Source organism: Rhinopithecus roxellana, chromosome 21, assembly GCF_007565055.1.
Source record: "Rhinopithecus roxellana isolate Shanxi Qingling chromosome 21, ASM756505v1, whole genome shotgun sequence".
NCBI lineage: Eukaryota > Metazoa > Chordata > Mammalia > Primates > Cercopithecidae > Rhinopithecus > Rhinopithecus roxellana.
This window is the reverse complement of record NC_044569.1, coordinates 78,058,049-78,202,227: the sequence shown is the minus strand read 5'-3', so window position 1 is coordinate 78,202,227 and position 144,179 is coordinate 78,058,049. Positions and strand designations below refer to the sequence as shown.

Sequence of the window (144,179 nt, the reverse complement as noted above, 5' to 3'; positions counted from 1 at the left end):
ACGTTGCTTTCACTAACAGAGTGCCTGGCCTGACATACAAGGGGCAAGGTTCACAAGCTATCCACATCCATCAAGCTGCCCTCTGCTCCCTGACCTGGGTTCTCCGGCAGTACTGACCACACGTGCTCGTTTCCATGCCTCCCCTGTTTCACATGACTCCATTCATCTATTATATAGTCTCCAGTAATTTCTCTTTTGTCCTTAGGCAGCACCACTCCACAGCTGCTTCTTATTCGGCTCCCAAAGCACAGCCCTGGGTTCTGGGAAGGAGGAGAAGATGGCTAGAGAGAGAGAGACAAACACATTTAAAGGTAGGGACTAAGTGTGCATCCTAGTTTTTTTTTTTTTTTTTTTTTTTTGATGTTTACATCTAAAACAATAAGAAAAAATAGTCCCATCTTTGGCATTGCTTCCACCTCCAAAACTGCTGAATATCTGTTCTTATCTCAGAAATGATTTTCCAGGTTTTGGCAATCAAGCATCTTGAAATATCAGGATGGTTAATGGGAAAAAATCACCAGTCAACTTCTGTATGTGACCAGACCAATGATTTTTATCTGTAAAGTCTAGGTTCATAGTCTCAGGGCATCTACTGATTTCAATGGGGATCCCTGGTTCCCTAAAGATAGAATATGTGGCAAAGGAGAGCCTTTAGAAGACATAATTGTGAAATAGCCTCTCACATATAAGTGTCTCATTCAAATATTACGTTTATTTGAGTGTGCCTTACATAGACATCATATATAGCTTTTTCTTCTTGTTAAAAAGGGCAGGGACATTTTATGAGAATGAATACCCTTCTTTTAAATGACATTGTTGTTTAAACTCTCCCCCTCAATATTCACACACAAACACACTCACACCGTTATAGAAAGGAGTTGTAACACAGAGGATACATGCAGTAGTGTGCTGGAATCAGCAACTAATGGTTTATTTTAAATTTTCAGAAATTTCGTGAGCTGGTTATTGAACACAGCATTAACTTACATTCAAACAAAGGTAATAAACAGTCAAATCTTATTGCTTCCTAACTACCCTACTGGTACTCTCGAGGCTATTTCTATCATTGTATCTGTATAGTGGAAATACTACACTAGACTTCTATACAACTCTTCCCAGCTGTGCATTTAGTGACATCGTGGTGGTAGTTTGAAATTGCCATGGTGAGATTGTTTTTACCGTGAAAATTGGCAAACATAACAAACCTGAGCTAGCTTTTTTTCTCCAAAGAGCCAGTTAAACATTTACCGTCCACCGTACCCACAGCACACACACCTTCTTTACAAAGACTGACTATTGGGATACAAGTGATTGATTCACAAGGTAGAAAGTTCACACAGGTAAATGGGATCAGAACCTCATCATTCATCCCCCTGTCAGGCATTGGTTACTTTTTAATCTACCTCATGATTTTTCCCTGAGGAATGCAAATCAGACCTCTTTCCATCACATACACATTTTAAGATCTGACGTGCATTCCTTTTCCTGCATTTCTATGTCTGCCTCCCTAATGCAATGTCACATCAACTCAAATCTTCATTGCTACAAATGTGTCACTGTGATTCCTCTACCTTCTCCCAATCAGTCCTGTGACGTTCATTCTACAAATTTTGTTTTGCTTTTTAAATTCATCCCCTCAAGCATTTATCCTTTGAGTCGCAAATAATCCAATTACCTTCTTTAAGTAATTCTAAAATATACAGTTAAGTTATTATTGACTATAGTCACCCGGTTATACTATCGAATAGTAGGTCTTATTCATTCTGTCTGTTTTTTGTACCCATTAACCATCCCTGCCTCCCCCCAGCCCCACACTGTCCTTCATAGCTTCTGGTAACTATCCTTCTATTCTCTATGTTCATGAGTTCACTTGTTTTGATTTTCAGATCTTACAAATAAGTGAGAACATGCGTTGTTTGTCTTTCTGTGCCTGGCTTATTTCACTTAACATAATAATCTCCAGTTCCATCCACTTTGTTGCAAATGGCTGGATCTTATGGCTGAATAGTGATCCGTTGTGTATATGAACCTCATTTTCTTTATCTATTCATCTGTTGGTGGCCACTTGGGTTGCTTCCAAATCTTAGATATTGTCCACAGCACTGCAACAAACAGAGGAGTGAGTGCAGAGTTCTCTTTGATATACTGATTTCCTTTCTTTTGGGGATGTACCCAACAGTGGGATTGCTGGATCATGTGGTAGCTGAATGTTTAGCTTTTTGAGGAACCTCCAGACTGTCCTCTATAGTGGTTGTAATAATTTACATTACCACCAACAGTGTACGAAGCTTCCCTTTTCTCCACATTCGTTATTATTTATTTTATTTTTATTTTTTATTTCCATAGGTTTTTGGGGAACAGGTGGTATTTGGTTAAACGATTAAGTTCTTTAGTGGCAATTTCTGAGATTTAGGCGCACCCATCACTAGAGCAGTATACACTGTATGCGATTTGTAGTCTTATCCCTCACTCCGCTCCCACCCATTCCCCCTCCCTGAGTCCTCAAAGTCCATTGTATCATTGTTATGCCTTTGTATCCTCATTGCTTATCTCCCACTTCTGAGTGAGAACATACGCTGCTTGGTTTTCTATTCTTGAATTACTTCATTGAGAATAATGGTCTCCAATTCCATCCAGGTTGCTGCAAATGTCATTATTTGGTTCCTTTTATATCATACTACTCAGCCATAAAAAGTATATGTACATATATATAATGCAATACTACACAGCCATAAAAAGTAGCTTTATTAATGAATGAGTGGATAAAGAAATTGTGATATATATATATATATTATATATATCTCCTCTCATTGATTGATGGGCATTTGGGCTGTTCTGTATTTTTGCAATTGTGAGTTGTGCTACTATAAACATGCATGTGCAAGTGTCTTGTTCATATAATTACTTCTTTTCCTCTGGGTGGATAGATACCCAATAGTGGGATTGCTGGATCAAATGGTAGTTCTATTCTTTTTCTCCACATTCTTGCCAGCATTTGTTATTGCCTGTCTTTTGTAATATAAACCATGTTAACTGGACTGAGATGATATCTTGTTGTAGTTTTGATTTGCATTTCTCTGATGATCAGTGATCAAATGCTGTTTTCTTAAACTCAGCTTCCATCATGTTGCTCCCCTGCTCCAGAACCTACAAGTCCTCGCCATTACCATACAAAGGGACCTTCAAAGGGTAGATGATAGTACGGTACCTGTATAAGTTCAGGGTTCTCCAGAGAAACAGAACAGTGTGTGAGTGTGTGTGTGTATGTATTAGAGAGAGAGGGAGAGAGTGATGCTATACATATATCTGAATTAAACTTAGTTTTCCTGTCCATAGTTCCTTTTGGTATCAGCATACTTAATCTTATCTGTTGGAACCAACTCAGTTTGACTTCCAGTTTAATGTTCAGCCTTCTTCGTTTTTCCGTGAATTCCATCCACCTTTTGGAGCCTATGGAGCATCTTGGCGTAAAGAGGAATGTGTTGTCTGGTCACTGACTGTCTTCTGTCCATGCTGGTTCCACTGAAATGGTTGTTTTCTCCCTTGGTCTGTAATTGCCTGATGCATTTTTCCTGCTGTGCATACAAAACCAATTCACTGAGACCATAGTATTGCAGTAAAGCAAGAGTTTAATTAATGCAAGGCCAGCCATGTGGAAGAACTGGAGTTATTACTCAAATCAGTCTCCCCAAAGGCTTGGAGGTTAGGGGATTTTAAAGGAAAGTGTGGGCCAGGTGTGGTGGCTCACACTTGTAATCCCAGCACTTTGGGAGGCCAAGGCAGAGGACTGTTTGAGCCCAGGAGTTTGAGGCCAGCCAAGGCAACATAGTGAGAGCCCGTCTCTATAAAACATTTTTCAATTAGTCAGGTGTGATGGTACACACCTGGAGTCCCAGTTTCTCAGGAGACTGAGGCAGGAGGATTGCTGGATCTCAGAAGTTTGAGGCTGCAGCAAGCCATGATGGTGCCAGTGCCCTCCAGCTTGGGCAACAGAACAAGACCCTGTCTCAAAACAACAACAACAACAACAACAACAACAACAACAACAACAAGAAACATAGTTTGGTGGGCAGCGGGCTAGGGAGAGGGAATGTTGATTGGTTGGAGATGAAATCATAGGGATGTGGAAAAAAACAGTCCTTGTGCACTGAGTCAGCCTCTGGGTGGGGACCACAGGACCAGTTGAGTCACAGTTGTGGGTTGAGGTGAAGTCCAAGTCAGTTGGTTGTCAGAAGTGTAAAAGTCTGAAAAAACCTTTTAAAAGGCCAATCTTAGGTTTTATAACAGTGATGTTATTTACAGGAGTAATTGGGGAAGTTATAAATCTTGTGACCTCCAGAATAGTGAGTGGCTGGTTAGTGTTTAATTATGCCTGTATCTTAGCATAATTTAGGCACATCTCAAAATCCTAACCTTGTGCCCTTTTATTAGTTTTACAATGGTGGTTTAGTTTGGGAAGAGCTATTATGATTCTTGCTTTAAGGTTAAACTGTAAAATAAACTCATCTCAAAGTTAGCTTGGCCCATGCCCAGGAATGACTAAGGGACAGCTTGAAGGTTAGAAGCAAGATGGAGCCAACTATGTCAGATTTTTATTCAATGTCTTTTCCAGGGAACATAGTTTCACCCATAACAATGGCCACGAAAGGACATAAGCAGAAGATACTAATACAGAACAATGAAGACCTAAAAGTGCCTTTGCAAAAATTATGACCTGTGAATGTGACCTTATTTGGAAATAGTCTTTACAGATGTATTTAGTTAAGAGCAGGTAATTAGGGAAGACCCTAACCCAGCATGACTGGGGTCCTTAGAAGAGGAAAATTTGGAAAAAGACACAGGGAGAGCATCACATGATGAAAGAGGCAGATCATGGAGTGATGTGGCTGCAAGCCAAAGAACTCCAAAGATCAAATGTCACCAACAGAAGCTAGAAAGAGGCAAGGAAGGGTTCTCCCCTGCAAGGTTTGGAGGAAGTATGGCCCCAAAATACCTTAATTTCAGACTTCGATCCTCCAGAGCTGTGAGACAGTACATTTCTGTTGTTATAAGCCACTCTGTTTTTGGTGCTTTGCTGTCACAGCCCTAGGAAATGAATAAAGCCTCCTGCGGGGTTGTTCTAAATTTTGTCCTAGGTTTATATTCATCGAAATCCATGCCATTCTGAAAGTCAAAAATTACTCTTAATATTTAGCTCAACTTCTCTTTTTGCCTTGCAATACTGAACATATTGTCTCATGGTATTGGCCATTTGAACCTCTCCTGTGGACTGCGTATCCACCCACATCTGCCATCTTATACAGATACAGGGGGCCCATTTATTTAATGTTGATTTACTAGAACTCTGTGTCTATTAAAGAGATATGAACTGTATTTCAAAGATGGGACATGTAGAGGAATAGTCGTCTAGGTTGTAGAAAACCACATCAGCTAAGATGTCTTGGTGGGAGTTAGTGTGATCATAGCAGAGAGGGAGACGAGAACTGGATTTTCAGAAGTAGAGAGTTGGAAACTCCTGATGGAAAAAGTTGGAGGGGTAGGTTAGATTCAGGTTAGAGAGCCACTGAATGCTAGGTTTGGAGGCTTGTTTTAGGATAAGGAAATAGATACATAAGGTCAAGCAATTTGCCCAAAGCCATCTGGGGAGCTTTGGAAAGCCCTGAAAAGCAGAGAAACTTAAATTTGCCAGAGTAGTTATTGAGTTCTCAATTAATTTGAATGGCGAGGAACTGCTCACCTAAAGCCTTGAAATGCCAATGAATACTTATGAGAAAAGCCTGCCATTATCCTGCTTCTAACATATCAACCTTGGTGGCCTCCGGCCAGCCCTACACTTGATTCCCATAAGATACTCCAAAAGATAAATGAGTATGTTAATTAATTCCATTCATAACCTTCCCCACTAATCAGAAACACAGGCATCTCTTAATTCCCTAAAGCTGGAGGGATCTTCTTCATGGTATATCAGTTTTCCCCATGACCTCAAGAATAGGAATGTGGCCAAAGATTTCATTTGATGATGAACAAATTTGGGGAAGGGGACTGTGATGGTTAATTTTATTGTCAACTTGGTTAGGCCTGTCTTTGGTCAAACACCAGCCTAGATGCTGCTGTGAAAGTATGTTTTAGACATAATTGACATTTAAGCCCATAGACTTTGAGCAAAGTAGATGACCCTTCATAATGTGGGTGAGCCCCTTCCAATCACTTGACAGCCTTAAAAGAATAGACTCAGGCTCCTCCTCCTGATCCATGAGGAAAAAGGAATTCTGCTTCCAGATGAGACTGCAACATCAACCCTTCCCTGGGTTTCCTGCCTGTGGGTCTGCCCTGTAGATTTTAAACCTGCCAGCTCCCATAATTGCATGAACCAGTTCCTTTAAAAATACATATATAGTTTATTTTCTTTCAGACAGAGTCTTGCTCTGTTGCCCAGGCTGGAGTACAGTGGCATGATCTCAGCTCACTGCAATCTCTGCTTCCTGGGTTCAAGCAATTCCCCTGCCTCAGCCTTCTGAGTAGCTGGGACTACAGGTGCCCGCCAGCATGCCCGGCTAATTTTTGTATTTTTAGTAGCGATGGAGTTTCACCATGTTGGCCAGGCTGGTCTTGAATGCCTGACCTCAAGTGATGTGCCCACCTCGGCCCCCCAAAGTGCTGGGATTACAAGCATGAGCCACCACACCTGGCCGTATGTATATAGTTTTAAACTGATTCATATTTTCAACCTGTTTTGATTATGGAAATCCATAGCTATTTAACAACAGCCAAATGAATGTGTAGCATTCTCAAAATAGGCAGGTTAGTGACCAATACAATCATGGTAGTAATAGAGTGAATCTTATGAAATTGCCAATATTCGACCATTCGATCTATAAAAATGGCAATTTGCTATGGATTAACCAATATGCATGGAACAAGGACTTGCTAACAACGTTGAACAGAATTGGAGACATTGATTTTGTTTTGTATTTTGGGAAAAGTGCTTGTGAAAAAGTCTAAACTTATACTGTATTCTCTTCAAGTTTCTTCCTCTCTCAACACAGCCAGTTAGAGGGTAGCAAGATTTGAGATTTGAATTTGGAGGAAAATAGAAAGACCACCCAGGTAGGTTTAGACCTAAACCATGTGTCTAACTCAGGTTCTACTGGAGAATCCTGGTTGGAAATTATGAGCAAGTGGTAACTATTCTTGTCCCAGCCACACTGACTGATGTCAAGGTTCCCTTCAATGGAACCATGTTGCTTTTAAGACAAATTCACAGCTGTATTGGGTGGCAGATAAAACCAACTTTCACTCCAGCCTCATATCCCACCAGTTCCAACCCTACTGTGGTAGAGATGGTTGTTGGCCAACTCAGATTAGTGCTCCTCCTCTAGAACATAGAGTTAGTTGTTCCGGGAAATGGCTCCCAGCCAGGGGCCACATTTCTCAGCACATCTAGATTGGGGCGTGTAACTAGCTCTAGCCAGTGAGATGTCAGTGGGACTCACGTGTGACACTTCAGCACAGAGGGGTCTAATACCACACTATGTTCCCTCAGTCTGCCGGCTAAATGTCACCAGAGTGACCTTGAAGCCACAAGACTAAATCAAACTGTCTCAAACAGTCACCATTAGAAGGAAGGCCACCCTAAATAGTCTCTAGAACAAAGAGTTCTGCATTGGACCTGGCACAAGTGAGACATAAACTTTTACTTTGTTAAGGCTCCAAGATTTAAGGTCATTTGTGATAGCAGCACAACCCATCCCACCTCAATACCTTTGCCCTTCAACATTCTGAATCATCATCTGCTCTCTCAACTTATCAAATTGTTTCACTTGGCTGGGCCTTGCAAACTGTGTTCTCTCTGCCTAGAATACCTTTTCCCTTGTCTATCTGACAAATTACCAACACTCAGATTAAGTGACACCTATTCAGAGTCATTTTCTGATTTCTCTAGGGTGTTGGTTTTTTCCTCCTTCTTACCTTTGCTGTGCCTTGTACCATAGCCTCCTGCCAAACCATGATGAAACAGTTATCTTCTCAAAAGATTGTGAGTTCTTTAAATAAATGCAGGTACTGGGTCCTATTCTTTATGTTCAGATCACCTAAAATAGTGCCTGGTGCATGTGAGTTCTCCATACATGGATTTTGGATCAGCCTAAGTAAATTGGGCGTGTGGGGTTCTTTGGTTTGTCCCTGACCTGGCTGATTGCAACGTGGATCTGGCCTGAACTGATTGGATGGCCTGAGTCTCTGCAGGTGTGTCTTGTTGGTGCTGCCCTTCTCTTAAATCAAATAAATGCCCAGAGTAGGGGCCGGGTGTAGTGGCTCATGCCTGTAATCCCAGCACTTTGGGAGGCTGAGGCAGGTGGATCACCTGAGGTCAGGAGTTCGAGACCAGCCTAGCCAACATGGCAAAACCCCATCTCTACTAAAAGTAGAAAAATTAGCCAGGTGTGGTGGCCGGCGCCTATAATCCCAGCTACTTGGGAGGCTGAGGGAGGAGAATCGCTTGAACCCAGGAAGCAGAGGTTGCAGTGAGCTGAGATCACACCACTGCATTCTAGCCTGGGTGACAGAGTGAGACTTTGTCTCAAAAAAGAAAAAGAAAAGAAAAAAAAAAAAAAAAAAAAAAAGAAATGCCCACAGTGAAGAAGTGGGCCCTTAGAACGTGTCTTTTGCTATTCACTGAAGGTTACAGGAAAACAAGGCTTTCTCATTTACAGAGCGTGTCTTTTTAATGACTGCAGATCATATTTAATATGTGCTTTGCTTACAAGAAATTGGAAATTTGGATCTCTCCTAGCATTCTGCCCAGATACGTTCTAGAATTCCTTTGCTTCTTTGTAGAATTTTGATTCTTGTTTTTTTGGAAGGGACAATAAGGGAATTTAAAAAATCAAGTTAAAATGGAATGAAAAGTGCCTTTCACAGGAATGTTTTATTGTCTCTGCCTGGACTCCTAACATAGCTTATGAGGTGAAAACACTGCTTTAGTAAAAATGGAATACTCTTGGTTACATGAAATCCCATCCCTTGTCCTTCAGATCCTCTGGAGGAGAAGTCCCTCATTCCTTGGGATTGGTGACAACAGCCGTGGTGGAATAGGAGTAGGGGCTCAGCAGGGCGGCGATGGTGTAGTGGCGGGGGCCGGAGTCGTTGGCTGTGAATACCACCTATGAGAGAAGACAGACAGGATCCATTTCCACCAGAGCCCGAAAACTGTACAGATGACACACATGACTGACCACTGGAAATCCAGTGCCAGCTTAATTAATTTTATTCTTTTATATTTTGGAACAGTTTGAACAGAAGGAAAAAGCTCAAACACGGGGGCAAGCCAAGCCTTTGAAACCATGCACAGCCCCTAGAGCAGGAGTACAGAACCAGGTCTTGTTTTGCAAATTCACATCAAAAGTCAAGAGGGCCCTAGCTTGACTAAGGGAAATCCCAGAGAGCCTAAAGGCTGTATCTCTTTTGTTGGTTTTAGAAAAAAAAAAGGTGGGGAGAATGCAAAAATGCACTGAGTCATTGAAAAGCTGCTGCAATAGTGGCTGCCAACCACAGACTTAGAGACTTAGCATTCTGGAGCTGGAAACATTCTTCCCATTTTACAGATGAGCAAATCAGACTTGAATTATTGTATTGCCCCAGTCTACATACTGATGGAACCACAGTAGGAAGGTAAGTCTCCTGTCTCCAAGCCCAGAGATTCCCCCACCCCACTATTCTTTGCATTTTCTAACATGAAGAAAAGTATATTTTTATGTATAGCAAGCAATGAAATATGAACCAAAAGCATTTCAGGGCTCTATTTACAATACAGAGTGTGGAAGATCATGGTGGAATTTTGAAATATACATGCATGCACTAGACCTCATTTAAGCTTTGTAACTGGGCAAATTGTGGCTCAAAATGCTGTTCCAGATAGTCACACAGTTCTGTCAAATTCAGTAGAGTATCTGCAACTCGTGTGCTGGGACAGGCTTAATTCTCAGAGTGAGGCAAGTTGGGATAAATTGAGGTCAGAAAAGAGGTAGCAGACAGTAAAGATGTGTTTAATTTGATATATTTTGTATACGTGCCTTGGGTTGAGTTTTGGACACACTCTGCATAAATACATTTTGTTCCAAATATGGGGAAAAGAAACCCGGATTACTTAGGGATAGGAAGAAAAAAGGAGCTGAGTGAGCCATACCAAAAACAAAAATAATATCGGGGCAAGAGGAAGTGAGAATCACCTAAGAATCTCTTAAGAAGAAAGGGCTCCCCTTAAGGCCAACTCCCTAGAATCAACTAATAAAAATATCTTTTATCTTATGGTGACATTGACCTTCAGCCCACTTGATTCTTCTTAAATATTATAAGAGGCATAATCTGTGATCAAAAATCCATGAAGTAGCTGGGTGTACTGGCTCACACCTGTAATGCCAGCACTTTGGGAGGCTGAGGTGGGTGAATCACCTGAGCTCTGGAGTTCGAGACCAGCCTGGCCAACATGGCGAAACCCTGTCTCTATGAAAAATACAAAACTTAGCTGGGTTTGGTGGCGTGCACCTGTAGTCCCAGCTACTCGGGAGGCTGAGGCAGAAGAATTGCTTGAACCTGGGAAGTGGAGGTTGCAGTGAGCCGAGATTGCACCACTGCATTCCAGCCTGGGTGACAAAGCAAAACTCCATCTCAAAAAAGAAGAAGAAAAAAAAAAATCCATGAAGTGAAGAGGCCTAAGAGCTCCTAATAAAAGTTTCCAATTTTCCTTGGTAAATCTAATATGACCACCTGGGTCACTGGCCAAGGTAGAGGTGACCAGTTCTGAAGGAGGCATTTATCAGAAGAAGCTGCATGAAGCCCACCATGCACCAGTCACCAAAGTGAGACACTGGAACTCATCTCTCACTACTCACTCTCTCTTGTTCTCCATATTTATCTGGGCTTCAAGCTGGGCTGACAGTCCTGCCTAATCTGTCTTACTTCAGTCCTTTCCCCTCCATTCCAAGGGTAGGGATGTATTTTCATTTCTGAATCTCCAGCATCTAGCAGAGTGTTCCACACATAGAAGCTTTTATTTTTTAAATGTTTGTTGAATGAATACTGCAAGAGTGAAGAGCAGTCAAGGAAGCTGAGATCTAATGAAAGAGAACAACACGTGGGCAGTATGGCAATGAACTTTTTAGATGGCTCCCATCAGGCTGAGACCCAGGTCTTAGGCAAACAATGGTCTCAGGTAGGCAGTTCTACTACTCAAGGGTAGGGGCTGACACTCCAGGGGCAATGTCTTGTGCTGGGCACCACTGAAACCCTGCTGCTGCCCTGACCGGCGTCCGTGTCTTGCTGCCTGGCTGAGGGGTAGTCAGGGACATGCTTCTTGGTAGATGGGGCTCCCTTGGTGACTTGTGGGCCCCAGAAGTCAAACAAGCCCCTATTGTTTCCCTGGTAACATTGCCTAATAAAGGAGCCACTTTATAGCAATTGAAAGTCTCATCCATGACTAAGCCAGAGAATAGTTCCCTTTCATGCTGAGCTATTTTTGATGGAATTAGTTGATCTTTAACTCTGACCAACATGTCTGGATTCTATTTCCATGACAGCCATCTGTTTCAAATGACTTAAGAAATTAAGACAAGGGGAAGACAGGGAGATGTATAACTGTTCAAAGATCCTCACCATAGGCAGGGGAACAGAGCACGTTACAAATGTGGCTTTTCTTTTTTTAAGCTTGGCTTTTCACAGGGGAAAAATGTTCCTGGGTCACAATGCGGGGCAGAGCAGAATTGAGGGCAAACCCAGCCTGGGCCTTGTTTGTAAACATTTCTACTTGTGTGTTTCCTAGCCTTGTGACCTTTGACAAGTTATTTGACTTCCTGGTGCCTCATTTGCTTCATCTATGAGATGGGGGTAATAATAGGACTGACCTCAGTGGCTTGTTCCTGAGGATTAAGTAGGTTAAATATGGAAAACACTTATAATTGTGTCTGCCACGTGGTGTATGCTTAGTAAATGTTATCTACTGTGTTGCCATTTTTACTTTGATTTTATTGTCTCTCTATGTATATGTTGCCAAGAATCACTTGTCCAAACCTCCGAGGAGCCAGATGTGTTTTGGAATGAAGAATGTTGCAGGTTTTAGAGAAATAAAATGGTGCATCTCTTGTTTCATACACTCTGCGTGGGGTCTGGAGGTCTGCCTCATAAACAGATTATTTCAACAGCAAATACGTCAATATTCATATAAAGTGGAATGAAGAGACTATGAATAGTGTCATGTAAGTTCAAGTCATGTTACTATATGGGTTTTCCTCAAAGTCAAAAAGAAATGTGCTTCTCAGAGTATTGTGAATTTGTTCTTGTATAATAGGCGAGGGAACCTTTGGTCATTCATCACCTTCTTTGGGACATTTCTGTGGTATGCTAAGTAAAACTGTGCATTTCCTGGGATGCCAAAAGCAAAAACCAAAACCAAAACAACCCTTGAAGGTTTGTATACTCACCTCTGCATGCTCATGGAATGGGGAGATGCCAAGTGCCTTCCAGTAAGATTTGGTGTCTATTTCCACTTTGTATATCCCTTCTACAAATTCCTCCTCAGTTGTGAGCCCATGCAGCTCTCCAGACTCACTGGTTTTCCTATAAGGTGTGAAAGTCTGGGTTAAGTTAGGCATGGAGGAAACAAATGACATGGCAAAGTAATACCCCCAACTCCACCAACACACATAAACGTGTTACATACATTTCCCCTCAACTAAGTCAGAAGTAGGGAAAACTCTTAACTGTCTGAAATTAAATGGCAAAACGTTTGTAAAAACTTTTTGAAAAGCTCACTGTAGATATTTTTCTCTGATAAGAAGAGAATGTAGGTATAATTTATAATTTTTTAAGTTTTTTTTAATTTTTGAGACAGAATTTTACTGTAGTCACCCAGGCTGGAGTGCAGTGGCATGATCTCAGCTCACTGCAACCTCTGCCTCCAGGTTCAAGGGATTCTCCAGTCTCAGCCTCCCAAGTAGCCGGGATTACAGGTGCCTGCCACCATGCCTGGCTAATTTTTGTATTTTTCATAGAGATGGGGTTTTGCCATGTTGGCCAGGTTGGTCTTGAGCTCCTGACCTCAGATGATATGCCCACTTCAGCCTCCCAAAGCGCTGAGATTTACAGGCGTGAGCCACCGCGCCCGGCCGGGTATAATGTTTTCTTAAGAAAGAGTCCTTGTGATTCGAGACTGATGATTGGATGGGATGTTGTGACCATCCCTGGAAGTGGCCACTGCTGTTCTAACTCTGCACTTCTCCAGGACAGCAGGGTCTCGCTCCTCTCCCTTGTGGTGTGAGGATACCTTTCAGAGCATCTGCACACCACCAGGGAGTGTCATTTGCACACACAGTGGAAAACCTAAAGCAGGAAGAAGAACCTGTATCTGACTCTTCCCTTATATATATTTAACCTCTCTGATAACTCTTTGCCAGCAACAAACACTAGGCAACTTCTATTTCCATGTAAGTACAAGCTCCATAGTTGAATGTTGGAAATTGCTTCCCATTAGACTGCAACAGCTATGACAGATAAAAATAGCAGTCGTCTTTACTGACTCTGATTGTGCACCTCCTCGTTTCTTCTTTATATATATATATATATATATATATATTTTTGTCCTGATGAAAGGAGAAAGATTCACAAGAATATTAGAATGTTTTTGGTATCCATTTTCTCTCTCCCTTAGAATAGTCCCATAACCACTCTTCACGTTATGCTTGGCATTTTATATAAACATAAATGAATTACCAAATAAAAAGTCAGTTAAAACCAGACCTAAGAAAATGATCTTACCAATAATGGTTGAAGAATCATGTGGTTCTTGGAGTTCAATTAAATTACAACAGAAATTCTTCTCTGAGGAGGAGTAAGTACTTAATAGTTCCTCTTCTGCTGGGTGTGAAGGGTCTCCTGATTGCTCTTTCAGTCAATTCTCTTAGGTTTATTAATATATATTTTCCTTGGAGTTTTTGCTAGTGCAGGTAGAAAAACTCCATGAAAATTGTAAACTGGCTAATGAAGGTTAGAAGTCACTCTTGCACATGAAGTTGGGTGATCATGGGATTAGTCTGGGGCTGTACTTTGCCTCGTGGATCCATTTCTTCTGTCTCTTTTTACTTTTTTTTTTTAACTGAGCTTGACAGCCTCCAGCCTTGCACACAGTAGGTGCCCCAAAGTGTTCATTAGGCAAAAGCCCTGGCTTTTGGGTGATCCAAATGAACTACAGACAGATGCCTAGCCAATAATATTTCTGAATTCCTTTCCTTTCGTTAATGGGTTCATACACATTGTACCTCTTTCCTAAAATTCTAAGACAAGGACTCTCACCTTTGGTGTTACCCAGGGACACCAGGGAATCTGTGAAACTCCTAAAATCACATATATGGTTTTGTGTGTGTGTATCTGTACATTTCTTCTGGGCATAGAATCTTTAGTTTTTATCACCTACATAAAGTGGTCTGTGACCCAAAAGGGTTACACACCACAGCTGGAGGGGAGGAGTTCTGATTCCTTCTTTTCTCTACTGTCTACCCCTAAATGATGCTCAGGTTCCTGGTCACTTCCTAGCTAAGCAAAACAAAAAGAGGGCATCTTCAGAGAGGGCATACTTGACCTCTGCTCACGTTTTTCAATCTCCTTGTAAATTCTTTAGCAGATGATGTGAGCCTCTCTCTACCAAGTGAGGGGCCAAAGGGAAGATAAAACCAAGTCCTGTGGGAGGGTTCTTTGGCAACTTACCCAGAGGCAAATGGCTCCCAGGTCTCATCAGCAGCCTTTTTGAACACATTCACAGCCACATTGATGGCAGGACTGCCTCGGACGGCATCTAGAACTTTGACCATCAGAGGACACTTGGATTCATCAACGCCCTGGGTGTAGAGAAGACAAGTGAGAAGTTAACAAAATTGATCAGAGTGAAAGGATTTATTCTTTATGGTGTTAGAAATCTGGAACAAAACAAGAATTACACACTGATTCCATTATCAGGAACATAAGTGTTGACAGTTAATGAGCTTCCCTACTCAGTAAAACACAGACATAATTGTTTCCAAAGCAAGAATGGTTTCTGCCTCCAGACATGCTGCTATCAACCAGGGATGTGTATAATGAATTTTAAGGGAGAGAATAGGCCCCCTGAGTACAGTTGCCCTGTTAAACTTCTCCATTTGAATGGAATTACTGAAAAGAGGTAATGTACCATACATAGGACCAAAACAGTTTTTCCTGAGATCATTTTAGTTGTTGCTCTAGTCACCCTCTCTTACCGGTTGTTTTAAAATTATGTCAGACTACATCCAGACCCATTTAATAGATTAGTTAATTCTTCTAGAGGATTTAAGAATTAGATATCTGACTAAAATATTGTTCACTAAGCCTTTTAAAGATTAATCAGTAAATACATTTTGATTAGCTATAGGGCCAGAATATAATCTCACGCAGTTTGCCCCTCAAATACATTTTATAAAGGTATACTTTTCTGAAAATTCAGGATTAACAGCTTCCTTAATATCATATCTTTATCTCTATCATCGATCTGAGGAAGTGGAGATACCAGACATTACAAACCCAATGCACCAAAGCAATGAGGCAGAATCCCCAGAGTTCAAGTCCCGGCTCAGTAAGCTCAGTGGAACTTCATTCTTTTTGAAGTTTGAATTAATGATATTAAAGATAGATGCTGAGTACCCTTGCCCTAGTAACAAAAGCTGGTTGGCAAAGCTGGAAGGAGTCACTCCTACTTCATTTAGCATGCATTTTAAATGTAGGAACGGGATGTCCCAGAAACACTCACCATAGGACCAGCCTCAGACACAAATACCAGTCCAGCGAGGCAGAGGAGGAGCAGACGATGAGAAGCCATCCTGCCAAGAACGAGTGGACTTCTGTGATGGCTGCTCCTAGCCTGGGGCTTTTATACTCACTTCTCCTGAGCTAGGCTGCTTATCCCTGCCAATCTGACTCCAAACCTGCTGATTCTGATTATTGACTTAGTCAACAAAGAGAGAATAAGTAACCCATACAAATATGAACCTTGTCTAGAGAGATTAGAGCATCGGAACATTAGCTCTATGAAATATTCTTAATAGGTCATTTGACCAGAACAAAACAATCAAAACAAAACAAAAATAGTCTTCTCCCTGTGTGACTCCATGCAGTAACATTCTTGGGGATATTTTTTTCCTCCCTCACATATTTCTATGCATGTTTTCCATTTTTATACATTTTTGTCTTTCATTTTAGATGCAAGATTTTAGACAGATGCGAGTTGTAATAATGTATTTCATGTTGAATGACATTTGGCTGCACAGGCTTAAATATAGTGCATTAGAAAATGTTTGCACTTGATGGATCCATGGGTCAACAAGGAAAAACCCTTGGCAGTGCTCACATTTTTAAAAGCCTACATTTTAGCCAAACTAAGTCATTTGGAAGCTTTGCTTAGTCAGCAATTTCTCCACAATGTGTGTGTGTGTGTGTGTGTGTGTGTGTTCTGCCCAGATAAGGTCCACTTCAATCTAAGACAGAATAGCATCTTCCCTCCCTCCTTCCCTCCCTCCCTCCCTCCCTTCCTTCCTTCTTTCCTTCCTTTTTTTTTTTTTTTTTTTTTGACAAGGTCTTACTCCGACGCCCTGGCTCGAGTGCACTGACACGATCACAGCTCACTGCAGCCTTGACCTCCTGGCCTCAGGTCATCCTCCCACCTCAGCCTCTTGCCCAGGCTGGTCTCGAATTCCTGGGCTCAAGCGATCTGAGCCTTGGCCTTCCAAAGTGCTGGGATTACACGTGTGAGCCACTGAGCTGGGCCAGAATGGCATATTTCAACCTGGCATTGATGACCCTGAAATACAGAGAACGAAATCTTCTTTACTGACTCTCCTGCATTGGGCATGCAGGAACAAGGCTGCCAACTGGTTTTTGACAGAATCAAACTTGCTAGAAGAAAGTAGAGATGACCGTGAAAACCAGAAGCCATGATTGACAACAGATTCTTTTCCTCCTGGCCGACGTATTAATACAAGTCCAGAAATTATGATGATTTGATGATTCATTAATCACGTACAAAATCCTCTGTGTGTATGTGTGTGTGTGTGTGTGCGCGCACTAGCATGTGTGGCTTTGTTCATGGATAAACAAATCAAGTGTTTGTTCCTTATAAGATAAATATGTAGAAGACATAGAGCAGACAAATATTTTGGACAAATACATGCCAAGAGCGAGTCCAGTCTGGAGCACTAAGGGTTGAGGCAACATTCCCATAACTGATAGAGTCAGATTAGAAAAAATTCAACAAGAAATCCTGAAGCACAGGAGTTTTCAGGGAGTAGTGGAAGGGATGGAAGGGCCTTTCAGGAACATGGGAATGTGCAGGAGAGGACTCCAGGAGGTAGGCTGATCCCTCACAGCAATGAGCAAATGTAGTTGAGACCATAACTAGGAAAAGAGTCTTAGACCCTTAGAGTTTGACTAGGAAGCAGCAGCAGAAAGACTTTTGCATTTGGAGTTGGATGACCTGAGTCATTCGATCCCAGTTCTGCTGCCCCGTTTCCCGGATGACCTTCTACGAGTTATTTACTATCTCAGATACTTGGTTAAGTCATTTGTAAAATAGAAATACCTACTTTTCTACTGCAAAGGACTGTTCTAGTAACCTTTAATATGAGATGATGTACAAGCCTTTTGTAAACTGTAAACCACTATCCTGGTGTAAAAGCATAACTAATAGAATTTGGTTCAACACCTATGCCTCAGGGGAAAATCCTTTCTCAAATAACATCCTTATATATTGTCATCCAATATCCTCTTGATAATTTCCTAGTTGCTCAGAACCTGGATAGAGAGCCTTGGCTCTGGTTATGAATCATAAATATGTGGAAGCATATTCATAACCCAAGAAAATCTACTATGCATGCATTTCAGCACTGTACCCTGTTGAAACTAAGAATCATCTCTTGTAGACCCTGTGAACTGGCAACCCTGGGCTGCCATCAGCCCATAGATATGTTATATTTGGGCTGCACAGTGTCTCTAAACATTTGTAATAGTTGCTAAAATTAAAAATTGAGACATGCTGCATAAAAATTTGGATTTCTGGCTTCTCTTAAGAAATCAAAAAAGTTGGCAGCATTAGGCCCACATTTACACATGACAGTGATCATCAGAAGGTCACTCTCAGACATCACGACTCCCCAGGTCTCACTGCCAATGCTGAGGCTAGGTGATTTTCTAGTGGCATATCATGCTTGAGCTTTTATCTTTTCTTATACATGGCCCATTTCTCTCATCTGGGCTTCTGCCCAGCCTTTGGAAAACCGAGTTTGTGATGGCTGGTCTTCCAACAGCCATGTAAGTAGTATTTTCTTCTTGCCAAATAGACATTCCCACTTGTGTGAATGAATCTTGCTTAGACATAGTTCCTAAGATCCTCAGCATCCTGAACTTCCTTCTCTGACATACTCCCCTGGTCAGAGTTTCTCTTCAAATGTGATGCTCTGAACAAGACACAATACCTGAAGTAGATCAGGCCAACCCACAGGATGTTGAGACTGTTGCCTCCCTTGGCAAAGGCACTTTAGTGCAAATGTTGTACCCAGAATCCATCTGTAACTGTAGTAACTGTGACCCTCCCTTCATCAGAATACTACCTACTGTGATCTGTTGGTTACAATAATCTAAAATGACCTATATTATCTGTCATCCTGTGTTTTGATCATTAATGAATTTTAACCTAAATATGGGACCGTGTGTTTGTATCTGACATATCTCATCCCGTTAGTTTCAACCCACCACTTGATCCTTGATATGGTTAGGCTTTGTGTCCCCACCCAAATCTCATCTTGAATTATAATCCCCATGTGTCAAGGGAAAGATCAGGTGGAGGTAATTGAATCATGGGGGGTGGTTCTCTCAAGCTGTTCTTGTGATAGTGAGTGAGTTCTCACAGGTTCTGGTGGTTTTACAAGGGGCTTTCCCCTCTTTGCTTGGCACTTCTTCCTGCTGCCTTGTGAGGAAGGTGCTTTGCTTCCCCTTCACCTTCTACCATGATTGTAAGTTTCCTGAGGCCTCCTAAGTTATGCTGAACTGTGAGTCAATGAAACCTCTTTCCTTTATAAATTACCCAGTCTCAGGCAGTTCTTTATAGCAGTGTGAAAACATACTAATACAATCCTATTGACATCATTTAATAGTTGTTCTGTAAATTCCTCTCTTAGAACACTTTCAGGTCATGCCCTTGGTCACTTTGACTCGTTTGCTTTCTGAACTATCATTGATCTGGAAATCATTAATGAAATTTGCATTTGAATAAGACAAGGAAGTGGGGAGAAAGTAAGGCAATTTAGGGTACAGAGAAGATCCTAAATTTCATTGGAAAATCATTGATAAAGTTTACAGAGACAAAGATTATTTTTTAACATAAAAAGACGAGAGGGTACAAAAAATGGAAAGAATAAGATCTACTATTTGATAGCACAAGAGTGACTATAATTAATAATTGTATATTTTAGAATAAAGAATGTAATTGGGTTGTTTGTAACTGAAAAGATAAATGCTTGAGGAGATGGATACCCCATTCTCCATGATGTCCTTATTTCGCATTGCATGCCTGTATTAAAACATTGCATGTGCCCCAAAAATATATACACCTATTATGTATCCACAAATATTAAAATTAAAAAAAAAAAAATAAGAGAAAATTTTGGTAGACAATTAAAGATTAAATGTAGGTAGTCTGGAGTCAAAGTGAGAGCTCTGGGAGAAGCAGCTTGCAGTGTTTTAGGTGAGAGAAAACCAAGGCTAACGCATCAAGGAAAAAGCAAAACACGGAGATGGAATGTATTATTTGTTAAATGAATGCTTGAATGGAACCAATAGCAAAGACAAATACAAGAAAAATCCAATGTTTCTTGCCTAAGAAGCAATTTATGATAAGAGAGGGTTATAGGGGTAAACATATGCTCTCAAAGATAAGAAGGTCTTCCTTTCCTGTGTTTATTTGAGTTTGCAAAAGCTCTTTTCGACGGATGGTTACAAAGGATCCACAAAGGGGAATGAATTAGGGTCAATGGTCACCACATTCCTGGAGGCCTAAGTGGTTGCTGCAGATACTGTGTGCTTAGGCACGATCAGTGGCTATGAAGATCCAACGCTTTAAAACAGAAGGAGCTCCAGTGAAGCATTTCAGCTACAAGTTTATGTCTTTTCTTAGCCATGTACTGCTTTTCCTCTCAATCTGACTGTGGGGCTGTAGCGTAGATGTTTAATTGAGGTGAAAAAGATGAATTTGATGACAACATTTCTCCTCCTCCTACAGAATATGCTGTGATTAATGAACAAGTTGCCTGGCTCTTAGTTTAGGGTTCTTCTGCCCTCTTCCTTATAATGGGCAGGTTTAGCTATGAAAATTTTTGATATTATAGATAAACTCTTTCTTCTTGGTTTATTTTCTGAGGGTGCATGTCAGCTGCCAGACAGTGATCTGTTGACACTGAAATGCCCACTAAATGTGTCTAAGCTGATTACCCGGAGTGGGGCATAGATTAAATGTAGGTAGTCTGGAGTCAAAGTGCTGGGACTCCGAGTGCTGAGACTGGGCCTCATGGTGGGGTTAGGGGAGAGTGGAAATGACGGTATTTGGGGGCCCTGGATCTTTGCAGATTGAATAATTCAATTTTGTCAGCTCCCCTTGAGGTGAATAAGCCTCAGGGATTTGATTAACGGTAAGCAAATCATAAAAGATTCATGTTAAAACCATAATACCAATTTAATTAATAGTTAGATGGTTGCTAGGTAAGCGAGAAATTGGAGCAAAGGGCCCGGGCTAATTTTTTGAGAGTATTTCATCTGGACGGCAGGAGAGCCTAGGAAAGTTATCTGACTTCTCTGTAGCACATACTTTTCTTGTGTTGGGAATGCCTGTGTCTGCCTTATCTGGCATGCCTCTCCTCTACCAGTGTTGAATAAACACACAAAAAGCCTTTTCCCTTATCTTCCCTTCTTCCCTTGTCCATGTAGATAATCATCCAAGTAAAGGCAAACATTATCTAGGATATATTAATTAGACCATATTTTATATTTGTTAATTGTAGTTTGAGTTTCTTGGTTGAATTTTGGGGGCCAACCTAGTTGGGAACAACCATTGAGAACTCCCTTGTGTAAGATTCTTCCACAACCCTTAGCTTGCAAGTTGCCATGCCCCATATTTGTGGACTGTATAACCAAGAGTGGCAACTTCAGTCCCACCCATGGCTTCAGAACACACCTGTCACTGTCTGGGGGATTTTGCTGTGTATCAGTAGCTCTGATGATTCAGGCAGGACACCCATGTCTTGGTCCAGGTTCATATCTGTCTTAGTGATCACACACGTGTTAGAAGATCTTATCCATAAACAGTTACTAGACACAGAGTTTTGGCTTCTAGAGTTACTCAAAGCTCACCCACCCCTACCTACGAGGTGTATATGCAGACAAAAGAGGAAGTTTAAAGTGTTAAGATATTTTTTTGAAAGAATCTAGTTGGCAGGTTTCCTTTGGGCTTCTTTTTTTTTGCCCCTGCAACTCTCATGCAGCTAGTGTAGCAAAACAAGCTTGAGGTTGGAGGCTACCATGATCTGTGAAGGAAGGAGGAAGTGGGATGTGGCCTTCTGGATACGTGATATGATATATACCATTTTCTCTCCAAACACATCCTTGTGATGTGGAATAACTTACCCCATTTACCAGGAGACTGCACTAGGGCATGGGTCAATTGCACTAGCCAGAATTAAAGAGGATTTATTTGGTTGATTCTGTGTCTGTACTTACATATCCCTTAGATCAGCTATACTGATTCTGTGGCCATAATCCACTGTGCATGGTTTAGGATATAGATTTTGGCTACTTCTATTTTCTTTCAACCTTGGAACTGAGAGAGATATTTTAAATTCAGCAACTAATTTAAAATAAGCAACTATATCTTCCTCATGTGAGTCAGTGTGCTAGCCATCACTGTGGGAGCTATCAAGAGAGGCATGTGCCTTCAAATTGCTTATAATTTAATTATTAAGAAGATACACATATGAAAAAATGCTCAACATCACTGGTCCTTAGAGAAATGCAAATCAAAACTACACTGAGATAGCATCTCACACACGTCGGAATGGCTACTATTAAAAAGTCAAAGAACAACAGATGCTGGTGAGGTTGCAGAGAAAAATTAATGCTTTTACACTGTTGGTGGGAGTGTAAATTAGTTCAACAATTGTGGAAGACAGTGTGGCAACTCCTCAAAGACCTAGAGGCAGAAATACCATTTGACCCAGGAATCCCATTACTGAGTATATACTCAAAGGAATATAAATCATTCTATTATAAAGACACATGCATGTATATGTTCATTGCAGCACTATTCACAATAGCAGAGACATGGAATCAACTCAAATGCCCATCAATGATAAACTGAATAAAGAAAATGTGGCACATACACACCATGGAATGCTATGCAGAAATAAAATAAAATAAAATGGAATGAGATCATGTTCTTTGCAGGGACATGGATGGAGTTGGAAGCCATTATCCTCAGCAAACTAACGCAGGAACAGAAGACCAAACACCACATGTTCTCACTTACAAGTGGGAGCTGAATGATGAAAAGACATGGACACATGGGGGAACAACACACACTGGGGCCTCTTGGAGGAGGGGCAAGTAGAGGAGGGAGAGCATCAGGAAGAATAGCTTAATACTTAGGTGATGGGATGATCTGTACAGCAAACCACCATGGCACACTTTTACCTATGTAACAACCCTGCACATCCTGCACATGTACCCCAGAACTTAATAAAAGTTAAAGAAGTAGGAAAAAATATGCCCAGTCGACAGGAAACAGTTGATGAGGTGGACGATAATTCACAGAGAGAGGAAGTAACTTTGGGGTCGTGGAAAGCATCTGTGAAAAGGTGAGATTGAAGCTTGATCATCAAGGAGAAATACCATCTACAGAGGAAAAAGAGAACAGTGTGTGGAATTCCTCTCCCATACAAGTGGGAAAGCATTTGAGAGCTTCAAGTTGTTGGGGGTGGAAGAAGAAATTAATGGCGTGAGTGATGTGGAACCAGGAATGAAGGAAAATCCAGAACCTAGGTGTAGTAACCAAGCATAGAATCTGACGAAACGTAAGTGTTAATGGGCTAGGGTGAGAGGGTCGGACCAGGGGTGAGGCAGTGGGATAGTCATGGAGACAATGGAACAAGCAGGTCAGGAGAGGTAGGAGTAGTTCTAGAGCCTGGGATCTGATGGATTCTGGGCTGTAGAGACATCTGAATGCTGTGCTGTTTCAGTTTTCCACATGCATAAAAATAATTTTTATATAGATAAAATTATATATATTATATATACACACATACTTATTTTGTGCGCACGTGTGTGTGTGTGTGTGTGTGTGTGTGTGTGTGTGTGTATCAGCATTTTGGGATAAATAGAAGACGACTGCTCCGTTTGGAGATAATGAGCCCAGGGAATCCAGCTGCCCCAGGCCTCATTTGGCAACTCCAAGGGCTGAAGGGACCATTCCTGTAAACCATTTGTTAAACCTGGTTTGGCAATTTCAGCATAACACACCGAGGCCTAGTTAAGAGTGTTTGGCTATAATATTTGTTATTGCTATCATAGATGTTGTTGGACTCTTGGAGCCTCTTCAGAGAAGGAAGGATGAGGGAGTGTCTCTGAGCACTGAGTTTATAGGAAAAGACAATTTGTTTTACAAGACGTAGAAACCAGAAAGAGCACAGGTGCAGAAGTGGAAGAACACTAGGCGTGGCCTGAGAACAAGGAGTAGAGCAGGGCCTACCATGTGGATTAGATGAACCTAATGAGATGAGCCAGAGACACCATTTGGAGTCAGACTGTGGAGGATCTTTAGTGCTCTCCTGAGAAGTTTGAGTTTTCTCTGTAAGTAAGAACATAAAACTATCTGGTAATTCAGGGCTATTACCCACGGAGCACTCTACCTCATGAGGTGGGTCGCCCCGTTGCCACTAGGGTACCCAGGTAGAAGCTTGCTGACCCGCAGGCAGGAGTACTGGGGATGGGGTTCGGTGGTGAGTCGGAGCTGGCAATTCATGACCCTCAAAGTCCTTTCCACTAACAAGTCTGTATAAAGGGGTTATTGAGAGTTCTGAGTTATTGACAGAACAACAAAAAAAGGGGTTATTGAGAGTTTTGGGTTATTGACAGAACAACAGGGTGGAAACTGGAGAGACTGAGCCTGGAGGAGGCTGGAGGAGAAAAATATACAGGCTAAGTGGCCATTTAGGACAGTAATACAGTTGTATCATCAGCAGGGTCCAGCCTGTGGGTCAAGGTTACCTGCACCCCTGCCCTTCTGGAGTTATTGCAGATTCTCAAGTCTACATGCACACTTGTGTTTTCTCAACAAAACGTTATTAAAAAGACCTCTATTATGTGAAGGTCTGAATATATTTTATCATACTTTTAAAAGATATATTGCACTATAATTTACATATGGTAAAATTCTTTTTTAGGTGTACAGTTATATGAATTTTGACAAATGTATGTAAGTCATGTAATTAACAACAGAATCAAGAGTTGTAATATTTCCATCCAAAAAGTTTTCTCACACCAGTTTGTAGTGAATTTCCTCCTTCCTCCCAGCCTCTGGCAACCACTGATTTGTTTTCTGCCTCTATAGTTTTGCCTGTTCCACAAAGTCATACCCATTGAGTCCTGCAGTAAATAGCCTTGTCAGTATGGCTTCTTGGAGTTGGCATAATTCCTTTTAATATTCCTCCATAAGGTGGAGCTTGCAGTGAGCTGAGATCCGGCCACTGCACTCCAGCCTGGGTGACAGAGCGAGACTCCGTCTCAAAAAAAAAAAAAAAAAAAAAAAAATTCCTCCATATTGTTGCATGTTTTTATTAACCTTTTCTTTAATTTGCTAGTAGTATTCAATGGAGTAGATATACTGCAATTTGTCAGTTCACCACTTAGCAGACATTTCAGTTGTTTCCAGCTTTTGGTGATTGTCTCATACATTTGCAAATGTAAAAAACAATGTTTATGCAAAGATGGAGAATATACCTAATAACGATAGGTAGTATTTATGCAATGGAACGAGTTGCCCAAGAACTTAGAAACGGTGAGGTGAGAAATACACTAGGAAATCAGCATATCGTGAGAAAAGCAGAGCCATGCCACATCAGCTCAGTCGGGGCACTTAACCCGAGCTCCACAGATCCTTGATGTCTGTGAGCAGAATTCAGGAGACCTGTGATTACTGGATGAGAAAGAAATTATATCTTTATACAAGACTTTGATTGCAGTTTAGCATTTTCTTAAATTATGAATGTAGATAATAAGTCAGAGTAGTTATGAGCAGTAACTGTGACTTTATCACCAATAGAAATCACAGATATACTCATATCACATACAGTTGATGGATACATTTTGAAATATTCTTTATGCTCATTGCTACTTTAAAATTATGACACCCAGGGCTACATTTTGTAACTAATAAGGATGCACATATATTACTATATGACAATTTAAAAAATATTTTAATAATGGCATTTCAACACATTTGGTTTCCTTGTCATCCTCTGTATTTCATTTTATGCACAATAAGGTGAAGAGCCTGGACACAGAGACAGAATAACCTCCCCCAGGCCATCAAGGCTTGACTATAATCGAATGGAATCTACAAGCACGTGTAAAGAAAATGGCAGTCATCCCTGGAATTTGTTAGCAGTGGAAGGAAATAAGAAAGGAAGTTGTAGTGTGTTGGCTTTTTGGACTGAAGATTTATAGTGTTATGGGCAGGACTTTTGCTGGAGCAGGAAACACTGCTGCAAAGACTTCCTACACAGATATGCCAGAAAGAGAATATATTAGTCATTCTGGCCTGTGTGGCTGTAGGATTTCTTATGGAATATTACTACATTGAGATTCTTACTTATGCTTTAGCATTTGTGAGCTTGGTTAGTGAGTCCATTTCTGAAATTTCTAATGAAGCTGATTCTGAGCCTCCCCAGTGGACTCTGGGCATTGGTCAGCCTGAATGAATTGGTAAATTCATCCAGGTAGCCCTGGAGAGAGAGTTAGCTGGCCTCCACTTGGAGACATTGACCTCAGTAAGCACCTCTCCTACAATGTCAACAATAGTAATCTTGGTGGGGGTAGTGCTACTGGTTATAGAAGGAAGGAATGGATGCAACAGACAGTGTTGAGCAAAGACTAACAGCAGAGAGACAGGGTGTTGAGGAAGGTGAAAGTCAGAATGATTCTCTAGTTTAGGACCCAAGAGGATTAGAGAGGGTCTCCCCGACAGAGACCCAAGAGAGTGAATCAAAGTAACATCCAAGTAAACTAAAGATTTCATTTATGACAAGGGAAGTCATTGACTATTTAAAGGCAGAGGCTTAGGAGACAATGCAAGTTTAACTTTAATTCAATGTCCTTGCAACAAACACATGCTTTCCTCAAACAAGGTCTTTGGTGTCCTGGAAGAGACAGTCTTAGACAAATGGACCACGAGAATGGAACAATAGAGGACTGCTTAGGCTGATCTACTTCATCCCTCAGAGATGGAGAAGTATGACTGGTTTTTCCAGTTGGCAGGATCCTGAGACCTGAGTGAACAAAAGGGATTGACCTACAAGTCAGGCTCCATCGCCTTCATCCTCACAGGTGCAAACTCCTCCCTCTTCCCTGACTTCTCAGGCTTTCTGCTCTCTTGTGCTCACTTAGACTCCTCCTCAATCCTTCCACTGAGTACCAGACAACTTCAATCCCACTGTGCCCAAATTCACCAGTATCCTCAATCAGTGCCCTAGGTGCTCTCTGTACTTCGTCTTAGGTGGGATCTGGGTTCTCCCAGCAAGTGTACTTCTCTTGAGCTTTCTTCAGTGGTACCAGTTCCCTCATCTGATCAAGAGAGCCTGGAGCCCTCAGCACTCCTATTTGGGTTTCGCTTATTTTCCCTATCAGCCTATGTCCTGAGATCACTCATTTCTCTCACCTGGCGTCCTAGATGCCTTCTGTCCTTAATCTTCCCCACCTTCTGACTGAAGAACATCCATGGGAGGAGGAAATGTGCTAAGCTTGCTTAAGGGAAAAGCAACAGCGTTGTCTTGATCATGCCCTCAAAACATTCATTTAATTCATGTATAACCCTTATTATAGCTTGGTAATTCGTACATTCATGTGCATACTGTATTTACTCCTTGTTGCGTTTTCCACACATTTTTAAAGACTTGCATTAAACATTCAACCTTCATTTATTTCGTAAACCATTTCTTAACCCTTCTTTTGCTTTCCTCTCCCATTCAGAAGGAAGTTCATTGTTTCTTCTGTGTTACCCCCGTCTTTCATTCTTCCAGACTATTGTTCCTATTTTGACCTTGATCTTAATTTGTCTTTTTCTAACATTATCTATTATCTACTCTCTATTGTCCTTTCTCCTTCTTTCTCCCTACCTTTTCTAGGTCTCTGTGCCTGAAAACTAATTCATGTCACCCCAAGGCAACACATCCTTCCCAATCTTTCTACAGCCTTTGACTAGGATTCTGCCTCTCTTACTTCTATCACTGCTGATGATTAATTTACTGTGCCACTTCTACTTTCTCATCATGAACAGCAGTGATGGCAGTCTAGTTTCCCCACCCCTTCTTCTTACAGGGCTTTTTCTACTTCAAAGGTGCTGGTATTCTTATCATCACCAATTACAAAAGCATTTTGGTCAGGCTTACACCTTGATCAGTTTCACCCAGAGCTGCTCTTCAACTCTAGGTAGGGCTGTGCGGCTCTGGTCTTTCGGTCCCAGTCTCACAGTCTGAATCCCTCAACTCTCTTAGCATTGCCAATAGTGCCTCAAGTTCAACATGCCTAAATCTGAACATTGCATTTCTTCATTCCCTTCTCCCCTTACCCCATCATACTTTCCCTAAGTGAAATCCCCATTCTCCTGGCTAGTCAAGGATAGAACCTCGAGAGTTAATGCTTGAATTCTGCCTCCTTTAACACCAGACTTCAAAAAGTAATACCAATTCTACTTCCAAAATACTTCCCCTATCTCTTACCTTCTGTTTCCACAACTGCCAACTGAATTCAAACCTTCCCTGTTAATCATATGGCCTTTTGCAATTATGTCCTAGCTGATCTCCTTACTGCTAATCTATTTTCCATATAATCTTTTCTATAAGCTACTGCCAAATTAATCTTCTTAATGCATACCTCTGATTACATCACATCTCTCTACAAAAGCTTTTCTGCACTCTTCATGGCCAGCCAAATAAAGTCAAATGTCCTTAGTCTGACATTCAGAGATGGCCATGACTTGGTTTCTTGCTCTAGCCCTTCAAAAACCAGTTGAATCCTGGGCAGAGCCTGTGACAGACCAGCCCAGGGCCCTTACCCTTTCCTCATCCATTGTCCCTCACATTTCTAATTATCTGAAGGAGCCAAAGTAGTGGAGTGTTGCTGAAGGCAGTGATTACAGAGAAAAAAGACCAGGTGAGACATAGTTATGGGAGTAGGAATAAAAAATTCTGGTGACATCAGAAATGGAAAATGAGTGAGAAGAGCCAAAAATGTCTCGAGTGTTTTATTTAGCCTGGAAGGATGTTTAGATAGTAAAGCCATTAGCTTATATGATTAAAAGTATGAAAGAAAATGAATCTGTTTTTGGACATGTTGAGATAAAAAGGTTGATATGTAGGTGTCCATGCCTAGAGGACAGCTGGAAGTGACAGCCTAGGAGATGGAGGTTGGACGAAATCAGGCTGGAGATGAAGATTTAGCATGTGAGTTCAAATACAGCATTTGGAGGTCACCATTAGACTAAATTATTTTATTTTATTTTATTTTAATTTATTTTATTTTAATTTATGGACAGGGTCTTGCTCTGTTGCCCAGGCTGGAGTGCAGTGGCATGACTATAGCTCACTGCACTCAAACTCCTGAGCTCAAGTGAGGCTCGTGCCACAACACCCAGCTAATTTATTCACTTTTGTAGAGATGAGGGTCTCACTATGTTCCCCAGATTGGTCTTGAACTCTTGGCCTCAAGTGATCCTCCCACTTTGGCCTGCCAAAGCACTGGGATTACACGCATAAATACCAGCCCTGACCCCAAAAGCCTTTAACAATAAGAAGTCCAAGGATAGAGCACTGGGGTAAACCAACCTTTGGCCAGTGATAAAAGCAAGAGAAACCTCAAGTAGAGGTTTCTCCAGGCAGAAGTTAACTCTGCTATGCAGTGCTTCGTACCTCTGTTGAACATTTATGCCATTCCATCAGAGTTGTTTGTGTTCACTATTTCTCTTTCTTGGGCAATGCCTTCTTACTTTTTGCATCCCCAGTCCTAGTGCAGGGCCTAGCATGCAGGAAATGCCCAGTAAATGCTTGCTGAATGATTCAATAAACGAATGAAGTCAGCTGCAGTCACAGCTGGGTCTTGCTTTCTCTCTTAGTGAACCAACACTTACACTGCCCTCTATCCTATTTCTGGCATTCCTGATTCCAGCTCAACAATCCAACTGCCATTTTCCCATGTTCTTGATTGCATGTGCCCAACTGAGCCAGACTGCTTCTGAGCCCCAGTGCTCCTTGTTCCATCCACTAATCGTGTCCTTCTTTTCCCACTTGCATTAGTTCATTTTCACCAGGCTGATAAAGACATACTTGAGACTGGGTAATTTATAAAGTAAAAGAGGTTTAATGGACTCACAGTTCCATATGGCTGGGGAGGCCTCACAATCATGGCAGAAGGCAAAAGACACACCTAACATGGTAGCAGGCAAGAGAGCATGAGAGCGAAGGGAAAGGGGAAACCTCTCATAAAGCCATCAGATCTCATGAGACTTATTCACTACCACGAGAACAGTATGGGGGAAACCAACCCCATGATTCAATTATTTCCTACTGGGTCCCTCCTACAACACGTGGGAATTAGGAGAGCTAAATTTCAAGATGAGATTTGGGTGGGGACACAGCCAAGCCATATCACCGCCCACACGCCTGTGCCCACCTTCCATTGCCACCCATCCTTTCCCCTGGGCTTCTATATTTGTCTGAGGATTATTTCTTCATCTTTAATTTTCAGACTCAAATGTAAAGCTTCTTTAGGATGGTTTAGCAGGATGAACAGAAGCCTTTCCCCCTGACATTTAAAAGCCTCTAAAATGTGCATTCTAGAAGATAAATTCCCCCTAACTTACATAGCCTAGAACAGATTTGGAAACTGGAACAAACTTCTTCGTTCTGAGTTTTTAGATAAAACTTTTGTGTCCGTGGGGTCAGATGAGCAACTTTTCCTCCCATCTAATCACACACGCTACCTCAGTGGATCTCCAAGTATGGACCCTAGGCCGAAAGTATCACCATCCCCCAGGGAACTTGTTAGAAATGTAAATTCAAGGCCCCAGTCCAGAAACACTGAATCTGAACTTCTGGGGGTGGGACCTGGCAATCTGTGTTTTAACAAGCCCTCCAGATGATTCTGATGCTAAAGTTTGAAGGCCATTGTCTTAGATGCAACCAATAACCAGGAGTGAGGTTGGGCCATGGAATCTAGAGTCTGGTGTCTTTAAAAGCTTTGCCATCTCCTAGCTGGGTAACTTTGGCCTAGTTACTTAGCCTCCTTGGACCTTAGTTTTTTTCCTCTAGGAGATAAAATTTTTGAGACAGTTGATCTCAAATTGTAGTCATTTTATTCTATGGCTTTGTGAGCACCTCTAAAGACAGCAATGGCAAATTCCTATTTTGTTAACAGGGCAAAACTTCAGGAATGACTAGGCACATTAAAAAGGGCAAGCTGACTGGGGACCAGGTGCATAACTACCTCTGGTTTCCTCTGACTTTGCTTAGAAACAAATCCATTTGGCCTGGTGTCCAAGGAGGACATCTGGCCTCCGTTCATCAGATGCTAAAGTTGTGTGTTGAGAGAGGCAAAGCAAATGATCTGTGACATGTGGGTTCTACTGAATCAGGCTCTCTTTAGTCTGCACAGAAAGATTTGTTTGCAGACAGTACTAGCTTAGGAAGGCTGGTGTAAAAACAATGATCAACACAGGTTTCCACAGGCAGATGAGTTACCCAGATAGTGACTTGGTGCTGCTGTGTCATAGTTACTTACAAATTCACTAGAGGAGTTTGTTCATTGTGCTCTCAATTCAAAGAGTTTAAACTATAAGGTCACTCTGAAAATGAGTGCTGATTCTTCCAGAGAAGTAAACCATGTCATTAGCTGCTTGTGTAGTCAATACAATTCCCTCGGAACACAATACAGCTTCTGTTCTTTTAATGCATATTCATGCCAACACTATAATTCTTCAGTTGGGATAAATGTTTGCACAAGAAAACAAAATTAATTTATCCATAGCTTTATCTGAGTCATGTATAACCTCACTTGGCCTTCTCTCCATGGACTACTTAGTTCTGAGAACTGCTCCAAAGTCATCCTGAATATCAAGTGTGATTGCTGCTGATTGGGGTTCACAGTTTTCCTGATAGCACAGTTGCAGTCAGCCTACTGGTTTTACAGTCTCTTACCTCCATCCCTGTGGTGCTGTGGGGCTGAAGCCAGATCCTGAAATGGGTGAGCTGTCCACCTTGCATTGTGCCCATCCCCTAGAGTCCTTCCTCCTGCCTTTGTCTGGAGACCTCAAAGGCGACAGACACAGCGTTTGTACTTGGAGCTCCATATGGTAACTCATTGCCGAGTTTTTAAGAAGTTTACATGAGTGAGTAAGTAGAACATGTCTGTGCATATTTGATTTTTGAAATCTCTGTCTTATCAGGGTCAGCTGAGGGAATATTGATTTAAAAACTCAGCTGGGACTTCTGTGGACAGGGGATAGTTTGAATTTTTGGTGTCAACACTTTTTTGAGCCTTCTAAACATCTCCCCACTTTCTTATACTAGAGCCATACACAGATCTGTCCACAACCACCCTGGCTGTAAGTGAAGGCTGCTAGGCAAAGAAATGATATTTCACTTGAGAGGCAAAGTAGTGTAAGAGGAATTTGTATGGGCTTTGGATTTTCAGAAAATGTTGGTCTGAGTTTTAACTTGGCCTGAGTCTGATTTGTACTAGATTATTTACTTGTGTTTTCTTACACAGCCGACAAGGCTTAGTGTTCTTGTCTGTTAAACAGTGACAAGAATAGCATCTGCCTGTTAGGGAGGATTGAATTCAATAGTGGATAAGAAGCACAACACAGTTTATGGGCCACAGTAAGTAATTCATGAATACTGGTCCCATCAGGTAGAGGTGGAAATGGGGATTGGCAGACCTGCCCTAATTTTTATTTGATCACTGTAATCTTTGACTTTGTTTGTGGTTCAGTAGAGAAAGTTGCAAGCCCATGGCTGTCTGGATCCAGGCTCCAGTCTTTTGACAGCAATCACTTTATCATGACTCATTTTAAGACCCATTTCATTTTTGCTCTGAATGCAAATACAGTGTCAACAATATAATATGTAAATCCATCAGAAGTTGGACATTTATTAACTTGAGAGTTGCCTCATGGTTTATAAGCATGTAGAAATGTAAGGAGTTAGTGTGGCATTTAAATGATGCCCCCATTTATTTTAGTGGGACACACTATGCTAAATGGCTATTGCACCAAGCAGTTTGTGAAAATAAAGGCAGTGAATTGGGTCAAGGAAAGAGAGTTTTGTTGTGTGTGTTAATACCATGAAATATGAAACTTGGTCCTCACCTTTCCTAGCTATGCAAGGGTAGGGCTCTGAATAATCCTCACTGGGGAGAGAGAAGGATTGCAGCTGGGCCTTATTGTTTATTATAAACTGAAATAGAATTATTTAAGTCATATTTATGGATTGTGCATGATTTCAGTTCCCAGCAAATTGGTCAAGAGTGACAGTTGCATCAGTTGCCTTTAAACTTTTCCCTAAGCTTTGAACTTCTGCAAATTCAGAAGCTAATTTTTGGCAGACTCAATGACTGTGTGTTCATAAATGGGGAACCTGGATTCTGGGCTGCAGCTAGCAGCATGCCACCTGACTGAATGAGGAGAGGAACAGCATTCATGTATGGATCAGTAGTTCCAAAATGTTCTAATATAACATTGAAATTCTTTCAAATGTCAAAAAATCCTGGGACCTGGCCGGGCGCGGTGGCTCAAGCCTGTAATCCCAGCACTTTGGGAGGCCGAGACGGGCGGATCACAAGGTCAGGAGATCGAGACCATCCTGGCTAACCCGGTGAAACCCCGTCTCCACTAAAAAAATATAAAAAACTAGCCGGGCGAGGTGGCGGGCGCTTGTAGTCCCAGCTACTCAGGAGGCTGAGGCAGGAGAATGGTGTAAACCCGGGAGGCGGAGCTTGCAGTGAGCTGAGATCCGGCCACTGCGCTCCAGCCTGGGCGACAGAGCGAGACTCCATCTCAAAAAAAAAAAAAAAAAAAAAAAAAAATCCTGGGACCTGAACTTCTAATATCTACCTATTTAAAAATAAGTTTATAATAAAATGTTAATAAAAAGTCAGTAATGGCTTAAAATGACTTTGTATTTTATTCTTTTAAATTATTATTTGAGACAGGGTCTCACTTTGTCACTCAGGCTGGAGTAGTGTTAGTGAACACAGCTCACTGCAGCCTCGACTTCCTGGGCTCAAGCAAACCTCCCACCTGAGCCTCCCAATTAGCTGGTACCACAAGCATGCACTGCCATGCCTGGTTAATTTTTAAACAATTTTTTTGTAAAGACAATGCCTCCTGGCCAGGCATGGTGGCTCATGCCTGTAATCCTGGCACTTTGGGAAGCTGAGGCGGGTAGATCGCCTGTGGTCAGGAGTTCAAGACCAGCCTGGCCAACATGGTGAAACCCTGTATCTACAAAAATACAAAAATTAGCCGGACATGATGGTGAGTGCCTGTAATCCCCACTACTTAAGAGACAGAGGTGGGAGAATCACTTGAACCCAGGAGGTGAAGTTTGCAGTGAGCCGAGATCACGCCACTGCACTCCATCCAGCCTGGGTGACAGAGTGAGACTCCGTCTCAAAAAAAAAAAAAAAAAAAGAAAAAAGAAAAGAAAAAGAAAATCCCTCTTCATGTTGCCTAGGCTGGTCTCAATCTCCTGAACTCAAGCAGTCCTCCCGCCTTGGTCTCCCAAAGTGCTGGGATTGTATACAGGCGTGAGTTCTCATGCCTGGCTTGTATTTTATAAATCCAATGTATGTATATGCGTTTGAAAAATAGTAACACATTTCTGGATGAATGTCGGCTCCAGACCACCTGAAATGCTTAGGCCAAGGATTGGCAGGCCCTCTGCTGTACCTTTGTGCCCTCAGACTCTGGAAGCCCAGGGGTGGGGAACAAGAGCACTGCCTTCCCTTGGTCCTGAAGGGAAGTTCTCGAGGGTTCTCCTGCCAGTGCCTACATAGATGAGAGCATGCTGGGACGTGGGGAGGGAGTTCAATCAGTGAGTGAATGCCCATTTTGAAGGGTGAAGTTCTGTCCTAGGTCCTGGCTACAAGGAAAGTGTCTAGCATAACTGTCCTGGAGCAGGTAAAGCCTCTTGTTTGAAGAGTGTGTCAGGAACCAAGGTTATATACTCGAAACCAGAGGCATGGGATAAACTGCTCTGTTGGAGCTTCTGACTGAAATTGCCCAACACACTTGGGAAATGGGGAGCTCTCAGTATTCAGTTGTGGCATTAAAGAAGACTTTGTGGAGGAGATTTCACTGGGGTCTGGAGCAAATGATAAGATTCAAAGATACAGAAACGAAGCAGGGAGAAGGAGAGGGGAGTTCGATCACTGAAATTTTCATTACCCCTTAGCCATCTAGAGACTGTTTGCACTTCCCCACTTTCCCTCCTTCCCTCTCTTTCCTTGTTTTCCCCCTTATCTCCCATATATCCATCCTGCGAGCTTGTTGTCACTTGTACCTTGCTAGTAGCTCTAGCAGAGACTGTGAGGAAGCATAGAGCAGGTAGATCTTCCACAGGAGTATATTAAGTCAGATGTGGTTTGCTCCTGCTTGGCTGGGATAGCAGGTTAAAGTAGGATCCTGGACCCTCTAGACTATCCAGGGGCTAGTGTCCATAGGCTCAATGCTCAGTTTTTAGAACCCTCGGCACAATTGTTCTGGAAACCCTCTCCTGCTAGATACTTCTTGATTTTGCCCCACAGTTATTGCACTGGGTGCTGCCTGAGCAGCTTTTATAGCCAAATCGGAGATTAAGATCCACACCTTGACAGCAGCCAGATTGTGCCCTGACCTGGGCTCGCAGGAGGAGTCTGCACTGTGCCTGCTGCCCTCACCCAGACCTCATCTGGCCTGGAAGGAATCTCCTCGCTTCCTCTAGGGCTGTCTGCACAGGCCCAAGGCCCAAGGCAGTCTGAGGAGGAATGGGCCTGGGAGCCGGTAGCTAGTGGGGAACAGGAAGCATGCTTGGTGCCCTGATACACCATATTCGGTTGGATTCTTGGCTGGAATTTGCCATTCAAAGTCATCAGTTTTACTTCGTGTGTTCCTTCAGTCTAGGGCTTGAACTTGCTGGGAAAGCAGTACAAAAAATGGTACAAATGAAGTTGGGGTATTATCTGGGGATTTCGACAATGGTTGATTCCCTTTAAGAAGGATAATCTGGAATTGAATGTATAAGGGTTGCAATTTCAAGTCTTATGCAGGCTGCAGGGGGCTGAGTGAAAACAGTGAATACAAGAGAAATGTATACACAGAAGGGGATGTGTCTGTTCTTAGGACTGTGGAAAATTGGTCTTCTCATCGTGGCTTCCTCTGAGCGCTAGCCTGGAGTTGCCAGATCAGCAAGGAATCTGCAGTGCGAGGCTCTCAGAAAACATCCCTCTTCTCTGAAGACAGCAGACTTGTCATTCGATGCTGTCTTGCTGGGCTATCGTTGTGACTGTGACGTTTTTGGGTGTTGGCATCTCTGTTTACCCCTGTGAATTCTCTCATTCATTAGGAGAATTCATTATCCTCTGCTCTTGCAGAGAAAATCTTTTTAGGCAGCTGCTAGGAATAATTTTTAAGTTGTTCCTAGTATTGCCATGGCTACCCCTGTCCCAAGTAGAAGACAAGCTGGGGTCTCCTATAAGTAGATAAAGTAGGGTGGGGTGGAGGAAGGATCAGGAGCTGTGAGTCGCTGTGAGTCGCACCTCATCCAAACCCTGCTTTTACCACTTTCTAGGTGTGTAGATGAATCTCAGGTCTCCCAGAGTTTCTGGTTGCTCCTCTGCATTGCTGAAGATTGGTAAAGATTGGGAAGAACAAGGCCTAGAAAGCACGGTTTTAACAAAGAATCGGCTCTCAGTCTGTCCTTATATTTCTTCACTTGAATGGCTTCTTATAAAACCTCTTTCTAATATGTTGCCTTCTTTCAGCCAAGTCTTGTTCTTTATCTCCTATATACCATTTATCCCCTTTATCCACGTATCTCCTCAAATCTTCCACCTGACAGCTTCCCCGATGATAAATATCTTGCATCAGTGTGGTGCATTTGTTGTAATTGATAGCCAATATTGATGCATTACTCTCAACTGAAGTCCTTGGTTTACATTAGGATCCACTTTGTGTTGAATGAGGTTTTGACAATTGTATGATAACACAAATCCACCATCACTGTATCATACGGAAGAGTTTCACTGCCCTAAAATCCCCTTGTTTTCCACCTATTTATCCCCCTCTCTTTTCCTACCTCCCCTGCAACCCCTGGCAACCACCAGTCTTTTGACTGTCTCCATGGTTTTGCATTTTCCAGAATGTCAGATAGTTGGAATTATATAGTGTGTAGCCTTTTCAGATTGGCTTCTTTCACTTAGTAATATGCATTTAAAATTTCTTCATGTCTTTTCATGGCCTAATACCTCATTTCTTTTTATCGTTGAATCGTGTGTTGTTGTACGGATGCACTACAATTTGTTTATCCACTCACCTATTAAAGGGCAACTTGGTTGCTTCCAAGTTTTGGCATCAACTATGCCAAATTATAAATAAAGCTACTATAAATATTTATGTCCAGGTTTTTGTGTGCAGGTTTTGATTGGCAGCTAGAATGACTGACCTAGCTTTAAGAATAATCTTAGCTTCTCCATTATATGTGTTTATTTTAGTACGGTTTGCTTCACCTGCTACACACAGGGATTTCTCAGTTCTCTGAGCACATGCTTCTTCATTTAAAAAGAAACAATCATTGTCATATAACTGCAGGCATGGTGGCTCATGCTTGTAATCCCAGCACTTTGGGAGGCCAAGGCAGGAGGATCGCTTAAGGCTAGGAGTTCGAAACCAGCCTGGACAGTGTAGTGAGACCTCATCTCTACCAAAAAAAAAAAAAGTTAGCTGGGCATAGTGGCATGTCTCATAGTCCCAGCTACTTAGGAGGCTGAGGCAGGAGGATTGCTTGAGCTCAGGAGTGTGAGTCTGCAGTGAGCTGTGATCAAGCCACTGCAGCCCACCCTGGGTGACTGAGTGAGACCCCTTCTCAATTAAAAAGAAAATTTAAATGAAATTCATATAACTGGTAGAATTCTGGGATTTGGGAACCTCTCAGAGCCCAAGTCCACACAATGTCCTCTCAGTTTCCAGGCTTGATTAGACTTAAGGACTGTATCACTCTCAGAGAAATTAGCAACCATGGAGCTTTAGCCCAGAGAAAGGTCTCACATGGGGGCTTCTGGAACATGGAAGGCCATTCATAGCACTTGGCCATAAGCTAGTTCCCTAGTGACTTTCAATCCCACTGTTCCTTCTCCTAAAACTGGCTCAAGCAAGGAGAGCTTCTCACCAGCTAATGCACCCCAGAGCACTGCTCAGGTTTAGGTGAACAACTGTGAGAACTGTTAGGGAGGAGTTTTTACTGGTTGGGGACATAATCCACATGTAGACCAAGAGGGAAATGCCTGAATCTTGTTTGCCCCTCCCTATTTAGGCAATAGGGCTATGGAATCGGTTTCCTGATCACTCTGCTGACCTAGCCCTGCACTTTTCTTTTACTTGAGGGCTGAGACGGTAAGATTACCATTTTCTTTTCTTTTCTTTTCTTTTCTTTTCTTTCTTTCTTTCTTTCTTCTTCTTCTTCTTCTTCTTTTTTTTTTTTTTTTTTTTTTTTTTTTTTTGCTAGGCTGGAATGGAGTGGCATGATCTTGGCTCACTGCAACCTCTGCCTTCCAGGTTCAAGTGATTCTCCTGCCTCAGCCTCCTGAGTAGCTGGGATTACAGGTGGCCACCACCACACTCAGCTGATTTTTATTTTATTTTACTTTTGAGACGGAGTCTCACTCTGTTGCCCAGGCTGGAGTACAGTGGTGCGATCTTGGCTCACTGCGAGCTCTGCCTTCCAGGTTCATGCCATTCTCCCACCTCAGCCTCCTGAGTAGCTGGGACTATAGGCACCTGACACCATGCCTGGCTAATTTTTTTTTGTATTTTTAATAGAGATGGGGTTTCACCATTCATAGGATGGTCTCGATCTCCTGACCTTACAATCCACCTGCCTCGGCCTCCCAAAGTGCTGGGATTACAGGCGTGAGCCACCATGCCCGGCCAAATTTTTTGTATTTTTAGTAGAGTCAAGGTTTTGCCATGTTGGTCAGGCTGGTCTGGAACTCCTGACCTCAGGTGATCCACCCCCCCTTGGCCTTCCAAAGTGTTGGGATTATAGTCATGAGCCACTGTGCCCGGACATTCTCATTTTCTATTTGCTCCTATTTTTACACAGCCATTTCTTCTCCTCTAACTTTTAATTGCCTCAATAAAAAAGAATCTTGCAGTCCAAGCATGGTGGCTCACGCCTGTCATGCCAACACTTTGGGAGGCCGAGGTGGGCAGGTCGCTTGAGGTCAGGAGTTCGAGACCAGCCTGGCCAACGTGGTGAAACCCCATTTCTACTAAAAATACAAAAAATTAGCTGGGCATGGTGGTGTATGCCTGTAATCCTAGCTACCCAGGAGGCTGAGGCAGGAGAATCACTGGAACCTGGGAGGCAGAGGTTGTAGTGAGCTGAGATGGTACCACTGCACTCTAGCTTGGGTGACAGAGTGAGACTCTGCTCAAAAAAAAAAAAAAAAAAAAAAAAGAGAAAGAAAGAAAGAATCTTGCTAGAAGTAACTCCCCTCGATGGAGGTATTAGTAAAGAAAATTAGTGTATAGATGTTGTTCCAAGCTGTTAGGTTTTTCTGTTTCTTTTTAATTTTCATTCTTTTCAATAGTTTTAGTTAATTTTAAATGAAAATAAAAATATGGTCCCAAGGTTAATTGGGATTGATTTTCTTGGTTGATTGAATTAAAATGCCTCTTTCTTGAGTTGCTAGTATCAGAAAAAAAGGAAGGAGCCAAGGTGAGCAAAGGCAAAAATAAAATGAAGCAGATGCTTTTTCCCAAGTGTATAGATTAAACAGCCCCAGTGACACACACATTCTAACAAGCTATGTGTGAAAATGCACATATATATGTGTCTACATTTATAAACCTGGATGTCTAGGTGTCCTACTCCATTTTGTGTTGCCATAAAAGAATACCTAAAACTGGATAATTTATATAGAAAAGAGGTTTATTTTGCTCATAGTTCTGTAGGCTGTAGAAGAAGCATGGTGCCAGCATCTGGTTCTGGTGAGGGCCTCAGGCTGCTTCCACTCATGGCAGAAGGTGAAGGGGAGCTGGTGTGTGCAGAGATCCCATGGCCAGAGAGGAAGCGACAGAGAAAGGGGTGGTGCCAGGCTCTTTTTAACAAACAGTTGTCGTGGGAACTAAGAGTGAGATCTCACTCATCCTCAAAGGAGGGCATTCAGCAATTCACAAGGGATCTGCCCCCATGACCCAAACACCTCCCACTAGGCCCCACCTGCAACACTGGAGATCAAATTTCCACATGAGGTTTGGAGGGGACAAATATCCAAACTATAGCACTAGGTGCAGTTTACCACTTAGAAACACCTATGTAAAGGGACCCAACCAGATTTGGAGTAGCGGGTGGGTGTGAGGGTTGTGGGGGCAGAGGGTAGGCCAGGAGAAGAGGCAGCACTTAGAGACCTGGATATGGATTCCCAGGGCAGGGGGCAGAATGGTGAATCTTGCCAGGCCTGCCTGCAGAGGTGGCAGTGCTAGATCAGGGACTAGCTCAGGTACAGGTAATGGGGAAATGCTGCACGACCAGGCCCTGTTCTTCTCTAGCTAAATAAGGCAGTTAGAATAATTTGTGTGCAAGTGTATTTAATTTAATGTCAGAGTTGAAGCCAAGATTAAGGTCCCCAACCAAGAAGAACGATGAACAAAATTCAGGCACCAAGAACCTGCTTACTTTTTATTGTGAAGTATAATGATGTGCAAACTCAAGACAAATTGGATGTCCTAATAATAACTCATAAATATTACAAGTACTGACTGAGATCAGGGTTTCGCTTTGAAATCGATGGCAGTGAAATTCTCACCTGTGCCTACTGTGGAAGTTTAACTACATTCTCTATATTAATAATGACAGCATTTAGCATGTAGTGGAAGAAAAAAAATCGTTTGTCAAAGGCATGATATCCATTAACAGGTATCAATATTGCCCCAATTCTTAGTGTAGAAGACCTCCCTATAAACAAATACATGACTAGAGCTAACATGGAGGAAGAGTCTGGGACTCTAATGAATTTGGTATTATTCCTTCTCTGGGCATTGATTTCTTCTTGGTACTATAGCTGATTTTCAAACGTTCCCCTTTTTGGTGTCTGTGCATTCAACTCTAAGGAACCACACAGGAGAAAATATTGTTTTTAATTTTATTTTATTAATTTTTGAGACAGGGTCTCACTATATTGCCCTGGCTGGTCTCGAACTCCTGGCCTCAAGTGGTCCTCTGCCTTGGCCTCTCAAAATGCTGAGATTACAGACGTGAACCACTGTGTGTTCAGCTGAAAATATATTGTGACTCTAGAAAAATTCCCATGAAGCTTTGTTATACACAGTCCTGTGGACTAGCCCCACATGATCTCCATTCATCTTTTTTATGCCCATAGGAGGAGTAGGTTGGGACAGGTTTGGTGGGCATGAGGTAGACCCAGCTTGGCAGTATCAAAGCTGGGGCATGAGGTTACCTGGGGTGCAAGGATGCATGGGGCAGGACATGGAATTCTTATTCTGAAGGAGAACAAAGGGCAAAGTTGTGTTAATACATCCAAAGCCTGATGATTAAGAGTCAGCAGAAGCCAAGATTCAGAGCAAATCTCTGGCAAGAGAAAGTAGCAAAGCCAGGAGGTGGCAGAGTCTGGCAGGAAACACGAGAGGCGGCCTGAGGAAAGCATGGAGATTGCATATAGAGCATGTGGGTTTTTCTGTGGCCCTAAGTGGCCTTGCTTGGGCACCCTAGTTAAGTCCAGTGCGCTGTGAAAAAGCAGTGAATCCCTTGCAAAACTGGAAATGTTAAAAATGTATCAGGCATAAGTGTCGGTGTGCATCTACCCAAAAACGCCTACCCAAGAGTGGCTTGATCATCTGGCATGAGAGGAGTCAAGCAGTGGGTGCTTGCAGGTTGTCTCACAATGTCAGTGGTGTCACAGGTCTGGGTTTTGCTTCTCTGTGATTCTCCTGACTTCTCTCACAGCTCTCAAGATGGCCACCAGAGCCGTCTTCTGCAGAAGCTTGAGGAGGGAAAAGGATGTTTCTTTTTATCGGGGAGAAAGCAACACCTTCTCACAACTTTCCCTCTGATGCTGGGAGCCAGGATTGGGACACGAGGCAGGTCCTGGCTACCTGTGATGATAGGACAGCCAATGCCTGGCATTTTGGGCTTTTATCATCCAGAAAGGAAGATGGTCCAAGGAAATGGCTATTGTAAGAGTGAATGACAGCCACAGCATTTTAATGTTCTGCAGCCTTTAAGGTCTTGTTTAGAAAATATGAGGAAATTGCAGCCACACTGCTATTTCACGTCACAGCCAACCTTTTCAATTGCTCTCCATCCTTGTTGAAAGAACAGTTATTGACTCACCAGGACTATTCTTGAAACCCTGAATGCGAGGCAGACAGGAAGCTTGGAATTTCCTCTTCCGCCACTGTTTGTGAATAACTGGAGGTGGCAGGTCCTGGTTGAGAACTCTCTGCTAAGGAAGAAGGAAGGTTTGGGGAAAATGTTGTTATCAATAGCAGAGCATGTGTAGGTCATGAATTATATTGCTCATCAGAGAATCTGTTACATGTCAGCTACTATGTGATGAATGTTCAGTGCATGAAAAATATTTTAGATAGAAAATATATTGGGTCCACTTCCAGAGTCAGCTTTTCCATGGCTTTCTCTGAATTCAACCAGTGCTATTTGGCACTGCCACGTGTACATATGTGTAATAACTTTAAAGTGATAAATCCTGGAGCAGGATTGAAATGTACTCAGTGTGCTGGATTGTTTCATAGTCACCTCTGGCTGTTAGGAACTATGTTTTTCAGAATCCCTTCCCTCTATGGATCCTAAATACAGTTGGCCAAAAGAGACACTTGCATAAGATTTGAGAGGCAGAAGAGAAATCGTGGTCGTTTTTCTCCGGAACCCTTTGCAGGCTGATATTGTGGCTATCAGATGGGCAATGCCCTGTGGGTCCAGCCTGTCTTTGCTCTTTTCATCTCCATGTCCAGGTCTTCTTTCTGATTGTTGGCCCAGCACCAGCCACTTGGCTGTACACCTACAGTGGCCAATACTCCCTACCCATACATTCCAGCTCTCTTACTGTCGTCCTATTTCAGCAGCCCAATGGCACTTGGCCTTCCTTCCCTGATATGTAGCAAGCTCTGATCTGGTCCCTTGGCCAGGGCTTCAGGAGGACTGGACAGTGAGTTTTCTCTGATACTCTCACTTCCCTTTCCAGATCTCTGCCTTCCCAGCTTCTCCCACAATTGTATCAGGTCTAATCCCTATCCTAAGTCTCTTCTTCCACAATATCCACATACAGTGACTCTACTTTCCTGAATATATGCTGATAGATACATGCTGTTATTCAAATCTGCATAGATTTGGCCTTCATTTATTTTCTGTGACTTCTGTTTAGAGCCCCATTTCTACCAATGCTGGAGGCTGGGGTGGGATACTATTTAAACTTGCTGAAGCAAGAAAATTCTATTTCTTACAGTTTCAAGCAGTCATTTATGAGTTAACTTAAGCTGTCTTGCATCTCCCTCCTGTTTTTCTAAAATGCCTCTGGGTGCAGGGAGAGACCTACCCATACTCCTGGTGGAATGGGCCTCTCCCAGCATGCTGGTCTCTGCTGTGGAATAGAGAGGCTGTCCCTGAATGTTCTGCACTATTCTTTCTTGAGATGTGTCTAATTAACATGTCCTTTGGACCAAGATGCTGAGACTTGCTGCTGAATTTCAAGGCCCCTGATATTTGCCTCTGTTGGTGAGGGGGCCATCCTCTCTGGCCTCATCTCCTGACCCTAGGCCTCCCCTGGGCCACCTGTTCTATCTGCATCTCCATCTTGCCCTCTGGGACACTCCTGGCTTCCCAAATTTCATGCCAAAGCTGTGAAGGAATCTGGGTGCCATCTCAGAACCACTTCAAGGGTGTCTGCAAGTTAGGGGGCATCTGTAAGCAGGGAGAAAAGGGTTTCTAGAAATCACCAGAAAGTGGAAGGGAAGGGGTGATGGGAATAGAGCCATACCCTGGGGCTTGAGATAGAGGTTTCTGAGGTGGAACAGTTTTAGGAGCTGACAGGCTTATGGATCTGGTCCAGGAGAGGGGAGTGAACTGGAGTATGCGGGGAAGTCCAATAATTGGAGTCATCAGACCTTGTCTGTGTGTCTAGGAGAGAGTTCAAGGAAAGCAGCAGGGAAGCACTAGGGTTTGCAGAGAAAGCAGAAGGGAGCTTAGAAGAGGAGAACAATTGTGAACTCTGTAAGCCAGCCTCCTGAGTTTAAATGCTGGCTCTAAGGTCAAGAGTGGATCCTTCCTTGAGCCTCCCATTCTCCAGGTGTTAAATGGCTAAAATGATATCCCTTTTGCGGACAATTGTGAAATATTCAGCATATAGCAGGGACCGGGTGCGTGGTAATTCCCATCATTAGCTACACTCACCACTCATCATCAGCTGCCAACTGTTAGAAAGTAGTGAAAAATGAGCATATTTCCTTGAGATGCCCCTCACTTCTCCTAGGATTTCTAAAATCCAGATGATGTTTATATTTGTTGTATTTGTTTCCACTTTTGGTCTTTTTGTTCTCTTACTAAACCAATGGTGCATCTTACAATTTTTGATACCTTGATGAAGGGGTGGCCTGCCCCTCCACACCTGTGGGCGTTTCTCGTTAGGTGGAACGAGAGACTTGAGAAAAGAAATGAGACACAGAGACAAAGTATAGAGAAAGAAAAAGAGGGCCCAGGGGACCAGCGCTCAGCATACAGAGGACCCACGCCCGCCCCGGTCTCTGAGTTCCCTTAGTATTTATTGATAATTATCTTTACCATCTAAAAGATAAGGGAGTGGCCGGACAATAGGATCATCGAAGGGAGAAAATTAGCAGTAAGACATATGGATAAAGATCTCTGTGACATGGATAAGTTCAAAAGAAAATGCTGTGCCTTGAGATGCATATGCAAATATCTCCATAAACCTCTTAGCAGCATTGCTCCAGCAAGTCCCACCTTATGCTGTAAGGCGGTTTTCTCCTATCTCAGTAAACAGAGCATACAATCGGGTCTCACACGGAAATGTTCCATTGCCCAGGGACGGGCAGGATTTTTAACCAGCAAGCTGCCTTCAGGCACTTGTTTAACAAAGACACATCCTGCACAGCCCAAAATCCATTAAACCTTGAGTCACCACAGCACATGACTCTTGCAAGAACAAGGCTGGGGGTAGGGTCACAGATTAATAGCATCTCAAATACAGAACAAAATGGAGTCTCTTATGTCTACTTCTTTCTATATAGACACAGTAACAGGCTGCTCTCTCTTTCTTTTCCCCACACCTCGAAACCAGGAAATATATTCCTTGTTCTCCTCCATGTAGATACAAGGATGCTGGTACAGTTTGGTGTTCTTTTTATCTCATTTTGCCACCAGATGGCAAGCCCATTCTGTTATTCCTGCACCCCGCCCCTGCCTCAACCCCACCAGTGGAAATGAATGCATTTTGTAATAAAATTATAGCTAAAAATTTGAAATGGAAAAATAAGGTAATCTCAAATGGACAGATATCAAAATGCAAAGTTGCAAAAACAAAGAATGTCAGAACTTTACACAATAACACTCTGCCGCCATCATTTCTTTAAACATCTACTTTACCCCATGAAAACATAAGCTCCTTGCAGCCAAGGGCTGTGTTATAAATCTTTCTATGTTCAGGACTTAGCAAGTCCAGTCCTGCTGCCAGGCCCAGTGGATTTAAAAATTGAACCTGGAGAAGAGAAAGGTCTTTATGAATTAATTACACACATCAAGCAAGACTAAGAGAACTCTTAAGAAAGATTGATGCCTCCTTTACGAAGAGTACAAGGAGAGATTAGCTTGAAATAGTAGCAAGAGGGACTCCAGTGAGACTTAAGAAAGAGCTTCCTGATACAGATTCTGTGAACCCTGGGAGTGGATAACCGAGAATGATAGACAGTGGTTCCCTTTCTCCTTTCACTGGTCGGGAGGTATCTCCTAATGGGAGGATTGGACTAGTTGACCGCTCAAGCTTCTTTTAATTCTCTTTATGATTGTAAATGTGTTTTCCTCACTTATTACAAATTATTGCTGTTATTTGCTCCACTGGTGGAAAATCTATTGTACAATTAATTTTTTGTAGAGACTTCAAAGCATTTCATAGCAGATCTTCATTATCATGGGCTGGTGTAGATTTCTGTACTGAGCAAGCTGGGGACCCTCCCAGTCTAGGATCTGTTCTCTTGCAAAGATCATATGTTTTATAAACCAAATAAACAAAACTTGTTTTGCTCTGAAGGAAAAAAACAAAAAAGACAAACAAAACCAAACCAAAATGAACAGCAACTTTGACCTTTCCTTCGCCTGTAAGCCTCAGAGCTGTTGGCCGTATCTTTTTTTTTTTTTTTTTTTTTTTTTTGAGACGGAGTCTCGCTCTGTCGCCCAAGCTGGAGTGTAGTGGCCGTGCAAGCTCCGCCTTTCGGGTTCACGCCATTCTCCTGCCTCAGCCTCCAGAGTAGCTGGGACTACAGGCACCCGCCACCTCGCCCGGCTAGTTTTTTTGTATTTTTTAGTAGAGACGGGGTGTTGGCCGTATCTTGTAATAACTCTGATCTTTTGACTAAAAAAGAATGCTAATCAGCCGGGCTTTGCCAACCTCCATTTGTTACGCAGTTGCTAAGTGATCGCTAAAGATTAGCCAGTCATAGGTGAATGGAAATTTCTACCCTGTGCTTTCTTTTAGAGATGAAAAATAGCTTAGGGCATTTAAAGAAAAAACAAAAAACAAAACAAAACTAAAAAAATACTTGTATGTCTTTGGCTCTTGAATTGTTTTTAAACAGTCTTTCTCTGTCCCAACAAATCCAAAAATTGGAAGAGGCAACAAACGTTTTTCTGAAGTTCTGAAGTGCCCTCAGCCTTGGCTTTTTTCTTGTTCCCGTCATCATTTCTTTAGCTGGGGTGAACTGTCTGATGGTGCAAGAGCTACGAGACAAACCACCAGCTTTATAGATTGTATATCTTCTCCCCGCCCATCAAATGGGGGCCAAATAATAGTACTCTTCACTACGACTGTTGTGAGGATCGAATCAGAGGATAGTATGAGAAGTGCTCAGCATAGGACCTGTCCAGAGAAGGTACCCAGTGCATACTGGATTCTTTGTTAGTGGTGTGATCACCATCACCCTTGTTGTACGCCAGGTTCTCTCTGTGCTTCAGAGTATTTTTATTCCTAGGGGAAACGCACACTGAATTTTCTCTCTTAAAAACTACTTGCAGTAGAACACCCTTTGACTGGGGTAAGAACCCTTGAGTAACAGAGGCCACTGTGTCCAAAAGTTGTACCTGTGTACAGGTGTGCCACAGTTGCATGAACCTCACCTTTGGCTTGCTCATCTAAAAAGCAGACCAATAAACCTTGTGACTGACACACAAGTTTAGAAAGGTCAGATAACGTGGTGGATGGATCTGTTCCAGGTTCCCTTGCGATTACCAAAAGGAGTTTGGGCGGATCTCTGTCTTTTGTAACCTTCAATGCTTCATTCATCCACATGTAGCACTGCACTGAGCTGATTTTTTTTTTTTTTTTTTTTTTTGAGATGGAGTCTCGCTCTGTCACCCAGGCTGGAGTGGAGTGGCATGATCTCAGCTCGCTGCAAGCTCCACCTCCCAGGTTCAAGCAATTCTCCTGCCTCAACCATCTCAGTAGCTGAGATTACAGGCATCTGCCACCACACCTGGATAATTTTTGTATTTTCAGTAGAGACGGGATTTCACCATGTTGTCTAGGCTAATCTCGAACATCTGACTTCCTAAAGTGCTGGGATTATAGATGTGAGCCAGCACGCTAGGCCCACAGCTCATTTTGAATGAACTCTACCAAAAACCTGCTGTTTATGATTTTTACATGATAAACAGCATAGTAACAAACATCCTTATATGTATATCTTTTCATAATTTTAAGACTCTCTCCTGAGGTAAGATCCTAGAAGCTGGGCTGAAGAACTTGGTTCTCTTTCCATGGGTCGGATCATTAGAATGTACAGAGGATGCACCTGGTAGCAGATGCTCTCCATCCCTAGTTATCAGGGCTGTGTCAGGAGTAGGGGGAAAGAGATATGAGGAATTTGTTTGCCTCTATGTTCCTTTTACTTCCTTGATAGTTTGTCTTGGTTTATCCTATTTCTTTTTCTAACCCTCTGGCTTTTACTTATGGCCAAATATTACTGGAGTATGTATGAGAGTAGAGGGAGACAGACAGGGCAGGCATGCAGGGAGCGGAAAAATTGAGTGAATATTCCTTTTAATCATTATCTTCATTTTTATTTCATCCCAGCTTCTCAATGTGGATCAGGTAGGTGGATTTTTCCAATTTTTAAGACTATAAATCCTAAACGAATTTCTCTAATTTTTAACACTCTAAGTCCTGTACTAGCAACAATGTGGATTTTTCTACCTTTCCTTAGAGTGCTCTAGATTATGTGGGAATTTTATTTCTCTTTGTTTGCAAGAGAAACTTCTAAAGAGCTCATTTCTTAGAAAAGCATGAATTTCCGCATGTCTCTTTAGCTATCATTTTAACTGCTCTCAAAGAAATCTGAAGAATGCTTTGCTGTGTGTCTTTTCCCTTCTGTGTCCACTTTTAACTAAATGTCTCTTTCCAGTGTCTCCATTTCTAATTCTCATGAAGGGAGTTAACTGGACTGATTATTCATCGTCATCCCATTGTGGGCAGATCTTTGAACAGTCTATCTCTTGGGCTTCTAGACAACCTGTAGATGGCCACTTTTAGGTTCAGTACCTCTCTCATCCAGTCAGCTGTTGGTTGAGTGTGTGGTTGGGTGTGTATCATATGGAATGGAAAGATCCTCTAGAATTCCTAGTGAGGTGAAGGGCATTCAGCGGACCTTGAGTGCTCTTATTCAGGGATTTCTTTTAAATTGGCAAACTAGTCCAGGGGCAGTGCCTCACACCTGTAATCTCAGCACTTTGGGAGGCCGAGGTGGGAGGATCACTTGAGCCCAGGAGTTCGAGACCAGCTTTGGTCACATAGCAAATTCCCGTCTCTACAAAAAATAAAAAAAAAATTAGCGGGATGTGGTGGTGCCTGTGGTCCCAGCTACTCTGGAGGCGGAGGCAGGAGGATCACTTGAGTAGCAGATTGAGGCCACAGTGAGCTATGATTGCGCCACTGCACTCCAGCCTGGGCAACAGAGTGAGACCTTGTCTCAAGAAAATAAATAAATAAATAAATTGGCAAACTAGGAGAGAAAAGGCCTGGTAAGTATAACCTGGCATTTTGTTAAAGAAGAAAAAAAAAAAAGCTTCCAGAAAATGCCTACACATACGTTTACCCTATGACCCAGCAATTTAGGTATTTGCCCCAGAGAAATGAAAACATATGGCCACCAAGGCTTGAACATGAATGTTTATAGTAGCTTCATTTTTGATAACACAAAACTGGAGACAGTCTGGGTGTCCATCAAAATGAGAATGGAAAAGCAATTTTGACATAATTATACAACAGAATGCTACTGCATTCTATTGCAAAATAATTTCTTTTCTACAAAAAGAAAGGTATTACTGGTACACACAACCTAGATGAATCTCAAAAAATTATGCTGAGTGATACAAGTCTATTCCAGAGTACACACTATATGACTCCATTTATATAAAGTTCTAGGGGAGGCAAAACTAAAAAAATGTAAATAAAAAAGTCATTGCCTCTCGGGGATAGAGATGAGGGCTGAGCAGGAAGAGGCATTGGTATTTTCTGGGGTCATGGTCGTTTTCACATCTTGAAAGGGGTTTGGTTACACGGGTGTACGCATTCTCCAAGACTTAGCAAATGTACACTTAAAATTGGTGCATTTCATGCTATGTAATTTTGCCTCAGAAGAAAAAGTGTAAATAAATCTTGAACTCTAATTCAACTCTGATGTGTTCAGTGCACTGATGTATTTAAGTAACTTATGGCTATAATTTAATTTGAAATTCATCAAGAGAAATAAGATGGACTGATGAATGGATAGAGACATGGATAGACATGTAATAAACCAAGAACAGTAAAATGTTAATGGTGAAATATTGGCGGTAGAAATTCAAGTGTTCTCTGAAAATTCTTTCAGTTTGCTATGTGTGTGAAAAGTTTCCCAATAGAATGTTGGGAAAAATGTCTGTTGATGTATGATATACCATTCAATTAACAACAAATAGTCATGCACCTGTCATATATAAAGCATTATGATATGTACTAAAGATACAAGAACGAAGAAAGACAAAGCTTTTGGCTCAGCGGTTTCACAGTTTCGTAAGGAGATCAAAGTACCAAATTGTTAGGGGAACAAACATTTCAGTGATTTTCTGGAATAGTTTAATTTCAAGTACTTTACTTTTATTTATTTTATATTTAAAAGAAATGCATTTTATTATTATTTAAGTTTCTGTCTCTATTTTTATATATTTCAGGGGTACAAGTGCAGGATTTTTTAATTTTCATTTTTTTAAGGCATAGTCCCCTGTCATCCAGGCTGGAGTACAGTGGCACAGTCATGGCTCACTGCAGCCTTCAATTCCTGGGCTCTAGTGATCTTCCCATGTCAGCCTTCCAAGTAGCTGAGACCACAGGTGTACACCATAATGGCCAGCTAATTTCCTAAAATTTTTGTAAAGACGAGGTCTCACTATATTGTGCAGGCTGGTCTAGAACTCCTGGGCTCAAGCAATCCTGCTGCCTTGGCATCCCAAAGTGACAGGATTACAGGCGTATACCACCAAGCCTGGCTGCAGATTTTTTGTATGTATAGATTGCATAACAGTTACATCTAGGCTTTTTAGTGTACCCATCACCGGAATAGCGAACAATGTTCCCAAAAGGTAATTTTTCAATCCTTACTTTCTCCTACCTTCCTATGTTTTGGAATCCCCAGTGTCTATTATTCCACTCTGAATGCCCACGTGTACCCACTGTTTAGCTTCCACTTATAGGTGAGAACATATGGTATTAGACTTCCTGGTTTTGTTTGTTTGTTTGTTTGAGACAGAGTTTCACTCTTGTTGCCCAGGCTGGAGTGCAATGGTGCGATCTCAGCTCACCGCAACCTCCGCCTCCTGGGTTCAAGCGATTCTCCTGTCTCAGCCTCCCGAGTAGCTGGGGTTACAGGCATGTGCCACCACACCTGGCTAATTTTATATTTTTAGTAGAGACGGGGCTTCTCCATGTTGGTAAGGCTGGTCTCGAACGACTTTCTCTTTTTGAGTTCTCTCACTTAGGTTAATGGCCTCCAGTTCCATCCATGTTGCTGCAGAAGACGTGATTTCATTCTTTTTTATGGCTGAGTAGTAACCTGTGGTATATATGTACCACAGTTTTATAATCCAATCCTCCGTTGATGCACACTTAGGTTGATCCCATATTCAAGTACTTTACTTTTAAACATAAGGAATTCTTTAAGTAAATGACTCCATGTTATTTTGATTGACGAGTTTTGTAAGTGTTTTTTTATCTAAACAAACTCACCAGTTAGGAAAAAAATCTTTCATCAAATGCTGCCTTCTAATCTTGTTTAGGGAAATGTTTTTGTCATGACCATATCTTGCCTGTCTGTTGTCTCTGTGACCTATTGACATAATATTTAAAATTTACTTTATAGCAAGGAAGCACGGAAAAGTCAATGAAAGTCAGAAGAAAAAAAGGTTAATATTTAAGGTTCACAGTGGTTGGAGTTATCTTCAACTTTCCCCCACCCTCTTCCTGCAGAATCTCCTCTTCCAGCTGAGGATTCTTTCTAAAACCTGGTTACAAGGTGTCTTGCTCACAATTGTCTGTGGCTTTCTATTGCATAGAGTCTGGTACCACAGCCTTAGCTGGTATTCCAAGTCCTCCACAGGGTGGCCTATATCTACCTCTTCACCCACACCTTCTGCTGCGCTCACCGCCCCTAATCCCTTACCCCCTAGCCACCCTCACCTGTGTGAGGTAAGCTTCTGATCTAGGTTGTCCCTCCTCCTGTTTACTTACTCTCTGGATGAGTTCATTTTTACATTACTATAAAGAAATACCTGAGGCTGGTTATTTATTTATTTATTTATTGAGACGGAGTCTCACTCTGTCACCCAGGCCGGAGTGCAGTGGCATGATCTCGGCTCACTACAAGCTCCGCCTCCCACGTTCAAGCGATTCCCCTGCCTCAGCCTCCAGAGTAGCTGGGATTACAGACGCCCGCCATCACGCCCGGCTAATTTTTGTAGTTTTAGTGGAGATGGGGTTTCACCATGTTGGCCAGGCTGGTCTCGAACTCCTGACCTCAGGTGATCTGCCTGCCTCGGCCTCCCAAAGTGCTGGGATTACAGGTGTGAGCCAACACACCTGGCCTGGGACTGGTAGTTTATAAAGAAAAGAGGTTTAATTGGCTCGCGGTTCTGCAGGTGAACCAGTGGTGTGGTGCTGGCATCTGCTTCTGGTGGGGGCCTCAGGAAGCTTCCAATTATTGGCGGAAGGGGAAGGGGGTGTATCACATGGTGAGACCAGGATCAACAGGGGAGAGAAGGGCTACACTCTTTTAAAAAACAACCAGATCTCGCGTGAACTACCTGAGCGAGAACTGGCTCCTCACCAAGGGGATGGCACGAATCCATTCATGAGGGATAGGTTCCCATCATTCAGTACCTCCCACTAGACTCCACTTCCATCATTGGAGGTCACAGTTCAACTGAGATTCGAAGGGTACCCATATCCTAACTATATCAACTTCCAATTTTCATCGAAAGCCCACGTGTGTAAGAAGAGCTGCTAGACGTTCCCTTTCCCCTTCAACTTGGAGGAACTGGGAATGTCAAAGAGAAATTAATCAAAAGAAGAATTAATCTCTCCCATCAGCCTTGGCATTTTCTTTCTATCTTTGATGTGGTGTTTTTTACAGGGTGTCTTGGTTTTCAGAATAAGCTATTTGTAACTACTTCCTCCACTATATTGTGAGCCTCCGGAGGGCAAGGGCTGGGTCTTACTCGTCTTTGAATAATTTTAAAGCCACTAAACAGGGCTCTGCACATAGTGAGAATTCAACATATGCTTAGTTGAATCTAATTTTTCAGAAAAAGTCAACATCTATTCTTAAGAAAGCCCACACCAGACTGACTGTGTTATTTGTAAATCCATTGGCCAGCGTCATTTCCTCCAAAGTACAGTATTTTTGATAGAGCCAAAGGCTCATGACTGACCTTCAGAAAGACATTTTGTATTTCACCATCAGAGTGGTACAGGTTTTATTAGACTTCCGTAATCCAGGTCTCGTTTCTCAGGCAGCTCTGAAGCATATCACACTTTATCTGAGAGGGTCACAGTTAGTGAAGGAAGGTATTGGCCTTTGCAAGTTTGTGTTGCTCAAGAACTTATTACTTAATTGCTTAATTTTTTGTTTTTCTTCCTAGCGTTGATAGAGTGACTTTGCCTCTTTTACTGCGTGCATAGTGCCATCTTGTGGCCATGAAGCATATGACACTCATAGTTATGCCACAGCGCTTCTGCTGTTCCATCTTATTTCTGTAGTCCAGAGGCTCTCTAAGTGTAGAAACACATGGATTATTACTAGGTGAGCGTACATATAGTTTACTGCTAAGCCAATTCAACCTGGTACATCTAGGTGGGGTATATCTAGAAGCATTTAAGATGCTTGTATTTTGTGCGTTTTCCAACTTCTTTCATTAAAGTACCCCAATCCAGTGTTTTTCTTTGAAAAAGAACCCATGCAACCTAGGGAAACAATAGATGTGGTCCTTGGAGAGGCTGGAATGAGAAACTCAAGATGACTTTAGAAGGGTCCAACTCAAGAGGGGTTGCAAAACCAAACTTGCTGCTAGAAGAAGCTGAAAGCAGTAGACGAGGGGCAGGGGAACATATAGGGTACGTCTTAATGTATAGCCTCGGGTAAAAAGAAAGAGGAATAAAACAGATCTTTAATACAGTGAGTAAAATCTCCAACAATCCAAGTAACCAGAATATAGGAACTGAAAGAGATTTTGAACTGTTGCAAATAGATCGTGTCCTGCACTGAAACCGCTGTAGTTTTCCTCAGAATCCCTCAAAGCCATTGAGAATCCATCGATTCAGACTTAACAATGAGAACTAACCTGGGCTTGGGATGCAGCAGATTAAATGTTGCTAGTTAAATGAATCATGCACAGGTTTAGAAAACCAGTCTGAAAATTTTGTTTGGATTTTTGCAATTGTCTTGCTTGAATGTACCAAAAACCCCTACCCTCTGAGACAGGTAAATTCCTCCCACCACAGTTCGTCATTCTTCCTATGACTGGCCCTCTGTTCATTCAGTCACCAACTATTTCTTTTGTTGGTTGATACTGGATGTAAGTATGAGATGACAAATATCAAAAAGGCCCATTCCTGCCTTCATTTATCTCAATACCCACTGACAGTATGCAGGGGAACAATGGGGGATGCAAATCAATTCTTCAACAGCCTTATGACCCTAACTCAGAGATCCTATCTATAGGAACAATGGGAATGCAAATGGTCAGTACCTGGTACTACCTGACTTTTAGCAACAATGAAGTGGGTCAAAGTGCAGCCTGATTAATGTTTAATTACAAATATATTTGTGTTCAGAACTCAGCATGCAATCCTTGTCAACACTGGGGGACAGTTTCAAGTCTGGTAATAATTGAGGAGGAGGCAACCATTACTAATAGGCCTAAAGGAACAAGGAGAGAGCATGGGTCCAGGAACTCAGAGAGGGAGTTGCTCTATAGAGAGATGCGTAACAGAGGGAGGTAGAGGGAGAGATGCCCTGACCTCATTTTTCTCTTTCTCACCAATCTCTAGCCAAGGCCATCACTGGCCAAGTCCATCTAAAAGCCAGAGGCAGCAAGCAGTGCCCACTGAAACATCCATAAAAGGTAAGCTCCTGGGCCTCAGAGCAGGGTGAAGGGCAGAGAGTGAGTATGAAGAGGCAAATGGAAAATACCTGGCCCAGGGCATATCTGGATTTTTAACAGATACATACATTCCTCATCACATTTTTTTCAATTTGGATAGGTGGGTTTTTGTAATCTGTGGAGCAATGTGAGTCCATCCACTGATGGACTTGATACTGTATGTTTCATATCATGCCAATAATGCATTATAGCAAGTGGGGCAGGGGTACGATGGAAGGTGTGAGGGACAGAAACAATGCTGAAAGCTTTTTGATTAGCATAAGGGTAGAAAGAAAGAGATTGAATGGCATAGCAAGATCCACAGAGTGAAAGCTCAAGGTTCACATGTATCATTTGTGAAACAGTAGAATATTTGAAGGTTGACTGTGATAAATTAAAGTTGCATATTGTAATTTCCAGAACCATTGTAATCACCCAGTGGGTTCTTCCTGCACAGACAAAACCAATTCACTGCAGGGCGATAGGGGAATGGGTGCCACTGATTGGCTGAGGATGCAATCATAGGGGTGTGGAAAACAGTCCTAGTGCACCTAGTCTGCTACAGGATGGGGGCCACAGGAGCAGTTGAGCCAAGAGTCGTGGATATCCAGTCATCAAAAATGCAAAAGGCTGAAAAGACATCCCAAAAGGCCAATCTTATGTTCTATTATAATAATGTTATCTGCCGGAGTAATTGGGGAAGTTGCAAATTTTGTCACTTCCAGAAGAATGGATGGTAATTGTTTACATCTACACCTTAGCAGACTAGAAGCCCCTTTCATCCTCCTAACCTGGTGGGCTTTCATTAGTTTTATAAAGGTGGTTTAGTTTTGGGGAAAGGCTCTTATCATTTAAACTATAACCTAAATATCTCCCAAAGTTAGCTTAGCCCAAGCCCAGCAATGACCAAAGGCAGTTTGGAGGTTCAAGGCAAGATAGGGGTTGGTTAGATCAGACCTCTTTTGTGTTGTGATTTTCTCATTGATATAATTTTTGCAAAGGTGGTTTCACTCTGAAGTTCCCTCCAAATCTTTACACAATGATAGAAATATTCTAGATTTGTGCTGTCCAGTTGGTAGCGGCTTGCCACGTAGAGCATAGCCCTAGAGTGTTAAGTACAAATCTAAATGGGAAAAAACTGAATTTTCCCTGGTGCAAAAAAGGGAAAACTTTCTCTTGCCATCTCTCATCTCTTTTCTGACAGTATTTAGTTTAAAGAACCTGTAGTTGTTAGTTCTTTCTCTATCTCCTTTCCCAGCTTTATAACCAGGGATGTCCTTCTGAAGGACCTGGGGCTGTCTCTTCGAAATGTTAACATCAAAGAAGCTAGCACCTCTATCTTCCCATCTCCATGGCTGCTCGCTCCAAATTATAGCTAGCTACCTGTCAGAGAGATCTAAGAAGTTTTATTATTTCTTTGAATAAAGGCAATTAGCAAACACAATAGCCACCTCAATTACCAGGTGAATTTAAGATGAGCTATGTATGACAAAATGGTGCTGTCAAATCCTGTGACTTGAGGACAAGCTATAGTTTATCTTGTGAACAGTTATGTTCTAAATGGCTATATAAAAAGCAAAAACTTTTTGCCTTTGCAATTTCTTTCTTTTCTTTTTTTTTTTGAGATGGAGTTTCACTCTTGTTGCCAGGTTGGAGTGCAATGGGGTGATCTCGGCTCACCTCTACCTCTACCTCCCAGTTCAAACGACTCTCCTGTCTCAGCCTCCCAAGTAGTTGGGATTACAGGTACCTGCCACCATGCCCAGCTAATTTTTGTATTTTTAGTAGAGACGGGGTTTATCTGGTCAGGCTGGTCTCAAACTCCCAACTGCAGGTGTTCTGCCAGCCTCAGCCTCCCAAAAGTGCTGGGATTACAGGCGTGAGCCACTGCGCCCAGCCTGCAGTTTCTTTCTTTTTTTTTTTTTTTAGATGGAGTCTCACACTGTTGCCCAGGCTGGAGTGCAGTGGCGCGATCTCGGCTCACTGCAAGGTCTGCCTCCCAGGTTCAAGCAATTCTCCTGCCTCAGCCTCCCAAGTAGCTGGGACTACAGGTGCCCGCCACCACACCCGGCTAATTTTTTGTGTTTTTAGTAGAGACGGGGTTTTATTTTGTTAGCCAGGATGGTCTCGATCTCCTGATCTAGTGATCCATCCTCCTCAGCCTCCCAAAGTGCTGGGATTACATAGGCATGAGCCACCGCACCCGGCCTGCAGTCTCTTTAGGAGCTACCTATGATGTGCCTCACCTTTGGGATTTAATGCTTATTCAGTGATAAAACTGTTTTCTTTCTCCTTTACTTTGTGGAAAGGTTTCTTAGGTTGACAGGAAATTTTGTTGTTAGTTATATTTCCTCAATAAGAGCAACCAATTAAAAAGTAAACACAAAGGGTGTAGGTGAAAGGTCACTGGAGGCACTACAGTGGAATCCTAAAACGTGCAGTACACAAAAGAAGTCAGGAAACAAAAGTGGAGGAAACCTAAAAAACCAACAAAAAACCCAGGTGGACAAAGAGAAAACAAATACAAAGATGGAAGCTTAAACTTATCCATATAAATAATTGCTGTAAAACCTTCTGATAAAAGTTAGAAATTGTCAAAACAGGAAAAGCCAAGACCTACCTGTATATTGTTTACAATAAACGTACTATAAAGGCACAGCCAGACGTCAAGCAAAAGGATCAAAAAGATATACCATGGAAGCACTAACCATAAGAAGGCCGGTGTGGCTGTATTAATGTGAGGCAAAATAGATTTCAAGACAAAGAATGTGTTAGAAGAAAAACTTGAGACAAATTAAATTTTACAAAGTTGGCTGGGTGTGGTGGCTCACGCCTGTAATCCCAGCAGTTTGGGAGGCTGAGGGAGGTGGATCACTTGAGGCCAGGAGTTCGAGACCAGCCTGGGCAACATGGAGAAACCCCATTTCTACTAAAAAAAAAAAAAAAAAAAAAAAAAAAAAAAAAATTCAAAATTAGCTTGGTGTGGTGGCACACGCCTGTAATCCCAGCTACTCAAGAGGCTGAGAGAATGGCTTGAGCCTGGGAGGCAGAGGTTGCAGTGAGCCGAGATCCCACCACTGCACTCTAGCCTGGGTGACAGAGTGAGATTCCATCTCCAAAATAATAAAATAAATACATAAATACATTTTACAAACTTTAGTTGAGCAAAGAATAATTCGCAAATTGGGCAGCTCCTAAACCAGAGTAGATTCAGAGCCATGCTGGCACTGCCACGTGGTCAGAGAGGATTTATGGATAGAAAAAAGAGGTACAGAAATAGCAGGACTGGTTACAGCTCAGGGTTTGCCTTATTTGAATGCAGTTTGAACCACTGGCTGCCTGTGAGTGGCTGAAGTATTGTGGCTGTGATTGCCTGAGACAAAAGTAGGCTACAGTCTGTTTACACATCCAGTTAGGTTACAGTTCACTAAGTATGGAGAAACCTTCAGGCCAAATTTAAAATATGTAAGGAGGGCTGGGTGTGGTGGTTCACGCCTGTAATCCCAGCACTTTGGGAGGCGGGAGGAACCCCTGAGATCAGGAGTTTGAGACCAGCCTGACCAATATGGCAAAACCCTGTCTCTATTAAAAATACAAAATTAGTCGGGCGTGGTGGCGCGTGCCTGTAATCCCAGTTACTTGGGAGGCTGAGGCAGAAGAATCACTTGAACCCGGGAGGTGAGGTTGCGGTGAGCCGAGATTGCGCCATTTCACTCCAGCCTGGGCAACAAGAACAAAATTCCGTCTCAAAAAAAAAAAAAAAAAAAGAATGTAAGGAGGCAGCTTTAGGCTAAAGGTAATTGAAGAGAGGCATTTCATAATGATAAAAAGATCAGTTCTTCAGGAACACAGTAATCCTAAATGTGTTTGTACCTAATAACACAGGCAAAATGTTTCAAAACACAAGAAACAAAAATAGAAAGAATTGAAGAGGGAAATCAAGCCACACTTGGGAGACTTCAACCTCTTAGTAATTAATGGAAAAAGTAGACAAAGTAATTGAGAATGATATAGAGGATTAAAATAAAACATAATGAAACCAAGAAATCTTGGTTTGTTAAGAAAGTCAGATTTAGTGATTTGAAATGTCTCATTTTTAGGTGATGTTTAGTTAGCAACATCCTATTGTAGACATTTTGGTGTGGTGTTTGGAATATGGTCTGCAGAGATCAACCAGAAGTAGCTCCATGTGCAACTTGCAGTGGGAACTGAAGTCACAGGAATAAACAGTCTTCATGCTTTAGGATGTCCTGATGTGCCAGTGTCATGAAATCTTCATTCATGAGACATTCCAGTTTACCAGCAGTGTAGACTAGAATATGCTACACCTCCCAAAATGCTTTGTTAGTATAAGGATTATTCTGAGCTGATTATTTTGAGAAACAGCAGACGCAGAAGAAACTCTCAAGATAGAATGTAAGTTTACCTTTTGTAAAGGGATTTACATTTTATCCCTCTCTACCAGAAACACAGGATGACTATAAGTGACAAGGACATTAACTTAAATCTGCATAACAAATCTTATTTAAGCTTACCAGAATTTTCCTGGTCACCTTCCCATAACTTCTTTCCCCTGCCCAAAAGCCCCTAATCCCCTTTCCTTTGTTTTGGCCCAAGTTGGTATATTGTTAAATTAAACTAAATTCGGCCTGAGGCTGCCGTTGTACCTTGAGTCCCCACATGACCAACTGCAGCCTAGCTTGGTACATAAATGAACTGAAAGCCTAACTTAGGAGTGTATTTTTGTAACACATAGCTGAGTGTCAATCAATCACAGCAGCTGAGTTTCAGCCAGTCACTGGCTGCCAACTGATCAGCCCACCTCCAAATAAGGCAAAGGCTCAGCTGTAACCAATCAAACAGCTTCCCTACCTCACTTCCATTTTCTGTCTATAAATACTGCCTGCTTATTATTGTAGAACAGAGTTCTCTGAACTTTTTCTAGTTCCAGGGCAGCCCAATTTTGTGAATCATTCTTTGCTTAAATAAACTGTTAGATTTAATTTGTTTGAAGCTCTTCTTTTAATATTTTACTCTTAAGTTCTAACCACCTCTTTGAGCTGCTCTTCCCAGTTACTCCAAAGCATGCATGAGATACACATGTTAATAGACTAATGTTTGTTTTCCTCTTGTTAATCTGTGTTCTGTTACAGAGCCCCAGCTGGGGATCTAGAAGAAAAAGATTTGCTTTTCTTCTCTTACAGCAGCAACTCTGATCTTTTCCCTTCTAAACTATGACAAGCAATTAAAACAGCCTCTCAAACACTGGTAGAATGATTTCATCTCTTTGGGTTAGATATACTAGCCTTCTCCAGCCAAATCCAGTGGATTTCTCCAGCGTTACTCTGGGCAGAGAGCGACCTTCAATTCCTTAGGAACAAGGTTGCCAGAGTTGGAAAATGAAAATGCCAAGTACCCAGGTAAATTTGAATTTTAGATAACTGGTAACTTTTTTTATTGCAAGCAGATCTAATTAAATAACAAAGTCCAAGAAGCACCTGCCTTTAGGGCACCTTCCCTAACAAACTGAGCTATATTCCTTGTAAAATATAATAGAGAAATAAAAATCTGTGGGGAAAGGGTCACTCTAAAGGTAGTCTTTTTATTTAAATATTTTATGATGATACACATACAAATATAATCTCCCAAAAAACAAATGTAAAACTAATACAAATCACTTTTTCAGGAACAAAGAAAATCATTTAGAAAATGTGATTATGCTACAAGAGGCAGGTTAGGTTTCCAAGGCTGCTCAAGGAAGACGCTTAAGACCAACTTTTGTTTGAGTACAGGGGTGATATTTACATTTTCACATACTAGTGATATTCCTGTTGCATACTTGGCAAAATAAATCTGTTAGTAAGTCTACAATAATAATAAAAGAAACAACAATTACTAAGTAAACAATTCTAGATCATGGAAGAGTAATCTCCATTTACGCTATAGATTTAGATGTCTAAAAATGTGCCCTGATCTGTACACAGTTAGTGGGAGCACACTATATAAATCCTTTGCATACACCATTCAATTTTTTAAAGTCTACAAAATTTTAAAGTTTTACTTCCCTAGCAAAATATCTTCAGTCAGGAAATTAGTCTTTGAAAATTATGAAAATTATTGTGTTGTGGGAAATATTTATATAAATTATTACTGATAATGCACATATATTTGGAAACATTATTTCTAGGAGCAATAAAATATAACCTATTTAGGAGCTAACCAACCCAAATAATTTGTAAAAAAATTAACTTGTAGAAAAGGGAAGGATGTTGTGCAAAATCAAGTCAATTATTTGAGGTTTTTATAATATTGAGTACTTATGTACTCACACCCGACCAGTCAATAACTGACAAATCAAAATAAAATAATAATTTCAAAGACAGAATTACAGAAATATAGGGCTTTTTGAGATTTTTGGCAATTGTAAACAAAAATGAATGGTTTGTACAACTCAGTGTAATTCTACGAATATTGATTTGGCACCCATGTTAGGCACTGAGGATACACAGCAGTGAAATAGGCCTAGTTGTTCTCACAACTAGATAACATAGTTGGTTAATGTAGCTGCACTAAATTGTAGCTGTTTAGAAGATAATATACCCTGAGGTTTTTTTTTTAAGTATACTATTACTATAAGAAGTAAAATTATTTTATATTTATAAATTTTGTTTTTGATTATTCAACTGAATTTGGAGTGTTCAAAATTTTCATGGTGGTTGAGACGAGTTAAGAGATATAATGCTATTTTTTTTTTTTTTTGAGATGGAATCTCACTCTGTCACCCAGCCTGGAGTGCAATGGTGCAATCTAGGCTCACTGCGACCTCCGCCTCCCAGGTTCAAATGATTCTCCTGCCTCAGCCTCCCAAGTAGCTGGATTACAGGTGGCCACTACCACGCCCAGCTAATTTTTATATTTTTAGTACAGACGGGGTTTCACCAGGTTGGCCTGGCTGATCTCAAACTCCTGACGTCAGGTGATCCACCCGCCTCGGCCTCCCAAAGTGCTGGATGACAGGCATGAGCCACTGCCCTCGGCCAGTATAATGCTATTTTTAAGACTATATAGTATGTATGTGCACACACACATACACGAGTCATGTGCACAGAAACATACAATGTGTATTCTTATCATCAATGGTCCAATTTAATAAATCACACACAGATTAAAAGGGTTCAAGTCTTAAGGAAAACCAAAACTGGTGCTCAGACTGTGTCTATATCTTTGGATCAATGAGTTGTTGAAAATCTGCTAGATGCAGTAAAGTATAGAATACAGAACATCAATGTATAATGTTAATATGGTGGGCAAAGAGACCCAATCAGTTTCCTAGGTTGCTTTACTGGACGGCTGATGAACTAGATACTCTGTTCATTTGCTAAATTCTCAGAAACCAGACTGACTCTCTATGTATCTTGTTTTATCAGGATTGTTTGCATAGCTTGCTAAAAGGCACCTAAGCAGCAGCATCATCTCTATGTCCTCAGTAAATCATGGAGCATTTCTAAAATACACTCCTGGAAGCAGAGACAGTGTGGTCCTTTGCGTATCATATCAGTGACTGAGAAACATTTTAAGATCAATGTGTATGTGTCTGTGTGTGTCTGTAAGGCCCATGAAAAATCAGGTACATTGGAAACATGAAATTAGTCACTGCTAATTAAACTCTGGGTCAGTCTGTGGCTGACTGATGTTTAGGAGTAAGAATGCTGTACAGTGCTATGCTTGGTGACTCTGGTGGAAGATGTGGTTATGGTAGAATTAGAATGACCAGATTCCTCTAAACCAAAATCTGGCAGAGGGCCAAGGACTCCAGCTCCAGACACCATGGTGTTCCTAGCCTTCACAGAGTTTTCAGTGGGAATCTGGTAACTGGATTGCAGAGTGGAAGCCGGTGCTAGAACTCTTTCTGTCACTGTCACATTCTGTCCTACTGCTATATTAGGCATGGCCAGAGTAGGTTGCACACCTGAGCTGGGGGCAAGGAAGCTCTCTCTTTCCCTCACCATGACGTAAGGTGCATCCTGCAGATGCTGAGTGCCTTCCAGAGGATTCGATCCGCCCCCATGAGGCTGTATTACTCTTTCAGTGACCACAACTGTACCTTCATTAGCATAAGGCTGATCTACCAAGGTAGAAGCTGGAGCATACACCCTCTCGGTCACAATAAGGCTCTGTGGCTGTCTAGGACCCAGGATCACAGTGCTTGGTGGCATAGTGGACCCTGTGACATAGGAAGTTTCTGTTGCTATGATATTTCTAGAAGCCACTGGGTCAGGAAGAGGTGTAGCTACCTTTTGCGCCTGCCTAGAAGACACAGATCTTTCAGTGACTATTTCCTGAGTTACTTTCTCTGCATTTGCTTCTTGCAAAGATTTTGGAACTGGGAAGCTACTGCCAGAGGAGTAGGTATTCTCTGAATTCACCATAGTTTGCTCATAGGGTGAATGTGAAGCTGTGTTCATACTTGTTACTGTGGCAGGTTTTTGCCTCTGCTCAATTTCCATATTTATATCTATTTTTTGACCCAGGCAAACTTCAGCTAGCGTCTTGAATTTAAGTCCCAAATCATCTAAGAAGCGGTCATCTAGCTCTCCTTCAATAAAACTGCAACAACCAATAGAAGCATTCAGCGATTCAGTTTCTTCCTGAGAATAAACCAGAAGGCAATCCTTGGCTGTGTGATTTTCATCTTCCTCAGTGTAAGAGGCCGCTTTCTAAAATGAAAACAAAACAAAACAAACACAAAACAGACAAATAATTAGTAACACAAATTCATTTAAAAACAAGACTCTATATTCCTGTTCAAAATGCAGTAACGTGAATTTAGTTACAAGGAACCATCAGGGAAACACAAACTGAGAGAGATCCTACAACACAAGTGCTCTGTATTCTTAAAAAAAATTAATAAAATAGAAAGGCAGAGGGGACTGTTTCAGATTAAAGGAGACTAAAGTGTCAGGACAACTAAATGGAATGCAAGAGCCTGAGAAAAAATTGCTATAAAATATATTGTGATAGCTGGCTAAATTGAAATATGGACTGTGTCAATGTTAAAGTTCTACATTTGTTAACTGTACCACAGTAATGTAAGTCAGTGAATGCGTGTGAGAGAGGAAATGGAAAAGCAAATAGCAAATGTGGCAAAATATTAATAATTGGATTCAAAATTTCTACTATTCTTGCACGTTTTCTGATAATTTTGAAATTACTTCCAAATCAAAAGTTAGTACATACATACATAACCAAGAATGACTGGAGCAGGATTGCAGTGGAGAGGGAAAACATATCAAAAGAAAACACGCTAGAATTGAGCTTAGTGTTGAGACAGGAAAGGCCAAGAAGTGGTTTTGCCTGACACCAACAACATCCCTGTTAAGCTGATACTTGGAGGTGGGTGAAGCATGGTATGAAAGACGGGAGGGTGGAAAGGAGCAGAAAGTCGGAAAGCACGCTAATAATTTCAAATTTAGGAGAGGGGACAGAAGTAACTTGCTTCCTCCCTCAATGGAAGCCCCTCCCCTTCCTCCTCTCTAGGGCCCTTCAGATGCCTTATATTGCAACTCTGCCCGTTCTCATGCCCATTCATGAGAGCACAGGGCCTTGTTCTCAAGAAAACCACCCAATCCTGCTTTTTTTTTTTTTTTAAAGTATTCTTACTATGTCTGTAGGATCTGTAGTAAAGTTCTTTATCTTATTTCTGATATCCATAGTTTGTGTTTATTCTCTTAATATCCTAATTAGTCTGGTAAAATGTTGATCAATTTTATTGACCTCTTTAAATAATAAGCTTATGGTTTCAATATTTTCTATTGCTTTTTGCTAAATATTTCATTGATTTCTGCTCTAAAATGCATTATTACCTTATTTCTGCTTGTTCTGGGTTTAATTTTGCTCTTCTAACTTCTGAGGGTGGAAGCTTAGGTCACTGACTTGAGACCCATCTTCTAAATAACCATTTTTGCCACAATTTCCCTTCAAGCATCACTTTAGTAGTTCCCCACACATTTTCCTAAATAACATGTAATTTAATTTGCAGTCATGTGTATTTATAAATATTTCAGTATATTTTATATATCTCTTTGTTACTGATCTCTGGTTTTAGTTTTTTTGTCATGAAAGTCCATGGTATGACTGCAGTTCTTTAAAAGTTATTTACATTTATTTTATGTCCTAGAACATAGTCTATATGAAAAAGCATGTGTATTCTGCTTCTGTTGCATAGAGTGTTCTGTCAGTGTCAGTTAGAGCCATTTGGCTGACAGTACTACGTTTTCTATATGCTTACTGATTCTGTCTACTTGTTCTTTCATTTACTTATAGAACAGGTTGAACCCTCCAACTATCAACTATCATTAGGAATTTGTCTATTTCTCTTTGAGTTGTTTCTAAGTTTTACAAATTTCTGTTATTAGGTTCTGACATATTCAGGTCTCCTGATGAACTGACCCATTTTTCATTATGAACTATCCCTCATTATTCCTGGTCATATTCCTTGTTCTGAAGTATACTTTATGTTACACTTTTTTTTTTTTAGACAGTTTCACTCTGTTGCTTAGGCTGGAGTACAGTGGTATGATCACAGCTCACTGCATCCTTGGCTTCCCAGGCTCAAGTGATCCTCCTACCTCAGCCTTCTGAGAAGCTGGGACTACAGGTGTGTGCCAGCATGCCTGGCTAATTTTTTGTATTTTTGGAGAGATAGGGTTTCACCATATTGCCTATGCTGGTCTTGAACTTCTGGGCTCAAGCGATCTGCCTGAGCCTTGGTCTCCCACAGTACTGGGATCACAGGCATGAGCCACTGTGCCTGACCTCTACAGTATACTTTTATCTTCAGTCCTGCTTCTAATTCCTTAATTCTAGCATGAGCTTCCTTACTGCATCTGATCATCTTCCTGGAGCGTTTCTCATCATTTTTTGGTGAACCCTCATAACAGCAAAGCCAAGTACTCTCATACAGAAGGTAAAATTTAAATGGACTTAATAGATTGTGTTTTTTAGGTTATATATTCTCTGCCTCTCCTACGGAGCTCATCCCTACCAAGCCTGCTCCTGCAGAAGGATGGGACTTTCCGAACCACTGGCATCTGTCTTGGTCCCATGATGTGCTTTGGTCAATGAAATGTGAGTGTAAAAAGGTGGAGGCTTTGAGAGCCATTGCCTGGTTCTGCCTTGTTCTTTTCTTTGGGTCACAAGGACGGCAGCTTCCCAGGTACAATCTGCTCTCTCAGCATGCATCTTGATATGAAGACATCATGAAGCAGAGCAGAGCTGAGCTGACTGGCAAAAACATAACTGTAAGTGAGAAATATGCCTGTGTGAGAACTAAGATCATGGGGTCACTTGTTACTGCAGCATAATTTAGCTAACACTGACTGATTCTGTGGGTCCCATTTCTCTTTCCTTATTGCCTGTAAGTATTCCCTGAAAAAAGGAAAAAAATAACCCAAAGTCTCATTTGGATCCAAGGCAATGATTACCCTAATAATAACACAGTCACATACAAATGTTCCCTCCACGCCCCCCTCACCCCAATACATAAAACCCATCCTTACATCACTGAAATAATTTCTTAAGAATTCTTCGTTCAGTGCATCAGCAGCTGCCTGAGCTCCGGCCATGTCTCTGGAAGCCCCTGTGGCTCTTGTGGTCTTCGCAGTTTCAGTGGTCATGATAGCGCCTGTGGCCCCTGTAACCTGGGTAGCTCTACCAGAAAGCAGGCTTCTGTGTTCTTCCCACCTTCCGTCCATCTCAGACATCTCATGCTGCCCTTTGGTAAAGGAAGCAGAACTACTTCCTTTCATTGTGGCTTCCTTGGCCATACCTCCTACTCCATTTCTTCCTCCTAGACTTTCCCCTTGATCCACTGGCAGAAATGATGGCACCACCTGTGAGAGCAAACACAGCTGAGAACTGAGTCAGGAGGATGGAAGGAATCCTTCATCCTTGGTAGAAGGATCCGAGACAAGTGGGCATAGGAAGGTATAAGCTATTTCCATGGAGGCCAATTAGAAAAAGTATTTTGAGTTGAATAACTTACATTGTCTTATGAAGATCTCCTTTCTTCTATCTTCTTGTTTTATAGCTGGATAGAGCCCAAAGAGGAAACAAAGCCCCAACTGTCACATAGGGTCTCAGCTCCTTTACTCTATGGGCACCAACGGCATTTCAACCTTCCTCTACAGTGTGATACCTTCTTCTATAGTTCTAGAATTCTTAATTTTGTTTTGACCTGGATCCATGGCCACCCAAAATAAAGACTCATTTCCAAGCCTCTGATGCCACTAGATATAGCCACCTGACTAAGCTGTGGTCAATGTGAATGAAACAGAAATGGTGAACACAAGTTCTGGGAAGTGTGCTTAAAGAGGGTTCCTCACTTTTCTCCTATCTGCTGGTTAGAATGTGGGGACGGCAGCTAGGTAGCTAGAACTGGGACAGGAGGACAGTGTGGGAATGGAACTCAGCCATGGAAGAGAAACAGGGAAGAGGGAGCTGGGGACCATGCTGTGGATGAATCATGATGTTGATCTTGGAATGCCTATTTGAGGGTTAAGCCACTGTTATTCTGAGTTCTCTGCCACCTGATGTTAAATTCTATCCTATTAGAAATGGTGGGGTGGTGGGCGGAGCAAGATGGCCGAATAGGAACAGCTCCAGTCTCCAACTCCCAGCGCGAGTGACACAGAAGACCGGTGATTTCTGCATTTTCAACTGAGGTACTGGGATCATCTCACTAGGGAGTGCCGGACAATCGGTGCTGGTCAGCTGCTGCAGCCCGACCAGCGAGAGCTGAAGCAGGGCGAGGCATCGCCTCACCTGGGAAGCGCAAAGGGGGAAGGGAATCCCTTTTCCTAGCCAGGGGAACTGAGACACACAACACCTGGAAAATCGGGTAACTCCCACCCCAATACTGTGCTTTAAGCAAACGGGCACACCAGGAGATTATATCCCACACCTGGCCGGGAAGGTCCCATGGCCACGGAGCCTCCCTCATTGCTAGCACAGCAGTCTGCGATCTAACCGCAAGGCAGCAGCGAGGCTGGGGGAGGGGCGCCCGCCATTGCTGAGGCTTAAGTAGGTAAACAAAGTCGCTGGGAAGCTCGAACTGGGTGGAGCTCACAGCAGCTCAAGGAAACCTGCCTGTGTCTGTAGACTCCACCTCTGGGGACAGGGCACAGCTAAACAACTACAACAAAAAAAGCAGCAGAAACCTCTGCAGACGCAAACGACTCTGTCTGACAGCTTTGAAGAGGGCAGTGGATCTCCCCACACGGAGGTTGAGATCTGAGAAGGGACAGACTGCCTGCTCAAGTGGGTCCCTGACCCCTGAGTAGCCTAACTGGGAGACATTCCCCCACTAGGGGCAGTCTGACACCCCACATCTCACACGGTGGAGTACACCCCTGAGAGGAAGCTTCCAAAGTAAGAATCAGACAGGTACACTCGCTGTTCAGCAATATTCTATCTTCGGCAACCTCTGCTGCTGATACCCAGGCAAACATGGTCTGGAGTGGACCTCAAGCAATCTCCAACAGACCTGCAGCTGAGGGTCCTGACTGTTAGAAGGAAAACTATCAAACAGGAAGGACACCTATACCAAAACCCCATCAGTACGTCACCATCATCAAAGACCAGAGGCAGATTAAACCACAAAGATGGGGAAAAAGCAGGGCAGAAAAGCTGGAGATTCAAAAAATAAGAGCGCATCTCCTCCTGCAGAGGAGCGCAGCCCATCGCCAGCAACGGATCGAAGCTGGTCAGAGAATGACTTTGACGAGATGAGAGAAGAAGGCTTCAGTCCATCAAACTTCTCAGAGCTAAAGGAGGCATTATGTACCCAGCGCAAAGAAACTAAAAATCTTGAAAAAAGAGTGGAAGAATTGACAGCTAGACTAATTAATGCAGAGAAGGTCATAAACGAAATGACAGAGATGAAAACCATGACACGAGAAATACGTGACAAATGCACAAGCTTCAGTAACCGACTCGATCAACTGGAAGAAAGAGTATCTGCGATTGAGGATCAAATGAATGAAACGAAGCGAGAAGAGAAACCAAAAGAAAAAAGAAGAAAAAGAAATGAACAAAGCCTGCAAGAAGTATGGGATTATGTAAAAAGACCAAATCTACGTCTGATTGGGGTGCCTGAAAGTGAGGGGGAAAATGGAACCAAGTTGGAAAACACTCTTCAGGATATCATCCAGGAGAACTTCCCCAACCTAGTAGGGCAGGCCAACATTCAAATTCAGGAAATACAGAGAACACCACAAAGATACTCCTCCAGAAGAGCAACTCCAAGACACATAATTGCCAGATTCACCAAAGTTGAAATGAAGGAAAAAATCTTAAGGGCAGCCAGAGAGAAAGGTCGGGTTACCCACAAAGGGAAGCCCATCAGACTAACAGCAGATCTCTCGGCAGAAACTCTACAAGCCAGAAGACAGTGGGGGCCAATATTCAACATTCTTAAAGAAAAGAATTTTAAACCCAGAATTTCATATCCAGCCAAACTAAGTTTCATAAGTGAAGGAGAAATAAAATCCTTTACAAATAAGCAAATGCTTAGAGATTTTGTCACCACCAGGCCTGCCTTACAAGAGACCCTGAAGGAAGCCCTAAACATGGAAAGAACAACCGGTACCAGCCATTGCAAAAACATGCCAAAATGTAAAGACCATCGAGGCTAGGAAGAAACTGCATCAAATAACGAGCAAAATAACCAGTTAATATCATAATGGCAGGATCAAGTTCACATATAACAATATTAACCTTAAATGTAAATGGACTAAATGCTCCAATTAAAAGACACAGACTGGCAAATTGGATAAAGAGTCAAGACCCATCAGTCTGCTGTATTCAGGAGACCCATCTCACATGCAGAGACATACATAGGCTCAAAATAAAGGGATGGAGGAAGATCTACCAAGCAAATGGAGAACAAAAAAAAGCAGGGGTTGCAATCCTAGTCTCTGATAAAACAGACTTTAAACCATCAAAGATCAAAAGAGACAAAGAAGGCCATTACATAATGGTAAAGGGATCAATTCAACAGGGAGAGCTAACTATCCTAAATATATATGCACCCAATACAGGAGCACCCAGATTCATAAAGCAAGTCCTTAGAGACTTACAAAGAGACTTAGACTCCCATACAATAATAATGGGAGACTTCAACACTTCACTGTCAACATTAGACAGATCAACGAGACAGAAAGTTAACAAGGATATCCAGGAATTGAACTCATCTCTGCACCAAGCAGACCTAATAGACATCTATAGAACTCTCCACCCCAAATCAACAGAATATACATTCTTCTCAGCACCACATCGCACTTATTCCAAAATTGACCACATAATTGGAAGTAAAGCACTCCTCAGCAAATGTAAAAGAACAGAAATTATAACAAACTGTCTCTCAGACCACAGTTCAATCAAACTAGAACTCAGGACTAAGAAACTCAATCAAAACCGCTCAACTACATGGAAACTGAACAACCTGATCCTGAATGACTACTGGGTACATAACAAAATGAAGGCAGAAATAAAGATGTTCTTTGAAACCAATGAGAACAAAGATACAACATACCAGAATCTCTGGGACACATTTAAAGCAGTGTGTAGAGGGAAACTTATAGCACTAAATGCCCACAAGAGAAAGCTGGAAAGATCTAAAATTGACACTCTAACATCACAATTAAAAGAACTAGAGAGGCAAGATCAAACACATTCAAAAGCTAGCAGAAGGCAAGAAATAACTAAGATCAGAGCAGAACTGAAGGAATAGAGACACAAAAAACCCTCCAAAAAATCAATGAATCCAGGAGTTGGTTTTTTGAAAAGACCAACAAAATTGACAGACCGCTAGCAAGACTAATAAAGAAGAAAAGAGAGAAGAATCAAATAGACGTAATAAAAAATGATAAAGGGGATATCACCACCGACCCCACAGAAATACAAACTACCATCAGAGAATACTATAAACACCTCTACGCAAATAAACTAGAAAATCTAGAAGAAATGGATAATTTCCTGGACACTTACACTCTTCCAAGACTAAACCAGGAATAAGTTGAATCCCTAAATAGACCAATAGCAGGCTCTGAAATTGAGGCAATAATTAATAGCCTACCAACCAAAAAAAGTCCAGGACCAGATGGATTCACAGCTGAATTCTACCAGAGGTACAAGGAGGAGCTGGTACCATTCCTTCTGAAACTATTCCAATCAATAGAAAAAGAGGGAATCCTCCCTAACTCATTTTATGAGGCCAACATCATCCTGATACCAAAGCCTGGCAGAGACACAACAAAAAAAGAGAATTTTAGACCAATATCCCTGATGAACATCGATGCAAAAATCCCCAATAAAATACTGGCAACCCGGATTCAGCAGCACATCAAAAAGCTTATCCACCATGATCAAGTGGGCTTCATCCCCGGGATGCAAGGCTGGTTCAACATTCGCAAATCAATAAACGTAATCCAGCATATAAACAGAACCAAAGACAAGAACCACATGATTATCTCAATAGATGCAGAAAAGACTTTTGACAAAATTCAACAGCCCTTCATGCTAAAAACGCTCAATAAATTCGGTATTGATGGAACGTACCTCAAAATAATAAGAGCTATTTATGACAAACCCACAGCCAATATCATACTGAATGGGCAAAAACTGGAAAAATTCCCTCTGAAAACTGGCACAAGACAGGGATGCCCTCTCTCACCACTCCTATTCAACATAGTGTTGGAAGTTCTGGCTAGGGCAATCAGGCAAGAGAAAGAAATCAAGGGTATTCAGTTAGGAAAAGAAGAAGTCAAATTGTCCCTGTTTGCAGATGACATGATTGTATATTTAGAAAACCCCATTGTCTCAGCCCAAAATCTCCTTAAGCTGATAAGCAACTTCAGCAAAGTCTCAGGATACAAAATTAATGTGCAAAACCCACAAGCATTCTTATACACCAGTAACAGACAAACAGAGAGCCAAATCATGAATGAACTTCCATTCACAATTGCTTCAAAGAGAATAAAATACCTAGGAATCCAACTTACAAGGGATGTAAAGGACCTCTTCAAGGAGAACTACAAACCACTGCTCAGTGAAATAAAAGAGGATGCAAACAAATGGAAGAACATACCATGCTCATGGATAGGAAGAATCAATATTGTGAAAATGGCCATACTGCCCAAGGTTATTTATAGATTCAATGCCATCCCCATCAAGCTACCAATGAGTTTCTTCACAGAATTGGAAAAAACTGCTTTAAAGTTCATATGGAACCAAAAAAGAGCCCGCATTGCCAAGACAATCCTAAGTCAAAAGAACAAAGCTGGAGGCATCACGCTACCTGACTTCAAACTATACTACAAGGCTACAGTAGCCAAAACAGCATGGTACTGGTACCAAAACAGAGATATAGACCAATGGAACAGAACAGAGTCCTCAGAAATAATACCACACATCTACAGCTATCTGATCTTTGACAAACCTGAGAGAAACAAGAAATGGGGAAAGGATTCCCTATTTAATAAATGGTGCTGGGAAATTTGGCTAGCCATAAGTAGAAAGCTGAAACTGGATCCTTTCCTTACTCCTTATATGAAAATTAATTCAAGATGGATTAGAGACTTAAATGTTAGACCTAATACCATAAAAACCCTAGAAGAAAACCTAGGTAGTACCATTTAGGACATAGGCATGGGCAAGGACTTAGGCATGGGCAAGGACTTCATGTCTAAAACACCAAAAGCAACAGCAGCAGAAGCCAAAATTGACAAATGGGATCTAATTAAACTAAAGAGCTTCTGCACAGCAAAAGAAACTACCTTCAGAGTGAACAGACAACCTACAGAATGGGAGAAAATTTTTGCAATCTACTCATCTGACAAACGGCTGATATCCAGAACCTACAAAGAACTCAAACAAATTTACAAGAAAAAAACAAACAACCCCATCAAAAAGTGGGCAAAGGATATGAACAGACATTTCTCAAAAGAAGACATTCATACAGCCAACAGACACATGAAAAAATGCTCATCATCACTGGCCATCAGAGAAATGCAAATCAAAACCACAATGAGATACCATCTCACACCAGTTAGAATGGCAATCATTAAAAAGTCAGGAAACAACAGGTGCTGGAGAGGATGTAGAGAAATAGGAACACTTTTACAGTGTTGGTGGTATTGTAAACTAGTTCAACCATTGTGGAAAACAGTATGGCAATTCCTCAAGGATCTAGAACTAGATGTACCATATGACCCAGCCATCCCACTAGTGGGTATATACCCAAAGGATTATAAATCATGCTGCTATAAAGACACAGGCACACGTATGTTTGTTGTGGCACTATTCACAATAACAAAGACTTGGAATCAACCCAAATGCCCATCTGTGACAGACTGGATTAAGAAAATGTGGCACATATACACCATGGAATACTATGCAGCCATAAAAAAGGATGAGTTTGCATCCTTTGTAGGGACATGGATGCAGCTGGAAACCATCATTCTTAGCAAACTATCGCAAGAACAGAAAACCAAACACCGCATGTTCTCACTCATAGGTGGGAACTGAACAATGAGATCACTTGGACTCGGGAAGGGGAACATCACACACCAGGGCCTATCATGGCGGCGGGGAGAGGGGAGGGATTGCATTGGGAGTTATACCTGATATAAATGACGAATTGATGGGTGCAGCACATCAACATGGCACAAGTATACATATGTAACAAACCTGCACGTTATGCACATGTACCCTAGAACTTAAAGTATAATAATAAAAAAATAAAAAATAAAAAATAAAAAAAGAAAAAAAGAAATGGTGCTTGTAACAGATGGTGGTGAGAGGTCCAGGGTGAAGATGCAATAGAGAGACAAAGGGATATGGCTATGAAGTAGTTGGGAAAGCGGGTTTTGCAACATTTTACAACTGTCATGGGGGTTGTGGGTTTACCTCTGCAAACCCTATGTATTGAGGGGAATAGAAATGAAGCAGTTACTGGTTGTGAAAACTGCCCATTTAATGTTGGGACAAAAGACTTAGATCCCTACACACTCTTGCTCTTCCTGAACCTTGCTCTACATTCTCTACAACATGGGAAGTGTCAAAACAGAGTAGAACTATCTCAATTCTGCCCCAGCAACAAACACAAAATATGCCGTCATTTGAACCCTTTGCTTAAGAAAGGCACATGAGTGAAATCCATAGTGACCACTTGACTCACTCAACCCAAAATGTAAGAAACACTTCCCGAGGCCCCTTTAAAACCCAAAAAGAAGACAAGTCATATTGACATCTGATCCACTGACCTTGTCTTCAGGTGGTGCTCCTTCATTATTCCAAGGATGCAGCATCTCTATGGTGCCAGGTATGGGGGTAAAGCCTTTGCCGCCCTTTCCGCAATGGCACATCAGCAGTAAAAGTGGTACCACTGTACAGACACAAAATTGAACACAGATAAGGTTAATCTTGACATCTCTCTAAATTTATATTGCTTAATTTTGGAATTTGCATGTCCCTTCCTAGAGTTGTCTTCACTTATTTACAGCCCAATTTTTCTTTTCTTCACCCTGATCCAACCTTACCAAGCTTGTTTTGGGCGAGTTGCTCCAAAACCCAAAGGCAGGATGAGGGAGTCTTACAGATTCAAGACCTTGTTCATCAAAAAGAGGCTGTCTGTGGTTGCTGAGTGTATTACCAAGACTAGGTCACATAGTATCCAAATCATCAAAACCAGCTTAAAGATTACATTTTTTTAAACTATGGTCCAATTAAAAAAAAATCACTGTTGCAAAAATATATGTATTATTAAAAACAGTAATTAGAAATAATAAAGTGAAACATATAACAATTTCAGAGCCCTCTTCTTAGATTTTATTTTACTGCTAGGAGGAAGCAAAGACCAAGGCTGACCCCTTGATCAGTGCAGCAAAGAATTAAACATATCTGCATGCCCATCTGCCACTCCCATTTGGCAGCTTCCAGTGATGAACTGGCAACTGCCTAGATTCATTTTTATGTCAAACAGTCAACAGCACATTAACTATAGCTACTATGTTGAATAAGAAGAAGCCAATGGCAATTCAACAATTTTAACAAACATTCATCAAGTGTCTATTATGTGCCAAGCACCCACGTTAGGCTCCAGGGAATCTGAGATGAGAAAGCAGTGCAAGGAATCCCTGATCAAAAGATCCAGTTCCAGCTCCAGCACCTACCTACAAACTTGGTAAGCTGAGACAAGTCATTTACCGTTATGTATCTGTATATGTAGCCATAGCATGGAGACGATGGTATAAAAGTACACTGCAGACTGTTGAGTGCTGTGCATTCAGTTGAACATCTACCAATGGCTCTAACACAGTAGTCCCCAACCTTTTTGGCACCAGGGACTGGTTTCATGGAAGACAGTTTTTCCACAAGGAAGTTAGGGGTGGGGGGTTGATTTTGGGATGACTCAAGTGCTTTACATTTATTGTGTACTTTATTTCTATTATTATTACACTGTAATATATAATGAAACAATTATACAACACACCATAATGTAGAATCAGTGGGAGCCCTGAGCTTATTTTCCTGCAACTAGATGGTCCCATCTGGGGGTGGTGGGAGACAGTGACAGATCATCAGGCATTACATTCTCATAAGGAGTGCACAACCTGGATCCCTTGCATGACTAGTTCACAATAGAGTTTGAGCTCCTATAAGAATCAAATGCCAGCACTGATCTGACAGGAGGCAGAGCTCAGATGGTAACAAGCGATGAGGAGTGGCTGTAAATACAGATGAAGCTTCACTTACTCACCCACCACTCACCTCCTGCTGTGTGGCCTGGTTCCTAACAGGCCACAGACAGGTGCTGGTCTGTGGCCTGGGAGTTGGGGACCCCTTGTCTAACAGACCCCTCCTCTGTCACTGCACTAGCCTGGGCTGCCTTGGAGGTGGTCCTCTGTTCATGTTCAGTGGTTAAGTAGAGTGGTATTTCATGTGACCTCAGGATGCAGTCCCTTGTTCTTCTATAAAAGGAAACCTGAGGTCTTTGGAGGGTGGGTAGGGCAGGCAGGACTGGTTGAGAACATCTTACAGTCAGGAAGGAAAGGAAGTGCTCAGAGGGTCTGCCTACTTTTGGTGCTGGTGAAGAAACAAGCCAAGCGGGAATATCAGGGAGGTGGAGCTCTGACAAGTTGACTGCACAAAGCAGAATCCATTGGAATAAACTGGGTTTGTAAAAAACCTTGCACCCATAACCCAAAGTCATGCAGCACATCTTTTCTGAGCGCTTACTACATACATCCAAGGCTCTGTTCTACACACTGGGAATACAGCAGTGAAGAGAACAGACAGCATGCTGCCCTCACAGAGCTCATCGAAATGGGAATACCAGCGAAGTTTATGCCAGAGAGTAGGTCCTAAGTTACTGAAATCAGAACATGATATACATTTATAAAACAAATTTCTGAAGACTCCTATATTATGCTTTGGTGATTTGCCAATCATCAATTGTTTCCCTGTTCACTCTCAAAGTGCTCTAGTGTGGTTAAAGAATAACTGAAGAAATCAATGACTACCATAGTAACACAACTCCAGTAGTGCACTCAAATTCCTAAAAGCACTACAGAGTGGCTTTTACAGACTTACACAGAAGGAGCAGAAAGGCCAAAATCATGAGCGTGATAGCTGCGGGTCCCAGGCCCACGTAGGAGTCATGCTGCGCTTCCCTGCAGCCGCTGCCATGCAGACACTCACAAACCGTGAGTGTGAGCATCTGCTTTTCAGGGCAACTAAAACCCTGGTTGTCTGAAATCAGGAACTGAATTTCACTTCTCCCAAGCTTTTTCTCGCTTTGCTGCAGCAGCACACTGGTACCTGTAAGGTCGGGCAGCAGAAGGAAATAAAAATGAATGATTACCAAGGATGAGGCAACATTAAATTCCAGAAATGTTCTTTCATTGATTATATTTAGCTCCAATTAGATACTTCGTTCTTCCTTCACTTCTCATTGAAGTGTGCGCATTAAAATTTGTCTATAGGCCCTGAACATGCAGTTTAAAAAGCATAAGGGTCAGACCTGGACACCTTACTTTCATGATGATTAGCTGTAAACAATGTGTGTGGGTCTAGGATAGCTAGGAACTGTTCCATATACTGGGAATACAGTGACAAACAAGTGGTGAGTTAATATTTCTACTGAATGACCTTTATTTTACCATTTCTTTAAAAAAAAACTTTAATAAGGCAATTTTTCAAACATAGTTATAGAGAGAAGAGCATAACCGCCATGGTACCCATCCTCAGCTGTAATCGTTTCCAACAATGGGCCAATCTTGTTTTCTCTAGTCCCTTCTTTTTTTTGTTCTCAACACTATATATTTTCAAAATTGAAAAAAAATTCAAACCTACAGAAAAGTTCAAAGAATATTTTAGTGAATATTAACAAACCCTTCATTAACTGTTTACATTTTGCAACAGTGCTTTTTTGCCCTCTATATATCCGCTTTTTCTTTAAGTTTCTGAACTATTTCAAGGTAAGTTACAGATAGCATGACATTCTTCAGCATGCACCTTCTAAGATCAAGGAACATTAGCACTCTTAAACTTCTTCTTCTTCTTATTTTTTGAAATGGAGTCTCGTTCCGTTGCCCAGGCTGGAGTGCTGTGCTGCCATCTTGGCTCACTGCAACCTCCGCCTCCCAGGTTCAAGCGACTCACCTGCCTCAGCCTTCTGAGTAGCTGGGATTATAGGCGCCCACCACCATGCCCAGCTAATTTTTGTATTTATAGTAGAGATGGGGTTTCACCATGTTGGCCAGGCTGGTCTCAAACTCCTGACCTCAAGTGATCCACCGGCCTCAGCCAGCCTCCCAAAGTGTTAGGATTACAGGCGTGAGCCACCGCACCTGGCTTCAACTTATTATTGATAATATTCTTTAATATACAACTCAATGTATTTGTAAGTTAAATTTACTAGAATTTTAGAGTATAAGCATCATAGGGAGGTTTTTTTTTTTTTTTTTTTTTCCAGATGGACTCTCGCTCTGTCACCCAGGCTGAAGTACAGTGGCGAGATCTCGGCTCACTGCAAGCTCTGCCTCCTGGGTTCATGCCATTCTCCTGCCTCAGCCTCCTGAGTAGCTGGGACTGCAGGCACCCATCACCATGCCTGGCTAATTTCTTGTGTTTTTAGTAAAGACGGGGTTTCACTGTGTTAGCCAGGATGGTCTTCATCTCCTGACCTTGTGATCTGCCCGCCTCGGCCTCCCAAAGTGCTGGGATTACAGGCGTGAGCCATCGCACCTGGCTGGGAGGTTTTGTTAATTCAGATCACTGAAATATATAAGAAAGGAAACTAAATATATTAAATCTGTAAATACAGTTTGAAATATTAATGGTTTAATTTGTTAATTGGACTAAACATTATTCAAACCCTCTTAAAATGATTTCAAACATTTGCTAGACTTAACACACTGAAGCTGTAAATTAAACAAACAAAAACCTGACCATTATCTATGAAATTTTTCTGAAACGAACCCTAATTGTTTAAAACAAAATAGTTTTCTGGATAGACTTTTCTGCATTCAAAACCCTGAAGGACATCTGAAAACTCACATCAACACATCATATGTTCCATGTATCTAGATGTCCCGGATATGGACGTATGGACATGTCCACTGACACGGGGAAACGGGAGTCAGACAACCCACTGTCATGTTGTTTCTATCATGTTCTAGCTTTGAGCTTTCCTTACTTAAACCAAGGTATCCTCAGCTTTAATCAGGGAAAAATGCTAGAAGTAAGGATTAAATATGGTAATATGTAGGATGGACTAGCAGAGTGCCTGGCACACAGCAAATGCCCAGTAAATGTTGTTTTGAATGGAATTGTTGTTACTACATTTCAAGATTTTTAGAAGGCACCTACTACGACTGTGGTGCTGAGAAAGGCTCGGTACTCCTCATCTTACCAGACAAAACTACTTCAAGAGCTATTAGATTATTTTTCTTCTCTCCATAAGCATATAAAAGATACTACATGCCAGTAGGTTCAGGACCTCGTTTCACAAACTCCTTTAAAAAACTACATTGGAAATATAATTTATGAGAAGAAATATAACTTACAAATATTTTAGATATCTATCATGCTTACTATTTAGATTTCAATGTAGTCTGGTGAGTTTGCTTACTTTCTTGGTGTGCTATTTTCCATTTTTCTGCCATGCCAGGTGGTTCGTCAATGACAGAGAAACTGAAAGGGCCACTGTTTGGGTGTCCATCCAGGTCCTCTGCAGTAACATTCACATACTGTGCATCATTACAGATTGTCTGCACAGGCTCTATCAGTGTGGGGCAGTTGTCGTTGATGTCTTCAACGTAGATAAGGACGGTGCCAGTGATGGTTTTTCTAGGATAATCTTAAAAATAAGAGAGAAAAATTATGTACATTCTGTTCTTATTGCTGACAACAGACATAGTTTGAATTCCCTTGCCAATTTGGAGTGGAAAAGGTACTAACCACTTAGGACATTTTCTATCCTAGATACGTTTCAAATTTGGACCAAATAATATCTTCTAATCCACTTATCAAGTTGAAATGTGAGGTTTATCTACTGGAGAAATTACATGCTTATTTCATCTTACTAAAAAAATCTTTTAAACATCTATTTTTAAATTTTATCCACCCTTTTTTTTTTTTTTTGAAGATGGCGTCTTGCTTTGTTGCCCAGGCTGGTCTCAAACTCCTGGGCTCAAGTGTTCCTGCCATCTCAGTTGCCTGAGTAGCTGGGATTATAGACACAAGCAACTGTGCTGGGCTGAGATTAGGTTTTTTTTGTTTTGAGTTGGAGTCTCACTTTGTCACCAGGCTGGAGTGCAGTGGCATGATCTCTGCTCACTGCAACCTCCACCTCCTGGGTTCAAGTGATTCCCCTGCCTCAGCCTCCCTAGTAGCTGGGAATATAGGTGCACACCACCGTACCCGGCTTTTGTATTTTCAGTAGAGACGGGGTTTCACCATGTTGGCTAGAATAGTCTTGATCTCTCGACCTCGTGATCCACCGCTCCCGGCTGAGATTAGGTTTTTATACACAATCAAAACAAAGGTTTCTGATGTTGAAAAATAAAAATCTAAATACATATAACCAAGAAAAGGATCTATTTAATAACTTACCTTCTGATATGGCCACAATCTTTACAGTGTATGTGCCATTTTGAACATATCTAGATTCAAAATCAGGAAGTTTTGCAAGCTTAATTTCAGATGTGACAGAATCCAGAGAGATCCAGTTATCTCTATCTTCTAATTTTACATATCTGTCATAAAACAAACATAAAATTAATTTTGAATTCTGCATGAACTAGAAATCTCTAACATCTACAGCTCTTTCAAGCTTACTTTTCTTCTCATTAAATATGTTCTTATTACAGGCATTTGCTTTGAATGTTGTTAATTTCGTAAAACCATCCTAAAAGCCCCTCTCGTTACTGCATGTCACACGTAAATTGGACCTTCCTTATTCCTGCAACATATCCAAGACATAAAATTAAGGGTGATTCTCTTCAGTCCACTAACCACTAACCCAAGTTTTTAAGTTGCTCTGCAGTCTGTCCTATGGCATTTGATTTAGTGTCCCTTAAATTTGGGTTAAACTTTTGGGGAATAACTTAGTCATACAATAAGGACTGGTGGAGAAGAGCAGTCTTATGTTCTGTTGTTTATTGGGGGTGTTAGCAACATTTATAAACATCATCTTTAAAAACCAGCGATCCCAGGGGTCAGGCGCGGTGGCTCATGCCTATAATCCCAGCACATTGGGAGGCTGAGGCGGGTGGATCACTTGAGGTCAGGAGTTTGAGACCAGCCTGGTCAACACGGTGAAACCCATCTCTACTAAAAACACAAAAATTGCTGGGCATGGTGGCGCGTGCCTGTAATCCCAGCTCCTCAGGAGGCTGTGGCAGGAGAATTGCTTGAACCCAGGAGGTGGAGGTTGCAGTGAGCCGAGATCACGCCACTGCACTCTAGCCTGGGTGACAGAGCAAAACTCTGTCTGAAAAAACAAAAACAAAAACAAAAACGGAAGCATCTAGAAATTTTTGGACACTGGTGATTACTGGGGTAATAATTTTCTTTCAGGTAGAACTGGTTAAAAGTGGAAACAATGCTGATAAAATAATGTATGGGTTTCTTTCCTCAAAGCAAGGAGAATTAGTGTGGAAGGAGCCAATGCTGGGAGAGCAGGGCAAATGTCCATAATATGTTTTCAGAAATGTATGTAATTGGCCGAGTGTGGTGGCTCACGCATATAATCCCAGCACTTTGGGAGGCTGAGGCGGGTGGATCACCTGAGGTCAGGAGTTCAAGACCAGCCTGACCAAGAGGGTAAAACTCCATCTCTACTAAAAATACAAAAATTATCTGGGCGTGGTGGTGAGTGCCTATAATTCCAGCTATTTGGGAGGCTTTAGCAGAACTGCTTGAACCCGGGAAGCCGAGCCTGCAGTGAGCCGAGATCATGCCACTGCACTCTAGCCTGGGCAACAGAGCGAGACTCAGTCTCAAAAAAATAAAATAAAATAAAATAAAGTATGTAATTAGTTCATTAATATCAATGAGTTTAACATAAAAATACCAGTACCAACCAAACATATGAGTATCCTGCTTTGCTCAATCAAATTGTTAATTTATTTTCTATTAAGTGGCTTTGAGGCACACAGGAATGAGTGGCTAATTTACAGCAATATTTATTTATAGTGTTATTTCCAATTATACACTTGAACTAAGTTTTTCTGCCTCTTAATATTGCTACCAGTAAATAATAATACATTTTGATTTTCACAATTAGTTTTGAATTTCATGTCTGAAATTTTAAAGCTTTGACATGAGTTGCTGTCTATGGTTTACCAACATTCATACTGATAATAAAGGCAGAGTCTTAGGAATAGGGATTACATTTCACAATGTGATGCTTTGTTTAATCTAAGAAATTTTCTGTTCTCTGTTGTAAAAGCTAGACATCATTCAAGTAGCATAGCTGCTTACGTGTTATAGCAAATATCTGTAAACAACTGATACACATGAGTAATCAATAAAACAGTAAATTATGACAAAGAGTCTGGAGTGCAGTGGTGTGATGGCAACTCACTGGAACTTTGAACTCCAAGGCTTAAGCAATCCCCCTGCCTAAGCCTCCCCAGTAGTGGGGACTACAAACATGTGCCACCACGCCTGGCTAATTAAAAAAATTTTTTTTTTTGTGGAGAGACAAGGTCTTGCTGTGTTGCCCAGGTTGGTCTTGAACTCCTGGCCTCAAGTGATCCTCCTGCCTCAGATTCTTGAGTGTGAGATGCCAGGCATGAACCCACCACGCCCAGCTCCTTATCAATGTTTCAAAATAACAACCACTAATCAGTTAGGTGAACATTTGGAAAATAATTTAACTTGGCTGTGCCAAGTTAAATGGAGGCTGTGCCTCCATTCCTTATCTGTAAAATAATAGGTTTGAGCTGGTCTTTAAGATCTTTTCTTTCTAAAATTCTGTAACTGTGTTCTAAAGAATACAATCAAACACTAAGAAATAAAAGAGGCAGGGTTCATTATTCTTCCAGGCAGAACACACATCTTTTGATGTATTCATGGCCCCTAAAAAAAAAAAAAAAAAAACACAGCAGCCAAAAGTAAATAATTTGGTGGGAAACAGAAGCTTCAATAAGTGGCCACATATTATTGGCATATAATTAGTTTGAACATACAAGTTTCTATGTAGACAGCAGTGAGAAATGATCATATAGAAAATTCATCCTCAATTTTGGGAATTCAGTTAGGGTATATTGTCTTGTGAGGTATAGAGCTGAGAAAATTAAAACTAGACCAACTAGACCACATAAGAGAAGCAGAGCGGGCCAAAGAATGTCACTAAGGCACTACAGAAAACATGGTGGAAGCTGTTTGTTAACGTTATTTTGGAAAAAACGTTATTTAAGGAATTCCATGAAAAGGAGATTCACTAAAAGGAAAAAGGTTGTTGAGGAACTTCTTCCACATTTTCATTCTTGCTACACTTGGCGATGCACTTAAATACAATGTTTTATGAAGCACTGGTACACAGGGACTGCTATGATTTTAATGTTTGTAACCCTTGGAAATTCTTATGTTGGAGCCTAATACCCAATATGATCATATTAAGAGGTGGGGCTTTTGGTAAGTGATTAAGTTACGAGGGTACCACCGTTATGAATGGAATTAGTGCTCTTAAAAAAGAGGCTCCAATGAGTTTCCCTGCTCCTTTGGCCACGTGAGGATGCAGCAAGATGGTGCCATCTTGGAAGCACACAGCGAGATTCACCAGATACCAAATCTGTTGGCTGGTGCCTTGATGGACTTCCTAGCCTTCAGAACTGTGAGTAACAAATCTGTTGTTTATAAATTACTCGGTTTAATGTATTTTTGTTACAGCAGCTCAAACGGAGTAAGACAGGGACACAGGTGCATAGGGACACTCAAGCAACCAGGGAGCTCTGGCATTGAGCAGGAAGTCACTAAAGTTGTGTCTGGGACAGCAGGTGGGGATTCTTTAAATTCAACTGCAATAACAGTAACTATTAAGCTCCATAAATAACAGCTCTGGAGAGAATGGTCTTTCTATGGCATGGCACTGAGATCTAAGATGTAAATTTACTTTGAAAATTTGAAAGCGTCACACAATAAGGTGCCACTACAGAGTGGACACAAGCCAGTCTCTTCCAACACAGTGAGCATCTTGTAGGTTCTCAATAAATGTACTGAGTAAAGGTCACCATGATCAAGACAAACATATACAGTGTAGAAGGCTCATTAATCTCTGAAACAAATAGGTTTAAACGAAGATTCATTCCCAAGATTTATGGGTTAAGTAAAGCTGGTTTCCCCATATTAAAATACATTACGTAACTTGTGTAAAGTAAATCTTGTGGATGTTATCTGGTATGTTCTTACCCTCCAATAATAATCTTTTAGGAAATAAGACAGGTTTTAAAAAGTTTTCTCCTGAACTTTTCCTTTGTTGCTTTTTAGCCGTCTCTAGCCAGAACTGTTTCAGAGGTGAGTAAACCAGCTTCCTCCTCACACACAGGTGGTTGAGGAAGGTGGATTCTGATGAAAATTCCCCCTCATCTCTCAGTTATAGACACATCTTTGGAAAATTTAACTTGTAGACCTTTGGGGAACTATAATGCTGGATTTGAAGGAATGAAGTGTTCAGATTTCATTATGATTTTTGAAAATAGGCACTGAAAATAATTTAAAATAAAGAAATACACATGTCACTCTCTCTTACCTTGCACGGGCTAGTAGTCCAGTGTCCTCATCAAAAGTTTGAAATTTTCCAATTATTTGGTCTTTGCTTGATCTGTCCATGCTCTCGCTAACGTAAGTTGAGATGACACTGCTTTTAAAATGAATGCCTTCTTTCACATTTTTCACTTTAACCTTGATGGGAATGGGTGTAGGCTTGTATTTACTCCTAATTGACTTGTGAAAAGCTGCTTTATTAGTGACAATAACACTGAAGTCAAGATTCTTCATTTCTTCATAATCTACTTCCTAAAAGGGAAAACGGAAGGGAATTCTTTTCAAAGAGAAAACAGAAGACACACACACATATACATACACATGTGTAGTTTTAATGTTAGATATAATAATTTAACGCATGGGAAATATAGCAGCACTGAATATTCCAACTCTGACACTGACACCAAGCAAATAAAAATTCTCTGTCAATCTGGATAGTCATAAATGTTAAGGATGTTAGGAAACATTATCAATTTATTTTTCTAAATGTTGAAATTATTGTAAATATATATATTTTTTGTTCAGGCATGTTGGCTCATGCCTGCGATCCCCGCACTTTGGGAAGCCAAGGCAGGTAAATCACTTGAGCCCAGAAGTTTGAGATCAACCTGGGCAACATAGGGAGTTCCCATCTGTACAAAAAGTACAAAAATTAGCTGGGCATGATAGCTCGTGCCTGTGGTCCTAGCTACTCAGGAGGCTGAGGAGGGAGGATTGCTTGAGGCCAGGGGGTTGAGGCTGCAGTGAGCCATGATCATGCCACTGCATTTCTGCCTGGGCAATACAGCGAGACCCTGTCTCAAAACATACACACACATTCATCTGTATATATGTGTGTGTGTGTATATATATTTAACAATCTGAAGTGATTTTTTTTCTAATGTAAAAAAATAGTGGGCATTCAGTATAAATCAATATTCCTTAAAATGTGTTCCATGGGTTTATTTCAGTGAAAATAAGTAGTGATAGCTCTGTGAGCTCTGTCCCTTTAATATAGCTATGTATTGCACATTCGCATATTAAAATACTTGAACTCCTGGAGTAAAGAAGAAACCTCGAGTTTTCAAATTTGTTTAAACAGAGAACGCCACTCTCTTCTTTTTTAGCATAATATATATTAATATCTGGTTTGCTGTTAATTTCATAAAAGATTAACCTTTCTTCAAATAGTTCTTTGTAATAGCACAATTTCCATTTGAAATAATCAGTTCATTACTGTATACATATTTTATGGTCCAACTTTTCAATGTTTCTTTTTATAAACATTTCCATAGTATTCTACTACTTAGATATAGACATTCTATAATTAGGCATTTGGGCTATCACAATTTCTAAATATAATTAATACTGCTGTCAACATTTTTTTACACATTATTTTTCCTCTGTTGACCTATATCTTATTACTAAAAGAATTACCTAGTTAAAGTTTGCTTAGGTCCTGTTGCTTTTTATTTCTAGTGTCTCTGACCATTTAGATGCACTGAACATTTGTGCGGTATAAAATTAAATATATTAGGCATGTTTACATGAATTACAGCAAAGCAAAGTTTTTCACTTGTTTTTTGGAGGATTCATTGTGAATTTCCTTCCTTTGGAGCTACCATTACTTATTTTCACCAAAATAAGTCAGTCAGTTTTCCTCTCTGCTGGGCTCTGGATGAATCACAACTTCTGTCCCCTTTAAAAACATGGATCACTGTGATTTTGAGACAAGGACACAGGAGAAAAAGACTAGAGAAAATACATCCTTTGTGATTGTCATATCCTTGTGAAAGCTTGTTAGTTTATTTAAGTCACTCTTGCACTTGACATGCTTGTTTCATGGCATGATATATGCTGGATGAGAAATAAAATCTTCCACCCAGATGTCATTAGTATCCAAAGGCCAAGACAACGAAAAAAAAAAAAAAGCTAGGTACTGGGGCCATAAGTGTTTCATAATGTTTTTCATAAATAGCCATAATGCTCCAAAGCAAATGGAAAATTTTCAGTATCAAGAGTACTGTGTGAAGGAAGAGACCTCTATTTTTTGTAATTCTGTAAACTTATTTTATCATTTCCATTTTTGCTATTTTTTTAATAACATTAAAGATTGTAAGTTTGTTAATTTGTTAACAAAGCTGTGAATTTTTCTCATGTGACTATTTACTATCTCTATTTCCATATTGAAAAATATCTGCTCATTTCCTTTATCCTTTTTGGACAGCTTCATTCAGGTATAACTTATATACAATAAAATTCACCCGTTTTAAGTGTACAGCATGATGAGTTCTGGATTTGCAGTCATCACTATGGTCCAGGTTTAGAACACCCCATCACCCCCAAAAGTTCCTTTATGTGTGTTTGTAGTCAGTCCCCACTCACGCTCCCCACTCCAAGCAATCCCAATCTGCTTTCTATCCCCATTGTTTCGCCGTTTCTAGAAATTTCAAGTAAGTGGAATCATATAATATGTAGTATTTTGTGTCTGGCTCCTTATACACAGCATAATCAGCATTTTTTTTTTTTGAGATGGAGTCTTACTCTGTCTCTTAGACTGGGATGTTGTGACGTGATGCTGGCTCACAGCAATCTGTGCCTCCCGGGTTCAAGTGATTCTCCTGCTTCAGCCTCCTAAGCATCTAGAATTACAGGCGTGCACTACCACATCTGGCTAATTTCTGTTTTTAGTAGAGACAGGGTTTCACCGTGTTGCCCAGGCTGGTCTCAAACTCCTGAGGTCAGGTGATTCCCCAACCTTGGCCTCCCAAAGTGCTGGAATTACAGGCGGGAGCCAACACGCCTGGTCCATAGCATAATGTTTTTGAGGTTCATCCGTGTTGTAGCCTGTATCAGTACTTCATTCCTTTTTATTGCTCATGAGTATTCCATTATATGAATACACCACATTCTGTTTATCTACTCACCAGCTGATGGACATTTGGACCTGCTATTAGTTTTTTATTATTATGAATAATGCTGCCATGAACCTTTGCATACATGTCTTTGTATAGACATGTTTTTATTTTTCTTGGGTGGAAACCTAAGAATCAAATCACTGGGTCATATAACTACTCTTGTGTAACTTTTAAAAGAAACTGTCAAACTGCCTGTATCATTTTACAATTCCACCAGCAATCCAGTTTCTCTATATTTTTGCCAATAATTGGTGGTGTCGATCTTTTTGACTGCTATTGTCTGAATGTTTGTGTCCCCTTAAAACTCATGTGCTGAAATCCTGACTCTCAAAGTGATGATATTAAGAGTGGGGCTTTTCGGAGACCCTGAGATCAATGCTCTTTTAAAAGATGCGTAGTGGAGCTTGTTGGATGTTCCGCTATGTGACCATACAACAAGAAGGCACTGTGTATGAGCCAGAAAGCAGGACCTGCCCAGACACTGCATCTGCTTTGATCTTGGGCTTTCCAGCCTCCAGAACTGTGAGAAATAAATTTCTGTTGTTAATAAGCTACCCAGATAATGGCATTTTGTTGTAGTAGCCCAAACGGACTAAGGCATTCATTTCTGCCATTCTAGAAGGTAAAGTGATATCTCTTATAGTTTTAATTTGATTTTCCTTAATAACTAATGGTGTTGGCACCTTTTCATGTGGGTATTTGCTACTTGTGTATCTTTTTTGTCTAAATTCCTTTCAATGGAATCTGATTGCTGCCCGTATAATTTGGAAGCAATTCATTATATAATTGAGACAGTGACTTTGTAATTATCTCACTCGGTTGTATTCATTTTAATACTCATTTTATTATTATTTTTTATCTACATCCTTCTTGATAGAAACAACTATATCCCTTTTTGTGCTATCGTAGTACACTAAAAATACAGTCAAGCATTGTTTAATGATTTGAGAAATGCATTGTCTGGCAATTTTGTCTAAGTGCAAACATCATAGAGTGAACTCACACATACCTAGATGGTAAAGCCTACTATACACCTACACTACATGGTATAGTCTATTGCTCCTATGCTACAAACCTGTATAGCATGTTACTGTACTGAATATTGCAGGCAATTATAATACAATAGTAAGTATTTGTGTACTTAAACATGCTTAAACATAGAAAAGGTATAGTAAAAATATGGTAGTAAAGATTTGAAAAATGGTACAGCTGTATAGAACACTCACCATAAGTGGTGCTTGCAAGACTGGAAGTTACTCTGAGTGAGTGAATGGATATGAAGGCCTAAGACATTACCATACACTACTGTAGACTGTAAATACTGTACCTAGGCTACACTAAATTAAAAAAATACTTTCTTTCTCCAATAATAAATTAGCCTTAGCTTACCATAACTTCTCTATAAACCTTTTAATATTTTCTTAACTCTTTGACTCTTTTGTAATGAGTCTTAGCTTAAGACACAAACACACTGTGCAGCTATACAAAATGATTTTCTTCCTTTACATCCTTACTCCGTATTTTTCAGCTCCATTATAATTTTACGGAGCCATCATCATATATGTAATCTGTCACTGACTGAAACGTTCGTATGTGGCACATGACAATTCTATGCTAGCACCTCTGTCATTCATCAATGTGTTTCTCCTTGTGTGTGCAATTGGCTTTTCTATCTCAGGTATCTGGCATGGTCATACCTATAATTGACGGCTAAAATTATATTTCTACACAAGCAGATAAACTGATTTTGTCTCGAATGACATGATCCATTTCTTCAATAATCATGAGTTCTTCCCTTTAAACATGAGGTAATGTTATTCAATTTTCCTCTGCTTTTAAAAAGGTAGCTTAAACGCATATAGTAGCTGTCAATAAGTAGTGCTCAATTATCATGAAACCTCAAATTAATGCTTCTCTATTCTGTTATACATTTAGATCACCATTATTCCTCTTTCCACTGTCAGAGTTTTACCCAGTCTGTTATATATTAAGTTTTCGTAAGAATTTCAAAACTTCTGGAATCAATTTTTGCCTATGTGTAACTTAATGAAATAGTATTTTGGAACTGTAGCTTTGCATTTTATTTTACAATCTGGTAAGGCAATTCTAATATAAGCTACTTAAAATACACTGATATTATTCCTTACCTATTTTGTTACATACAAATCCATCCTGTTTTTTATATATATATATATTTCTTGAGACGGAGTCTCACTCTATTGCCTAGGCTTGAGGGCAATGGCGTGACCTCGGCTCACTGCAACCTCCACCTCCCAGATTCAAGTGATTCTCCTGCCTCAGCCTCCTGAGAAGCTATGATTACAGGCATGCACTACCATGCTTGGCTAATTTTTGTATTTCTGGTACTAGAGATGGGGTTTCACCACGTTCGAGGCCAGGCTGGTCTCGAACTCCTGACCTCGTGATCCACCATCCTCAGCCTCCCAAAGTGCTGGGATGGGATTACAGGTGTGAGCCACCGCACCCAGCCCATCCTGTAATTTGACATAAACGCTTAATATCCCTATTTAGTTCAATTTTCCCTTCATTGACTCAATTAAGCACAAGAACTTAGTATACTATATTTCCAAATGTGAGCCTCATACTAATAATAGAATCACAGGTGGATTTTTGTTAAAAAGACAAGTTCCTGAAACCTGCCCAATGAAACTTTTTGTTGATGAGACCAGGAACCTGCATTTTTGGCATGGTTTTATGAGGTGATTCTTAGGCACACTTAACTATCAAGTTAATCTCACAGCTTCTATTTTTAGATGTTATTAGTGAGGTCTAGGTTTACTGGTTTTGTTTCAGGTTTTTTATTTTTATTTTTTTGAGACAAGGTCTCACTCTGTTGCCCAGGCTGGAGTGCAGCGGTGTGAGCACGGCTCACTGCAGCCTCCACCTCCTGGGTTCAAGCTATCCTCCCACCTAAACCTCCTTAGTAGCTGGGACTACAGGCATGTGCTGCTTTGCCCAGCTAATTTTTGTATTTTTTTTGGTAGAAGCGGGGATTTGCCGTGTTGCCCAGACTGGTCTTGAACTCCTGGGTTCAAGCGATCTGCCTGTCTTGGATTCTCAAAGTGTGGGGCCTGGCTTTACTCTTAAGTAGATAAAATCAGAGGCAGTAATTGAGGGGATACTCATAGAGGCAAGAGGTTGTGATGTGAGAATGTGATCGCCAGGTATGAGCTGCAGGAAAGCCTGGAAATGAGCTAAGCAGTAATGATGCTGGTTCCATGCTGTCTGGCTAGGATTAGAGTCCCCTGATATGAATTTGAAACGTAGTGTGACCACTTCCTAATCATAGAACTTGGGCAAATAGGGATGGCTCCTTTCTCAAACAACTGTAGTGCTAGTTAATTGAGTATGTAAAGCACTTCTAAGTGTTCAGGGCTTAGATACATTAGATTCCTTTCCAGCACCAACTTGGCCCATGCCAGTTTTGAATACTTAGTACTTACCTTAATAAGGGTCACAATTCCTTCATTTGTTTGAGCATCTGTTTCTATGTGGAAATAACCCCCTTCATTTCCTGATGCAAATGTAAAATTTGCTAGCCAATTATCAGAACCTATTTCATCTGCATCGAATACTTTTATGCGTGTAACTTCTACATTGACTTGATTTTCTTCAACCATCCCTTCAAGCTGCAAAACATGAACACATGATTTTTATTTCAATGAAATACAAATATAAGTGATATATTTTTAGTTAGGACTAAAATATAAATAAATAGGTACAGTTATTATAAGAATAATAGTTACCACTTTATTTTCTACTACAGGTATATTGTCATTGACATCCAAAATACGAATCTGAACTTGAGCTTGTTTTACAGGTTTATCAGTAACTTCTCCATTGCCATCTCTTGCTTCTACCGTCAAAGTGTAGCTGCTGTGTTCCTGCAGAGCAATGAAAAATGTCCAGCTGGGTGAAAAGAGTCACTCTTAAATCTGGCTTTCTGGTTGTAGTCCAGTTTATCATGTACCACAGTATATTTTATTTACAAATCAGTTTTATGATCTGCTATTATTTGTGTGAAGATACTATTTACTTGCAGTCAGAGCTTTTGCAGAAGAACAGCAAAGCCTCGGGAGTTGTAGATAGTCAAATTCTTCAATATGTCATTGGTGATACTATCAGGAGAAGTCTGCACAAAGGAGCCACTGTTGAAAATGTAGCTTATTCTCTGCTGAAAGTGAGGTGGAACTGTAGGAATTGATTCTTTCTGTCCCGCACTTCATTCTCAGTGAGGAAAACCTGGTCTTAAATAAACTTGGCTAGTGAAGGCAAAACTGGGTGAACTTTGTCCAGAATTCCGAAGAGATCTGATTCTTATAGTATGTGTCCTAGAGAACGGCTTCTCAGATGTCACTTCTTCTCTTCCATGAGGTCTCCTTACTATGGTTCTGTTCAGTGTGGCTGGAATTTAGGAGGGCAGGTAGTGCCAGGGCTTGGGGTCCTGCATAGGGCAGAAGCACTCAGTGCACAGCAGGACACCAGGACCCTGGAGCCAGCTGCCTGGGTTCCAATTCTGGCATCGTCATTTACTGACTGTGTTGGACATGCACTTAATCCCTTTGACCTTTGGGTTCTTTATGTGTAAGATGAGGATAATAAGTGAATCTGCCTCACAGGGTTTCTATGTGGATTAAATGGGTTAATCCATAAAAAGGCTTAGAACGGTACCTGGCAGAAGGTAAATGCCCAGTAAGTTAACAGCCATTATTATTGGTTAAACTTTCTGTCCTTTAGAAACAGCAGCTTGTTAAAAATCACACTGCTAATGCAAAATAACACTTTTCCATTCTAATTTTATGTGAAAAGGTATAGAGTAGAATTTTAGATGAATCATATTCTTTAATTTTACAAACATCCCCTTAAGCCTACTGGGTGCAATCCTTCCAATTTGGGCAGAATTAAATCATTTTTCTAAGAAATACTGAACATAGTACATTTGGATGATGATTTATATCTGATGACAAAGAGTGTATCTTTGGATCAATGACATTTTATTCTTGTACCCTGTTAAAACCTTTATGTACACAGCATTTAAAAAATCTTCTATCTCCCCTTTTTATTTAAAAATTTCCCTTTGAGTTAAACAAAGTGAAATGTTTGAGAGAAACACCTTTCTAGTAAACCTACTCAAATTTTCCTTCAATTTGGGATTCAGAGTAATTTTCTCCTTTACAGATACTTTATTCTCTAACTAGGATTCCTGTTTTCATCCCTTTCCACGCCGTCTCCTATGTACTAGCAGTGTCGGAGCCTCCTAATGTTTCATTAGAGAACTGCAAACTGAGAAATGTTTTAGGAATCTCTAGTAAACAGAACCCTGATAGGAAAGGCCCTAGAAGGGTGCTGTCTTTATGAAATTTTAAATCTTCTAGTAGTCATATTTTAAAAAGAAACGTGATAACAATTTTAAACAAGTATATTTTATATAATCCATGATATCTAAAATATTATTTTAACATGCAATGATCACAAAAAACATTAACGTCATATTCTGCATTTTTCATATTAAGTTTTTCAAATCTGGTGCATATATTACACATTCAACACGCATACAGCACATTACAATTTGGGCCAGTCACATTTTAAGTGCTCAATAGTCACATGGCCCATATTGGACAACCCATCCCTAAAAGAGAGTAATTCCAAGAGTTATCCTATGGATAAGGAATACAGAACAAAAATGAGAAAATTAGAAAAGAAAAAGAGAGGAGAAACTGGAAAGGATAGAGAGTTTAAAGATGGGCAACATAACATATTAATTTACCTCTCTGTCCAAGGTAACACTGGTTGTATAAATCTCTCCTGTATCTTTATTTAGGTAGAACACTGGAGGATAAGCAGGCTCCAGAGATACGATCCTATAGGAAATTTTAGAATTCAGGGTATTGGGCTCATCTGCATCTGTTGCATTGATTTTCATCACAAGTGTATCTGGCATTAGAAATAAAGATGTCTAAGATGAAACTCAACTTTAAGCACACTTACCTGTTATTTTATTTATAATTTTAGCTTGTTCCCAAAAAGATTTCAGGTGCTTATCAAAATCACATGCAGTTGACCACAATATAACATTGAACTGGATGAGGACGTAAGCGTGAATGGAATACAACAACAGGAAAAACAAGACGAAGGCAAGGCTGAGGGTGGAGTCCTGAAAAATTGCTATATAAGGTGATAGATTTGTTTATAATAGTATTAGTAGCCAATACAAAGAAAGTAACATGAACAGGTACGTGATCCTGATATTTATTAAGATACAAACAAATCAGGAGAAGCGTAACTATTCTTTATATCATGGTCCAAAAGAAATCTCTCGGCCGGGCACGGTGGCTCAAGCCTGTAATCCCAGCACTTTGGGAGGCCGAGACGGGCGGATCACGAGGTCAGGAGATCGAGACCATCCTGGCTAACCCGGTGAAACCCCGTCTCTACTAAAAAATACAAAAAATTAGCCGGGCGTGGTGGCGGGCGCCTGTAGTCCCAGCTACTTGGGAGGCTGAGGCAGGAGAATGGCGTGAACCCGGGAGGCGGAGCTTGCAGTGAGCTGAGATCTGGCCACTGCACTCCAGCCTGGGTGACAGAGCGAGACTCTGTCTCAAAAAAAACGAAATCTCTCATTCAAATCCTCATGAAGAGCACTGTGTTGAACAACGTTGTGAATAAACTTTACAGTAAAAATAATACAAGTTATAGGTCAGCAAACTATAGCCAAAGCTGTAGGGCCAAAGCTAACCAGCCACCTGTTTTTGTAAATAAAGTTTTATTGGAACACAGCTAGGCTCATTTGTTTACATATTGTCTATGGTGCTTTCCTGTAGAGAGCAGAGTTGAGTAGTTTCTACAGAGACCTTATCTGTCACATTAATCTACCCTATCTGTTCCGAGGCTAAAAGCAATGGCATGTAAAGTCCTTTAAACCTATAAGGAAAGCAGTTCTGAACCTAGAGTGAAAAATTTCTTATTTGTTCTGTAGGTAATACTCAACTTTCACTAAGATATGAAATTTAGTGTTTATTTACAGCAGAGATAAAATAATCTTAGCATTTATTAAAAAAAAAAAAAAAGACTCTTACGTGCTGCACTCAACTCTTCAACAGACCCAACAAAGACATCCTGTGTGAACACTGGTTCATTGTCATTGATATCAAGAACCTTAATGCGTAGCTCTAAGGGTTTCTCTACATTGTTTCCTCTTTCATCCAAAGCGTAACCTGTTAGCTGAAATCATGACATAAATAATAAATAAGATTAGATTTAAGCTAAGAAAACTAAATTACCATACTATGAAAAAAAAAAGATACTTATTATGAAAGAAAAACTACAAACTAATAAATGTAAAATTATTCTTCTTACCAGAAAAAATGGTGTTTCTTCTCGATCAAGAATGCTGGTAATATTCAGTTCTCCGGTGTCTTTATTAAAGACAAATATACCAAAAGGTGGCTCTGTAATCCCTTTTCCAGTATATTTGTAAGTAACTTTGAGTCCTCTTTCTTCTGTAAGATCAGAATGTATCTAACATAAAAATAACAGGAATGTTTCAGGTTGAACTCTCTGTAATTTACTAGATTTGATCTTAGCCAAAAAAGCCTGAGAAGAGATCCTCTGTAATTTATAGGTAAATATTTTTATGGACAATTTCCTTCTGAAGTTCTTTGGTAATACAGGCCAGAGATGACGAGACTTGGACTAGGGGAATGGCAGTGGAGTTGAAGAGAAGCAACAGATTTGGAATGTATTTTTGGAATAGAACTGATAGTGTATGGTACATTTTTGGCTTGAAAAACGGGAGAGAATTACAGCGTCAATTACCAAAATGGGTAGAACTTGTGAAGAAAAGCTTTGGGGGGAGAAAAATGAAGGATTTATGTTTGTGCATGCAACACTATCACATAATTTATCAAAAAAACTCGACCCCTTGAGAGTGAAAACACAGATATTAATTATTAAGCCAGGACAACAGGCATGAACCATGACTGTCTCAGGCAAATGAAGATGGTCACCCTACCGAGTAACAGACACCAGTTCATCTTGAAAATGACATTTTATGACATCTTCTTTTGAGCACTGAACACTCTGTGTTACCAGTGCCAAATCTCTTTACTCTTAGTTAAATCAAAACTCAAAGTTATCTATATTTTTGCCAATGATGCTGCATCTTCCGGAATAGGAAAAAGAATCTTAAAGTTGATACTTTATGCTAAAAAGTAAGCTCTGCTAATTTTCAGATATCTCTTGAATATTTAAAAATTCTGTAAGCACATTCTAAATTTTCCTTAAATCTTAAAGTAGACATAAAAGTCCTCTCACACCACATTTTAGTCATATGCATATATTTCATGTTCCTCTTTAGGAGATACCTTGGCAATTGGATTCTTTTTGGAAAGATCCTCTCCCTCCCGAAGAGCCACGGGGGCGGTGATCCAGGCACGCTTTTGCCGCACTAAATGAGGATGTTTAGGAAGCAGCTTATTTTCATTTCTTGTGCTTAAGACCTACAACAATAGAATATTGCCAAAATTTATTATGTGTCATAAATATAGAACATTAGTATGGTGTCCTATAACATATTAAACTTTTAAATAGTGCAAATTTTAAGGTATGCTTCGTATTTCCTATGAGGCTTCATTGTCTAAAAGGGAATATATATATTCCAGCAAACCGCACAGGGCCTAAAGAGATTATCTCCAAGCTGGTAAAGTGGTAGGGTTTTTTCTGGTTTATTTTTTCTTTTGAGACAGGGTCTCACTTTGTCACCCAGGCTGGAGTGCAGTGGCATGATCCTGGCTCACTGTAGCCTTGACTTCCCCGGCTCAAGCCATCTTCCTGCCTCAGCCTCCCAAGAAGCTGAGATTACAGGCATGCACCACCACATCTGTCTAATTTTTGTATTTTTAGTAGAGACGGGATTTCACCACGTTGCCTAGGCTGGTCTCGAACTCCTAGACTCAAGCCTTAAGCGATCCACCTGCCTCCATCTCCCAAAGTGCTGGGATTACAAGTGCGAACCACAGTGCCCAGCCAGTAGAATTTTGTTTTTAACTGTAAGAAATGATTTCCCAGAGTGAGAGTAAAGAATCATTTAGTAGCCTTAAAAATTGGCAAAGTAAAAAATAACAGATCATGTCAAAAACGTTTTTTCTTACTAACTGAAAATGAAGTTTCATTTTTCTGTGGTGGCTTGTGGTTTAAAAATAAATTACTAAATGTTTTTTAAGACTAAATCTTAGTAATCTATTGATATAAATTTGACTAAAACTAGGGAAACTGTCAGTTAATGAATTTATTGTTTTCAGGATTGGGTAAAGAATTAAATTTCCCATTTCATTTTCAGAACCTTAGGGAGAAAACCATTCTATAAATTTCCAGTTGGGTTTTATAGGTGCATATATATTTTATCCAAGGAAAATTTCAATACAGCTGACCTGGGATCTTAAGATCAGAAATAATCCTTATACTAGGTTTGGTTTACCATTTTACTCATTTTGTTGCTCTATGTAATAGGTATTTTACTTTGAAATATTTACACGGGTAATCACTAGGTCCTGGATTTTTTTTTTTACTTGCACAAAATTTTCTATGACAAAAAATTGAAATTACTTTTTCACTTATACTTCATGAAGTATTCATTGTTAACAGCTTAATATCTTTTATGATTTTTCATAACTATACAGTTGCATATATATACACAGATGTATAAAGGTCTTTTTGCTATAAAAATGGATTTATACTATATATCTTATTTTACCCCAATTTTCATTCAGCACCTCGTCATGGACATTCTTCCATGTACCATAAATGGTTTTAACATTCACCTATTGGTGGATACTTACATTGTCAAAAACTGCTGCACTGAACACCCCTGGATAAGCTCCTCTGCACTTGTTTGAATGGGAATCGCCGGGTCTAATACAATGTGTGTCTTTAATTTAGTAAAGCCCAGACAACCTGTTTGCCACGGAATTAAGCCTCTTGAGTCAAAAGGCAGAAATAAACCCTTTATTTCCTCACCTGTAAGTGAAGTCCACTTCCAACATTAAAGCAGATCTGTAAAATAAAATTATTAGATATTTAGCCAATTTACTGCTAAATTCAGTGTGAAAACATTGTTCATCAATAACCTACCACATTAAATATTATAGACATAAAAAAAGTTTAACCACTACTACTATCCTTTGTCAAGAGGAAACAAATTTAATTTTTCCCTTTGCCTTCCCTAATGGCCAGTGCCAGAGGAGAAATCTATATCCTCCTGGATCCATACTGACTCCTCCAGAAAACAGTATCTTAAAAAACAAACAAAATAACCTGCCTTGTGAAATCTTAGTCATTCTCCCGTCCTTTTCTCCCCACCCTGTGGTTTTTATCTTGTGTTCTCCAGGACCTGCTTACCTTTCCTCAGGGCCACCAGTATGTAATGTACCCCACACCCAGCTAACTCCCACCATCCCTATGTTTGTGTGCATTACACACAAACACACACACACACAACCACACACACGGACAGCCCATGTTCTGACTTTTCAGTTCCTCAGTATCCTCAGTCCCACCAACTCTTTTCTTTGGTTCTTCATAGGCACTGTCACACCTGGGACTTCATCATGACATAGTACTGTTCTAAATACAGTTATGCTTACTCTTAAATTTGCCCAATAAACTCCCATCTTGCTTTCTGAATATTTTGCACTCTAAAAAAATAATTTAAAAAACTGATGCATTAAAAATGTGCATAGTTTTGGAATATATGTGATAATTTAATACATTCATATAATTTGTAAAGCTAGTGTACTTGGGATGTCAATTACCTTAAATACTTGTCTTTTCATTATGCTAGAAACATTCGCATAATTCTCTTCTAGCTGCTTTGAAATGTATAATAGGTTATTGTAAACTACAGTCACCCTGCTGATCTATCGAACTAGTGTTCTTATTTCTAATTAGTGGTCTTCTTTCTTCTATCACACCATCTATTTGTACCCATTAATCAATTTCTTTTCTTCTCCCACCTCCCCACTACCTTTCCCAGTTTCTGGATTCTATCATTCTATTCTCTATGCCCATGAGATCAAAACTTTTAGCTCCCACATATGAGTGAGAACATGTTGTACTTATCTTTCTGTGCCTGGCTTATTCAGTTAACATAAAGACCTCCAGTTCCAGCCATGTTGTTGTGCTGCAAATGGCAGGATTTCCTCACAGTTCATTAATCTCCTGGCTGGCTTCATTCTTCTCTTGGCTGAATCTGAACCAGCACTTTCTAATATGGTAGCTACTTGTGGCTATTTGGATTTTAACTGAAATTATTTGAAATGAATAATCCAGTTGCTCAACAGCCACATGTGCTAAGGGCTACCCATTTGGACAGGGCAGACAGAAAACATTTCCATCACTGCACACAGTTCTACCAGACCAGTACTAGCAGACTGCTGCCTGCCACTCTGAAGATGTTGTCAGTGATCACCAGGGAGCATTCATTTTCATGACTCTGCTATTCCTGCCTCACTTTTCCTCTCAAATCTAGAAACCTATTTAGTACTGACCACGCACTGGCAATATTGCTAGAGGAGGCCACAGTGGCTGAATAAATCTCTTACACATTCATGCTCTCAAATAGCTGTTCTTTCAGTGGGGTGACGGTTCCTTTCTAGTGTGACCATATGTCTGCATTTGCCCAAAGAGTCTAGGTTGACACCTGCTGTGAGGCATTCCATCTGTTAGCAACCCTTTCATCCTCAAAAGTGTGCTCACACTATAAATTATATCGTCACCTTGTCATTGCCTTACCCTGATTGCATTTCTAAAATAGGTATTCCAAACTTTAGGAAATGACTCTAGTCACACCTCTGTACCTATTCACTCTTATGAGATGCCCCCATATATTATTTGACTGACACTATCTTCAGTCATCCTCTCTTTCCTTTCTTTCCCCAGGGAAGAGGTGTCCTGACTCCTTTCCAAGGCAAACCACCATTTGTGTATTTTATTTGCAACTCTATTTGTTCTCTCACATTTATCTTCAAGAACCTTAATCCTTCCACTAACCTTTTATCATCCTTCTCCATTGGCTAATCAACACATTTAGTTCCTTCTGATTGGCAAACCAAATATATTTAGGTTTTCCTTCTCTTAAAAAAGAAAAGCAGATCCCTCTCTTGTTTCTGTTAACAATCTGTTGCTCTATATCCCTCTCTTACTTATAATTCCAAACTGAAATTATTGTCTATATGTATTGCCCCCACTACTCCATCTTCCATTTATGCATTAATTCACTGGACTCTGTCTTTGGTGTAGATTGTCTCCGTTGTTTGCCTTTTCCCATCTGCATGGTCACGTGGATCCATGAAGCCCTACTTGGTACATCATGGGAAACAAGGCATTCCCTAAAATTTCAAAGTCTCTTTCACATCCTTTGCATTCATTTGAAAGCTTCCTGTAGGGTCCATTCCACATGTGAATCCTTCAGCCTCTTTCTTTCCTTTCCATTGTCAGTTCATGTTCTTGGCTCTCCATTCCAAAAAGAAACTCAGGGAGAGCAGATGTTCAGCTTCTAGTGCGGGCTTCTCTGGGGCAGATGAACAATCATGGCTAATTCTCTATTTTATGATCAGATCTATGATCTCTTCTTCATTCTCTCTACTATTAATTTGCCCAGCTAGCAGTGGCCAGAGATGTCTCTAACCAAAGGGGTGCTCCCCAAATGTATGTATTTTCAAAGGTGGCATGGTATGAAAAGCAAGGGAAAGCAATGCTGAGATAGATCACTTCTCTCTGCGTGTTCCCTGGGTGGGAATTTTCGAAGGGAAAGATCAGTGCCTGGATCAGAGAGGTCCCAGTGTCTACATCATCAGGGAACAGTCTTAAAATTTAGTATATTTCGGCCGGGTATAGTGGCTCACGCCTGTAATCCCAGCACTTAGGGAGGCCGAGGCAGGCGGATCATGGGGTCAGGAGATCGAGACCATCCTGGCTAACGCAGTGAAACCCCGTCTCTACTAAAAATACAAAAAAATATATATTAGCTGACCATGGTGGTGGGCGCCTGTAGTCCCAGCTACTTGGGAGGCTGAAGCAGGAGAATGGCATGAACCTGGGAGGTGGAGCTTGCAGGGAGCCGATATTGCGCCACTGCATGCCAACCTGGGAGACAGAGTGAGACTCTGTCTCAAACAAACAAGCAAATGAAAATTTAATATATTTCCTGCCCATCCTTCTAATCATCAGACTCTTCTCTTTGATACAGGCCATATTAAGGAGTTGGCTGCACTGAATATTTGCTACTTTTATTCTTCCCTACAATCTTACTGGCCCTAGCAAGAGGGTATAATTTACACGTTATTTTAAGTAAATATTATTATTCTGACTGTCTGGACGGAGGGAGAGGGAAACAAAGAACAAAGGTGACTAAGATGGCATACTTCTGTGTTCTTCATCACCAACTTTTCCTGCACGCGCCAAAATGTAGCCGGCGCCCAGGAAGGTGCAGATCAACCGGGCATGCGCCACGTGACGTCAATCCCAAGAGACCGAGATTTACCTGGCCGCACCTAGGGAACGCCCCCCCACACGCCCGTGTCCCGCCTATTGCCCTCCCACTCCCAGAAAAGCCGCTCCCGGCAGGCGCGTGGCACAGACTTCCTCGGCCCCTCCTCCTACGCGGACCCAGGAACCTCGCCTGAGAACGCCAGAGCGACTTCCTCAGCCTCCGCCGCACCGGAAACCGGTGAACTTCGCCCTTTCTTCCTTCACATTGGCTAGCTAATAAAGTTTCCTTTTTTACCTTGCCTACTTGCCTTTTCTCTGGTGCCTGCTTTGGTGGTCGCATTAAAACAAATCAGTTGGTGCCGAACCCGAGAGGAGACCCCTCCTCAGGGCCCCTCAAGGTCCGAGGAGCCTCCTCCTTCCACGCTGTGGACGGACCAGGACCTAGACATCGCTTTCCACACCTCCAAGTCTCCTGGGGTGAGTACCTTTTGCCTCCCTCTCATATTCCTTGGCCAGAAGTCCTGCGCAGGCCCAACATTTTTCTTTTGGTCACCAGGTGACCCACAGGAGAGTTCCCAAAGGTAGAGACCTCTGCCCAAAGGAACTCCATTCCAGTCCATGTGAGACACGTCCAGGACGGAGACGTCCGCCTGGAGGTAATCTCCATTCCGGCTCCAGGAGCCTCCCACCGGTCTCTAGTGGCTCCAAAGGACGCTTTGTAGCCAGGTAGAGTTCAGTCTCCGTTTCCGCCTATAGGCGAGAGGAAGGCAATGGGAAACCCCCAATCCAAAATACCTAGAGACTCCGCTTTAGGGTGTCTTCTAAAAAACCTCAAAACTTTACAATTAAAGCAAGATCTTAAACAAAAGCAACTGATTTTCCTCTCCACTGTGGCGTGGCCACAATATAAATTAGACAACCAGTCTGAATGGCCGCCTGAAGGCACCCTAGACCGTAACATTTTAATCGACCTCAGTAATTTCTGCCAGTGCTTAAGCAAGTAGTCTAAAATAAATTATATATAAAAGTTTTAAGACTCGCGTTCTCGACAAGACTTGTGTAGCCAATGTTTCTTGGCCCAAGTCAAGTTGGCTAAGGCGCAGACCTAGCAAAGTCAGAAAAGAAAAAGTCATCTTTCCTGTCTGAGTCGCCTGTGTCAGTTTCCCCTCCCTTCCACTCCCGCTGTATACTCCACCTCCCCCTCCCGCTTTGGCCCCACCTTCCCTTTCAGCTCCACCTTCCCCTCCCGCTTCCGCTGTAGTTCCGCCCTCCTCCTCAGTCCCTCCCACCATTGTTGAGGTTGCACCTCCCTCCAACCCCTTGGCACTTACGCCTGGTCACCTTAGTTCGCCTATATCTGCCCATACCTGCTCTAAAGATTGCCTAACTACCCCCGCTCCTACTCCCACCCTATCCAACAACCCTCCTGCAGTCTTAGCACCCTTGCGTGAGGTGGCCGGAACAGAGGGAGTGGTTAGAGTTCATGTTCCCTTCTCACTAGCAGATCTTTCAAAAATTGAAAAACGTTTAGGAGATTTTTCTGCCAATCCTGCAATTTACACCAAAGAATTTAAGTACCTTTGCCAGGACTACAATTTAACCTGGCATGATCTCCATGTTATTCTTGCCTCTACTCTAAACCCTGAGGAGCAAGAGTGTATCCTAGTGGCCGCCAGGCAGCATGCCAACCAACTACACTTAACAGACCCCGCCTTCCCAGTAGGGGAACAAGCAGTCCCCTCTATAGACCCAGACTGGGACTATCAAGTAGGCCAGCCAGGCCGCCGAAGATGAGATATGATGACTCAATGTCTTCTGGCTGGTATGCAGGCGGCCTCAAATAAGGTAGTAAATTTTAATAAACTAAAAGAAATTATTCAAGGTCCAGATGAGAATCCGGCCACATTTTTAAACAGGCTAACTAAGGCTTTAACTCAATACACTCGGTTGGACCCATCTTCCCCAGCCGGGGCCACTATTCTAGCATCATATTTTATTTCACAGTCGGCCTCAGATATTCGGAAAAAACTGCAAAAGGCAGAGGATGGACCCCAAACTCCTATTCAAGACCTAGTCAAGTTGGCCTTCAAGGTCTATAATTCAAGGGAGGAAACGGCTGAGGCCCAACGACAGGCCCGCCTAAAACAGAAGGTACAGCTCCAGACCCAAGCCTTAGTTGCTGCTCTGCAGCCTAGCCTTAACCCAAAACCGGAGAGCAAAACCCCCAGAAACTCAAAGACAACAAAAGGGGCTTGCTATAAATGCAATGACCCAGGGCATTGGGCTGATAAGTGTCCCCAGAGTCCCCAGCCGCCTAGGCCAAAAGCGGCTGTGCTACAAGTGTGGAGTAGCTGGATACTGGGCTACAAAGTGTCCTAACCCTCGTCTGCCAACAACTCCTTGTCCAGCGTGCCAGGAAGAAGGGCACTGGAAGTCAGACTGCCCCACCCTGAAAACGGGCATGGCACCTCAACGTGATGTCCCTTCTCAGGACCCTGGGAGCTCCTTCCAGCTCTTACATCTGGATGACGACTGAAGGTGTCGGGACTCGGGGACCCCCATCACCCTTGCCGAGCCGCGGGTAACTATCCTGGTAGCAGGTAAGACAATTTTTTAATCGACAGTGGGGCTACCTACTCTGTTTTGCCGTCTTTCGAAGGGCCTAGCCTTCCCTCCAATATTTCTGTTGTAGGAGTCAATGGCTCCCCGTCCAGCCCTTGGAAAACCCCACCTCTTAATTGCTGCCTGGCCAACAACTATTTTGCACACTCGTTCCTCATCATCCCCTCATGCCCCACTCCTCTACTAGGCCGAGATGTCTTAAGTCAACTGAAAGCCTGTATCTCCTTTTCTACTAGTGCCCCCCACCCCACCTGCCATCTGCTTCTAGTATTGACTAACTCAAATGACTCCAACAATCCTACTAACCCTTTCCCTGATTTCCCCATTCCTATAGACCCCCAAGTGTGGGACACCTCCACTCCTGTAGTGGCGTACCATCATCCACCAATACTTATAAAACGTAGGAACCCATCTCAGTTTCCAACCCGCCCACAGTTCTCTCTCTCTCCACAACACTTACAAGGACTAAAACCAATCATTACTAGGTTACTCAGCCAACACATCCTCATCCCCACTCATTCTCCCTGCAACACCCCAATCCTACCTGTAAAGAAGGCAGATGGAACTTTCTGGTTAGTGCAAGATCTTCGTCTTATCAACGAGGCTGTTTGCCCCACCCATCCAGTAGTCCCCAATCCTTATACCCTTCTTTCTCTCATCCCACCTTACACAACACACTTTACTGTGGTGGGTCTAAAAGATGCATTTTTCTCTATTCCCTTACATCCAGATTGTCAGTTTCTCTCTGCTTTTACATGGGAAGACCCAGACACCCATACCTCCACCCAACTGACATGGACAGTGCTTCCCCAAGGGTTCTGAGACAGCCCCCATTTCTTTGGACAGGCCCTAGCAAAAGACTTAGCCTCCTGTCCTCTTACCAATAGTAAAATTCTCCAATATGTAGATGACCTTTTACTCTGTAGTCCCACGAGACAGGACTCTCTTTTAGACACTGCAATCCTCCTTAATCATCTAGGATCCAAAGGTTACCAAGTATCCAAACACAAAGCTCAACTCTCACAACAATGTGTCATATATTTAGGTATTGAAATCACTCCTACGATGTGCTCACTTACCACAGACCGTTTAACTCTAATACAAAATCTTTCTCCTCAAAACGCTAAGGAAATCCAATCCTTCCTAGGCCTAGTAGGGTTTTTCAGACACTGGATTCCTAATTTCGGAATCTTAGCTAAACCTCTATACGCAGCTGTCAAGGAGACTCCCCAAGGACCTTTGTCTAACCCAAAGTTAATCTATAAACATTTCACTCACCTAAAAAACTGCTTTCTCTCACACCCTACTCTCTCACTCCCAGACTTCCAATGTCCCTTTCAGCTTTTCACGGATGAAAGACAAAAAGTTGCTGTTGGCCTTTTAGCCCAACCTATAGGCACCACCTACCGCCCCGTGGCATAGCTATCTAAACAAATAGATCCCACCGTACAAGGATGGCAGCCCTGCCTTTGGGCCCTAGCAGCAGCAGCCTGCCTAACCCAAGAAGCAAAGAAACTCATTAGAGGTTGTAACATAACAGTCTTCTCTACTCACCACCTTCAAGATCTTATTGCCCACAAAAGTATTAGCCATCTAACCCTGTCCAGACTCCAACTCTTTCACCTCTTGTTCATAGAAGACTCCACCATTGCCCTAGGAGTCTGTTCCTCTCTGAATCCAGCAACCTTACTTCCTGACCCTCTCAAACAACCTCATACTGAACACTCCTGTCCAGAACTTTTAGAGGCCCAACCACCTAGTCACTTACATTTACATGACCAGCCCTTAGAAGGCTCACAGTTAACCCTATTTGTAGATGGCAGTTCTTTTATAAATTCTCAAGGGAACAGACAGGCAGGATACGCGGTAGTTACATCTTCTACTGTCCTAGAAGCTAAGCCTTTACTGCAAGGAACAACATCACAGCAGGCAGAACTCATCGCACTAACTAGGGCTCTCCTCCTATCCAAAGGAAAAACAGTGGACATATACACAGACTCTAAGTATGCCTTCTTAATTGCACACACCCATTCTGTCATCTGGAAAGAGAGAGGGTTCCTAACCACCAGTGGCACCCCATAGTCAACAAGAAACAAATACTCGAACTGCTAGATGCTTTATCAGTGCCTTCCAGAGCAGCCATCATACACTGTAAAGGTCATCAGACTCCATCTAACCCGGTGGCGGCTGGCAATGGTTTTGCGAACACCACTGCCAAATCAGCAGCGGGATTCTCCACTCCCACACTTCCTTCTGTTTGTTTTCTTTCTCCTCAATATACCCCTAATTATACCCAAGAGGAAAAGACTAAACTATTACAAGATTCAACAGCCAAACTAGCTGCAGACAATTGGATTTACCTCAATAATAAATTAGTTATTTCAAAAACACAACTCCACACCATTCTAAAAGACATACATAATTCCCTACACATAGGACCCAAAGCTCTATATAACCTCCTAAGCCCCCTCATCCACTGCCCCACACTCATGAAACACCTAATTATGATCAATCAACAGTGCTCCACATGCCTCAAGTCAAACCCTCAAGGTGCATTGCGCAACCCCCATCCATCAACTCAGAGGGCACCAACCAGGCGAAGATTGGCAGATTGACTTTACCCACATGCCAAAACTTAAAAAATTCAAATATCTCTTAACCCTCGTTGATACCTTCTCAGGATGGATAGAAGCCTATCCTACTACAGGAGAAACTGCCAATACAGTTGCTTCCACACTTACTGAACACATTATTCCTAGGTTTGGCCTCCCACTCACTCTCCAGTCTGACAACGGCCCAGCGTTCATCTCCAAAGTAGTCCAGCAAGTGGCGACCCTCCTACACATTACCTGGAAACTCCACATCCCTTATAGACCTCAGTCCTCCGGTAAAGTAGAGAAGGCCAACGGGCTCATCAAGCAACAACTCACCAAACTCTCACTCGAGACTCGACAATCGTGGGTAACTCTCCTTCCCCTGGCCCTAACCCGGCTGCCAGCTGCCCCACGGAGTCTGACAGGCCTCAGTCCGTTTGAACTGGTCTACGGCCAGCCCCTCACCCTCCAGCAGTTACCCACACTTTCCTCCCCACTGGCAAATTATCTTCCATACCTCACCCTCTTGAGACAACTCCTAAGACAACATGCAGAACTAGCACAACCCCCTCCAACAGATACCTATAGCCCACATCTCTCAGCCCAGGAGACCAAGTATACTTAAAAGATATCCAAGCCAAAGATCTTCAAGCCAGGTGGAAAGGCCCATATACTGTCCTCCTATCCACATACAAAGCAGCCAAACTTCTAGGACACACGCATTGGGTCCACATATCACAACTAAAGAAAGCCCCCACAGAAGACAATCAGTGGACATCTACTAGACTTGCCCCTACCCGCCTCAAACTCACCAAACTCCCTCAACCACCACATGTTCCCTGACCTCTTACGCTTATCCCGATTTCTCACCATACTCTATATAAACATAACAGAATTCCAGTATATTACCCCAGATCCCTACTTGCCCCTAGATCATAGCCCATCACAGTGGTTTTCCCACTTACTCACCTTTATAGAATACCTCCAGTGGCAAGGTGTACTCTGTGATGACACTCAAGATGAAGCCCTACTTTATACTTACATTACTATTCTTCTCATACACTTCAACATCCATTACTAACCCCACTTTTGTATGGAGATTCTCTATAGTTGAGACATGGAAAACCAGTAACAAACAACATTCACAGCTACAAGGCACTGCAGACTGCCCCCCCCCAAGGCTGTCAGTCCCTCCTCACCATAAATTTCACCCTTGCTTCTCACAAAAATAGATGGCCTAACCCGTTTCTCTGCTTTCTATATGACCAAACAGAATATAACTGTAAAAACTACTGGCAAAAACTAAACCTAGGATGCCCCTATCAATATTGTAAAATCCACTATGCATATGACGGAGATCACTTCTTCACCCAAAACGTACAGTCTGTACCCTATCAATATCAACTAAATATCCAAGACCCGTGGGCGGACGGGGTAAAAGGAGGACTCTACACTAGATGGTCAGCTTCATATCCGACTGCCACCCACTTAATCAAAAGGACACTAGTCCAATAAGAAAACTCCCTCCCTAAAAATATAAAACACCTACAAAATTTAACCTTAGCCATACAATCACAAGAACAGGCCCTACAAGATCAACTACACTCCTCCACAGAAGACCAACTACACTCCTCCATACAAGATCAACTACACTCCTCCATACAAGATCAACTACGCTCCTCCAACAAAGACCCCTTCTCATGGTTAAAGCTAGTCCGTCAAGGGTTAAACTTAACACGGGCAGCTAACATAACACATCTCCCCCACTGTTTCTTCTGTGCAGCCCTTAAAGAAGCCCCCTTAGTGGCAGTCCCTTTACCTACTGCTTTCAAGGCTACAGCTGGCTCTACAAGCACCTCCCAGAAACCGTTCTTACTGCAAGTCCCACTATACCAAAACCCAGAAAATCCAATCCTTCCTTTCTGCTACTCTGCCCCAAACTCCTCCTGGTGTAATTATACCCAACCGCCCAAGAAAACCCAGACAGCCCAGTTGGAGGTTATTTCTGGTGTAATAAAACCCTCTTCAAGGTCCTTAACCATGCATCCATCAACCAATCCCTCTGCGTCCCAGTGTCCCTAGTACCTAGCTTAACTCTATATAGCAAAGCAGAAGTGGCTGAACTCACCCTACAATTTAACTCTTCTCCTAATAATCTCCAAAAACGGGCCATCGTCCTTCCCTTAGTCATCGGGATTTCCCTAGCCTCCTCCTTAGTGGCATCAGGACTTGGAACTGGGGCTCTTGCCTACTCTGTACAATCTACCCGATCTCTAACCACCCAAATTCAAGAAGCTATAGAGGCGTCGGCTGAAAGTCTAGCCTCCTTACAACGTCAAATCACTTCAGTAGCCCAAGTGGCAGCACAAAACAGGAGAGCACTAGATCTTCTCACAGCTGAAAAAGGAGGAACATGTCTTTTCTTAGAAGAATGTTGCTATTACATAAACGAATCAGGTCTAGTTGACACTAATATCCAAACCCTAAACCAGATTAAAACAGAACTAAAGAACTACAACACTCCCTTAACACCAGGTCCACCTATATGGTTATTACCGGTAGTGCAACAGATGCTCCCATTTCTTATCCCTATACTAATTCTCTGTCTTATCCTATGTTTGGCCCCCCTTTTAATCAAATTTCTCTGAGCCAAAGTTCAAGAGATCACCCGTGTCGCCTTCAACCAGATGATCCTACATCCCTACTTCCAGGTGCCAACCATAGACCCTCATGACAACGCCCCGACAGCAGGAAGCAGCCGGACAGACAACGACGCCCCCAATCATCATAATCAATAAAAGGTTGGACTGTCTGGACGGAGGGAGAGGGAAACAAAGAACAAAGGTGACTAAGATGGCATACTTCTGTGTTCTTCATCACCAACTTTTCCTGCACGCGCCAAAATGTAGCCGGCACCCGGGAAGGTGCAGATCAACCGGGCATGCGCCAGGTGACGTCAATCCGAAGAGACCGAGATTTACCTGGCCGCACCTACGGAACGCCCCCCCGACACGCCCGTGTCCCGCCTGTTGCCCTCCCACTCCCAGAAAAGCCGCTCCCGGCAGGCGCGCGGTGCGAACTTCCTCGGCCCCTCCTCCTACACGGACCCAGGAACCTCGCCTGAGGATGCCGAGCGACTTCCTCGGCCTCCGCCGCCGGAGACCGGTGAACTTCGCCCTTTCTTCCTTCACATTGGCTAGCTAATAAAGTTTCCTTTTTTACCTTGCCTACTTGCCTTTTCTCTGGCACCTGCTTTGGTGGTCGCATTAAAACAAATCACTGACCAAGTGTCATCTGTTTTACTAGGATATAAGAAAATGGAAGTAATTTATAGTCCTCTAGTCAAAGGTAAATTCATTATATGAGCCTCTTCACTGATTTTTATTGGAATTTACTTTCTAGATGTGATTTGCTCAGAAATGCAGAAAATCGCATGGTTACCAACAGTGCTTCTTAAACTTTAATGTGTATTTTGTTCACTGGGGACCTTGTTAAAATGAAGATTCCAATTCAGTAGGTCTAGAGGTCAGCCTTACACTTTACATTTCTAAGAAGATCTCAGATGATAGCAATGTTGTGGGTTCTTGGACCAAATTTTGAGGAGCAAGATTATAGAATGTGACATGAAATATCATTTGTTTGTTTAGGTACAAAAACAGTCAATGAAGTCTGCCTTATTCATTATTGTTTCAGTAGTCAGCACAAGAATTGTTGTCACTCTTGACTGCTGGTATCTCGAAGGCAGAAATTCATAAAATATATTTCATTATGTATGTATTTTTAACATTAAAATCATTTTAAATTGCAAACATGTGTAAAAGCAGAGTGAACAGTACAATGAACACCCATGTAGCTAACATCCAGTTTCAACAATTACCTAGTACACATTTCTTTTAAAATATGTTTTTACCTAGGAATAATTTTAGATTTACACAAATGTTGCAAAGATAGTAACAGCAGTTCCTTTCTCCGCTTTCCTCGTATGTTAACATCTTAAATAGCTACTGTATATCTGTCAAAATTAAGAGATTAACATTGGTGCATTTAGTTAATGCACTGTTAACTAAATTCCATACTTTATTCTGATTTTACCATTTCCCCCACTACTGTTATTTTGCTGTTCCAAGATCCAATCTACCATTCCACACTGCATTTGGTGATCACATCTCCTTTATATCCTCTAGTTTTTTGACAGTTTCCCAGTCTTTGCTTCTCATGACCTTGATGGTTTTGAGGAATACTGGCTGAGTATCCTGCATAATGTCCTCCAATTTGGGTTTACCGGTTGTTTTTCTCATGATTAGACCAGTATTAGGCGTTTTTGGAAAGAACATCACAGAGCTTAAGTGCCCTTTTTGTCACACCATACTAGCTGGTATGCAATATCCACATGACACCACGGGCTAAGGTACTGATTGCAGTTCTCTGCTGTAAAGTTACTATTTTCCCTGTCCCTATTCCATTCTTTGGGAGTGAGTCATTAAGACTAACCCATCCTTAGGGCAGAGGGAAGCGGGGAAGAGATTCTGCCAGATAAGACGCTTTAGTCTGAATTTCCTTATCTGTAACAGGAGAGTAATACATACTGTGGCAGACATTTTCAATTGTCTAGCTTACTGGCATTTTCTCTCATCTTCAGTGTTCATAAGACTCTATTTTGTACTCTCAGGTAGACCTGCCTAGCTCATGGAGCTGAATGACTGGTATGACAAAGCAGGGTATGTATGCCTGTTTACTTTGATAGTGGCTGGTTTAGGCATAAATGTATAAGAGAATTTTGGCTAACGAGGTATCAGGAGACCCTACAAAAGATTCTCCTCACTGATTAAAAGAGAAGCGCATGCATAACCTCCCTATTTAAGTGCCTCTGGAGACTGCTGAGTGAGGAAGTGACATTTGGAATAGCTACAGCCATGCTGTGACCATGAGGGGAGAGCTAACGAAATGCTAGAGAAGCCAAACTGAAACCATAAAGGCTTTAAGTTACAGAATCATTCAAATCTGGACCAACTCTCTCTCTAGACCTTTTCTTATGAGATATTCAATATTCTTTTCTTTAACCTAGTTTTAGTTGGGTTTTGTTACTTGCATCTGATAGCCACCTAACTAGGACACATCCGTTTTGCAGGGCTGATGTGCAAATTAAAGAAAGACATGAAATGTAACTATTGCAGTGACTGGCATTCAATAAATAGAATTTATGAGACATTTCCTCAATTCTAAGTCTTGCATGGTCCTCATCTTAAAATTTCTGCAAGTTTGAATTAATTCATACCCTCAATTTCCTGAGCTTGTAGGATATGGTAAGTAACACAATATTCTTACCCTGTGGGTTGCTTACATACTGGGGAGACAGACAAAGACAGACCAGGTTTTGGTAAGAGCTATAAACAATTAAAACAGGGCCAGGATAGTACAGAATGATTTGGAAGTGTGGAAAAACTCTCAGAAGGGGCTGCATCTGCACAGAGACCTGAATGGTATGAGGAGGCCAGTCAGGCAGAGCCCGGCAAAAGGAACGCCCAGGCCATGCAGTGATGAATCACTGACGATGATGTCACAGGGATAATAGGCCAGTACCCAGTCAGGGAGAGGACTTCGGGTTTTATCCTGAGTGTGAGAGGAAGCCACTGGAAGCTTTTATGTTTGGAAATGATACAAATCAGTTTATGTTTGAAAAAGCTAACTGGTGCTACTATACGGAGAACAGACCATAAAGGGGTAAGAGTAGGAGCGGTGCAATAGATAACACTAGCTTAAACCCTGGGGGTTGCAGTAAAGATGAAAGAAAGTAGATACCTCTAGTGTTTATTTTGAAGGCAGAGGCAACAGAGACCTGTGAATGGAATGAATGAGGGCGAATAGTCCAGATGACCCTTAGGATTTTGATCCGGAACACCTGGGTGAGTGAAGGCACCATTTCCAGAGATGAGACAGAATGGGGAGAGGGATGGGGTAAGCTGAAGGTGGGGCAGGAGAGGGGGGGTGGTGTTGAGGGAGGGGTGAAATGGGAGGTAAGAGCTGTTTTTATGTGTTCTGTGTGAATGGCCTTTTGGATATAGGAGTTAGTAGCTCAGAAAAGAAGTTATGCCTGGAGATAAACATTTGGGAGTCATCAGTCAGTTTTAGTTACGGAACTGGGATGCATATTAGAGGTCTTGTACATCTTTAATGTAATGTTTCTTTTCTTCTCTCAAAAGGCTGGTATTAAATTGCTGAGCATCTAGGGAGTCCGTGTAACACAGGCAAGGCTAATCTGCTGTGAATCTGGACAGTGGCTATCAGGGGGCTCATAGGGACTGAAGGGAGCACAAGGGGCCTTCTGGGATGCTGGCAATCTGTTTCTTCATCTGGTTACTGGTGACACGGTGTTTTCAGTTTGTGAAGATTCAGTGCACTCGTGATATGTGCATTTTTCTGTATGGATGTTACACTAAAACATAAAAAATTGATGTGCATCCTAAAGTCAAGGTTGTCTTGGAATCTAGGTAATAGGGTTCTGCTATCTGCATTTTTATAGCACCTATTGCAGTAGCATGTTTTTAATAAGGTGTGATGGACTGAAATATTTGCTTCATTCACTGTACAAAAAAGAAAAAAGAACTGCACTAACATTTTGTCAATTGTGGAACTGTTTGTTTATTTGACTAAGCAAACAGTTAAGATCTCAGCCACTGCTTTCTAAATAATTTGGATCTGATTCCTGTATCTCACAGAACACATTCTTAATTTAGACCAATCGTTCTCCACTAGGGACAGTTTTGCCCTGCCCCGCTCCTCCTGCCACTGGGGATATTTGATAATTCTGGAGACATTTCTGGTTGTCAAACCAGGTTTAGGCTTGAGGTCGGGGAGATAAATGCCAGTGGCATCTAGTGGGTAGAAATCAGAGATGCTGTCAAACATCCTACAATGCACACGATAGCCCTTACAACTAAGTGTTATCTGACTCCAACTGGCAAAGTGCTGAGGTTAAGAAACCATGGCTGTGTTTCTCTGATTGGAAGCTACTGTAGTACCTAGGGTCAGGACAGTCATACAAGTTGCAGAGGACTGTGGAGATTCTGTACATCTCCAGTGGGTAGTATACTGCAAATAACATGAATGGAATAAGCAGAAACTTTCTGCCTTAGTCCTCCATTCCCACTCCCTGGCACTTTAAAAAAAAACCTGTCCACTCCGTAAGTTTGAGTCACTTCCTGTGGGGATGCTGTAAAGGGGTTTCAAACATTGGAAGGGTGGCTGGACAAGATGGCCGATATGGTTTCCTCCAAACACTAAATGTGTGACTTTTTTTCTCACCAGGAACTTGGTGACAGAAAAATGTCACCTGCAACATGCCTTTAAGACTGACGAGGAAAAGTAAGCTGCTAGTTCCTGTATCCAAAGCAGTGTTTTCAGATGAACCAAAAAATTCTGCAAAAGCTTTTCTAATTTGCTAAGTCTAAAAAAGTTACTTTATTTTAACTAGTTTTGCTGCTTTGAAAAACACGTAAAAAATTTCCTACCATTGGATCCTGCACATCTTATAAAAACTGGACTTCCTGGTATCTGGCAAAAGATTTTTTTTTTTTTGCAGAGGCATGAGGGAATACCAAACAGCATCAATCAATGTAGTCGTTGTTTTCAAGGTCAGCACTTTTACAAAAGACTTTCTGTTCTGAAGTCACCTTGATGAGTTTAAACACGAAGAATCCAGGGGGACTCATGAGTCACGGGATGGCAGTTCCTCCTGGCTGACAGGTTCTCTATCAGAAGTCTTTCCTTTAAAGCAGAGAATCTTGAAGTGTTCAGTGGTTTTACGGTGAGGTAATCCCTTAAACTTTAATAACTCAGACTAAGAGATATCTTATTAAAAATGGACGTAGAGAAATACAAATTAGTTTAAAACATTATTTCAACTTTGAGTCCCTATAATGGCTTCTAATGTCCACTCAGTAAGAAATTACTAGAAGGTAAGCAGTGTGCTCAACAGACTATCTTTAGAACTCAAACACAGAGGACGTGACACTTGCCAGTGGTTCTTTAAATTCATGCCCATCTCAGTCCCATCATCTAACATCTGTGTTATTTTCTTTCCTTATGTTACTCAACCTTCCAACCAGGCAGAATGTTTTATAACTCTTTTGTTTCTCCCTTTTATTGTACAGGAGGTCAAATCAAAAACTGCCCAGAAGATCCCTGGTTTATCCCCAATTCATTCTTAAAGAGTTTTCAACTTTGGCTGAAATAATCTGAAAGAAATAAAATGAGATAAAATAAAGGGAGTGGATGCCACTTGTTTATTTCCTCCGGTCACACATCCTGATTTTTCTATTTGTATTGGCAGAGCTGGTGGTCTGGTCTGCAGTAGTCTCTGTAGCCACAAAGAAGGCTCTGTAGTCTATAGTCATAGAAATGTACACATTCAGAAGAGTTCCAGTGACCCAGTGCAGTCACGGTGGACCAATGATTTTGGTGATCTGCTCTGATAAATCTGACGTGGGTCAGGTTTATGTTAGAATTCACCTACTGCAGTTTTTTCTTCTTAATCTTATTTTGGGGATGGGAGGAAGAAAAGGCAGTTTTTATAAAATTTATTTTAAGGCTAACCAGCACAACTTATTTAGAAAATTCCAACTTAAAAGTCCAACTTATAGATGATCTAGACATTTCTATATTCCTATAGCAGTCTCACTCAACAGCTGATTTAAATAGGTAATTGTATTTTTCACAATTGCTAATTTTTAAAAAAAAGCAATATTTTGAACTTTCAATTTTTGAACTCTGAATTTGAATGTTAGGTAATAATAAATATTTTAAATCTGACAGTAATAAAGTATATGACTTAAAATCTTTTACCTGTTCTTGGGATGTTTGGGCTAATCTGAATGTAACAAATATGATTTTAGGTGAGTCATATTGAAGTTAGTTACAAAGAGGAAGACAGTTTCTTTGAAAACTTTTTATTAACTCAGAATTTTAAAACATGCATTTAGCAATGCTTTGCTACACTTGACTTGTTCATGCATGCTATGAATTCTTATTTCAGGTAAAGTTTGGTATATTCATGGACAGTTCCTATTTTTTTCCTTGGCATAGGGCTTTTTAATATTTAATCTTCTTTTCTACTCCATTTATTTTTATTTTCTAATTGGGATGTGAACAGTGGTTTTCAAGCTTGAGTAGCATTAGAATCACCTTGATAAAACACAGATTACTGAGCCCCGCCTTAGAGTGTCTGACTCAGTAGGTCTGGATGGGGTCCAAGAATTTGTATCTAACAAGTTTCCTGGGGATGCTGATGCTGCTTGGTCCCAAAGGTGGGACCACCCTTTCGGAAACCACTGTGTAAAATCACATGGCAGCATAGGAAAGGGAAGAGGAGAGCCTGGATAATTCATAAACTGGATAATGAGCCCCTAGTTACGGAGAGACATGTGAAAAGATGTGTTCTAAATCAGGCAATTCAGGCTGGGCTCAGTGGCTCATGCCTGTAAGGTCGCACCTGTAAGTTCACACCTGTAATCCCAGCACTTTGGGAGGCAGAGGTGGGTGGATCACTTGTGATCAGGAGTTCAAGACCAACCTGGCCAACACAGTGAAACCCCGTCTCTACTGAAAATACAAAAATTAGCCAGGGGTGGTGGTGCATGCCTGTAATCTCAGCTACTCGGGAGGCTGAGGCACAAGAATCACTTGAACCCAGGAGGCAGAAGTTGCAGTGAGCCGAGATGGCGCCACTGCACTCCAGCCAGAGTGACAGAGTGAAACTCTGTCTCAAGAATAAATAAAATAAAATAAAATAAATTGGGCAGTTCAGTAACTGTGAATTCTCCTCATCACAAAAAGATTTTTCATTTTACAAGTATTCATCAACTACAATTGAATTGCTTTAGGTAGTGTTTTCCCTGGTTTATACCTCTTCTTCTAGTTCAACTTTTACTGGTCCTAAGCATTTGTCACTTAAAAAATACTTTACCATTTTATGGTGTTGGGAAAACTGGCTAGCCACATGCAGAAAACTGAAACTGGACCCCTTCCTTATACCTTGTACAAAAATTAACTCAAGATGGATTAAAGACTTAAATGTAAGACCTAAGACCATAAAAACCCTAGAAGAAAACCTAGGCAATACCACTCAGGACATAGGCATGGGCAAGGACTTCATGACTACAACACCAAAAGCAATGGCAACAAAAGCCAAAATTGACAAACAGGATCTAACTAAACTAAAGAGCTTCTGGGCAGCAAAAGAAACTATCATTAGCATGAACAGGCAACCTACAGAATGGGAGAAAATTTTTGCAATCTATCCATCTGACAAAGGGCTAATATCCAGGAACTTAAACAAATTTATCAGAAAATAACACTCAACCCTATCAAAAAGTGGGTGAAGGATATGAACAGACACTTCTCAAAAGAAGACATTTATGCAGCCAACAAACATGAAAAAAAGCTCACCATCACTGGTCATTAGAGAAATGCAAATCAAAACCACAATGAGATACCATCTCATGCCAGTTAGAATAGCAATCATTGAAAAGTTAGGAAACAACAGATGCTGGAGAGGATGTTGAGAAATAGGAAGGCTTTTACACTGTTGGTGGGAGTGTAAATTAGTTCAACCACTGTGGAAGACAGTGTGGTGATTCATCAAGGATCGAGAACCAGAAATACCATTTGACTCAGCCATCCCATTACTGGGTATATACCCAAGAGATTATAAATTATTCTACTATAAAGACACATGTGGCCGGGCGCGGTGGCTCAAGCCTGTAATCCCAGCACTTTGGGAGGCCGAGACGGGCGGATCACAAGGTCAGGAGATCGAGAACATCCTGGCTAACACGGTGAAACCCCGTCTCTACTAAAAATACAAAAAAAAAAAACTAGCCGGGCGAGGTGGCGGCGCCTGTAGTCCCAGCTACTCGGGAGGCTGAGGCAGGAGAATGGCGTGAACCCGGGAGGCGGAGCTTGCAGTGAGCTGAGATCTGGCCACTGCACTCCAGCCTGGGTGACAGAGCGAGACTCCGTCTCAAAAAAAAAAAAAAAAAAAAAAAAAAAAAAAAAAAAAAAAAAATAAAGACACATGCACGCATACGTTTACTGTGGCACTATTCACAATAGCAAAAACTTGGAACCAAACCAAATGCCCATCAGTGATAGACTGGATAAAGAAAATGTGGCACATATACACCATGGAATACTATGCAGCCATAAAAAAGGATGAGCTCATGTCCTTTGCAGGGACATGGATGAAGCTGGAAACCATCATTCTCAGCAAACTATCACAAGAACAGAAAGCCAAACACCGCATGTTCTCACTCATAAGTGGGAGCTGAACAATGAGAACCCATGGACACAGGGAGGGGAACATTACACACTGGGGCCTGTTGGGGCTGGGGGGGGAGGGGAGAGATAGTATTAGGAGAAATACCTAATACAGATGATGGGTTGATGGGTGCAGCAAACCACCATGGCACGTGTAAACTTATGTAACAAACCTGCACGTTCTGCACATGTACCCCAGAACTTAAAGTATAATTTAAAAAAAAAGAAAAACAATACTTTTTCTTTTCATTGAAGTCATTGTTGGGTTGCTGAAACAAGCAAACCTAACTAAAATACAATTTCAATTCAAAATAGCATTTATTAAATGACTAGAAATGTAAAAAAAAAATACCGTTTCACTGGTAGGTGTTTTCTGTAATGGCCACAAATGCTTTTGGAATTAGGCAAAATATAAATAAATCTGTACAACAGACTTCACAAAATTTGATAAACAAAAAGTGTAGGCTGTTTCCACTTTTTTGCTGCAGTATATTCCTGACACTACACTGAAAAGTAAAATGAAGACAATGATTTCTTTTCACCGAGAAGTTTAAGAAAACCAAGAGCTTCAGACTTGTCCTTTTTAACCATTAGATGGCACTGGCCTGTCAGCAAGGCAAACTGCAGGAACTACCAGAAATTAACCCACAGGAGACTCCAAGGTCCAAAGTGGGAAGCAAGCATTTCATTAGTCTCAAATAAGTGGATCAGCAAAATTGAAGAGAGTGAAAATCAAGGGCTTTAGAAAGTTGTATGTACAGTTTTGCAGGACTATCTCTCTGAAATGAGGTAAATCTTAATTTACATTTCTTCTCTTTTTCCTCTCTAGAATGATTCTAATTTGCAGTGAAATTAATTACCTAGTTCCAGAAGTTCAGACCTTATTGATGACTCACTGTAGCAAACTGCTCTAAGGGGAATTCTCGATGATGTCTCTGGATTGACAGGCATTTGGTGCCAGGTGAACCTGGGTTTGATTCAATTTCACCCATTATTAACTTTCACTAAATCCAGTGACTGGCACACAGCAGATATTCAAAAAATGTCAAGTTCTTGTCCTTACGCTCCTTTCTCCACTGTAAGCTCCAGGATTGCAGGGGGCAGTTCACATGCCCTTAGAAGACTATTGGTCATATAGTGGATGCCCAATTTGTGACTGCTAAATGCATAAAAGTTAAACAAAAATTTACGACTTGGCCGGGTGCAGTGGCTCACGCCTGTAATCCCAGCACTTTGGGAGGCCAAGGCAGGCCAGATCACGAGGTCACGAGATGGAGACCATTCTGGCCAACATGGTGAAACTCTGTCTCTACTAAAAATACAAAAATTAGATGGGCGTGATGGTGTGCACCTGTAGTCCCAGCTACTCGGGAGGCTAAGTCAGGAGGATCGCTTGAACCTGGGAGGTGGAGGTTGCAGTTAGCTGAGACTGCGCCACTGCACTCCAGCCTGGTAAAAGAGAGAGACTCTGCCTCAAAAAAAAAAAAAAAAAAAAAAAAAAAATTACTACTCAACCCACCTGGGCATTAAATAATTCTCTTAAACACATGAAATTCATATCATTATTCCAGCTTTTCTAAACATAGAAAGATACTTTAACTGAGGTTTTTAAAGAATGCATCTGTGCCCAAGGCAGTTAGCTAGTTTATAGATAAAAGATACAAATATCTTGCTCTGAAGAAGCTTACAGTTTAATAGGAGGATCAAACTACTATGAGGTAGGAAACCTTAATTGTATAACTGACGGCTATAAAAATAGTTCTGGGGAACTCAGAAAAGGCAAGATTACTTCCTTGTGGGGAATTCAGGAGAGGTTTAGCAAGGAGATAGCAATGGTCTTGGCCTTGGAAATGGAAGATAATCTGTTTCTGTGCATATAGGAGGAAGGAAAACGCACAGATGAGAGACTGCATGTGCCAGAACATGGAGATATTTGGACAAAAAATGAGAAGTAGTGTAGTTTGGCACCTAGAACTATACAATGGTGGCAAGTAGAAAATAAGGACAAAGGCCGGGCGCGGTTACTCACGCCTGTAATCCCAGCACTTTGGGAGGCCGAAGCGGGCAGATCACGAGGTCAGGAGACTGAGACCATCCTGGCTAACAGGGTGAAACCCCGTCTCTATTAATAATACAAAAAAATTAGCTGGGCATGGTGGCAGGCGCGTGTAGTCCCAGCTACTTGGGAGGCTGAGGCAGGAGAATGGTGTGAACCCGGGAGGCGGAGCTTGCAGTGAGCCGAGATCGTGCCACTTCTCTCCAGCCTGGGCGACAGAGCAAGACTCCATCTCAAAAAAAAAAAAAAAAAAAAAAAAAAAAAAAATACCAAAAAAAAAAAAAACCAAAAGAAAAGAAGGACAAAGGGTTGAGCTGAGGTTCTTCACTGATCTTATAAGGAGTGGAGAGTCATTGCCAGCTTCTCATTAGGGAGACTATGTCGCTAGTGATTCTGAAAGATTTTCTGGCAGTACCGTGCAAGATAAAAGGCAGGAGACAGTTCAGAGATTAAAGTACTAAGTCAGGGAGATGGAATGAGGAACAGCATCAGGGGAATGGCGATGAGATAGACGGGTAGAAGTAGGAGCCTTTATGGGGACAAAAATCCTTGGCAATGCCCTGTGTGGGGATAACAGGGAAGGAATCAGAGGGTGTCAAGGTTTTCAGTCTGAGTAGCTAGAAAGATGCAATTCCCAGAGCACAGACTGCAGACATGTTAAGCTTAGGTCCTCGGGAAAGTATTTGAGTAGGGAGGAGAGATGCTAGGTAACAGAGAGCAGGGCAGTGTGGCTCAATGACGGGCATGGACTGCCTGGCCGCTGGGGACGTTCTCAACATCCACACACACACTGTCCTAACTGGCAGCATCCTCTTGGCCACTGCCATTCTCTCCCACCCCTACTTGATGTCTCCTAGTGATATATGTACTGTGTACCCCTGCACCTGCCCCATTGTGCTTGGCCAGAAAAAAAAGGGGTGAGAAGCACTGCAGGTTCCTGTAAGTGAAAGGAACCCCAGAATACTGAGGAAGCAAAGGAAGGTGATATCTGAACAAGAAATGATATGATTAATGATGTTAAAAGGAGATGATGACTGAGCTAGTACCCTTGCCCAGTTTCTCAGTAAGCACTTTTGGGGTCTAAGGAGACTGGATCATTAAAATGAGGCAGTGGGTATCAAACATTTAGTTTAATGTTTTTGTTTGCATTGTAGGGGGCTTGAAAGAGTGGTTAGATGTAGGTGTTTTAGAACAAGGGAAATCTAAACGGTCTCATCTCTCATCTCCATCCAAAACACTCCCCAGTCAGCCAGTTGGCAACTTCTTGACTGATGAAAATAATGCACAGTCAGGCGTGATTTCGAGGTGAGACCTGGAACAGGGCTTGGCACAGAGTAGGTGCTCAATATTTGTTGAGTGGATGAATGTGTCAAGGTGTAATCAACCCAAGAGATATTTGCCTTTCAAAAGCGGGTCCAGACAAGTAAAATAAATCCCTACTTAGAACCTCTTACTATTTGCCTATCACTGTTTCTCAATGTGGGTGCTATAAGCATTTTGGATAGAAAAATTCTTCACATGTGCCCAATTCTTGAAGGTTCTACAGAATGTAAGAGTCTTAGTGTCCCTGGGCTTCGGGAACTAAATACCAGGGGCAACCTCAGGCACTGTGACAACCAAAATGCCTTCCCACCCCTTTGGCTCCCAAACCAATCTCCCTATGGCAGCCAGGCTGCTTCTCCCTCCCAGGTACCCCATGATCTCTGGGCTTTTCTGCCTGGCTTTGATCTCAGCTTACCAAGTCCTCAATGCCTCTTGCCTCTCTTTTTAACCAGGCAAAATTATACTTAATCACTCAAATCCTATAAAATCCTATCTCTTCTTTCTTGACCCTTTCCTGACCATCTCAACCAAAGCCCATCTTTTCATTTATTTAGTGATGTGAATACCTCCCTAAAAACACTTCCTTGGCAATTAGCTTTTTTGGGCTTCTGTTGGCTTGAAGGCCTATCTTCCTATACATTCTTCTGCCTCACTTTCTATGTTCAAGCAACAATGAACGTTTAGGTTCCTCTGCAGAACCATGAACTGTTGTTTTCAGGCCTTTGTAGATGCTCTTCTCTCTACCTAGAATCTATTTCTCTTCTTATCATCTCATTAATTTATAATTATTCTCAGATACTAGCTGGGATACCCAGTGCTGAGACAGTTGTTCCTTCTGTAGGCTCCATGGTATTATGTTTCTCTATTATTACTCTTCTTACTCTATCGTTACCCATTTGGAAGTTAACCATTTACTTGCTGCACCATTCATTAGACTGTAAGCACCATGTGGGCAGAACATGTCTGTCTTTTTCATAGTTCCCCAGTGTTTAGCACATTGCCTAGCATCAAGCAGGGATTCACTAAATAGGGGTCGTGTGTGTTTAGTTTCTTTTCTTATGGACATTTCTCATCTCACTATAGACCATGGTATGAATTCTGTTGTTCCAGCTCCTTCACTCTAATCACCAAGCTTTGCATACGATAAAAACTTAATAAAAAACAAAACTGAGAAGATAGTTTTTCATCATTTACAGACTATACGTTTAAAAGCTGTTATCAAAGCTACTGAAATCTGTGGCAGAGTGAAAGGGGAAAAAAGCTGTGATTAAAAATTGCTCAAATAGATCTAAAAGTCCTTTATGCTTTCAACTAAAGTTCCTTCCTTCCTTTCTTCCCTCCTTCCTTCCTTCTTTTTTTTTTGACAGAGTCCCCCTCTGTCACCCAGGCTGGAGTGCAGTGGCACAATCTCGGCTCACTGCAACCTTCGCCTCCCAGGTTCAAGTGATTCTCGTGCCTCAGCCTCCTGAGTAACTGGGCCTACAGGCATGCGTCATCACACCCGCTAATTTTTTGTATTTTTAGTAGAGGCGGGGTTTCACCATGCTGGCCAGGCTGGTCTCAAACTCTCTGACTTCAGGTGATCCGCCCACCTTGGCATCTCAAAGTGCTGGGATTACAGGCGTGTGCCACCGTGCCCAGCCTAAAGTTTCTAATTTTAATTACAATTTGGCAGTTTTCAATCTGTATTCAATGTGTAATTTTTCCCATGTAAATTTTTCTATGTCATAAACTATTTTGCAAAATATAGACCAGTAATTCTCATGCTTACAACTGTCTGACAATTAGATCAATTGGGAAGTTTCTATAAATACATATTTATATTGTAGTGAGCCTGCCCCAGGGCTCACTACACCCACATACCACAGAATATTAGCCTTGGAAATCTTAATCTAGCTTATCGGGGATTTCTAATAATCAGAGAGAATGTAGACCAATGAATGCTCATGTCTTTTTGTAAAATACTTGCCTTAAGTTATAATTAAAGAAAATTTTTGTTAAGAGCTGCCACTTTCCCATTACCTACCAAATTTTAGAAACAAAAGCCAGTAAGAAATCCATGTTTCTAAAATCCTTGGATATGATAATTGATTATTCTTATGGCTTCAATATTCACCATCTAATTTATACTTAAATGTATTATTTGTGTTATTCAGTTGTATATTAGAACACTAAGCATAACTCTGATATTATTGATAATTTATAGATAGTTGAATCTACTTGTTATGGATCAACTTATGACCTCTAAAAGATAATATATTGAAGTACTAACCACCAATACCTCAGAATGTGACCTTATTTGGAAATAGAGTCTCTGCAGATTTAACCAAGTTGAGGTCATTATTTTGGGGTATAATCCAGTACAACCGATGTTCTTATAAAATGGAGAAATCTGGAGAAGGACACAGACATGCACAGAGGGAAGACGATATAAAGAGACAAAAGAGAGAATGCCACGCGCAGATGGAGGATTGGAGTAATGAATGCACCTACAAGAGGAGGAATGACAAAGATTGCCAACAAACCAGCACACACTTGGAAGAGGAAAGGAAGGAAACTGGTTTCAGAGGGAGCATGGCCCTGCCCACACCTTGATTTTGGATTTCTAGCCTCTGGAACTGTGAGATCATACATTTTTGTCATTTTAAGCCACCCAGTTTTTAGCACTTTGTTACAGCAGTCCTAGCAAACTAACACCCTACTAAATATGGCTGCTCACAGTGTGATCTGCTGCCATTGAATCCTTAAAATGTAGTTTGACTTCAAAGCACAAGCTTCATTCGTCGAACCCAAACTTGAAGCAACCATCAGGAAATCTCTCACCCACGAGCCCTCCTTGGCAATTTGGCGAGGCCTCTGAACCCCTTCTCAGATTAATGATTTCAAATTTATAAAATAAAATGCAGGGGATTATCAATGAACCCAATTATATTGAAATAGTTATCAGCATTTAAAAAATACCAATTTGTGATGCAGCAATATCATGTATTTTGTTATTAACGTATCAAGTAAAAGATCTAGTAGAAAGTCTATTAGTGATGTTGAGAATAAACGGTATTTTGAGATCACCATAAGAAGATATAAAGGTATTTGTGAATTCTATTGTGATAGTCACAGCTACTGTTCACACTACTATGGCAGTGTCTTCCCCACACTCATCATTTAAAGAAATACTAAATTTCAGTCAGAAGGTAGTTAAAATATATATGTAATTAATTCCTTGCCATCTCTAGGAACCCCTTGAATTCTATCTGTGAACCATTTGGGAGTCAATGGATTGCAGACAAAGAACGCTTGAAGAGGAAACATTCTCTAATTTTACTCAGAAAATTATTTCTTTTTCCCATTTTGATACAGCTGGCCTAAATGTGTGATAACTATGTGGGTGACACAGCTACCTTCTGGTGTGTCTCCCTGTACTGCTGAGGAAAGCAAAAGGCCACGTGTCATAGACTCCACTGCAGGCTTCGTTCCGAATGGGGTTTGGGTTCAATCAGTATTTACATGCGATTTGAAAGAAGGAAGTCAAACAGAGCTCTGTGCCTGCGGTTTTTCCTGGCAAGCAGATGTGGATATAAAGAGCTGGGTTCTTTGTAGTCATCTTACTATGGCTCTAGTTATTAGATTCGTGAACACCAAGAGGCAAGGTACAAGCATCCATGTTGTTATGCATCCTAGCAGATGTGGCATGCATGGGTCTGCAGGTGGTAGCGAAAGTAGCGCCCTGATCACAGCAGTTTCCAGACTGTGGGAGTGGCAGTGCAGTTCCTGGTCACAGGAGAGGCAGCAGCTCCCTAAGCAGTGTGGCACTGCTGTGTGGCTTTGAAGTCATTACTGACAGCTCAAATGGGAGTCTTCTCAATCCTTCCTACACTTAGGTAGTCAGTTTAGTGCCCCGAAATAAATCTATTCTTACTTTAAATAGCTAGAGTAAATTCCGTTATCTGCAACTGAACTCTGACCTAACAGACTACAATTTATATTCCTTCCAGTAAAGGACCTGTTTCCTTGGCAACTACTTCTGTCAGATGAGTTGTTTTCCTTTTTTTTTTTTTTTTTAACCAAAAACTACAACTGCAAACACACTGAGGGCAAAATGCTGCATTGTCCACTATTCTCTGGACAAAAATAAACATATTCAAACTTATACTGCAGAAAGTTTTATAGAAAATACATAGAACAGTCCAAGAATTTGGCTCCTGTTCCATTGGCTATAGTCACTTTCTAAAGATGTTTATTACTGCCCAATAAGGTAAAAGTATCAAATTGCTAAAGTGAAAGATATGCCTAATTTGTTGACCTGCTACTCTGTGAGTGTACAAATTGGCCTGATTGCTATATTATTTGAAGATTAAAGGTCTTTTGTTTTCATATACGGAAAGAATATGTAACTCTCAAAGTGAGCTAGGTGTCATATTAGCTTGGAAATTCTTCTTAACCAAGGAAACATCAAGGTGAGACGATTAGTTGTTTTGCCATCCCGGAGGCTAAAAACGAAGCCCCAAATCATGTTTTAGAAAAGTTTTGTCAACCAAATGAACTTTCATTGAAAGTTACCTCAAACACCTGGGCAAAACGAAATGGATAAATAGAACATGAAAATGAACTGTGTGCTAGGCCTGGACGTCCTAATTATCATGCTCTTCCACCTGAAAGTTCATGGAAATCTCTAGACTGGATTTAGTCACGCCTTTTTCCGTTTTGAGACACACACACACGATTTTCTTCCATATCACACCAAAACTCTAGGATAGAAGGGCTCATGTTTTGAACTTTGAATACAGTGAATGTATTTGCGTTTTTAATTATTACATAAGAAAACAGTATGATTTTGCATCTGATCTCTGTCAACACATATTTGTGAACTGTCTGGAAGGTGAACTCACACCTACATTTGCAAAATAACTGTCCACTTTATTAAAACCCAATTAGTAAACCCCTATCAGCGAGATACATACGCGTAACCACTTAAACAAACAGAAAACCAACAGTTTAAAATCCAATTTGAGCATAAGAACGCTAGATCCAGGGACTGAACGTCATCTCCGGGTGGTGAGGGGTGGGGCGTGGGGGAAGGGGCGCTACACTTCCATTTTCTGTAACTTTTTAAATGAATAAGTTTTCCGACTATTACATATGTTTATTATCTTAAATACTGGAAAACTTTTTTTTTTTTTTTTTTTTTTTTTTTTTTTTTTTTTTTTACTGGAAAACTTTTGAAACACCGACTCCATGAACTTTAAGTTAAAACTATATCTGGGTGATCCACTTATAAGTTAAGCTTTGTAAATTACACCTTTTTTAAAAAACAAACTACTTTTAGCCAACTTTTTGCACTCTAAGAATACAAGTATGTTCCTGGTTTCCCCAGCGCACTGGCTTGTGTCGGCGGCTAGAGGAGCTGGGGAATCCTAGGGAAATTCAAGGAACGTGGAAGAGGAGCGAGGTTGTTCCCTACTGCCCCCAGGTTTCTCATCCCGGAGACTCTAAACAAAGCCCCCGACCCCCAGCAATGGTGTTCCCCGCCCCAGGGCTCACTACACCCGCACACCACAGAAAAGGGCGCTGGGGCCTGGGTGACGCGAGAAGGAAAACACAACTTCGATAGGTCACAACCTACTCTCCTGGCTCCAGCCAAGAGGTTTTTCCGAAGCCCCAGGTCGGATCTCGCCGCAGCCTGCCCGGCCCTTTCCCACCTCGGGCAGCAGGAGGGAGCGCCGGGCTGGCGGCGGCCGGGCGGGTAACGCGCACAAGGGCGGCGGGCAAGTCTGGGCGCGAGCTCTAGACCTTGCCCACCGACGCCCTCCCCCGCGGTGGCTCCCCTGCCCCGCTCGCGGCACTTACCAGGAGAAGCAGCAGGGCGTACGCGCGTCCCGGGCTCCGCGCCATCGCACCCTCGCCTCCGCCTCCCGCCGTTGCACCGCTCCGCGCCGCCGCCTGCCCCGAGCGCGCACTCGACTCCTCCCTGGCCCCGGCCCCCCCAGCCCGGCCAGCCCGGCCACCCTCTCCCTCCCCGCCCCGAGGCAGTCTTCCCCGTGGCTGCCGCGCGGCCCAGCCCAGCCCAGCCCAGCCCAATCCTAAGGCGCGGCTCCAGGTGTGGCCGCTGCGAGAAAATGGAGCCGGGGGCCGGCCCGGGCCGCTCTTACAGAGGTGGGGAGTTCCGCAGAGGAGGGAGGCGCGGGGTGGACTCCCGCCCCCTCGCCCTCGCACCTGGGACCGTGACGTCCTTGGGTTGGGGACTGTGGGTGGCTGGCCCCGCCCCGCCGTTCTTTCCTTCCCGACCCCCTCCTCTCTGGAGAATGGCGGGAGGAGGGAGCCTCCTGGAGGGGCTCGACCTTGGTAGCGCGCGGATTGCAGGGCCCCGGCCCAAGGACAAAAGCTCCACAGAGCAGAGTCCTGCGGAACTAACCTGCCCAGTGGCTGCGGGGCCAGGACGCCCAGCACCGCCCAAAGGTCCCGCGCTTTGTGACTGTGCTTTGGGCCCGGAGCGCAGGTGTCACTGGTGACATGGGGACCCGCGTTCTCTGGGAAGCTGCGACCGCGGTGCGTTCGGCCCCCTCTCAGGGAGCGGAGGTTGTGGAGCAGAATTTCAGATGGCTGTCTCCGCAAAGGCTGCTCTTCCCTACAGCCCTTCACTGCTTCCAGCAGGTTTGCAGCTTATCTGGCTCGGGGAGAAACAATCACCAGAGGTCAAAAAGGCCAATTCTTGGCCTGGGAGAAAACTCTGGGTTTTACCGGAAATATATACTCTTTGATATGATTTACAAATTCTGTTACACCACTAGCTAGATCAGTGGCCTGGACTAGCCTCTTTGGGCCTCAGTTTCCATATCTGTCAAGTGGGATTAATACCGACCAATGCACAGGGATGTTTTGAGAACGAAATTGGAAAACCTTATGTAAAGCATTCTGCAGTGCCTAGAACTTAAGCGTTAAATAAATAATTGTTAAAATTAGAACAGTATGATTGCGAGGTAAGATGTTACATTGAAATCTTCTTGAAAAGCAGAAACTTAGTATGGGCATCCAAACACTAGAATCAGCTCCGGATTAGGAAACTTCTAAGAAATGTAACGATTGGGCCGGGCGCAGTGGCTCAAGCCTGTAATCCCAGCACTTTGGGAGGCCAAGACGGGCGGATCAAGAGGTCAGGAGATCGAGACCATCCTGGCTAACACGGTGAAACCCCGTCTCTACTAAAAATACAAATAGCCGGGCGAGGTGGCGGGCGCCTGTAGTCCCAGCTACTCCGGAGGCTGAGGCAGGAGAATGGCGTAAACCCGGGAGGCGGAGCTTGCAGTGAGCTGAGATCTGGCCACTGCACTCCAGCCTGGGCGACAGAGCGAGACTCAGTCTCAACAACAACAACAAAAAAAAAAAAAAAAAAAAAAAAAAGAAAAGAAATGTAACGATTGGAAGTAGCTGACGAGCCTATTGTTCTGTGCGGGCAAGGGAGAAGAAAAGACACACACACACAATACCTTTAAGAGTAAACAACCTTTATCCCAATTACATGGCAATGCGGATATAACAAGCGAATGATATACTAAGCAAATTGCAATGGGAAGGGGAGAAGGGAAAAGATATATTTATATTTACACTCACCAGACTGTGGAGGATTTGCCACCAGACCGGGAAGCAACAGCCTGGGCTCCAGAGTCGGACACTGCACTCCCCAGACTACAGAGGATTCTCATGAAGTTTCTGCATGCTCTGGGACCCTAGCTCTTTTTGTAACCAGTTGTTTGGCATGAGACCCAGTGACAAGGGCCCTTCCCGACTGGGCTCAAGGAACACAAAAAGGTCAACTTGTTTTTGCGATTGTCTATTGTTTATCAACAACTAACAAATAGGAATAGATTAAATAGAGATTTCTTTGAAACAGAGCTGGATGAATTCCTCAAGGGGCTCACACCACCTGTTCCGGGACTGGGTGACTATTGTTCCTGTCCATGTTCAGTTGAGTTCAAATTTAATATTTAACTTTTCCTCCACGTTCAGCTTCAATTTGATAATCAATTGCAGGAAAATACCCCTACAGATACATGGGGAAGGCATAGTTGATCTAGATTACAGATACAGGGTAAACACAGGAGAATTAAAAGCAAAATTAATAACCACACCCACCATGGCTTTGCAAGGAGAGTAATATTGTGAGAATTGTCAGGGATATACCCCTAACATCCAGTATGCAGTAAGGCGCAAACCCCTCCTTGGGTTGCAGTAAGAGTATCTAATGCCATTCCATTTGCAACACAACAGTACGCAGCTGAGCAGATTCATCTGATAACAACATACGTCCAGTGCTACTATCATTAAGAGCTTTTCTTAGAAGTAAGCTTAATATTTTAATTTGTTGCTGAAGCAGGATTACATCGGCTGCAGGGGAGAATACTGTGATAGGGTACCACCCCTAGGGAGTCAGATGCACTCGTAACCAGGGATGTTTGTGAGCATCTAGATTACTGGGGAGGGCACTATTATCCCGGATGGTGAATGGAATTAATGGCCATCCCCAAATGCATCTTCCCCATCCAATGTGGGGGCAGGTATTGCCACCTATAGGATCCGCATACCCAGAGGGCCCCCCCAGGGGACAGCAATGGAGTTACTGTAATCATAATGTACTCATGTGTTATGAAAGTAGGAAAGAGATTGTGTTTCACTGGGGATAATGTCGATTTGGAGCATGTGTTGACAGTGTCTGGCTGTAGAAACCCCAGAGCACCAAGCCTTGGTTTGGTCAAAGAAAGTCCAGGTTGGATTGCAAGTGGTGTTGTTGTGGTCCCATTTGTAGTGACATAGTCATTCAGAAATGTTAGCAAGGAGGAATCTCCAAGGTAGCCCATTCCCAGCGGCCTCCAGCAACTCAACGCATAGCCAACATAGACTGCGGTTGGTTTCTTCTGCAGCGGTGGCTACCCAGTTGATGAATTTATTCTTGGCCTCAGACACAAAGACACAGGTGCTGACCATTAGTAGATAGGTTATTCCCTGTGATAACAAAAACGGAGGGGAATATGATGTTGTTTCTCATCTTTAGGAAATTGTACTCTTCTTCATTTTCTGCTCCTATAGCTACAAGGTCACCAGTCTTAAGGGTGGGACCTGATAGATACTGTACCCAAATTTTGGCTCCAGGATTTTGGCTCCAGGATCTGAATTCCCCAGTTCTGTATGTAGCCTCTGTTTGGGCAGAGATTTCCTCGGGGGTAATTGTTGACAAGGTTCCACTAACAATTGAGCAACCAGCATCTGAGGTTTTATAGCAAAAGAATCTGGAGTGGTATTGTATAAAATGACCTTTAACTCTCCCTGGTAATCACTATCAATTATACCATACGTTATAAAGCCTCTCATTGCAAGTCTTGAACATGTTGTAATCCATTCATCCGCATTCAAGTTTGCAATTATGGTGGAAATTTTGGCCTGTTGATCTGCCTGCTGATGAAATAGTCTTTCAAGAGAAAACAGAGACGCATGAACATCAACATGGAAAACAGTGATAATGGTAGTGTGTGCCAGGATTCAGATGTCTTCCCTGTATTGTTTACCCCAAACCTCTTTGTTCCCAATTAACCATTTGTTTTGTTGCCATTGGGGCATCCAGATAGGAAGAACATTTGCTACTGACCAAGAGTTGGTATTCAAGTGACAAATCCCTCTGGCCTCCTCCTCAGCTCAGAGGACCACTACTAGTTCAGCCAACTGGCTGCTCCCACCCCTTCCTTTATCAGAAATTCTTATGCTTTTTAACAGGGGTTATGAGCCATCGCCTTCTAGCGTCGGGTCCCATCAATGTATTTGGTAGATCCATCAGTAAACCAAGCATGTTTCTGATCCTCTGGGCTTAGTTCTTTAAAGGATTTGCCCCATTGGATGGGGGAGGTTTCCTTCTCTATCTGTAGGACTTGCTTGGTGGTTTCCTGAGCTGGCAAGTTTTGTATATCCTCATGTAAAAGTGATACCCCCATTGGTTTTGGCTTAGCCTGGTCTTGTATGTACCATTTCCATTTGATGATGCTACTTTCTTGGGCATGCCCTATCCGGTGAGCTTTGGGGGAACTCATGACCCAAGTCATAATAAGAATTTCAGGCCTCATAAAGACATCATGGTTGAAGCAGAGGTGCACCATTCCAGCAAAGCCCAATAGCAAGCTAACAATTGCTTCTAGAAAGGTGTATAAGCTTTGCCATCCTCTGGCAGTTTTCAGGTCCCAAACCCCACAGGTACTGTCTTCCCATCTTGTTTCTGCTAAGGCTATGATTAGCATGTTGATCTAGGACAGTTACTTGCAGTTCTGCTGGCCCATCCTATATGGGCCATAGATCCAGGACCAGTTGCACTGCTTGTTTAGCTTGTTCAAAAGCCATGCTCTCTTCCTCTCCCCAGTGAAAGTCATAGCCTTTTCTAGTGACTGCATGCAGAGGTTGTAAAATGTTACCCAAGTGGGGAATATAATGTCTCCAGAATCCAAGCAAGGCAATAAATTTCTGGGCCTCCTTTTTAGTGGCAGGAGTTGCAAATTCTAGTATTTTAGCTTAGCCTTTGGTAAAATGGACTATTTCCCTGCATTCCATAGGATGCCAAGACATTTTATAATGTGTGCAGGTCCTTGAATTTTACTAGAGTTAATTTCCCATTCTTGAGACAGGAGCTGGGTTTTACCTGCTCCAATCCCCAGCTCACTAGTTTTTCAGTTTTACCCTGACTGGGCCACTTGAACAACTGCTTTTTTTAGCAATAGTCTGATAGCTTTGAGCCTGATTAGTCAAGACATAGGCCTGGCATTGGGCCAGGGTGAGTCTGGAAGTCAGATTAGCTTTTTCCTTTTCCAGCTTACATTTCTCTTGTAGCAACCAGTCCCTATCTTGATACATTAACTTATAAGCAGTAAGCAAGCACCATCCATGCCAGGAAATTCCCTCAGTTTCTTCTTTACCAACTGGGATTCCCTGCAGCACCTCATGCACAGCCAATGGCTCAAAATGCACTAATTTAGATTCCCAATTTTCACACAGTCCAGGTCCGTTGGATCACTCAGTGACCAAGGAGGAGAAGTCGGTGAGTTCCCATCCCGGGATATGGGGACCTCCCAGCCTGATCCTTGTGGTGGAAAAATGGCATGCTTTTGCTTTCGGATCCTGTTCGTGACCACAAAAATGTTTTGTATGGGAGACCTGTGAGGGGAGAAGGCATGCACAATACTTTTAACAGTAAACAACATTTATCCCAATGTAGATATAATAAACAAATGATACAATAAGCCAATGATAAAATAAGCAAATTGATATAATAAGCAAATTGCAATGGGAAGGAGAGAAGGGAAAAGATAAATATATATGCATATGTATATATGTGTGTGTATATATATATTTACATTACCTCGACTGTGGAGGATTCATCACCAGACTGGGAAGCAACAGCCTGGTCTCCAGAGTCGGCCACTCATCCGTACACTGACAAGGAGATGTCTCATGAAGCTTCGGTGCAGTCTGGGACTGTAACCAGTCATTTGGCATGAGGCCCAGTCACAAGGGCCCTTCACGACTGGGCTCAAGTAACACAAAAGGTCAACTTGTTTTTGTGATTGTCTGTTGTTTTTCAATAACTAATGTATAGGTATAGATTGAAATAGAGATTTCTTCAAAACAGTGCTCGATGAATTCCTCAAGGGGCTCACACCACCTGTTCCAGGACTTGATGACCATTGTTTGTGTCCATGTTCAACTGAGTTCAAATGTAATATTTAACTTTTTTCCCATGCCTATATAAGCATAAAGGGTTATTTGGAGAATAGAAAGAGAGGTTGGGCATTAAATTTGGCTCAAATAGTAGAGTTCCTTCTGTGGTCCAAAGTGCCCCCTCTCCCTCTGGCAGCATCTCCCACCCTTCTCTCCCAAGTGCCAATCTTCAAGATCTAGTGAGGTCACCACTTCCTCTTTACACTCTTTCTTCCCAGGCCCCCAAGGACCACTGCCTATTTGAGCTGAGAGAAGCACATTGTCCGTATGTTTGGGGCTTAGCTGCTGAGTAGATTTTCTCATGCAGTTACTTAAGTGACAGTGGCTGAATTAGTTGAGGATTTAGCTCATCACTCTGCTCAGAAGTGCCCCAAACTGTGCTGTGTACTGTGGGATACTCTCAGTAAACTTTTTTACATAATTGAATCTGGAGAAAATATGTCTCAATTTCCACTGCTTTCTCTTGAGCTAGATGGGGGTATTAGCACACCTTGGTGACACTTCTCATTTGCCATTATGCTGGGAGCACTCCTGATTTAAGAAGTGAGGCTTTACCAAATCACTTGCAGAAATAATTGTAGGAAACTATATGTCAGTCCTGCTTTACATTTGTGCCCTTGCAATTGAGTCCTATAGAGTATTTATGCTTCGTTATTAAGACTTCGGTTTCTATTCAGCAATGAAGATAATTGTAGCTTCCAGAATGAGAAATAGCCAATGCAAACTTTATTTCTGGTGTATTTTCAACCTCCCCTGAAGGCTGTCAAAGTTAGTTTCAAGGTAGTGTTCCTTCTATAAGACATTTTCCCCAGGACTTTGAGAGAAGGTGCCAATATGTCATCCAATGCCATAAATGTCATTCCTGAATTAGTTCTACTCTAAAAAATTTAAAACTTGGCCGGGCGTGGTGGCTCAAGCCTGTAATCCCAGCACTTTGGGAGGCCGAGACGGGTGGATCACGAGGTCAGGAGATCGAGACCATCCTGGCTAACACCGTGAAACCCCGTCTCTACTAAAAAAATGCAAAAAACTAGCCGGGTCCGAGGTGGCGGGTGCCTGTAGTCCCAGCTACTCAGGAGGCTGAGGCAGGAGAATGGCGTAAACCTGGGAGGCGGAGCTTGCCGTGAGCTGAGATCCGGCCACTGCACTCCAGCCTGGGCGATAGAGCGAGACTCTGTCTCAAAAAAAAAAAAAAAAAAAATCTAAAACTTATGACTCAGGGAGCTGAAGGGACTTCTTGAGAATCAGATGTTTCACAGCTATCTTACTGGCTCCTAACTTCTTTATGCTGGGGTTAGAATAAATCTCTTTTGTACATCTCTGCACAAAAATAAATGTAACCGTTACCAACAAAGGACTAAGGATTTGTTTACAATAAATTGAAGTGTTAATAGGATGTGAAAATTTTAACTTTCATGTTTTCCTCCCCTAAGTTAGTTGAACATTACGGTAAATGTACTTTTCTTAAGACATTTAGAATGGATTGGTTCAAAACATATTTTATGCAAATAATAATTACCTTTAACATCTAGATATATTAAAAATATCTACCTGAATTTATGTTTTCCAGAATACTTTGCTTCACACACATACACAGATGATAATAATCTTCAAGTGATTAGCTCATTAAAATCACCTCTTTAATATGATCTAAAACAAAAAATACTTTAAAGGGTTTCAGAAAGATCAATGAAAATTAATATATCTCTTTTCTACTAACACTTCCTCCTTATTCCCAACACATCCTAGCATTAAATATTACTTTAAAAATGGACAGTTCTTCGCTAAAGGTCTGATAAGTGGCTGACCACTTAATTCCAGTGAAAATTTCATGAGTATATGTATTAGATTTAATGTTTCAGAGGTGAGAGCTAAATCTAGTTGCTATCCTTTTAAAATGCCTTATAAACAAATCATAGAGTTGTGTAGCTGTTATAAAAAAAGGTTATCGTGGTCAGGAGGATTACTCATAGAATGTTGATTACTAAAGGGCGTATGGGCACAGGACAAAATATGAAATACTCCCAGGTAATCTGAGAAGGGAAATACATGGAAGAATCTGTTTTTTGGTTTAGTTCTACTAGTTTATTCAATATCTACCTTGTCCCTGGTCAACAAACATTTAATTTTCATTTTGTTGGGAATGCAAAATTAAATGTTTTCCTGTATCCAAAGAAACAAGAATACGTGCTTATAAAAATAATATAACTATAATTACTTACAAAATAAAATAATATAACCGCTGTGGTAGAACTACACATGCAGTATAATATGAACAATGAAGAAGTTTCCCACCTCACACTTTGGACTATGGGATTAGAAAAGGCTTCTTAGAGGAAGTTTGGTGAAGTGATTCTTAAAGGATGAGTAATTGTGAACCAGGTGTTGAACCTGCCTGGGCAGAGGAACTCAAAGCATAGACGCTGTTGATGAAGAGTCAGGGCTTTCGCTTTAGCTGTGAAAAAAGCTTTCTTTTCATCATGATGACACAAAAAGGGAAATCAGAAGTAAAAACTTCTCTTTTGGTAAAAACATGTTGAATTTGAGACATGAGAACAAAATCCAATTAGAAAAGCCTAGCAAGTCATTTGAAATGAGAAAGGACAACTGCATTGCAAATAGATTTGGGTAGCACAAATAGTCACCTTATTTTGTTCCCATCTCACTGGCTGTTCTTTCTCAATCCATTTCTTACCCTTTGCTACTTGTAAAATGTGTGTGTCTTCTGCGTTCTGTACTTTGCTTTTCTTCTTACTTAGTAGCAGGTACGATTCTGTGGTCACTTCCATTGTGTAAACTTAGCTTTCTTTCTCAAGCTCGAATCATGGGACATCCCTACTTGGATATTTCATGGGAACCTCACACTTTCATAATACTTTTGTAGGGATATCAAACAGCATATTGACAAAAAAGCTTTCCCTCTGATATGGTTTGGCTGTGTCCCCCACCTAAATGTCATCTCGAATTTTAGCTCCCATAATTCCCATGGTTTGTGGGAGGGACCTGGTGGGAGATGATTGAATCATGGGGGCGGTTTCCCCCATACTGTTCTCATGGTAGTGAATAAGTCTCACAAGATCTGATGGTTTTATAAGGGGTTTCCTCTTTCGCTTCACTGTCATTCTCTCTTGTCTCCCTTCGTGTAAGACATGTCTTTGCTTCTCTTTTGCCACGATTGTGAGGCCTCCCCAGCTACGTAGAACTGTGAGCTTACTAAACCTCTTTCCTTTATAAATTACCCAGTCTCAGGTATGTCTTTATTAGCAGCATGAGAACAGATTAATATATCCTCTCTTTACTGTCTCTCCAGTGCAAGCTTGCTACTTCCTCATATGCCCCACTCAGTCAATGGCAGCCTTGTGAACTTGGCCACTCACGCTAGGACCTGAGTGGCATCCTCTATTCCTTTTTCCATACTCTCCGGGTCTAGTTACTTACCTCTCCTTCAGTACTCTGTGACTCTATCCCAGATGACTCACACAACCTGCATAGCAGCAATCACATTGTAGTTTATGGTTATTTCATCCACGTCTACTACTCCACCCATTTCTTTTTCTCAAAGCTGTTCCTTCTTTGAGAGCAGAGGCCATATGATATTCACAGTGGGCCCAACCCTCAGCATCCAGCACATATCAGATGATCAATTAAGATTTGTTGACCACACAGAAAGGGATTAATTTTAACTGAAAAAGGAATATTATGAGGAAAAGTATTTGGAATATCCACTGTGGGTGAATTAGCAGAGGTTCTGGTAAGAAAATGTTGGTCTGTGATATGTGTGTGTACATGCATTTGCACACACACGCACACATGTTAGTTTGTGTACATGTGTTTTCCGTAACACTGCAGCCCAGGACAGAATAAAGGATGGCAGCTGATAGGTGTAAGTCAGGGTTGTAGAGTGGCCTGACTAACAGTTAAGAGGTGTAAGTATCCAGGAAAGATCAACTATTATTTTGACGTTTTTCTAGGTCCAGATTGACAACATCTTATGGAAATATCTATGTAAAACATCTATAAACAGAACTGAACTAGGCACTGAGGACAATATCACACATACAAAGATGATTAAGCAAGATCTATAACAAAAGGCTGAAAGTACTGGGAATATTTAACTTAGTAAAGGATAAAGTGGTCAGGTGCGGTGGCGCAAGCCTGTAATCCCAGCACTTTGGGAGACCTAGGTGGGTGAACCACCTGAGATCAGCAGTTCAAGATCAGCCCAACCAACATGGTGAAACTCCATCTCTGCTAAATATAAAAAATTAGCTGAGCGTGATGGCACATGCTTGTAATCCCAGCTACTTGGGAGGCTGAGGAAGGAGAATTGCTTGAACCTGGGAGGTGAAGGTTGCAATGAGCCGAGATTGCACCTGTGCACTCCAGCCTGAGCAACAAGAGTGAAACTCCATCTCAAAAAAAAAAAAAAAAAAAAAAAAAAAGAATAAAGCGACAGTATCAGAAAAAGAATGTTAAAGTCCTAAAAATCATTTCTGTAAGGAATATATTCCTATTGCTTCTTTAAGAGGAAATATGTTTAAGTTTCAGAGGAAAAGGTTTAGGTTAGAAACTGTAACTTTCCATCCATAAAAAAAACTTTATGAAAAGAAACGAAAAAAGGTCTAAGTATCCAGGATACTCCTGGAATTGAGTGTGGACAGGAGGAAGACAGACAGGGTAAATGAAGCTGGAGGAGCTCAGGGGCCAGCTGAGAATAGACAGTTCGTTACATTGGCCATGGAGAAGTGGGAGAGGATCGTCCTTCCCCTCAATCCTGGAGAAAGAACCATGGTCCTATACCATGTAAGACAAGGCATGGATGACAGCACCAACATTTGGAGTCAGGACCTTGAAATTCTTATGGACTCTCCAGTTAGATGGACCAAGAGCTGCTTCTGCCTTAGGTGGCAAGAACTTGGCCAACTTGGGGATGGAGGAGGCCTCTAATAAGAGAGTGGGAAAAGTTCTGTTGACTTTCCCAGTTAGAACTCATAGGATAATAAAGCCCAGCAGACTAGAAGCCCTATTTTCTAGCACAGAGAAGCCAGCACGTCCTTAATGAACAGTCCCCACATTCTGGGGGAGCAAAAATAGGCAGCCCTGAGATCACAGTCACAGACGTCAACATCCCGAAAGAGTGAGAGTCCCAGTGCCGTGAGTCACAGTGTCTCACTGAGCTTTCCCCGCGTGTTCCTCCTGGTGAGTCAGTATACATGGACTGACTGCTTTGGATGCAAAGTCTCTGAGCCAAGCTGTTTTAAGGAAATTGTTAACATCGTTCATGAAGTAGAGGAGAATTAGGGAAAGGCAATGATAGTTGCAGAATAGGATTTGGTGCAGTAGAGAAAACAAAATGGTCTATTCTTGGGAATCAGTAGGGTGTTGAACACATCTCATGCAATCTTTTTTGAATGAAGTCACACTAGTTTAAAAATGTGATCAGAATATAATAATGCTGGATTGAGGCAATTAGGAAACAGGCAACTGCCTGGGAAACCCCAGCAAGGCCTGGAGGCCCCAACATAAGGCCTCTCCCATTCACTGAGTAATGTCGGCATTCCTTCAGCAGAAGGCTTCCTTGGAGTGCGTATTACTGGGAGGGCAGCATGCTGATCCATTGTCAATTACTTACATCTTAGTCTAATGCCACAGGTTCACCAGGAACGCCTCACCTCGGAGGCTTGCATTTGCGGTTCCTTTTCCCTGGAAGGTTCTGCTCCAGAAATATACAAGGTCTTTTCCACTTTTCTCCGTTCAAATGTGACCTTCTCAGTAAGGACATTCCCTGACCAATGATTTTTAAAATTGTAATTACCCCCGTCCCCCACCCCCCCACCTGCCCATGCCCAGAGCTCCCCATCCTCTTTTTCTCTTCTAAAAGACTGTGTTTTAACTTATTTCTTATCTGTTGCCGTTCCCTAGGATGTAAACTTGTGTAAGTGCTGGGATTTTTCCCTGTGAACTGCCATGTATCCTGCAAATAAAACAGTGCCTGGCCCAATGTAGGCCTTTAGTAAATCTCAGCCGAATGTGTAAATAAATGAATAAGTGAAGAAAATTTCAAGGTTATTTTGGAAGAGATAGAGAGAGAGAGAGAGAGAGAGAGAGAGAGAGAGTAAAATGAGGGTAAAGGGGAAAAGGAGAAGAGAACGTTGGATTCATGGAAAGACATGAGTGACTGTCCCCAGACCGGGACGGGGGTTGTGATGGGAGGCCTGGCTCACTGTGGACAAAATTGCTCTACCTCACAATTTCATCAAGGGTGGGCATTGCTAAGACTGCTGGGACAGGGTGAAGTGGAGGAGTTCAGAGGCCAGTGGAGAACACTGCTGTGTTCTTCCTCTGCTTTAAGGCTCCCTTCCTTGCAGGGGGAACCAAGGAAGAAAGCATTAACAACACGAAAAATCCTCCTTCTCCCTGGAAATGAACAAAGTGTGCATTCACTAAAGGAGTGCGACACTGGGGAAAGTTGATTTTATCTACTCATGACAATTCTATTATTTTGGTTTCACCCTAGGTTTTGTTTATGGAAGTTCTTGGAAAGATAAGGGAAATAGCAAAGAAAGAGAGCAGGGGAGTCCTCGGTTGCTAACAACAGTCCTGGACTGGAATCCATCACCAGCATGACAGGGCTTGCAGGGTTTTAGGGCAGGCACAGCAGTACTTACTGAGTGTCAGACAGAAACCACCACACTGACCCATTGTGACTAATGAGCTTAGGGAGATACACAGAAATAAATAAATAAATAAAAATCCTCAGAAGACAGAAAAAACAAACAAAAAAAACTGGTTTTTGGCAATTATTTCATTCATTCGTAGACAGACAATGACATTCTTACGTGCAAGGAAAAAGTGACATAGAAGCAATGCAGTAGCTTTGGGGAGTGAACCCGGAAGTAAAATAGTGGGTTTAAAAATCTTTCCAAATGATCTAGAATGATAATTGTAAGTACTTTGGTTGAGAGATACAGAATTTCAAAAGTACATGATTTTCATTCTAAAGAAAAAACAAGGATTTAAAGTAATTAAATTATTTATTTTAATTTACTTTATAAATTAGTCTTTTTGTTGGTGGCTTGAAAATTTCAGTCAGCGTACTCATTTGTTAATAGTAACAATCTGAAATTTGTGAATGATTTACTTTGTTAAAATGATTGGAGCACATTTAAGGCTATTCAATAATAAACTTACCCACTTGTGTTCTGCTATTCTTCTCAGGTTGAGGAAGAACATGGGTTCCATCAGGGAAGGAGATGGGAACCTTAGTCTTGATCACAGGGCTTCTCCATCTGCGGGTGTGAGCTTGTGAATGTCATCTACTTTGGAGGACATACTTCATGAACTGTGCTGACTACAATTACGATATTGTTATTTTTGAATCCCAGGTTAGATATTGTGAATGGCAAATTATTTCTATCTAGTAACTTTACTTCTGTAGCAAAAGTAATTGAAAACTCCATAACATGATAAATAATAATTTAATTAACTTAGTTATCTGTACACAGCCAGGGAACTGGAGAGTCGAAGTAGTCTTTCAGATATTATAATAGAAGAGAACCAACACATTGTCTCTGGATGTCTAGAATTTCAGGAAAAAAAATTTTTTTTTTTTGAGACAGAGTCTTGCTCTCTCACCCAGGCTGGAGTACAGTGGGGCAATCTCAGCTCACTGCAACCTCTGCCTCCCGGGTCCAAGTGGTTCTCCTGCCTCAGCCTCCTGAGTAGCTGGGATTACAGGCACATGACACCACGCTTGGCTAAGTTTTGTATTTTTAGTAGAGATAGGGTTTCATCATGTTGGTCAGGCTGGTCTCGAACTCCTGACCTCGTGATCCACCCGCCTCAGCCTCCCAAAGTGCTGAGATTACAGGCGTGAGCCACCGCACCTGGCTGAAAATATTTGTTTTTAAACCCATTTTGTTCAAATTATATAGCCTTTTTTTTTTTTTTTTTTTTTTTTTTTTAGTAGACCTGGATTGAGTTGTATCACCTCTTCTAATTCTCACTCCAAGTGGAGGTTTTATGAGACAGAGATATGTTTAAAGATTAAGTAAACTGATTAAGCCAAAAAAGTTTGATACAAAGAAGGCAATGGGAAAAAAATTGCTCTGGATAGTTTAGATGTAATGCTCACAATGACCCTTTTCAACTTGTCTGAGGACAATTGTGGTTAAAATTTTGAAAAATGATTGTGTTCACTATGAACATTACTGTGTATCTTGAAAGCTGACCCCTTACTTAGCTAGGCACTCTTCTGCACATTTACTGTAATGTCTTCCTCCTCCCAATGGCCGTCTCTTCAGCTGGAACAATATGTGAATGACATTATACCTTTGGAGAGAGTTACACCCATTTTATGCAAAATCAGCTACAATAAAGTTAAGTCAGTCAACAAAGACTGCTTATGATTAATTCTCTTATGGGTATGAGAGAGGAAGAAAGTGTATCATTGTACTTCTTTCTTAACTGTGGGATTAGAACATTAAAGTAAGTAGTAAAGTTGATGACAACAGGTTAAGCAGAACAGTGTTACAGAAAAGATTCAGAGTTGGATAATGTGAAATCCATGTAAAACCTCATGTGAAGAATTGCTGTATGGTTCATAAAATTGCCACAGCAAGTTTTCATTGTTTGACACTGCGGGAGAATCAGTCTACTCTATACCCCAGAATTTTCAATATTTGAAATCTTGAGTCTACAGAGTATGCTCAATGGGTCAGAATGTGAGGCCTGAGTCCCAGGTGTGCAGAAGTGGTCTACATGGACAGATGTGAAATGTGCAGTTGGAGGGATGTTTGACAGTGTGAGTTGTCCAGTTGCTTTACCTCCTAACCAATTTTCAATGATAATGAAAATTCACTTTGTTTATGCAGTCAACAAATATTCTAAACATTAAAGACACACACTTCAGAGAGAAGTAACAAAGTGCTTTTTGTGATTTATACCTTACTGTGAATTAATTTCTCAAATATTAAAAAACTTATCAACTAGTTATGGCCAGTTTTTAGAGGAAGCAGGTAGCAGTGAATATGAAGACATTAGGCATGTCATGTGCTAGAAATAAACAATAAACATGCAAAGGTAAAGACAGATTTCACTTCCTTCCATTTTATGAAGGGTCAGCTGGCATTTGCTCATTTTTTGATAATATTTTAAAATAATATTTATTATGAAAAATAAGCTCATTTTTCACTTGCCCGGCAGTGATAATGATTCATAAATCATATAGAAACTGAACATAAAATGTGGTCTTTTTTCATGCAGTTTGTCACTATTCTAGTAACAGTAAAATATATATCCAATGGAAGTGGGGTCGATTAGCATCATTCTTTTCATGCTAGTTTTCAAATAACTTTTTTTTTTTTCCCAGAGCCATCTGGCTGTCCCATCTAGCTGGTAGAAATGACATAGTAAGTATTCTTTGGGGAAGAAAGAAGCCATCCATCCTGCCCATGACCCTATTGCAACATGATAGAAACAATCTGCATGACCCTGTCACATTCTATATCCCCCTGAACACGGGAATTCAAGTCTTCATTTAGAAACCTAAACTCACTTTTCCAAGGAAGCTGAACTGAAAAATGGCAATCATCTGGTGATTCTGATCAGTTTGGGTAGACAAGATAACAATTTGTTATGAACTGGCACATCTCCATTGGACTGTGTATTCATCGAAATTTCCAGTGCTGATAAGACTAGGACAATCCTTGTGGCTAAGGCAAAAAATTAATAAAAAAAGACATATTGTGGTGGCAGTAGCAGAAAGAGAATCAGCCTAGCCAATTCTTAACTCTGAAATTGATCCCTGAGTTACTTCTCAGGCTCAGTTAAAGCATCCATACAAAAGGAGGGCTTTGGATCATACAATAGGGATAGGGATATTTCGAGATTCTGTGGTTTCAGTAGTTTGTACATCAGAACTCTTAACTTTGAGATGATTGAGTTCATCTTGAAGATGTAAAATACAATAAAAAAATGAAAACAAATCTTTATGAGCATTTACTATGTTCAAAGTGCATTCTTGTAACTTTACAGAAACTGTGTGAAATAGAAGCTATTATTATCTTCTTAGTAATAGTCCAGAGATGTTCAGAGAGATTAAGAAACTTGCCCCAAACCATAACGTTAGTAAGTTGGGAAACGGGGATTTGAACTCAAGTATGTAGTATGTCTCCAAAGCCTGAACTCTTAACCATTAACTTAAATGCACAAAAACGAAAAAAAAAAAAAAAAAAACAAAATGGAAACCTTTTCAAGTTTAATTTTTGTTAATCATTAAAATATAGTTATTTCGATTGACTAATAGATGGAATGAGATTTTTAAAAATTCTCTTAGCTCCTTTGGTAGTAGTTTCATTTTTTTTTTTTTTATAAACTTTAATAGGTTTTCTTAGGTTGACAACTCATTCTGTATATTCACGAACATCTCCTGACTTGTTCCTTCAGTAGAGATACCCTTTTCTAGCCAGCATTGGCAAAAGCAGCAATAGCATGCATTGGCTTGTTTGAGAGGCCCTGGGTGAGCCTTTGTTGCATAAAGTAGGAGGTCTGTTATTGTCTTGGTAGCATATGCCTTCATTATAAGTTTGCCTCTTTGAAAGAATATCCAAGACCAGCACGAAAGAGAACATTTCCAGGATCCAAGAGAGTATATGTAGAAACAGTGGCAAGTTAGAAAATCAATTTAGATATCAGATAGTTAGCAGCCACAAAATATGTTCCAAGGAAAAATTTATAGCAATTTCTAACAGCTGAGAAAAAGAGGGAAGATGCAGGAAGGTAGATATCGTCAGAACTTACTAGACTAAGGATTTATTGCATATTTTTTACTAATTAAATGTTGGGGATGTCAGACCTGGTTGAAAATAATTGAAAGTCTGGTTAAATAAGGCTTTTTCACCATAGCTTACCTAAAGAAACTTAGGTGCAAAATCTAGGTAATTATTATTATTTTCTAAAATAATAAAGCTAGATGGGAGAATTCTTAAATGCAGAAACTTTGTGTCTGCAATGTACACTAAGCATTAGTGTCTGGTCCACATATTTGATAATGGAAAGACCCTGCTTTAGCTATGCCAAGCCATGAGGTTACCTGAGGCAAGAACGTGGGTGTGTGTGTGTTTCATCCGAGTTACGACCATATAAATCTTATTATCAGTAGAAGTCAGTTGGACATGAGAAGACATGACTGAAGTTAATCTCATATTTTGTGTTTAAATACTCATTTTTCACTTAGTAACAATGTCTCCTTGCAGGATTGAAAATCACGTCATTATGTCATTTGAATAAATATAGGATTACCTGATTCTTTACTACTTTATAATCAAGAAAGTTCCTTGCAATCCTTCTTTTGATTATGAAAGAACATAAATACTTCTTCTGCCTTCTGGGAAAATGAGGACATACACATTGTTTCAATATCAGTGTTGCTTATATTATCATCATTTGATTCTCTGTGTTGTCACATAAAATTCACTGTTTGCTAACTTAGTAATGATGAATTCTGCAAACAGAAAACATCAGAGATGTTCTGAGGCATAAAATTGAAAATATAGTGGTACCATGTTCTTCAGGAAAATCAAAGTAGAAATGAAACTGACTTCAAGAAGTAAAAAATTTGTAGTTGTTAAAACATGTTCTTTTCCACAAATCATGGAAACACTGAGCTGGAAGGATCTGTTTAAGGTAATCATTTCATATCTGGATATATTTCATACAACTTCTTCTAAATAGTGTTTTATCAAAGTAATTTTTAGGGAGTTTACTGAGAAAGAGATTCCAGGTAGTTTTTTTCAGTACTTATAACATCAGTTATAATTGTATAAAATTGCATTTTAATTTTGTATTAAAATACAAAAATTGTAACTTAAATTCAGCTAAATACTTGTTTCTGCAATTTAGGCTTCTGGCTCATTCTTATTAGTTATTGGTTGTGGAAGAGACCTGGTCACTGACCCCTGAAAGAAAAACCTCCGCATGTACTTCAAAATAGCAGCAAATCATGTATTACCATTCTCTTCTCTCTCTCTCTCTCTCTCTCTGTCACTCTCTCTCTCTCTCTCCCTCCCACACACACATATGCCTACATTATACTACTTCTTTAATCTTTAAAATTACATCTAGATTTCTAATCCTTTTTATAATTTTCATTTTCTTTGTATTCTTTTAAATTTTGAATGTTCTACTCAAGTCTTAGACTGGAAGTGAACAGATTATTCTGAGAGTAATAATTTCCAGGACAACTATTGAT

General features: G+C 41.4%; 2 protein-coding genes and 1 long non-coding RNA gene across 3 annotated transcripts; 1 reads left to right on the top strand and 2 right to left on the bottom strand.

Annotated features, from left to right (window-relative positions):
* Positions 1–8,906: 8,906 nt before the first annotated feature.
* TTR (transthyretin) lies at positions 8,907–16,025 on the bottom strand. The gene is made up of 4 exons (XM_010380812.2): positions 15,806–16,025; positions 14,752–14,882; positions 12,474–12,609; positions 8,907–9,161 (listed from the first exon to the last, which is right to left on the bottom strand). Exons 1-4 carry the CDS (start codon positions 15,872–15,874, stop codon positions 9,054–9,056), a joined length of 444 nt encoding a protein of 147 aa, XP_010379114.1. The 5' UTR covers positions 15,875–16,025; the 3' UTR covers positions 8,907–9,053.
* A 36,221-nt stretch (positions 16,026–52,246) lies between these two features.
* LOC104676105 lies at positions 52,247–66,810 on the top strand. The gene is made up of 6 exons (XR_749869.2): positions 52,247–53,200; positions 54,448–54,521; positions 58,640–58,955; positions 63,071–63,241; positions 65,544–65,839; positions 66,628–66,810. It is a non-coding gene; the product is annotated as an uncharacterized LOC104676105 (long non-coding RNA).
* Positions 60,122–126,178, bottom strand: DSG2 (desmoglein 2). Its single transcript, XM_010380823.2, has 15 exons — positions 126,029–126,178; positions 96,806–96,841; positions 95,155–95,289; positions 94,148–94,309; positions 93,868–94,012; positions 92,559–92,725; positions 90,538–90,675; positions 90,235–90,420; positions 83,860–84,125; positions 79,716–79,858; positions 78,733–78,960; positions 76,191–76,418; positions 73,862–73,983; positions 66,098–66,430; positions 60,122–63,256 (listed from the first exon to the last, which is right to left on the bottom strand). Exons 1-15 carry the CDS (start codon positions 126,071–126,073, stop codon positions 62,234–62,236), a joined length of 3,357 nt encoding a protein of 1,118 aa, XP_010379125.1. The 5' UTR covers positions 126,074–126,178; the 3' UTR covers positions 60,122–62,233.
* Positions 126,179–144,179: the final 18,001 nt, after the last annotated feature.

Excerpts from the sequence above, each read along its gene's own strand:
- TTR (XM_010380812.2), bottom strand. The coding sequence starts at position 15,874 with ATGGCTTCTCATCGTCTGCTCCTCCTCTGCCTCGCTGGACTGGTATTT. Across the intron at positions 12,610-14,751 it reads TGGGAGCCATTTGCCTCTGG|GAAAACCAGTGAGTCTGGAG; the intron begins GTAAGTTGCCAA and ends CACACCTTATAG. Across the intron at positions 9,162-12,473 it reads CATTCCATGAGCATGCAGAG|GTGGTATTCACAGCCAACGA; the intron begins GTGAGTATACAA and ends CTTCTCTCATAG.
- DSG2 (XM_010380823.2), bottom strand. The coding sequence starts at position 126,073 with ATGGCGCGGAGCCCGGGACGCGCGTACGCCCTGCTGCTTCTCCTG. Across the intron at positions 90,676-92,558 it reads GTGTTACCTTGGACAGAGAG|GAACACAGCAGCTACACTTT; the intron begins GTAAATTAATAT and ends ATTGCTCTGCAG. Across the intron at positions 78,961-79,715 it reads GATTGTGGCCATATCAGAAG|ATTATCCTAGAAAAACCATC; the intron begins GTAAGTTATTAA and ends CTTATTTTTAAG.